Here is a 121,896-nt window from a genome sequence, read left to right as displayed (position 1 = left end):
CTCGTTATACCCACCTTCCGTTTCCGGGACAATAAAGATGTACATGTATATATATAAAAAAGTATTATACTAACATTCTGATTGCCCCACAATGTTAAGTGACGTCACCGTTGCATTGGACACATCCGGAACAATAAAATGTATATATGGAGTAGTATTATACTAACCTTCCGGTTGCCCCATCCTGTTAAGAGGTATGAGTGACGTCACCGTTGCATTGGACACATCCGGAACAATAAGATGTATATATTGAGTAGTAATATACTAACCTTCCGGTTGCCCCATCCTGTTAAGAGGTATGAGTGACGTCACAGTGGCCTTGACTTTTTCCGGGACGACGTCAGTCATCGACGTCTCAGTGAAGCCCGGAAGAACCGCGTTCACTCGGATACCCATCCTAAAAATTAAAAACACGGATCACTTTAAAACGAGACTGTTGTTTACGCAAATTAAACAATTCTAAAATGCCTAAGTTTATTCGATTTATCAAAACAATATCATTAAGATAATTTATTACAAACCATTAAATCAAACGAAGCAGTTCATAAGAATCTAACATTATACGTACATTCTTGGACGCCATTTCATAATATTTCCCAACACATTTCCTCATTGTAAAACGAATGGAATGAATGGAATGATATCCAACCAAATGTCAATGTCCATGCACATATTTGTACGGACATTATAAATTTGAACCTACTGGCGGCCATCTTGGACGCCATCTTGAATGTCTCGAGTTGCACAATGGTGGTGCGAGGCCAGCAATTGGATTCTTGTTTTAAAGTGTCTGAGGGGGCGTTTCAATAAAGTTCTAAGTCGTAAATTGAAATTATCTTAGTATCATAGTTTCATTATTCTGCTTCAAATTGGAGTGAAATGAGCTTTAACCATCATTAAAAATGAACACCAAGATAAGGAAATAAGATCAATATGATGTATTACCATTGGTGCTCTTTATACAGGTTTAAGATATTTGATGTAACGACTAAAATCCTTTATTGAAACGGGCCCTAGGCTAACAAAAGATGTAATTATATTTTCCAGACACAGCGATGTAAGGTGTGTCACTTCCGCTTTCGGGGTAATACTTAAGTGTGTTTGTTGAAGTGGCGAACCAATTAATCCCCCCCCCCGAAAAAAACCTAAAAAAATGCCCGGACTTTTTTTATTTAAACTAAGTTTTGTTCTTTTCTTAAAGGTAGAAAGTTTAGATAAATGCACACTCAAAACACATGAATGTTAATGCATTAACTCCTTAATGACCAAAACCAAAAAAGCATATGAATGTGTACAGATAAAAAAATATATTTGCATTTATAAATGGGATTTTCAATAACAAGCTACGTGGTCACAAATTCTCCAGTTAAAAAAGCGCCAAAATGTCGCCATTTTTTTTTCTGTACACATATCATGTGCTTTATTTCGTTTTGAACCTACTGGCGGCCATCTTTGACGCCATCTTGAATGTCTCGAATTGCACAATGGTGGTGCGAGGCCAACAAGTGGATTCTTGTTTTAAAGGGTCTAGGCTAACAAAAGATGCGGGGTATTCCTTAAGTGTTAAGTGGCGAACCGAAAACCCCCCTCCCCTGCCCCTAACCCCCCCCCCCCTAAAAAAACCAAAAAAAACAACAACAACAAACAACACATCAACAACAACAACAACAACAACAACAAAAAAAAACAAAAAACATTAACTAAAAACATGCCCGGACTTTTTTTTTATTTAAACTAAGTCTTGTTCTTTTCTAAAAGGTAGAAAGTTTAGATAGATGTACAATCAAAACGCATTGATGTTAATGCAGTATTATGTTAAACTCTTTAATAAACGAAACCAAATTAGCATATGATTTATGTACAGATAAAATATATTTCCCTTTATGAATGGGGTTTTCAATAAATAGCTACGTGGCCACAAATTCCCCAGTAAAAAAGCGCCAAAATATCGCCGTTACTTTCTGTACACAAATCATGTGCTTAAATTTGTTTTGATTATTTGATCATTGCGCTGCTTGTTCGCATCTATCTAGAGTTTCTACCTTTAAGTTTTAAGTCATTACTCAGTATAAGGAAATAGTGTATAAAATAATTTACATTTAAACACCACTTATCCGAAAACCGTGTATCCGAATTTATCGTTATTTCGACCATTTTTTTGGTCCCGCTTTTTTTTTCTTCTTTGTTTACTAAAAAAAAAATCCCAACCAACTTAGTCACTTAAAAAATCAGGATAGGATCACTGCAAACACTTTCTAGATGGAGTACTGCCCCGTCTACAAGTAACATTTTCAATATTGAAATAAACACATAGTGTAATTTGTAACAATAATTTGCGGCAATTGCCTGATTTGAAAAACTCAGCTCTGCCAATTCGAAGCATTTAACCAAAGACTACATATCTAATCATATACTTATACCTTCCCAGTTCTATCGCGGTTCAATCTTTGACGCCCGCCTTGGACGCGGCGTAGTTTGCTTATCCAATGTCACCGGTCTGGAAAAAATATACACGCATTTTTGAAACAGTAATAAATATGAGACCCCTGGGCCCAAATCGTAACTATTTGGCCACCTCGCAAGCTCGGAGAGAGTATATAAGAGCCCTTGGACTCAACCGTAACTACTCGGCCATCTCCGGAAAGCGCGAAGATAGTTTATCAGATCCCTTGGCCTCAACCGTAGCTACTCGGCCAACTCCGGTAAGGTCGAAGATAGTCTATTAGACCCCTTGGCCTCAACTTGGTATCTGTCCTAACAGTGGAAGGTGTGTCCCTCTATTCAAAGAGGTCGTACGTTCCAGTTCTAACAGTGGAAGGTGTTTCCCTCTAATCAAAGCGGCCGTAGGTTCCAGTCATAACAGTGGAATGTGTGTCTCTATTCAAAGAGGTCGTAGGTTCCAGTCCTAACAGGGGAAGGTGTGCCTTCATTCAAAGAGGTCGTAGGTTCCAGTCCTAACAGGGGAAGGCGTGCCTCTATTCAAAGAGGTCGTAGGTTCCAGTCATAACAGGGGAAGGCGTGCCTTCATTCAAAGAGGTCGTAGGTTCCAGTCCTAACAGGGGAAGGCGTGCCTCTATTCAAAGAGGTCGTAGGTTCCAGTCATAACAGGGAAAGGCGTGCCTCTATTGAAAGAGGTCGTAGGTTCCAGTCCTAACAGGGGAAGGTGTGCCTCTATTCAAAGAGGTCGTAGGTTCCAGTCATAACAGTGGAATGTGTGCCTCTATTCAAAGAGGTCGTAGGTTCCAGTCCTAACAGGGGAAGGCGTGCCTCTATTCAAAGAGGTCGTAGGTTCCAGTCATAACAGGGGAAGGCGTGCCTCTATTCAAAGAGGTCGTAGGTTCCAGTCCTTACAGTGGAAGGCGTGCCTCTATTGAAAGAGGTCGTAGGTTCCAGTTCCAACAGTCGGATGTGTCCCTCTATTCAAAGGGGTCGTAGCTTCCAGTCATACAGTGGGATATGTGCCTCTATTCAAAGCGGTCGTAGGTTCCAGTCATACAGTGGGATGTGTCCCTTTATTGAAACGGGTCGTAGGTTCCTGTCCTTACAGTGGAAGGTGTGTCCCTCTATTGAAAGGAGTCGTATGTTCCAGTCCTAACAGTGGGATGTGTCCCTCTATTGAAATGGGTCGTATGTTCCAGTCCTAACATTGGGATGTGTCCCTCTATTCAAAGCGGTCGTAGGTTCCAGTCCTAACAGTGGGAAGTGTGTCCCTCTATTCAAAGAGGTCGTAGGTTCCAGTCCTAACAGAGGGAGGTGTACCTCTATTCAAAGAGGTCGTAGGTTCCAGTCCTAACAGTGGGAGGTGTGTCTCTCTATTCAAAGAGGTCGTAGATTCCAGTCCTAATAGGGGGAGGTGTGTCCCTCTATTCAAAGGGGTCGTAGGTTCCAGTCCTAACAGTGGGAGGTGTGTCCCTCTATACAAAGAGGTCGTAGTTTTCAGTTCTTACAGTGGGAGGTGTGACCCTCTATTCAAAGAGGTCGTAGTTTTCAGTCCTAACAGTAGAAGGTGTGTCCATCTATTCAGTCCTAACAGTGAAATGTGTGTCCATATATTTAAAGAGGTCGTAGGTTTCAGTCCTAACAGTGGGAGGTGTGTCTCTCTATTCAAAGAGGTCGTAGGTTCCAGTCCTAGCAGGGGACGGTGGTCATTCTATTCAAAGAGGTCGTAAGTTTTAGTCCTGACAGTGGAAGATGTTTCCCTCTATTCAAAGAGGTCGTAGGTATCAGTCCTAACAGTGGAAGGTGTGTCCCTCTATTCAAAGAGGTCGTAGGTTCCAGTTCTAACAGTGGAAGGTTTTCCCTCTAATCAAAGAGGTCGTAGGTTCCAGTCATAACAGTGGAAGGTGTGTCCCTCTATTCAAAGAGGTCGTAGGTTCCAGTTCTAACAGTGGGAGGTGTGTCCCTCTATTCAAAGATATCGTAGGTTCCAGTCCTAACATGATAAGGTGTCTCCCTGTATTCAAAGAGGTCGTAGGTTCCAGTCCAAACAGTGGAAGGTGTGTCCCTCTATTCAAAGAAGTCGTAAGTTCCAGTCCTAACAGCGGGAGGTATGTCCCTCTATTAAAAAAGGTCGTAAGTTCCAGTCCTAACAGTGGTATATGTGCCTTTAATCAAAGAGGTCGTAGGTTCCAGTCCTAACGGCGGGATGTATGTCCCTCTATTCAAAGACGTCGTAAGTTCCAGTCCTAACAGTGGGGCTTGTCCCTCTATTCAAAGAGGTCGTAGGTTCCAGTCCTAACAGCGGGAGTTATGTCCCTCTATTCAAAGAGGTCGTAAGTCCCAGTCATACAGTGGGATATGTGCCTCTATTCAAAGAGGTCGTAGGTTCCAGTTCCAACAGTCGGATGTGTCCCTCTATTCAAAGGGATCGTAGCTTCCAGTCATACAGTGGGATATGTGCCTCTATTCAAAGCGGTCGTAGGTTCCAGTCATACAGTGGGATGTGTCCCTCTATTGAAACGGGTCGTAGGTTCCTGTCCTTACAGTGGAAGGTGTGTCCCTCTATTGAAAGGAGTCGTATGTTCCAGTCCTAACAGTGGGATGTGTCCCTCTATTGAAATGGGTCGTATGTTCCAGTCCTAACAGTGGGATGTGTCCCTCTATTCAAAGAGGTCGTAGGTTCCAGTCCTAACAGTGGGAGGTGTGTCCCTCTATTCAAAGAGGTCGTAGGTTCCAGTCCTAACAGTGGGAGGTGTGTCCCTCTATTCAAAGAGGTCGTAGGTTCCAGTCCTAACAGTGGGAGGTGTGTCCCTCTAATCAAAGAGGTCGTAGGTTCCAGTTCTAACAGTGGAAAGTGTGTCCCTCTATTCAAAGAGGTCGTAGGTTCCAGTCCTAACAGGGGAAGGTGTGTCCCTTTATTCAAAGAGGTCGTATGCTCCAGTCGTAACAGGGAAGGGTGTTTCCCACTATTCCGAGAGGTCGTATGTTCCAGTCCTAACAGTTGGAGCTGTCAAACATCAAACAAAAGTAACAGAACTAATCGCAAAGCGAGAGGTTGTGGGTTCGATTCCCACCAGGGATACTTTATCATCGCCTTCCAAAAATTATAAAGTACAGGTATCTGCCAAGGGAATGGGCTCCAGAGTGATTCATTACAGTTTACAGCCGTCTTCACAACCGAGCTAAAAAAACATTTGTGTAATGAAGGACAAACACAAGAACTAGGTATGTATGTATTTCTTTAGACTTTGCGATCAAGGATAACCCATGGAATTGCAAGCATTTATTTCCAACGGGGTCCTTTGTTTTTGCTGAAGGGACAGCACACGGAAGAGGCAGTGGTGGAATACAAAGAAATCCGGGTGCGATACCCTAGCTCTTTGGGTTTTTTTACGTGCTCGGTGTAAAGCAACAATACACGATGTACAACTTTCCTGGGTTAAACCATTAAGTACTGAGTACACAACTTTTCCAAGCACTACCCTTTAAATGCCGAGCGCCAGGCAAGGGAGCTACTTGTGCCAACTTTAAACGTCTTTTGGTATGACCAGGCAAGGGATCGAACCCGCGACCTCCCGCTCCGTAGGTGTAACGCCCCTCCCTGAGAACCGAAATGTCCATGGTTTAAATTGATGGCATAGAGAATGGTGGTACTCTATCTTTAAGACATTTTAAACAATTCACGTCCGTTGTGGTGCATATTTTGCGCATTATTTATAACTGATCTTTTTCCTCTGATTATGAAATACATACCCGGAACAATTTTTGGGGAAGAGGTTCGCCCCCTCTGAAACCGCTTGTACTCTTTGTCAGATAACTTTTTCAATATAGGAAAAAAGCGAGGAGAAAAAGGTACACCCAAATGATCGCGGCACACCATTTCAGACTATAAATGTAATTCAGAATTGAGTACCCCTACACCCTCCCCCTTCTAGTAACCATTTTAACCAAATATTTTTCGGTTGGAGTGAAGGGCAAGTCTTAAGATTACACCCCTAAGTAACGCCCCCTCAAACAACACATCCTGGATCCGCCCATGAAAATGGTGCATAACTAATGCATATATCTCTCTATATATACTTTGTTGAATTTTTATAATCAGTGTTACACGATGACATTCGCCTGTTACTGATATTAGTAAACAGTTACAAAATCTAATTTCTTTGAAAAAGCACTCTTCTTCTTTTTCTTCATAGCTAATCCGCTAAAACTAAGTTACTTCCCTTCTCGAAGAGCTCTTCTTTTGGAGATCAATAAAGGTCGCAAATATGTAAACAAGTACCTGACAACACAAGAAAATGTCTCATATTTACTTGAATAAAACGTTTATTGGCAAGGATATCCAGAACAGATTCTTGTATGCGTGTGAAAAAGGAGAAATTTCGACTGTGACAAAGCTTATCCGTCTTCATGTGTCGCCGAATACGAAAGACGAGTGGGGGAAAAGCGCCCTGGCTAGGGCATGCGAAGGTTTGTATAATTTACATTATAATTACAATTTAAAAACATGGTCATTTACTGTACTGTAGTGATTTAAGGACAGGCGCGCATTTGGTAGTCTTGGATTGAGCCTAAGATCGTATGTGTATATACAATGACACATAAATCATAACTTGAGTGCATTCTCTAAAAAAACAAAAAAACAACAACAATAAACTTGCTGAATTGAATCGAGTCAAAATCCGAATTTCAGTGGTGATAAAGCTAGTTGATGTTATCTCTTTATTTTCAATAATGCTCAAACGCATCTTACTTATTGCTGTGACCAATAATTTAATCCTACTCCCAGCTTTTGTAATTTTATTCATGAATATATTAAAAAAAGGCTTTTGTAGATACTCGGTTCTAATATTGTATCTATTTAAAGCTATATGCTTTAATTTCCAGGTCACCATACAGGTCTTTGTTACTTTTTTTATATATGTTATGTATGTTTGTTATTTATGTAGGAAAATCATTGAACTAATGTTTCTTGCTTACATATACACGACTTTAAATAACAGACTCTTTTATCTCGTATATTGTATACATGTTGTAATAGGAGTTGGGTTAGAGGGTGTGGAACCTGTGGATATGCCCCCACCCCCCTCCCCTAGCCATAATAATCACGGTTGTTTAGGGAACTTTTTAACATTTGGATATTCATCGTAGAGTCCCCAAAACAAAAATCGCTTAAGACTCTGAAGCGATTTTTTTATATGGACTACCCTTCCCCTAGACCCGATTTATATAGGTTTCGAAATGTGGGAAGGGGGTGGGAAGGTCCTGCCATTTCCTTAAGTTATTGGTCATATACTCTTTCATTTTACTTTAAATAGATGATCATACAAAAATGCCAATCTTATCAAGTATACAATAAATACAATACAACTTCATTCAGTTGTTGTGTTAAAAAAGCAATAGGCAGCACGGTCATGTTATTACATCGAAATACCCCAATCTGGACTCGATTAGGGTAAGATCATTGTTTTCGCAGACCTCTTTTTTATTTCTTATCTTTGAAGTTGTGTTTATAGACTTATTTGAATACTTCATTATCGATGTGAGAGCTACGTACATATTTGCAAGTATATTTTTGGTAGGGGGCCTTTAATATGTTGCCATATGGTGGGGGTCATTTCATTGTGCGGAAATCAGTGACAACGATATAGATAGTCCAAGCTTATGGAGGTTTAAAGATCCGTTTAAAAGCATTAGCAAACGTTTATTAGATTTACATATTGTGTATTATTTTCTTTTTGTACGTTGCGGGTTTGGGCCCGTTTTATTTAAGAATCTGAACTGTTTGTAACTTCAATAATCTTAAATCTATATAAATTAATGCCGCGGTTTTGTCCACACAGATATGGGTTTTTTTCGGAAAACTTTTCTAAAATACCTTCTTAGAAACCGTTATCAACATTTATGGCATTTAACAAATGCCAGTTTTTCATTCAACCGGTGTTTGTTTTCCTTCAATCCTAGTACTCATACTAGTTTGACTTCCCTGTTCATATGTAACTTTGACCTTGGACAATACATAAATGCTAACAAGTTGTTGTTGATTTTTTAGATTTTATTTACGACTTCAATATTTATGGTAGGGGTGAACCCGCGTGCGCCCCCGCTAAAATCGTCCAAGTTTACTTTGTATTTCAATATATTAATAAAATACGCTCAAACAGCACCATTTCGGACTAGAAATTGTTATTGTTTTCTAAATTTTTACTTTTTATCCCCCCCCCCCGCCAACGCTTTAACCAAGTAAACTGAGGACGTTTTTGAAAACGATATTATCCTAACCAAACCATTTTTTGCCTTACTTGGTACTTATTTGTATTTCAGGTGGTCACACCGAGGTTGTGCGGCTGTTGATCGAGGCGGGAGCGACCGTGAATGTAGTGCAGTCAGGTCGTGTTACCCCGCTTCACCTCGCTGCAAAAGGTAACAAGCGGACATTTCACCCCACATCCCATTCGGGACCCACGGCCAATCCGAGGAAAACATGACAATAACCATTTATAATCATCAATAAGAATAACAGGCTGTTTGTCAAACAATTTAGACTTACTGACTGAATGCCTTGAAAAGTTTAATTTTAAGGGTAACCGTTTTAAAGCAAAGTTCTAAGAACCACCAATCAAAATAATTTTGACAGTTAGAGCTCACGTCAATTAACCATAAAAATTAATAGTTTGCAGAAACAGATTTTATACGCCTTATTGTCGTTTGCTCTACCTTTGTATTGTATTTTTCAGGTAAACATACAGAAGTTGCGAAGCATCTTATTCTGAATGGAGCCACTCTTGATGCTAAAACTACATCGGGATTAGCTCCCATAGATTTTCTACAACACGAAACAGAGTTATGGAACTTACTAAACGATGCCTTACGGGGAGAAATGCCGGAGCTCGATGAAATTCCGGACGTTCCGGAAATTCCCGATTACGCTCTTCCGGACGGTGCCGCACCTAAGAAGGGCAAAAAAGGCAAGAAAGGGAAGAAAGGGAAGAAAGGCAAAAAGGGAGGCAAGAAAAAGGGCGGAAAGAAAAAAGGCGGAAAAAAGAAAAAGAAGAAATGAAAAGGCATTTATTTTTTTATTTTTTAGATATGCAAAATATGTTGATTATACGTGTAATTAATGTGTTTTTAACATAACAAAGTCTGTGAATTTCATTTATCTATATCCGTGCTTAACTGCTTGATTAATAAATTGTGCAGTATTGTTGTTATAACCCTGTGCTTTAAACAAACTATTGTCGTTATATACCATAGTGTGTATACGTTTATTTATTATTCACTCTGTGATGTATCAAAGATTATGTATGCATGATTATCAATAGGCCTGTGTTGTTATTTGATTATAAGTAAATATTGAAAAATGTATTGGACTAATAAAAAAATGTGCAAAGATGATGTTCCCTTCTCTTTATTGACAGACAGCTTTTTAGAGTTTTAAATGCGTTCAAATTTAAAGATGCATTATAACGTACTCCCTTATAAGATATAACACATTTAATACAATTGTTTTAATATATCAGAAAGGATGAACAAATTTCGAAAACAATGGTGCTTATGAAGGATGACGAGTTAAATTTAAAAGAAATGTGCAGAAAACACTGTATTGCAACCTTATGAGACCATAGTAGATCGCAGTAAATCTTTTAGCATTCACCAATCATTTAATATTTTTGCGTTTTCATCTATAAATACACGGTAATAGTATTGTTAATAGTAAATAACAGTTTCCATTAATGCATCATTTAGTAAGTAGTTGAGGGTGTACAACTCAAAATTTATGATTGTTTTAAATGTGTATGTATTGATTTTGAATAAGAGTGCCAGTTTAAGTAAAGGTACATAAAAGGCATCAGTCTCCCCCACATCCTCCAATTTCTATCCCCATTTCAAAACAGTAAAACAATATGCATATATTACAATGTGTGTTTACCACGTGATAAATTGCGTCGTAAATGCTACGTCGGAAGGCAATGTTTGCTTCAAATGAAGGCTTTAAACAAAGATAACTTCACTATTTCTTCACCATTTTAAATGAAACGAAGCGAAGTCTACGCCGCTTACGGAGCCCCGCATTCGGTACTTTGCCAGAGTTTGATTGAGAATTTAGGTAGTTAAAACACGTTGGCAAACCTTTGCTCAAAACGGCCGTCTGACGGAGCACTGTCAAAACATTGTTTTGGAAACAGGTTTGTCAAAGTGTATGATGAAACTAAACACCTTATCGAACTCCGGTAATAAAACGATCGAAGGCGAGGTTCTGGACCTTTAAACCATAGGTCCGTGCTAGTATATTACAACAGAGAAACTACCAAACTCCACGTAGTGTAACTTCTCTTACAATACAGTTTAACTATATCACTGCCACCATTCAAATTATGTGACCAAAAATCGCATCGGTAAATATTGTAACATCAATTATCTTTAATTTAATTTGTTATTGTATTTTAACCTCGATGCACCATTGAAATTTGATAAAAAAAAAGTATTTCAAAAAGGGTGAAGAAAAAACATTTAAATAAAGTTTAGATAGTTTTTACTGCTGAAATCCAGCTATACTCGCTCATGGTGGTAAAGATCTTTTCTGCTTGTCAGGGGAGATCACTGCGTAGGAGTGCAATAATGTTTTCAATAATACACTTCATTGGCAATCAATTTAAACTTAGATCAATAAATACAAGTCCAAAAAACTACATTTAATTAATGAAATAATTCAAAAATTTCCGAACTTCTTCAACCGATATACCGGCATTCATCCGAGGTCGTACTAATATTTGAAAAATCGCCGAACCAGTTTTCTGATTACAATCCTTGAGCTGTCTAAAAAACCCGGATTCCGGGGGGGGGGAGGGGGGGGCCCAAACAGGATGCCGATGTTAGGGCCAACGTTGGCTCAACTTATGAAGTGCCGTTGGTCCGGCATAAAAAAAATGACATTAATTAACCAAACGTTGGCCCAACGTCGGTGGGTTTGTATACGGATGGTATCAAGCCAGTATATGTTACTATAAGGTATGTCACGTATAATACATGAGAAAATGTAATGAAATTTACAAACGAAAGACACGTAAAGCACACATCACAACGAATTGCAAGCCTTTTATTTATTCATTGCGATTATATTATTTCAATAAACGACTGGATTTTACTGTAATAAGACACTTTTCATTGATGCATATACACATTTCATTGATGCATACACATTTCATTGATTCATACACGTTTCATGATTCATACACGTTCCATTGATTCATGAAAAATAGCTCTTCAGTTTCCGTGACTCCGACGGTCTGAATGTTAAACCACGTCAATTCTTTTATTGCCACGTACAAACGTCCAATGACGAGTTTTACAGAATAATATAAAAAAAATTATATTTATTATAACGCATTTTAGCACCCATTAATTTTAAAATAAGGGTATGCACTGAAGGTTCGAAAAAGTCCGTGAACTTGATCAAATCTAAAATGTCCGCGCACTTTATCAATTTTGTTTTTGATCATTTTTCCATTTGGAATCATGAACTATAAAAAATAGGGATGGAAACCGGATACCAAATCGGTATCCGGATATTCGTATCAAGTATTCGAATACTATCCGGATACTCGTACCAAATTGTTTTCATGATAAGTAAATTTTCTATTATATGTCACCCACCTTCTGTTATTTGACATAATTGTCCACTTAATTTATAATTCGTCATATGGCAATTTCACTTTTTTATTCATTCTTTCTCAGTCTTAATAATTAATAATAATAATAATTAATAATTTGATTGCACGACCCTTAACTTGTGATTGGACGTTCAATTCCTACGGATTAATGATCAATCCGTTTAATATCAACTTAAAGTGTCAATTAAGCACATCTGAGATCATAAAACAACACTTGTCATTGTAAACAAGGTCATAGAACTTCAGAGGGTGCTGCACAAGGACACAATATCACGCCTTGTGCAAACACCGAATTAGAAGACGATTTGTGACACATACCCGCTTCGCGACAGACACTGTTGATCACCTGAAGAGTTTTATAACAATTGCCTCTGCTAAGCTATTTCTTTGAAATTTTAATTCTTAACGAATATTCGAATACCCATTTTGGTATCCGAATACTTGCGTGATATCCGGATACTCGGATATTCGCTTCCATCCCTAATAAAAAATAAATCCGTAGCCTCTGAAATCTTAAAAATGCATTAAACTTACTAAACATATGATTATCGTATGAATGACTTACGACTTACCCCAATTGTAGTAATATTTTTGTCAGCTGACGAGTACTTGGACGAAAAAAATCAACTCCGAGAAAACAGTTGGTCAATATTTTCAGGAAAAGTTTAAGATTTTAGAGAAAGTTCTATAGAACCGTTTGTGGTGGGGTTTATGGTCTTAATATGACAACAATTCTCCCAGTATTAAGAAAGTGATTTAAAAAACACATACCTGAATCGAGACCTATTGTTTACATTTTTTACCAATAAGTCACATGGGCTCTCCACCGTGCGAAACATTCCACCGCGCATTTTTTTATAAGCTGAAAGAAGAGAACGCTTTGCTATTTTTTTTGGCAAACATTTGGGAAATACCTTTTAGTTGTTAAATGTGTTTTTACATGTTTTCTGTACAGGTCTTTAAAAATTAAAAGCTGCAAGTGAAATGGATGGGAACTAGTTAGTTCGTCCCCTAGGTAGTTCGTCCCTAGTTAGTTCGTCCCCTCCGATTTTCGGTTATTTCGTACGCTTTAAATATAATCATTTCGTACCCGACTTAAAGTCATTTCGTAACCTTTATTTTATTTTTAAATTTATTTCTCAGATGTTATACATTACTTTAGTAAATACAAACTCCTTAAGTGAATATGGAACTGACACGAATTCATTCCTGCTGTGGATTTTTTCATCCATTGCCAACTTTGGAGAAATCCGGTAAAGCGAAAGAGTTATATAGGAAAAATATGGTTTAATGTGGCAACATTCCTTATTTCATAGTATTTCAATGTGGGACTGTTAACTTAATAAAGTATGTGTGTGATTTGTGTTGATTATTCATTTTCTTATAAATGAGTATGCCTGATGATTTTAATCATTCGATGTCAATATATTTTTATTGTTCATGCATGAATGCATTATGCGTATAAAGTATATATATATACATGTATAGCCAAGTGTGCAATGACATTTAACGAGATTTTACCTCTGAGAACCTCTGAGAACATTGAACCAACGAGTTTCGGGTTGTTTAATAATCTGTAAATAAGTTAGAATCAGCCATGCAAATAAATAAAGTAAATCTAAAGTTCGTAAACCATGATTTGTTAAAAAATATTAAATTGGTGGAGTTATGTTGACTGCAATATGTCGGCCCAACAGTCAATGTTAGCATCGGGGCCAACCGCCAACCATAGATAACCTTTCTTGCACAACACCATTTTAAATGAAACAAAGGGCAGTCTATGCCGCTTAAAGAGCCCCGCATTTGTTTTATGGGTGACATTTGGTAAAGTCATTAGTTTCATCAAACACTTCGACAAACCTGTTTCCAAAATCATGTTTTGACAGTGCTACGTCAGACGGCCGTATTGAGAAAAGGTTTGTCGATGTGTTTAAAGAAACTAAACTCTCAATCAAACTGGTAAAAGACCAAAGGCAGGGCTATGTAAGCGGCGTAGACTGCGCTATGTTTCATTTAAAATGGTGAAGAAATAGTGGAGTTATCTTTGTTTAAAGTATTTTTTTCAAATCAAAATATTGCCTTCCGACGTAGCATTTATGACGCAATTTATCACGTGGTATACACACACTGTCAAACAAGGCCAACAGATCCCTTCAGGGAAAAGCCGCGATGCTCGACCCTGAAGGGGTCCACTGGTCTTTATACAGACTAAATTCTCTATCCACACGGACCCTGGGCTTTGCTAATTTGCATATTACCAACCAAGTAAATATACGTACAATGAACCTACTTCCGTCTATAACGGAATATTATACTATGAACGCACATCCGCCTACAGCGGACCGTTACACTAACTAACGCCGACACACAACCAACAGCCCAATATTGTCTGAGTGATATCACTAGCGGATCTAGGGGCGCACCTACCAAAATCGTCTTAGTTAACAAAAGAAAAAATGGAATTCGACCAAATGCAGCATTTCAGTTCAGACATTGTCAAAATTTTCGTGGAAGAGCATCGCCCCCCCCCCCCCCCCAAAAAAAAAAAAATAATAATAAAAAAAAAAATTAAATATATATAATAAAATAAATAAATAAATAACCACACTGCCAATACTTTAACCAAATAAATGTCGATTCTCGGGGAGATGCGCTAGCCAAAAAGGTACGCCCCGAATGTACGTCCCCCCTGGAAAATCTTCCCGAGAAAGGCTGCACTTGGTTCGTGTGTTTTTTTCGTCATCGGCCATTATATGCGTTCACACCTTACACATGAATAAAAAGTACACAGGAATAATGCTCATTTATTTTTGCTTTATACTCATGCATTTTATTATGTTTCAATTTTACCATTTTGTTCTATGATTAAATCCATCATTTAATAATATTCCAACTGCCAACTGGGAGTAGGATTTGTTATTGGTCCATGATTCCAAGGATGGACTCACGCGCAACCCATTGTGTCGTTTTTGAAACTAAAACGAATAAACTGAGAAAAGGTAGCATTAATTAGCACAGCCATTTGGTAACATATTTTGGACTGTGATTAAGTTACTCCTTTTGCAATTTACTACCTGTGCAGAAAATGAATTGTGTGGTACGAAACGTATTAGGTGCGAAAGTAGTAGGGTACGAAATAAATTTAGTTCGAAAAAGTAATTATTTTCAATAAAAACAAAAGTGTCTTCCATTAAAATGATATACATAAAGCTTTCTTGTTTGAATTCAGTAAAATTATATTTTCAGTATCATAAAATGGCAAAAAAAATGAAATCTCGCACTAGAAGTCAGTCACGAGATGTCATCGCCATTATGGATTTGTAATCAATGAAATTCGGAAGCGAATTAAGCCAATCGTATATTCTGAGCATGTTACTCATCAAATAAGTGTCATTGTAATTCCACATGCGAAAATGAGTTGGGGACTAGATTTGTGGGTAAGTGTCATTGATATTTTGTAGATGATCATGCCATTTTGCTTGATATTTACCTTGTAAACCGTCCAACCGGAAACAGGAAGAGAAGTCACACAAAATGTCAAAGATAGCATTCTCTCAAAACCATGTCTTAGCACTGTGGAGACAGTTATGGAGTGTCTCTTATCAGTTATCATTTCGTACAGATATCTGATTAGGTGATTGTTTGATTAAAATCTTCACCAAGAAGCCCTGGTTCATTGGAAACGCCATTCGGTGTTCACACTCACAGACTTGTCAAAAATGCAGTCGTTTTTCAATTAATAGTATATATGATTGACATGACCTCCTCTTCTACATATTGTGGCAAAGACAAAAAAATGTTATTAAGGAATCTGTTGTAGCTGGTTGATATGTCTATATAAACAGCCGCCGTAGTCTTTTGATGATGTACTGTAGTGTCAGCCGTATCGGGCACTTTTTTAACAGCCTCGCTGTTGAGCTAGCTTTTATGGCAGTGCGGTTGTGGTGTCGGTTGTAGGCCGTAAGGTACAGGGTTCATAACCCCGTTTCGGCATACACTCTTTCTTTCACAATAATGGTGTCAGAACTAATTTGTTAGCGCCAGTATGTAATGGGGCAGTAATGGGCGGTAACGGAATCTGTACAGGTCTGTACATCCAGGTTTAGGGGGTTCCGGTCCGGTCCCCAAAAAAGGTTAAAAGAGGAAGAAGTGTAGTGTCAGCCCTAAAGTGCATTTTCAACATTCCGCTGTTGAGCTAGCTTTTATTGCAATGCGGTTGTGGTGTCCGCTGCAGGTGGAAAGGTACGGGGTTCAAACCTCTGTTCAGCCATACACCCTTTCTTTCACAATACTGATTTTTTGTTTGATTGACTCTGCGCAGCTATTGAACACTTTGTCTTAACTATGCCTAATTCTGTCTATCTTGCAGAATAACTGACCTGCTAATAATTGTGTATTTAATAGGCTTGACCATTCCTAGGCTGAAATCGAAATCCGATCATTTATTGCTAATGCCATTTTGATGCATGTATAGTCTGTTGTGTTTGTACATGTGTACAGTAAACTTTATGAGGAACTACCACTTTCCGTTTTCCGTGGCGGATTAAGGTCATCGCGGACCCGACATCCAATTTATCATAATCCGCTTTCCTCGGTGTTTTCACTCATTCACCCTCCGAGGCTGTTCAGTGGACCGTATAATTACAATCGCCGCGTTACTCGGGAGTGAAAACAACGGGAAACTCTGAGGAAACCGATAAGAATCTTCTACTGTACATGTATCTGATTTTGTGTTATTTATTTGAATACTGTTCTTTCATTGTGTTGTTTCAATATTTTTTATATAGACTAAATTGCACATAATAAGACTTGTTATCCTTTGACGGTGCAATATTGCATCGATGTCCATTTTTGACCTAGTTCTAATTATATCTTAAGTACTCATTTGACTTCCAACAGTCCCAGTTACTTCAAGTAATGTAAACATTCTGTTTGGTACATATGTTCAATTAATTTCCCTTAACTGTTTTACATTTAAACCTGCAGTTTGATAAAAAAAAATGTTGTCAGAATATGAGTTACCTTCATACTTTTTTAACGTCATAATTAACAATTCAATTTAGATATTATCTGGAATGCGGAAAAACAAAGAAATAGTGACAGGGAAAAATATTCATACTTACATGGTACTCAACACCTGCATATTACTCCAAGCCAATTTAGTTCTCAACAACACAAAAGCTGTATGACGTAATTAACGTAAACAAACAACACGTGGTGTTATATTTTAAATGTGTGCGGATATCAACGGGCAGTTAACGAATATAAGTTGCAAGGTAAATTTATAACCAAACGAGATAAAGATGTATTGTTTTATTGAATAAGTATTCTTTCTTTCTTTACGAGAAAAAAATGATTTTTATAAACGAAATAACTGCAAATGTAATTATTTATTTTCAATAGTAGCAATCTTCTAGCAAAGCATACACCTCGGAGTTCTGCTTTGAGGCCAATAAAACAACACGATCACCGGCGATACTGGCAATAAAATCCTCAGCGGAAAAGAGCAACTTGGCAAAGCTCGGCGGATTTTAGCGAGAAAAGCGGTTACGTACTCGGCTGACGTCCGCGATAATTTAAAAATTGACCGAGGAAAGTGGTAGTTCCACGTGGAGTGTACTGTATGTGGTGTGTTGTGAACATTCTACAAAAAAATAAAATGTTTGTCTTAGTCTGAACATATTTTACCTACAATTGACTCTGGGAATTTAATAACCATGATGCAATTTTTAAAGGGAAGAAGACCACAAGGTATTCCAATAAAGTTTAATTGGTCATTATTTGTTTGCTTGAGGTATTCCAGAATGAAAATAAGGTCTTTATAAAACACTGGAAATTCTAAAATGTTGTTAATTGTTTTGGAAAATGTTTTGGAAACAATTTAAAGTAGTGTAAATACATGTATGTACCTTCAATTGAAATATGTAGAAAGATTATAAACCCAGAACCTTTCTCTTGAGAATGTGTTTTTGACTCTTGAAAACTTGGCATCAAGAATAATTGACTCTTGGATTAATGACTCTTGGGTTTAGGACCCTGTTGTATCAGGGACAGTGTTCTCAATAAGAACCGGCTGCCGGCCAAAATGGATGGTTCAAATGGCAATTGGGCCGGTTAAAATTTTGAAAAATAAATTAATTTTAAATAGAATAAGTAGAAGCAGGTCGGTTACTTTACTCTTTGAGACGGTTCAACTGAAACTTATTGAGAACCCTGCAGGGATGTGATTTGTTCGTGGATTTGCGGAATTCTGCGGATCTAATGGCCCAAGCCCCCCCCCCCCATTTTTTTTTTTTTTTTAGCTGATTTAAAAAGTTTATAGAGTGCTTTTGGTTGTAAGTGTTGATATTCCAGTTTGCTTCAAATTTGAAGTCAGAAGAACCTTCAAAAGAGCTTCTAAAAAGCCAGTTTTTCTTATACGGCAGTGTGCTTTTGACCCCTAAAGTACCCCCAAGAACCCATGGCCAAAATGGTTTCAGCCCTCCAGTTGCCCGGTCAATCACGTCCCTGTGTATGTATAAATTCTTTACAGGGATTATTTCTGAATAAAATGGAATTGAGTGTACAATGTCTTTCTTTTTTGTTTTGTTTTAAAACATACACCATCTTCAATATAATAAAGAAAAATATACCAGGTTTTTGTATTGGCAGAACTATTTTTTCTTGATGTTGTTATTTTCAATCTTTGGGCATTTTGAAGTTGCAGCTAGTAAAAAAACTTGTTGCTATATTTGCATACCTGAAACGAAATAGTTCGTTACTAATCGAAAAGTTTTGACACAACCAAAAACTCGTTATCAGAATAAGCATGTATTCACCAAATCTGACTTCAATTTTGGGCAATAAAAACATTTCGGTCATTGGTAAAAAAAAGTAGGTCAGTCAGGTTACAAAAGACAGACATCATTTTTTTTTAAAGGCCTTATCAGATAGCTTGTACATCACAAGGAAGAAATGATAATAAATGGACTGAATAAATGTATAATGATTGTTCAGTGATTTCTTTTGAATGGTGTAAAGATCAAGCCTCATCTGTTACCAATTTCATAGTAGCCAGCAGATCAGGTAAGCCAGTAGGACTACTAAATCTAGTAGCCTGACCAGGTATCTGGCAGCCCCATTTTGAAATGAAATTTTAACAACATATAAGGTTGGGGTAAAGGTGACAATTGTGAAAGTCGCCAGATGCTTAAACATTGCAAGCTTCTATTCTGAGATTAAACTCATACTGAACTGTACACAAACTCGAGCAGTGCTACTAACCTTAGCAATTTTAAGCAAGGGAAGCATCTGCTGTGTGGTGTTTCAGTTATAATATACGGTTGAGGTTAATCATTAATTTCACTTCCGTATTACTGTAAACAAACTTTTTGTTTTATAAAACATAAGTAAAATTTCGAGTAGCCTGGTGGACAACATAACTGGAAGAAATAAGTATTCCCACTGAAAAAAATGGTAGCCTCAGGCTATTGGGGTTCTGTTAAGGTCAAGGCCTTGTGGTATTGACATCCAAAGAAATGATACCTATGCATTTGAGCAGTAATAATGGCTAAGATAGCACATATGTGTGAAGGTAGGGTTTAAGGTGTCATCATCTGACAATGCTTTTTTGTGTACCATTAACCATTTGGCTAGGGCCTAAAAAAAATACATTTGGTTCGGGTTACCCGACCCTACCTGCGGAATAGGCGCCGACCCTACCGTTTTTATAGTCAGTTTGAAAAAAAATTGAAAAACTTAAAAACTTTTTTGTTTTGTTTTTAAATATGGTGTTTATAACCTTAAATGCTTATACAGGAGATAACTTAAACACTATTCTCCAATGTTGAAAATGACATTCTTATATAAAGCCTAATAAAAAAATTTTTTTTTTTTTTAAAAAGCCTACCTACCCTACCTATTTTTGAAAAGGATGTAACCCTAACCAAACAATTTTTTTTTTTAGGCCTAGGGATATCTTCAGTGTGTGTGTACCACGTGATAAATTGCGTCATAAATGCTACGTTGGAAGGCCATATTGTGCTTCGAATGAAGACTTAAAACAAAGATAACATTTCTTCACCATATTAGATGAAACATAGCCCAGTCTACGCCTCTTATGGAGCCCCGCCTTCGGTCTTTACCGAGTTTGATTGAGAGTTAAGTTTTTTCAAACACTTCGTAAAACCTTTTCACAATACAGCCGACGGAGCACTGTCAAAACATAATCATGGAAACAGATTTGTTGAAGTGTTTGAGGAAACTAATCACCTAATTAAACTTTGGTAATAAAACGAAGGCGGGGCTCTTTAAGCGGCATAGACTGCCCTTTGTTTTATTTAAAATGTAGTAGTTAAAGAAAAGTAATCTGTGATTTAAGTCTTCATTTTATGAAAATTGTTGCCTTCCGACGTAGCATATATGAAGTAATTTATCACGTGGTATACACACACTGATCTTGTAAACGTGAATAAGAAGCAGTTTCATTGATCTGCAAGGAAATCTCTCTGTAAATCTGACTTTCACATATATACTCGTTCTAATGTTTTCCCCGTAGAAAAAGTATTCTGGCAAAAGTTGAAATTGAACTAACTCTGCTTGATCATTGCAAATTTTAAACCGTACACTTAGACCTCTCGCCTGCGGAGACAACTGGGTTATTGGAGAGTATTTAATTGTAACATGCCATTTCATTGGAAAATTGTCTCCACTGCATTATGCATATATTCGTATAAACAATTTTTTTCCGTCAATTTTCCCACGGTATGTATAAAGTGAAACGGAAGAAAGTACTGTGTTTGCCGATGATGGTTTAAGCCAGGTTTTGAAAAGGGCAGGGTGCTGCAGAAGAGGGACAATTGGTGCTTAGAATGGAAAAAAGGGCACATTGTATCAGGGTGAAGAAATATGATATGGTGACGATAGCACATTCCTTTCGGGAATGAGCCCCTACTTTTGTCAAATTTGCAGACAGAGACCCCAATATGAGACTATTAATGGTGCTGCGTAACCACAAAATGGGATATATTTTTATATTAATATACAAAATATTTATAAAAGAGATGCAAGAATGTTTGTGGTTTGTGTATTATTGAAAGTTATTTCGTGATGTTAAGATAAGTTTGATTTGATCTCTTATTTAAATGAAAATTGTAAAGTTTGGAACGGAACTGAATGCTGTTCCGTCATTCATAAAATTTGTAGTTATTTCTTGGTAGATCATGGTTATGAGTGAGCCCTGCTTTATGTGAAGAAAAGGCATATTTTTAGGTCTCATGTCACTAAATTTAACATGTCAAAAAATTTTGACACTAAAGGAAATATCAGAATATAATTCCCTTGGCATGACTGTTCACATTTAAGTGGTAATATTATTCAAAACAACAACAACAACAAGGAGTTGGGAGCGTTCTGGTAGTATTGATGTCCGCCTCTCAGGGGTCGAAATTAGCACAAGCCTGCAAGCCCTGGGCTGGTAAAATGTCTTTCGGGCTTGCTCAAATTCTGAATTTGATATAGCAGGGCTTGTTCAAAAATTTAATGCCAAGCAATAGCGTAAGAATTCAGACTTGTTCATCCCAAAGTCTAATTTCAATGACTGGGCTCTCACCCAAGGGGTTTTGGATCCGAGCCTCATCAGTGCTACTTTCTCACAGCCTTTTAAAAAGGACACAGTACTGGTTTCTGCCCAGGAAACAGACTCGATGGTGATTCATATCATCTTTCAGCTGTCTTTACAATAGAGCAAAAAAAAAAATTTTTTTTTTTTATAAACCAACATTTCAACTGTTCCAGTAGCTGAGTGAGAGATCGCTGCCCTTTGGGCCAGGAGGTCATGGATCCAATCATTGAGTGTTTGATACCTTAAGATAACTCGTAATTAAATAGATCTCAATTGTTTGGAAAAATGCCGAATAACTCATTTTTCTTAAAACATTAGTATCGCTTTTAGTCATAAAACATCAATTTTTGAATGTGAATATGAAAAACTGTGATCTGATCTTTTTCAACATTCTTATAATCACTGGTGTCTAGATCAAAATTGAAAAAGTTGTAGAAAATTGGTCAATCTGTGAGACTGAGAGTGCAGCTTTAACATGCGGAGTGGTTGTCCGATTAGCACAGTGGTTAGCGCACTCGCTTCTCACCAAGGCGACCTGGGTTCAATTCCCGGCCTGGGCCATTGTGAGTTTGGTTTGTGGTCATCAAGCCAGACAAGTGGGTTTTCTCCGGGTACTCCGGTTTCCCCCACAACACAAGACCAAACATCGTGCCAACGAGTGTGACTTAACTAGTATAAGCTATCATAGCTTCCTTCACAATCGTTGTAAAAATATATAATGTTTAAAGTAACATACAGACTCCACAAAACTACATTGAATTTAATACAATTTAATTAAAAATTTGGCAATTGATGTAAGAATTAATGACACCAGGTTTTAATGACACCAGGTTTTGAAATCATAAACTTCCAACCTCATACCTTTGGAAATTTTATCCAAAGAGTTAGAGGCTTCAGTACTTCCAAGCGCCCACCTTTTGAAGATATAGCCCATTTTCAGGGAAAAATATAAACTCGAACTTCCTTCAACAGAAGACCTACAATTTTGCAAAAAAAATATACATACAAAGTATTATACATCCAATCAATCAATTAAGAAAACTCGTGATTCTCATCTATTTTTATCGAGGTGACACTGTGATTGCTATTTCATTGACAAGTTGCGGACCCTGTTTGAGCTACAGCGTGAGAAAATATCATTTTATATCAAATTAAATAATTATCTTGAAAAAGAAAGAGATTGATTTGATTTTGTTTATGTTTTAGTGATCAGGGATTCAAATGCCTTTTGTGTTTTTCAAATACTGTATTTATTGATTTTTTTTCACTAGCATGATTTTTAAATGGAATTGATGAACAATTTTGCTTATTTTCTATTTCTGATTTATATATATGGTTAGATCAACATTATTTAAGTTGAACTTATTTTTATGGTCAACAAAAAATGTTTTTATCATGAATGTTTTTTTTGTCAGGATTTTAGTTCAATTTTTGATATTTAAAAGTTACAAAAACACTGAAAACCTGTCAAATTGGTAATTGAATGCATTAAATTGACAGTTTAAGGGGTATTTTTGCACGTTTGATACATGTACACAGCTATGGCCCAGGGGCCAAAGATTTTATCAATATTTTCATTCACTATTTCCTTGTATCAGCCTCTAAATTTAATTTATCTTACTGTAACACATAAATTAAGTTTCGGGAGTTTAGTAGATACAATTTGAAAAATAAATATATTGTTTTGAATGTGCATTAATGGTTTTGTGTTGGATGTTTTTGGTGAAATGGATAAAAAAAATGATGTGCTGAAATTCTTGTGACTAAGGAACTGTGATAAATAAAAAAAAAAAAAATCATTTTAAAGCGGTTTTCAGTGTGTTTTTCTCATGGTTGTTAAAAAAAATAGAAATAAACAAGTGTTATTTTGGGTTTTATAATTATGAAAAAAATTGTCCATTTTATTTATGTTAAAAGTGGACTTGACTTTTGAAATTTGACATCTTCAACTTGACAAGATAGTGTTTAAATAGGGACGACCATAATGTTAGTTTTACCATTTTGTTTGTGTTAGGTTATTGTAAATTGTTGGATTATTTGCGCAAGTATTTACGCAAATGATTATACATAGTGGTCATATTATGACCTGAAAGTCCACCCCTACTCGCGATATTATTGTGGCTTATTTGGAATTTCGTATTGACTTATCATCGGTTGTAGATAGATAATACTTATCCTAACATTCCATCATGAGTAAATATAAAGTCAACGAGAAGTATACTCTCAACAACGAACCTGGTGTTGAGGGTAGATTTAATAAAAAATATCGCCGAAAATCGTCCTCGACGAAAAGTGATGGCGGGTTAAACCCATGGAATCGTAGCCTGAGTCTTGGCTCATTATCTTCGCCACAATTGACAGCTTTGGAAATAACAGAGTCGATAAAAACACCGAAATTACCACTTTCACCGACTGGAAAACTTCTTGCATCTCCAACCGGGAAAAGTAAAATTTCACCGACTGCAAAATCGTTCGATTTGTCAGATATGGAATACCTACAGCCGGTTCAAGGTGCTCATTTGCTGTCGAAAGCTAACACGCTCTCGTATGACAATATGTATGGATATAAGGTCAGTTGTTGGGATTTAAACGGTTCTATTATTAAAGAAACAAGGAATTTACAGTGTTTTCAAAGACTAAGTTTGGATGGTTGTGTTTGGAAGTATTTTACGAGTTGGGCACTTAAGTTAGAGGGTTTACGTCATTTAGACTAAATACATAAAATTAGTACAAATTGATTGATTTTCAATGATAGAATGCCAATTTACAAGTCAGTTATAATCTAATAACATAATATTTTACATTCTGGAATGTGTGGGTCAAGAAAGGGTAACAAAAATTACTTTGTAAACAAAACCCATTGGTATGATAGACAGTTCTAGTGTTTAGCAAATGTCTGGTTTGCATAACATTTTTGGTAGATATCATTCTGATATCATTAATGAATACAAGACAAGTTGTGTTTCCCTTTAAATTGGAATCTTATGTTATAAAGGCCAAAAGGAAGGATATATTTTTGATAAAACAAGCATTAAAGCTGAATCAGATCTCTCAATATTTGTAGAAAATACCGCAGATCACATTTGTGCCCATTGAACTTATTATGAGTATTAATTATTTGAGAGTTAACAACAATCGAGTTAATAATGTTGTTAACTTGAACGAAGCTCTAAACAATTGGCAGTCAACATAATTAGTCTTTTAGATGGACAGGCCCGAATTCTTACACTACTGCTTGGCATAACATTTTTGAATATGCCCTCTTGTATAAAACCCAGAATTTGAGCAAACCCGGAATGCATTTTACCAGTGCAGGGCTTGCGGGCTTGTGCTAATAATAAATTTCGACCACTGAATTTGCCCAATGATTATATCTTTAGCATGTGAAGCACACTGACTGACCTTGTACTGGTATCACCCTTCCATGGGGAGACCCGATAATTGATGTTAATTATTGTAATTAGTGACACTAATTAGCTCACTTCCAACACCAGACAGGTTCTTGAGTAAAGCCAAGGTCAGGATGCACTAGTTAAACATTGACTGAGGTCATGGTACACTGCTTGTTTTGATTTGGTGTCCAGTCATGGAAATTAGACTATTCTTAGACTTAGTGCTAATCTTTTTCCACAATGCCTGTTAAATTAAATGCAGAATTTTAACAAATGACAAGTTGTCCACTTTTTACAACTTATTTATGCAAGTAATTAGTGGTAATTAGGTGTCTAAGATTGATTTCATTCAGAATTCCTGTTTTGGCAGCTTTGACAGGCAGAAGAATTTCAGTGAAACATTTCAGGACTTGAAGTGTTTTTTTGAGCATATAATTTTTCTGCAAAACGCTTGAAATTCAATTTCAAAATACAAATTTTAGTAGGTTGGTGGTTGTAACACTTATCACTGTTGTGGTGTTCTCCTCACTGTAACTTAATTTCCAGGAAAGTTATGGCCTTAGTGAAGTTTGAAAGTGGTTGAGAAGGATTTGCACAGACTTGAAAAGTGCTTGAATTTAGGCTGCTGGATAAAAAGTCTTTAAAAATTTAAAAAAAATCCTTAAAAATACTTGAATTTTTATTATGTCTTGAAAAGTGCTTGTTTTTTCGGAAATAGTGCTTGAATTCCTTGTTTTGCTGTAAAAGGGGTATTTTGTTTATCCATGGCTGGTTGACCACGATAATCAAAATAAAACATTGCGTACACATTGCATAAAAGTTATTGACACTTGTTCAATGGGCTAATCTGCACTAAAATATGATGCAAAGTCGGAAAACACATGGTAAATCTGCCTACCAGTACCACCAATTATACCTTGAAAATCAAATAAAGGTCCTTGAAAAGTCCTTGAAAACCTTTTATATCTTTCGCCACTCTGGCTGTATGAACCCTTATTGAGTGATTTCTCTCACCAAAGAGGTTATGGGTGCAATCTGCATCAGGGGTACTTTTTCAGGGCCTCCCTGAGTTTTAGTCAATATATTTGATAGGAAAATAGAAGGAATAATGGTCATGTTCAAGTTATAGCAGTGTTACTGTATTATGGATTTGACCAAAAATGTCAGAAATTGTGTTTTAATTGAAGCAGTTTTATGTTTCAGCTGCTAAACTTATTAAAATTTTTATGCATTTATAATCATATAATAATTTTTTATGCATTTATAATCATATAATAATTTTTAATGCATTTATCATATAATATTTTTTATGCATTTATAATCATATAATAATTTTTAATGCATTTATCATATAATATTTTTTATGCATTTATAATCATATAATAATTTTTTATGCATTTATTATCATATATAATAGTTTTTAATGCATTTATAATCATATAATAATTTTTTAAGCATTTATAATCATTCAATGTTTTTGGACCCCGGGGAGGGTGGGGGGATTTTCTTTAACTCTTTTCCATCACTTGGGTGTGCTTGTCTGTCTTCTGCAACAGCAGGGAAGATATTCTTAGCAATCCGAATTATTTCGCCTTTCTAATCAGCTTTATCTTGAAACTTTCCTACTGATATAGGAATTTTATAACACAGATTTTTTTATCAAGATGCGATTGATTTGCCATATTGCATTCCAATTCTGTGTTTATCTAACCAAATGTACATATGAATAGATAATTCGTATGATAAGACGGTTTACACGGTACCTTCTGGGGATTTCTTCTGGCGTTTGTATTTTGAAATCTTCATGCCTTGGAATTCAGTTTTAGCTGTCGGCCATTCATTGCTTGCTTACAAATATTCTGAACATTTTCGAAAAATTACCATTTAAAGATTGAAAATCAATTGAGTGAGTTAAGGATAATTTTATCATGTGAGGTGGTTTTAGCTGGAATAGGATTGTGTTCTCTCGCCTAAGGTGTTCATGCTTTGAATTTGTGAATGTATAGAAAACGAATATTCAAAAACAGATGATATAAAATTAATAATACATACAATGTATCATGAAGCAAAAATGAAAAATGCTTTATTTAATTTTTATGGACAGCAGAATAGAATTATATGAAAACCGGATATTATTGGATCTGTTGAAGAATTGATGATTAACAACAAATTTTTAACATCAGAAAGAAGCTTATTGGTGAAAAATGTCGATGAATTGAGATTTAAACATAGTTGTGGTGATGTCACATTTTGTCTGATTTCCAGACCATGTCTCATGGAACAGGCTTGAAGCCATTGACAAAAGACGAGAGAGACTGTTCGATCATATATCTAGTAACACCAGACTGTCTCAGAGAATTTGGAACCAGCCTTGTCAGTCATTGAAATCAGACTTTTTGATGGACACGCCTGAATTCTGATGTGCCAGTGTTTGGCATGAATGTTTTTAACAAGCCCTCATAGCAAGATAGCAAAATCCAGAAATTGAGCAAGCCTGGATTTGTTATACCAGTGTAGAGGTTGTGGGTTTGTGCTGATTCGGACCACTGCCTTGTCCATGATTAAATTTCCACCTGAAATGAAGCATGAATGAAGAATGCTGCAGTCAACATTTGTCAAGTGCAACAAGACTGATGCGTAAAGGTTTGCCATGCCACTGCGTATCAGACATTTGCGACTTTGTCTTCAAGGTGTGAAGCCATTGGCACTGAATTGATTCAAAACATTTTGTCTGTGAGTAGTACAAGTCTAAAGTGGGAGGTCGGCAATGCCTCGTTCAGGACGATGGAGTTTCCAGAAGCGCTACAGCGGGCTTGGCTGGGGTGAAACACTTGCTCAACCGTACGAGTACAGCTGTCTTGTCTTCTGTGCAGAACTTGTACGTCAGCATCTTGGTCATACACAAGAATAACATTTAGAAATCAGCTGAGGCCTAATATAATTGTTTTTTCACGTAAACCCAACCCTTCTTAATAAAACTTGATGACTCTAGTAATTTTAAAAAAATGCAGCAACAAAAATGGTCTTTCCACCATAAACATTTTTTTTTTTTAAACATAAACTGTCATTAGTTCTTGACAGAATAATGTTCCATAACAACAGCGATATATGAGGTTACATTTGCAAGAAATAGCGCTATTTGCAAGAAAATGATTTTGACATAAAGTATAGTTGTAAAAAATGGCTACTTTAAGTAATTTTGGAGATGTTACCTTAAACAAACAAATATTTTTTAATGCCTTATCACATTTTCTACAGAATCATTAATTGATGTCTTTCTTAGAATTGAGTAACTCTCAATAAGGCCAATCAGAGCCAAGTATGCCGAGCACTCTCTTTTTTGGGTTAATATTGATTTAAAGCCTGTGTTTTCTTTGTTTTTGTCTACACTCCAAAATCAGAAAGTTAAAATGAAGGGGGAGGGTTCTATAACTACCATATGGATAAATAACAATTCTTTGCACTTATACTGTATTCTATTTATTGGACGTCATCAGTAATAAAATGGTACAACAGTCACTGTGATGATGATGATGATGATGAGGATGATGATGTTGATGAAAGTGATGATGGTGATGATGATGATGATGTTGATGATTATGATTATGATGATGATGGTGATGGTGATGGTGATGGTGATGGTGATGGTGATGATGATGATGATGATGATGATGATAGTGATGATGATGATGATGTTGATGATGATAGTGATGTTGATGATGATAGTGATGATGATGATGATGATGATGGTGATGGTGATGGTGATGATGATGATGATGATGATGATGATGATGATGATGATGATGATGATAGTGATGATGATGATGTTGATGATGATAGTGATGTTGATGATGATAGTGATGATGATGATGATGATGATGATGATGATGATGATGATGATGATGATGATGATGATGATGTTGATGTTGATAGTGCTGTTGATGTTGATAGTATTGTTGATGATGTTGTTGATGATGTTGTTGATGTTAATAGTGATGTGGATGTTGATGATGATGTTGTTGATGATATTAATGATGATGATGATGATGATGATGATGATGATGATGATGATGATGAGGGGCTGGCTTCCCCTAAACTTGTTGCCAAAAAAGCAGCCTTTGTTGATACAAGATAATATGTCACACGCATATTTGTATAAGTTCAGGGTTATGGTCAACATGGTTGTTTTTACCTTTTGGAATTTTTCTTTCTGTTTCAAAGAGTAATCAAGAATGTTATTATGTAAATGAAGTGGTAATTTACTATGTCTGGATGGAATGATTTGAACATTATGCATTTTAAACCGAACATCATGTCTGCATTTTAAACTGATTTAAAATGTTTCAGGCAAGTGTTAGGCTAATAATTGCGGCAATGTGTTTCTATCTTTGTAATGTGATTTAATAGATTTTCTGTGGGCGAAAGTATTTGCAGGTGGTTGTTTAGGCAGCTGTGATATAGCTTAAGTGGTTGCATATAATATACAAACTCTAAGCATTGAAATAATGCAATTATCTATTCCAGTAATATCTTACTCTATAACTTATTGATATCTTTAATCGTTCTGAAAGTCTGTTAAGCTTTTAAACAATGATATTCTCCTCAAGTTTAGGAGTTGCGTTGCGTTAATACATGTATATAATAAAGGCCTAATATAAAATATAAGTTTTTAATTGTAATCAACACAATTGTTGAACTTCGAACTAAAAATTTGAAAATAAGATTATTTTTTTGTCTAGGGTCGAATAAAAATTCAAGGTCAAGTAGGGTCAAGTTGCCATAAACACAGGTATTTTTTCTTTGGCCTTACATGATTTCAAACATTATTAATCCCCAAAATAGAAAGCTGAGTGGGCGAATGTTTGCCCCCAAAATTGAAGCGAAAACCCATACATCCTCGTGGAATTCTTGCTGCGCTGTAAGAAATGTAACAACAGTCGTAAAATTTGTACTTTGTAGAAAACACAACAACAGAATTTCCAGACTTCCAGACATGCTTAACAATGTAGTAACTGTCTCCAACTTGATGTATTTTATTACCAAACATTCTCTCTAGCAATGAGGCCAATAAAAAAATACATCTGGTTCAGGTTACCTGACCCTACCAACAATATAGGCACGACCCGACGAAAATCTTCTTGAAATGACCCCTGATGTAAATGTTGTGAAAAAAATATATATTGAAACGGCCCCCAGATGATGGTGGGGAACATTTATTTATTTCAGTGACTTATTGGGGACATACATGTATTATCAACAAGCAGATTTTTTTTAGTAAGATATCAATTTTTAATACTTATTCACTAATAAAATTGAAAGTTGAATTTGCAGTCACATTTTAACTACTCAAAAATATTAATTGGGAACAGCGACAATAAATTCCTATGTGATTGATGAGATGTTCCCTCATATCTTATCAACATACATATGACCAAAAAATCAGGATCAGGAAATTCAGATGGCTATTATTGGCTAGTGTCAAAAATTGAAAAGTTGTTTTTACTTGCAAATTCAATTAAACCTAGTGTAACCCTTCCAGTTAAGGCCGAAAATAAATAAAACTGGTTTGGTAAGGGTTACATTCTTTTCAAAAATCAGGTAAAGTAGGCAGGCTTTTTGTATTTTATTTTTTAATTAGGCTTTATATTAGAACGGTATTGTCATCATTGGAGAATGGCGGTTAGGAAATCTTCTGTATAAATCTTGAAAGGTTTGAAACTACAATTTAAAACCATGGCAACACTTTAAATAATAATAAAAAAAATGTTGTTTTACCAATACCTCAAAAATGATAATTATGGTCATGCAGCGAATATTTCGTAGGTAGGGTCGAGTAACATGCACCAAAAACATTTTTTTTTAGGCCTAAACTTTTTGTTTGAATATATATTGCATTACAAATAAGAATAAGATATTCTAGATATCGATCAATGATAGGCTTGTTAATCAAATGACCCAATTGTCTTTTGTGTTGTGAGCACTCCTTAGATGTATGAGGCATAGATGTCTGGGATTTGAAAACCTAAGACTGGAAAAAATCAGCTGTTTACCAGTATGGAGTCTGGCTTGGTCAAATATTTGTTCATTGATAAAGTTGTGGTGATTCTGTTCCATCAGTTTTACATAAGAAAAGATTTTATTGGATGCTAAGGCATTTCTTAGCAGTGCTCCAGCTAGGCCTAAATAGCAGGGTGCCGCTGCCCTTTTCTGGTACCCTGCTGCCTAGCAGTTAGAGGGCTGAAACCATTTCGGTCATGGTTTCAGTCATCGAAATTAGACTTTTGGATGAACAAGCCCGAATTCTTATACTATTGCTTGGAATCAAATTGTTGAACAAGCCCTGCAATATAAAATTCAGAATTTGAGCAAGCCCGAAAGACATTTTACCAGTACAGGGCTTGCGGGCTTGTGCTAATTTCGATCACTGTGGTTTCTTGGAACGCACGTGAAAAACACACTGCCGTAGAAGAAAACCTGGCTTTCTTGAAGCTCTTATGTGGACCGAAATACACCTCACTGCCATTGCCAGAGGTTCACATGTCTGACATTCAGTGCTACTAACTTGTCATTACATGCTGTTAAAAACATGAATAATAGGGTGTATACTTGAATTACAAATTGAAAAGTAAAAGACACTGTATGTTGAATTAAATATTAAAACAGGCTCAACAATGCTAAAAAAATTAAAAAGTGGAAGGGACTCCTAATTTCAGGAAGGGACACCTGATTTCAGATGTTGGTGTCCCTTCGGGATCCCTTGGAAAAATGGTTAGTGTCGACCCCTGATAGATGTGGGCTGACTCTCCTGACTTGAAGCAAACTGGAGTATCAGCTAGATGTCAACCAAAAGCAAGTTACCAAATAACTTGTTTTTATCAGCCTGACTGGAGTTATCATACTTTCTTTTTTTGAGGTGGCGGGGCCTGCATGGGGGTCATACTTAACCTAAGAAAATAAATTAAATAAGGAAATAAACATCGACCTAGATGTTTTATGAATACCGCACCAGGACTTAATGAAAAAATTCTGATGCGATGCAAATATGTATTAAGTGTAAAGTCCTTTCCGACTTGTTCATTTCGATGTCTGATTTCCATGAATGATTTAGCTGAAACGTACATGGTTTTTCCTTGTTATTTAACTCTGTAACAGAATATTTTAGCCGTATATACTTCCTCAATCTACTTGACAGGACTCACAACGAATGCTATCTCTGACCTTTATGACCTCATAATATTAACAACATATATATATATATATGTGTTAAAGATAAAATAACTGAATGTCAACAATGTATACTCAGTCCCATGATTGTAAATTGAAATCTGATGCAGTGTTTGTTTTAAGCCCGTAGCGTTTTGCATATTTTATTGACTTAAGTGCAGTTTAAGGCTAAATTCACATGAATTAAACCTATCATAAATCAATGGTATGCATACGAGAAAAGTAGGATGGTTTTTGTCAATGATCAGATTGTTGGTTTTATCATTCTATTAGGAGTTACTACCATTATAAAATCAGTAAAAATAAATACAGTAGCATATTGGTCGTTTTTGCATCAAACTTAAGTGTAAAAGTATGCTCAATTTCATCTTTGTCATAAAATATCATACTTCATAGTAATTATTATTATACATTATTGTCATCCAGCTGTTGACCATGGAATTGGTGTTCACTCGATCATTTAAGCCCATGCTTTTAAGACTAAATATTGTTTTATTAGCTAAATGGCTTCGGAAAGAATATTCTATCAATAATCAGTGGAAACATTACAATGTAGAACGTGATGAGTCACTGTTGAGTGTCTTGAAAATCGGAGAGAGAGAGAGTTCTGTGGTTGATCTTTGGCGGCATCTGGGATTGTGGTTTTGTTCGGTCTGACATCTGGTGTATGGTAGTGCACATTCAGTATGTCTCTGGTGCATGTTACTCAAGAGTGGTGGCACTGTAGGCCATTATAAAGTCATTAGTATTAGCTGGCTTGAAGTAGCAAGTAACACAATTATTAATAATACTCCTCATGTGCTCTTAAAGTAAGAGTTAAAGGTTATTGTACAGTTTAATGGAAAGAACATGGCATAATCATTTAATTTATTTAATTAATTACCTTTAACCAGCTTAACCAGTTCAAGATTATATTTTGTCTACTGGCCCAGCCGCTGTGTAAATCCACCTATTCACCTTATTAAAATCAATTAGGGCTAAGTGCTGAATTACCAAAATAATGTTAAAGAAAATTTGAAAAATGCTGCTATTGCATTGGACGAAATATAATTTTGACCACCAGTTTGAATTGGAAAGAATGGGATTGTTATTATATATAATATATAATATAATTTCAACCACTAAGTTATATTGAGAAGAATGTATTTGTTACAGTATTTCTTAGAATTCACAATGTAAAAGTTATTGTTTATTTCTGCTTTACATTTAAAAAATAAACCATAAAATCGTCAATTACCATCTTAGTGCGAGTGCAAACGTCTCAAATTACTAGCCAGCACACATGTGCGAACCTGGCTAAATATCCCACTTAGGAAAAACCAATTAATGACTTAGATGAACTTTCGTGGTCATTTTTGTTGGAAGTTTTCTAATGATAAGATCAGAATCCGTCCTGCGGTCTCTTTAGTAGAGACATAGGCGTAAACACTAAGTGTATACAATAATGAATTCATTTCGGATTGTAAATCACAAGATAATTGCAAATTGCAGCACAACTAAATTGTTCAGCATTTGTGACTTATTATTTTTAACCATATAATTAATAAAATGGAAACAAATTATGCAATTATGCAACTGATCTGATAGCCAAATTGTAGAGCTATGTTTCAACCGAGTCATACCATTTCTGTACCTGGCTCTAAATGGCACAAAAACATGAAATAAAAATTTCATTTCATATTTAGGTAATTTCTATGTTTTTTTTAAGCATTTTAATGGAGCCGAATTTTTGGGCCCAAATTAGTTAGAAAAAAGCACTGTAGATTAATGGTAAAAACTGCGGAAAGTTTTCTGCCATGTATGAGTGCCTTACAATGGTAAAATCTTTATAACTAAGAAGGGCTGGAACGATATTGTTCAAACTAAGGCATAGCGATGTTTTATCATGTTTGTAAATTGTAGTTTGTTTGTTACATATGTTTTTTATTACTATGGCGGATTTCCTGCCCATTGTATGGCATTTTAGATACTTGAAAACTCTCTGAATTCTTTGAAAATAAATTTCCCTGTTGTCTTGAATTTCAAAGACAGAAAAATAGGGTTGAAAAATTGTGTTTTATCTAAAGAGTTTCTGAAGGGTGCTTTAACATTGTTATTTTTTGGTAGAAACTTTGCCCACATGGAGACCAGCATGGACACCTGCCTTCATAGAATAGAATACTTAAGATTGTCAAATATTTCTTTTCCCTTGATTCAAACTTACAGTATGATTATAAATTTAGATAGATACTTAAATAATATTTACATGTTTGGTAGCTGAAATCTTACAGATTTCTAAAGGTTTATATCAGGTGGAAATTTTTCACATCCTCATACAGTGTGCACTTTTAACCCTGAAAACCCTGGCCGCCCTTTTCTCCCGCACTCTGCCCCTTTATTCTTCCACTGGGCTAAAACTCGGGGGTGGGGGGTGGTGGCAGTGTACGACGAAATGTTAGATCAAGAATTCCAGTTACATCTTTCATGAGTGTCAAGAATCTAATTTAAAATTTTACTTGCAAAATGAAATACGGCAGCCTGCCCCTTAACTGACTAAGATAGGTCTTTGTTTTGAGATAGATATTATAGCGTAGATATTCAGAAATATTAATTAAAAAGAGTGATCATACGATATGGGCATTCAGAAATGTTTTATACATGTATGGAAATTAATTGTGGTTATTATTTCTGTATGGCGCACAATGAACAGTTGAACGATGGTCAAGTGTCATAATTAAACAAACACTTAAAACTGATGGAAAAAGTTTCATTTCGCTCCACAGAAGATAATAATTAATTTCTTGTGTATATTTGAACAAACAGGATTTATAATTTCAAATTTGTTTTATTTTATGGATTTTGTTTCTGATGCATTAAGCTGTGTCTGCGTTGAAAAACATGATCGCGTGGCATAAATTACAAGCTAGTTTAAAAGTAATTCATGTTTATATACATCTTAAAGCTGCTTTCTCACTCTGATTGACAATTTTGACATTTTTCATTTTTTTTTGTCTCAGAATCGACTGATTTTGGCATTAATGCCTTCAATTCAGGCATATAAGATAACTTACAATAGGACAAATCTCAATTGTTCAAAACATAACCAAATTTCAGTTTTTTTAATGCGTTCAATAGTTATGCTAAAACATAATTTTTCGAGAATGAATATGAAAAACACTGCTGACAAAAGATCAGATCACAGATTCTTATATTTCTGTTTGAAAATTGATGTTTTATGGCTAAAAGTTTTACTAACGGTTTAGGAAAAATGCATAAAACATCATTTTTTTTAACTGAAATATAAAAATCTGAGATCTTATGTTTTGTCAGCAGTTCTATCTGACTGGTTTCCATGCATTTTTGCATAAATTGGCTTGTTCCAAGACAAAAAATAAAAAAGTTGTCAAACGAAACATTCAATCTGTTAAGAATGCAGCTTTAATGGTAAATATCCGAACACTTATATAATTTCAATAACTTTGGTTATGAGTGCAATAGCTATGTGTTTCAATGGTTAATCACATGATTTAAAGACCCTTACATAATGTGTTAGTTGGCTTGTCTGTTTTATGAAGAAACAGAGTTGCCATGCAAGGCGTTGTCATTGCACTGGTGTTGTTGCCAGTATCATTACATTTTTAGTTTAGAAACATGAATCGTAACAATATTCACAATTTTGAACTTTTTTTCAGATTTTCACATGAAACTTGGTACATATGTTAACTCATGAAAATATGCAAGGCTCATAACTCTTGCATTATTAATTTATAAGTTATGCCCCTTGATCAAATAAGGACCGAAAACAGGCAAGCATTGAAACCCACCTCCAATGCTCTTGTTTCATCAATTCATAGGTTGAATTTTTTGTATTTTTCAGGACAAGTATGACTGTGTCGGGAAACACACAGAAAAGGGCATTGATTTTCTCGACAAGTACTCAAATTTCCTCAAGAAACGCTGTGATATTGAAGGCAACTACGCCAACGAGCTTAAGTAAGTATTGCTGGTACTCTGTACTCTTAACTTTTTCCTCAGTATTTGATACTCCAATTACAAGAAATTATAGATATCGAAGTCAGGGGCGTAGCTAGGGCCTCAAAAACTTGTAGGCCCCATGATTCTTTGTGAGTTTACACACTCAATAATACTTGCAATGATTACAATAAAATCAAGCAATACACCCTGCATGTAGTTTAAATAAACACCAAACTGTTGTTTTTGTTAGAATAAAAAAAAAAACTTTTTGAGTTATTCAAGTGTTTGAGTAGCTTTTATTTTTGGTGCATTTTTGGGTGTTCAAAATTATCATTTTCCAAAAAAGTCATAGGCCCGGGCCTACAAGGCCTATATGTAGCTACGCCACTGGAAGTCAGCTATGTCATCAAGCTCAAGTAAGTATTACTGGTATTACTCTGTGATCTACTTTTTTCTTAGAGTTGATCAGTACTCAAACTTAATCCAGAAATGATGTGATATATATCAAAGTCAGCATGTCTCATGCTCAGGTGAGTAATACTGGTAATCTAACCTCTTAAAAATAATGAATGAAAAATAATCTATGACATAATTTGCTGGTATATTTCAGCACGTATCTATATAGGAATTATGTCCCCCCCCCCCCCCCCCCCCCCCCCCCCCCCCCCCCCCGGAAATGGGGACATATTGTTTTTGCTGAAGTTGTCTGTCCATCATTCTGCTTGCCACAAATTCTTGAACAGCTTAAAGGATTTTAAACTATAAATCGCCACAAAAATGTTCACCATATGAGATGATGCTCATGCAGAGTACATGTCACAGCCAGCTCCGTTCAAGGGCAAGGTCACACTTAGAGGTCAAAGGTCAATGACTACACAATCCGTGTCCGCTCCATATCTCTTTAACCCCTTGAAGGATTTTAAAATAAATCGCCAAAAAATGTTAACCATAATGAGACGATTTGTTAGCACATGTTACAGCCAGCTCAGGTCAGGCCAAAGGACTACAATTTGTGTCCACTCCATATCTCATGAACCACTTGACAGATTTTGAAATAACTACCACAAATGTTCACCATATTGAGACAATGTGCAGAAGGCATGTAACAGCCAGCTCGGTTCAAGGGCAAGGCCACACTTTGCGGTCAAAGGTCATATGACTATAAAATGACTAGGTTTTTTGTCTGCTCCATACGTCTCAAATTCTTTGAAGGATTGAAATAACTCGCCACAAATGACCCAATGTCCTGGAACTCAGACAACCAATTGGGGAGACATCTTTTTTTATATTAAAAAACAACAACTGTCTAGTTTATTTTTATTCAATGAAAGATTATGTTTAGCACTATATACCTTAAGAAATGCTTCTATATGAACTAAATTTTAAACCAAAGACTGCTTACAAAAATGGGATAAATCCTTCAAAGTATATTGGTAGTTACAACAGCTTTTGAGAAAGCCCTTGACGATATTGATTGCTCATAAAAGTACGAAAACAGTACTCATGGGTGTCCATTATTTCACGGCCTCTTGAAATGCCCTCCAGTTCAAGTGAATGAAACAAGATTATTTCCCTTTTAATTTCCTTCTAAACTTATATCATCTTACAATAATATTCTGAGCAAAGACTAAAGTCATGTGTAAGTTTGTCATAGATTTAGATAAACTTCACTTTATGACTAAACAGCTGCAGCTTCTGTCCTATACAAAGATGTTTACGGTAGTTATAACACCCCTAAAGCAGCTAATATTTATGAGTAGAAATATATTTTATTACTTTTTAATGAAAATACAATATTAACTAAAAAATGCAAGCTAATGAAAACAAAGAAGATTTTTTTTTTTTTAAATTGTACTTCTGGCTGAATTTGAACCACTACCTTGAAACCCTCAAAAGATTTGTAGTCCTGTGCTTAACAACATAGGCTAAAGCATGGAATATGAAAGTGGAGGTTTTCATTAGAAGTGTGCTACTTTAAATGCATTTCCTGAAAATTTACTGCCAAATATTTATATATTTATGGCATGTACTCTTACACAGACAGATAATACGCTTATTATTCGGTTACAAAATATTCTGCAAAGTTTTGGCAGTCAGACTATGCTTTGTGCTATAGACAAAAGACGTAATTGTCTCATTTTGAAACGTACAAGTATGATAGGACCAAAAAAAGAATGGTTTGGTGAGGGTTACATCCTTTTTAAAAAAAATAAATAAGGTAGGTAGGGTTTCTATTATTATTACTATTTTCTTTTTATGAACGAATATTATTGTCATCATTGAAGAATGGTGTTAAAATAATATTCTGTATAAAGCTTAAAGGTTTTAAACTACATATTAAAACACGCACTTAATTTTGTATTTTTTTTTAAACAACTAACTATAAAAACGACAGGGTCGGCGACTATTTCGTTGGTAGGGTCATGCAGGTAGCCCGAATTTTTTTTTTTAGGCCGTACAATCTTCTGTTAAAAAACATTCCACCAAATTTTGGCAGTGTCAGTACAGTTTGTGATAATTAGGCAAGTGACGTAATTGTCTCATTTTTAAAAGCGTACAAGTATGATTATTTCGAGAGACTCAAGTGCTTCCAGTCACTGACAGGTGTTTCTCAAATACAATATTTGAAGAAGTCTCAGGTGTTTAAAATTATAACAATTATAATGATTTTGATATAAGAAAGAACAAGGGACAAAAACGGAAAATATTTTCAAATGAAAATAGCTTACGGTATATGACCCTCAAATATACCATTAACCATGATGTTTAATTTTGGTCTGGTGACTCTTATATCAGACGTCGCAAAAGTTCAGAAAAAGTGTCAGTCATTCGGACTGACAGCCAGCCTCCTAATAATTTTTTCAGTCCAAAAGAAAAATTGCCGGTCGCGATGTCTCCTCTGTACAAATTTGAACCATGTTTCCAATGAAACCCAGATTATTAAAATGAGGATGTTGTTAAACAAGAGAAAGGGCAGTCGTTAATGCTGCACTCTCACAGATTTACCGTATTTACATTTTTTTATATTTTTGTCTTGGAAAGAGAAAAAAATTGCGCAAATATCTGCAAACCAATGATTAAAGATTGCTGACAAAAGATCAAATCACAGATTTTCATATTTCCGTTCGCAAATTAATGTTTTATGGCTTAAACTGTTACTAACCGTTTAAGAAAAATGCATAAAACATTAATTTTTGTACTTAAATTTAAAAATCTGTGTTCTAATGTTTTGTCAGCAGTCTTGTATAACTGGTTTCCATGGATTTTCGCAAAAAAATGGCTCGTTCCAAGACAAAAAAAAATAGTTGTCAAAACATTCAATCTGTGAGAGTGCAGCTTTAAATGTTGTTTTATACGTGAAATCTGAAAATCAATATCATGTGCATATAAATAACTGTTGATAAATCTATTTTTAAGTGGGCATTTTTCAGTTAAAAAAAAAAAAAAAATATTTATATAAAAGATACCTTTTGAATTTTACAGTCATACCAGTATTAATATATATTAAACAAACAAATACTGTCTGTAGAAATAAGGGCAAAAAGAAATTTGTGTGTGGTCAGGGTTACATTTTGTCCAGAAACAGGTCGAGTAGGTAGGCATTTTAAATATATATTTTTTTTAATTAGACTATGTGAAAGAATGTTATTGTCATCACTGCGTTCAAGAAAATGTCAATATAAAGTTTTTAAGGTTTAGAATTACTCACACTTACAGTTTTTTAGATTTTTTTACAGACAGATAATAAAAACATTGGGGTAGGCACGTTTTTGTAGGTAGGATCGGGTAACCTGAACCAGACATACATATTTTTTTTAGGCCAAATGTTATTATGGCTATAAAAGCTCTTAATATTGTTCCTTGTTCCTCATTGTGACATAAAATAAGCCTAAACTTTGTATTTCAGAAGGCTGGTAAAGAACTTTCAGCCGAAGAAGAAAGAGGAGGATGACTACCAGTAAGTATCAGGGTACAGGAAGAATTATTAAGATCGGGGCTGGAGCCTTTTTACCCTTCCTTGCCATAGCTAATACCAAGCTATTTCTTGCAGGGCCGTACCCTCCCCCCCCAAAAAAAACAAACAAAATAGCCTCTGAAATTTCCCATTTTTCAAAAAAAAGAAATGTTATAAATTTTTCTTAAACACTAACAGGGTCTAGAGACCTCAGACTTTGTAGGCAGGTTGCTGATGAAGGAAAAATAATTAGATAAATAAAATCAAAATTATGTACAATTTAATTTAACATGACCTGAATGAGTGCCATTCACAAACCCCAAAATTATGAGGTGATAGCATAGGTGGAAAATATACAACAACACCTCATTACTGATAAATAGTCGAAACCCGTTGGTTAGATAGCGCTTCGCTCGATTTTCTCTTTGGCTCGAACTTCATGTAAATGACCGATTTTTTTTCCACTCTATGTAAGCATTTCTGTTTGGCTGGATATTTGCTAGGCTCGAAGTATTTTGGCTGGTCCCTGGGATATCGAGCCAACTGGTTTCGAATGTATAGATAAAACCATGTATAATATTATTATTAAGTGACGTATTGTTCTCGTTGTAGGTTTACAGCGGCCCAGGGTTTCCTGAACATGCTGAAGGAGGTACACGATATGGCGGGACAGCATGAAGTCATCGCTGAGAACACACAACAACAGCTCATTGTTGACATACAGAAATGCGTCATAGAGTTGAAACAGGAGAGAAAAAAGGTTAATATTTGGTGTTGTTGTCGAATGGGGGCTGAATTAGATTGTCAATGGCCTTTATTGCAACTTTTTTGTAAACATTTATGACACAGTAAAATAAGTTCCTGTATACTTATAGAATTTCATACCTTTCAGCGAAAATCTTCAATTTGCAACATGATGAAATCTGTTGATATTCTCTGACATAAAACCTTTTATCCTTAAAATATTTTAAAGGATTGAATGATTTAGTATTACAGAACGATTATCTGGGTGTATTAACCAAATATTTTCATTTACAAATGAATCACAATTTCAAAAAAATATTTTTTATATTTAAAGGCGGGCAATATAGTTTTATGAATGATTTTATTTTATATTTTAATTCATTATTATTTTGATCTCATTTGAACAACTAATATTTTACTTATTATGGTTTTGAAGTATAATAAGAAAGTTTGATGAAAATGAAATATGGTTGAGTGAATCGATTGTCCTCGATGTAAGTTTGCTGATTATTCGATCATCGCGCCATTATTAACAAACTCTTCATGTGTTTCCAGGCGCTAGTCGAAGGCTCCAAAGTTCAAGATCAGCTCAAAAATGTGTTACGGCAACTAGAAAATGTGAGTTCATTAAAATTTAATTTCTTATTTATAACATGGTTTCTTAGTGATTCAAACCAATAATGTATGTTATAAAAGGGTTATTTTTAGGTTCTGCATTTTTAGCAGAATGACCATTTTCGACTCCAGTGGATTTTCTAGTGCAGTCTGAATCAGCAAAAAATCGCTCAATTTGAGTTCAGTCACCCTAATTAAAATGGAGTAATATTTGTACAAGGTATTTCCTTAAAATATATAGCTTAAAACAAAGTCACGAATTTGATTTATTTGCAGATTTCCAGGTACTAGGGCTTAAGATACCCTCCCCTCCTACTTTTTATACGCCCATCTTACGATGGCCGTATTATGGGAACACCCATGGCGGGCGGGCGGCGGGCGGGCGGGCGGCTCCACAATGTTGTCCGCTCTCTAACTTGAACATTTCTCATCCAATTTCCACCAAACTTCATGAAAGTGTTTGTTGGTGAAATATCTAGGTCAAGTTCGATAACCAGCCAAATCGCTTTAGGCACTCCAGAGTTATGGCTCCCTGAATTTGTCAAAATTGGCCATTTTAGCTTTGTCCGCTCTCTAACTTGATCATTTCTCATCCAATTTCCACCAAACGTCATGAAAGTGTTTGTTGGTGAAATATCTCGGTCAAGTTCAATAACCAGCCAAATCGCTTTAGGCACTCCAGAGTTATGGCCCCCTGAATTTGTCAAAATTGTCCATTTTAGCTTTGTCCGCTCTCTAACTTGAACATTTCTCATCCAATTTCCACCAAACTTCATGAAAGTGTTTGTTGGTGAAATATCTAGGTCAAGATCGATAACCAGCCTAATCGCTTTAGGCACTCCAGAGTTATGGCCCCCTGAATTTATCAAAATTGTCCATTTTAGCTTTGTCCGCTCTCAAACTTGAACAGTTTTTATCCGAATTTCACCAAACTTGCTACTTTAAATGTTTGTTGGTATATATTCTTGGCAAAGTTCTATAACCAGGATTATGGCCCTTGAATTGGTCAAAATTTGCCATTTTTGCTTTGTCCACTGTCTAATTTGAACAGTTATCATCTGATCTTCACCAAACTTGTTTGGTTGTTGGTATTGACAGTCCATTATGCTTTAAATTTTAAGTGAGGAGAGCCCTCAAAGGGGCCTCTAAAAAGTAGGATGCTTCACCCCAAAAGTGCAGCCAAAGTTTTCCCAAAACCCATTGCCGAAATGGTTCTATCCCTTCAACAACCAGGTCAATCAAATCCCTGAAATTCTGGCAGCTTGCGAATGATACAGATAGAAAATTTTCTTCAGAAAATAAGATTTCGATGTTTTTTTATTAAGATAAGATTTTATGTGTTACAATGACTTGTCAGGTCATAATTTATAGTCTCCTAGTCCAATAACTATACCAGGTAATGAAATATGAGACGAAATACTGAATATGAAAAACTGACAGCTTCCTGGTCCCATAACTGTAATGAAATATGAGACAATATATTAAATATTAAAGCATTTAAAAGTAAATTTTAAGTAGATTTTTTAAACAGTACTTAGTCTGGTTATGATAAGATGACATGATGTTATTTGAATTGTTAGGTGTGTAATTTAGGGGTCCAATTCAGGGGTTCTATTGTTCAGGATTAAAGGGGCTAGACACTAAAATCTGATGATCCCTAAATGGGCAAATATATTATTTCCACAAAACAAGCCTAGAGTTGTCCATACCAGCCAGTATGAGGCCGATAATACACCATTTTTCATGATTGGAAGAATATGATTCCGCTGAGTCCAGCTGTTTATAAATGTATAATTTCGACCCCTAATTTTGAAGAAAAATTTACTCTGTATTGGAAAGAGCTGTTAATAAGATTTTATTTTCTTTCCAGTCCAAGAAGAACTATGAAAAGAAGTTCCTCGATTCTGAGCGGGCGTTAGAAGCTTTTAAACGTGCAGATGCGGACATAAATCTTTCCAGAGCAGACGTAGAAAAAGTAACTTTTGCGTTGGTTTATTTTGTCAGCTTAATCTTTATTTGGGCATAAATCTCTCATAGTCAAACAGATTCTTGGCTATTTATCAAATTTACAATTATCAGCTTTGATAACCCCTGAAATTTGTTATAAAAACTGATTGTGGTTGCTATATAGAAATCTATTTTACCTGTCGGTCTGGCAGTCTATCTCAACATCCAAGAACAATGGGACTTGAAAAAAAGAGGGTAAATATTTTACCTAAAATTAAAACCCTATTACATGTAAGTTTGTTTACAAAATGAGGTTGTTTTGCTTTCAGACTCGATCAACGAGCATGCGACGGCAACAGGAATGCGAGGACAGTAAAAATGAATACGCATCACAGCTACAAACCACCAATAAGTTCCAACATGAGTACTATACCCAACATATGCCCCAAGTATTCAAGGTGAGTACTGACTACCCTTTAGTTAGAATGAGTACCCATCTACTAACCACATGAGTACTTTACCGTACATATGCCCTAAGTATTCAATGTGATTACTGACTACCCTTCAGTACAAATGAGTACCCAGCTACAAACTTCACAAGTACTATACCGTACATATGCCTCAATTATTTAACGTGAGTACTTACTACCCTTCTGTAAAAATGAGTACCCAGCTACAAACCGCTGGACTACTTTACTGTACACACGCCCCCAAGTATTCAAGATGAGTACTGACTACCTTCCAGTTAAAATGAGAACTCTGCTACAAACCAAATGAGTACTGTACCATACTAATGCCCTAATTATTCAATGCGAGTACTGACTACCTTTCAGTTAAAATGAGTACGCTTTATAAACCAAAGAGTCTATTGTTCTTCCTAATAGCAAGTTGTTATATAAAAGCTGTGCTCTTTTTGTATCTATAGCAACTTCAAGACGTCGATGAACGGCGGATAACGAAGATGAAGATGGCAATCGAAGGCAGCGCGGGCATCGAGAATAACGTTCTTCCTATCATTAAGTCGTGTATCGACGGGATGAACAAGGCTGCGGCAGGAGTTAACCATGATGAGGTAACCGTGCTGGTTTGTTAAATGATTATTTTAAAGAATTGATATCAGGGGTGTGATTTTTCCACGGATTCCCAGATTTTTTCCAAGGGGTCTAATGGTGCTGGGGACAAAGTATTTTTTCTGTATAATTTTTTTAGCTGATTATTATAAGTGAACTGGTTGCTTTTTGTTGTTACTTTATATTTTGTTAGTATTGACACAATAGTTTCAAATTTCACGACAGAAGAGCCCAAAAAAGGGTTTCTAAACAGCTAGTTTGCTTCTGTGGCTGGCTGCTTCACACCTATTGACTCCATTTTGTGACCTTAGGCACCTCTTAAACTCATCGCCAAAACCACATCCCTGAAAGTCAACTTATTGCCTTGGTGTTGTTAAAAACTTTTGGCCATAAATTATTGAACTGAGTTTTGAATAATTAATCAAGACCTTACTCAAAAGTGCTTGGTATCAAGTTTTTTGACACGCCCTGCGGTTCAATGCAGAATTTGAGCGACCCACAAAACACGGGACCAGTGTAGGGCTTGTGCTAATTTCGACCAATGGGCCATAACTCAGTGTATATCCTGAGATGTGATTCCATGTAGTCTATTGGCCAGTTATTTTTACTGTCCAATCAAAACACTCGGATTTAACTGTTTAACTCCAGTTGAATCTAAGTTGGTTACTGTATACAGCCCTAGGAATCGTCAATAAAAAAAGCAAAAAAAGCTAGAAGCAGGCAACAATTTACTCGAGAAATTTTAGACATGTCTTTAAAAATGCACTCTTACTCTCAAATAAGATTTAACACACTCAATAATATTTTTAATATTTCAAAAAAGATGATTTAATGTCTAAAACAATTGGAGACTATAGTAGACCACAGTAAATCTTTTAGCAATCACCAATCATTTAATATTTTTGCGCTTTCTGCTATGAAATACACGGTTACAATCTTGTTATCAGTAATTAATATTTTTCATAAATGCATTATTTAGTAAGTATATAAAGGTTTATCAGTCAAAATTCATGTTTGTTATACATGTGTATGTATTGATTTTGAATAAGAGTGTCACTTTAAATATTAATGTATTTTCGATTTCCCTTTTTCAGGATACAAGATTAGTGATAGAAAAGTATAGGACGGGTTTTCAAATTCCTGGACCTATTCCATTCGAGGATTTATCTAACGGACCTTCCGCTAATAGCAATAACGTGATTAACACTCCGGATAATCGGACAGTGTCTAAAAACTCTAATAAAGCTGGAACTATAGGCAAAAAGAAGAAAAATCGTTCAGGAATCCTTAAAATATTCGGAACCACAAATGTAAGTATATATTTATTTATTTCATATATTTTTTTCTAGTATGTTTATGGCATTTCAAAATCTAGCTTAAATTATTGAAGTTTTATGATTTGAAATGATAAGTTTAACAATGAGATTGTCTTTAATATTAAATTATATTTCAATACAGTCAGTTATCTTTTTAGGCTTTATAATGACATTTCAAGATGTCCACGTCATTTATGATAAAATTTTAGTATTTCTTTGTACTCTTATTCTACGTATAGTAACTGTTACTTTCTTTCTCTATTTTCGTCTTATAACTAAATGCATCTAACGCAATATTGATGTAATTACCTATATACCTGTATGTAAAGTTACCATAGTGTTGCATCAAACGTTGCGTGTGTTATGTAATTTGTAATAGTAAAGTAATATGTTATAATACGCTATGTTTACTTAATATTTCTTCGGAGATTTTCCTTAAGCTTGAAAAACCCAATGTTAATTCTTCTTTATAATAAATCAATAGGACAGTAATTATTTATGCTCGCATGATACGATTTTCCGTATGTTCATGTAGAGTCAAAGCTCGCTATGTCAAATTGTTGGGACCTCGGGAAATCCTTCGGGATAACAAACATTCGAATTAACTGAAATATGAAAAATGTAAAAATTCGAAAAAAGTTGAACATAACCAAGACATCGAGATAACACAGTTTTACATATAGCGAGATTCGACTGAGATTCGACTGTATATGTATTTTTAAAGCCTCTTAAAAACCAAAGATAATTCATCTTTATATCATATCAAGTTGATAGGATTTTTGGTATGTATCAGTGGAAACCAGCCCCTTTTTATACGCAGCCCCTGGAAATCGCATGGGCTTGAGTTTTATTTTCCACCATCATAAATTTGTTATGCTTCGTGTTAAGCTAATATTCACATTAATTTTTGTTGATATATATATATTTTAATAATTTTGTATATCAAGCAGAATAGGGAATCTGTTTCTGGGTAGATGTTTTTGCATCAAGTTAAATGTTGATTGATTAATAGTGACGATCGCAACCTCACCCCAGTTTTTAAGTTTCGGCATTCATTTTTTTTTAGTACATGCAAAGTGGGTTTTGAATTATTTTAAAAGAAAAGCAAACTATACCAAGAATTTATTAAGTTCACATCAGAAAATTATTTCGGAACTGAGAAAAAGATTTTTTATATCAGGGCTTTTTCTATAGTACCCAAGGGTCCGACTATCGGACCCATTCCCAAAGCAAAATATAAGATATTTTTCCCAATCTTCAGAAAAAAAAACCCAATAAGAAAAAACAACTTTTTTTAGAAAGTCTTTTTACCTGTACTGGTTCATTTTCAACAACCTAATAAATTATGTGATGTAAAGTCTCTTTGATAATTGAACTCAGAAATCATTGATTTTCATCACATTAAGAGATCAGTATGAAATATTATCTGTCATGATTTATTGCAATTTTATTTAGATATTTAAACCCAAAAGATTGATATTTTTTGTGTCATTTAAAGGGAAAATAAACTAATATTAAATCATTTCCTAATACGCAGGAGACTAGACAGCTTTTTCTTTTAACTGTAAAATTTCTCAATTTTGGCATTTTCACGACGCAAAATTTCCCATAATGCCTAGGGTCTTTTTCCAAAAATGGGCAGAAAAAGCCCTGTATATATATATATTAATATAAACCCTGTTGTAAGCCAAGAAGGATGCGTTAAATGTCAGCCGAAAAAATTGAAAAGGAAACAGGAAGCTTTAATTATTTTGCTTTCGTTTTATTTGCAATCGTTAAGAATTCACCATGCTCTATATTGTCTTTCGTCGCTTACAAGTACTTTACCACATATGACAATGACACGAGGAAATTAAAATTGAAGATTCTCTTTGATAAGATCAACTAAAGGTTTTCGCTGTATTTACATGCCTTTTTGAAAATAAGATGATTTTGCTTCATATATGGGATGAGGCCATTAAAAAAACAAACTAAAAAATATGTTTGGTTCTGGCTACCTACAAATTCATTATTTTTTTTTTTTTCAGTCTGTATTTCATTATGTTGTTTAAAAACCTTTAAAGCTTTATACTGATGATAATTGTAGCGCCATTCCCCAGTGATGGCCATAACATTCTTACATAATATATATATATAAAAAGCCTTGCCTGTTTTTGGACAAGATGTAACCCTAATGTATGCTGATTTGGGGTTTTTGATATCTATGCCTCATATGGGGTTATTGATATCTATGCCTCATTTGGGGTTATTGATATCTATGCCTCATATGGGGTTATTGATATCTATGCCCCACATGGGGTTATTGATATCTATGCCTCATTTGGGGTTATTGATATCTATGCCTCATATGGGGTTATTGATATCTATGCCTCATATGGGGTTATTGATATCTATGCCTCATTTGGGGTTATTGATATTCATGCCCCATTCGGGGTTATTGATGTTTATGCGTCATATGGGATTATTGATATTAATGCCTCATTTGGGATAATTGCTATTAATACCTCATATGGGGTTATTGATATCTATGTCTCATATGGGGTTATTGATATCTATGTCTCATATGGGATTATTGATATTTATGCCTCATATGGGGTTATTGATATCTATGTCTCATATGGGGTTATCGATATCTATGCCTCATATGGGGTTATTGATATTTATGCCTAATATGGGGTTATTGATATTTATGTCTAATATGGGGTTATTGATATCTATGTCTCATATGGGGTTATTGATATTTATGCCTCATATGGGGTTATTGATATTTATGTCTAATATGGGGTTATCGATATCTATGTCTCATATGGGGTTATTGATATCTATGTCTCATATGGGGTTATTGATATCTATGCCTCATATGGGGTTATTGATATTTATGCCTCATATGGGGTTATTGATATCTATGCCTCATATGGGGTTATTGATATCTATGTCTCATATGGGGTTATTGATATTTATGCCTCATATGGGATTATTGATATCTATGTCTCATATGGGGTTATTGATATCTATGCCTCATATGGGGTTATTGATATCTATGCCTCATATGGGGTTATTGATATCTATGCCTCATATGGGGTTATTGATATCTATGTCTCATATGGGGTTATTGATATCTATGTCTCATATGGGGTTATTGATATTTATGTCTCATATGGGGTTATTGATATCTATGTCTCATATGGGGTTATTGATATCTATGTCTCATATGGGGTTATTGATATCTATGTCTCATATGGGGTTATTGATATCTATGCCTCATATGGGGTTATTGATATCTATGTCTCATATGGGGTTATTGATATCTATGTCTCATATGGGGTTATTGATATCTATGTCTCATATGGGGTTATTGATATATATGTCTAATATGGGGTTATTGATATCTATGTCTCATATGGGGTTATTGATATCTATGTCTAATATGGGGTTATTGATATCTATGTCTCATATGGGGTTATTGATATCTATGTCTAATATGGGGTTATTGATATCTATGTCTCATATGGGATTATTGATATCTATGTCTCATATGGGATTATTGATATTTATGTCTCATATGGGATTATTGATATTTATGTCTCATATGGGATTATTGATATTTATGTCTCATATGGGGTTATTGATATTTATGCCTCATATTGGGTTATTGATATTTATGCCTCATATGGGGTTATTGATATTTATGCCTCATATGGGGTTATTGATATTTATGTCTAATATGGGGTTATTGATATTTATGTCTAATATGGGGTTATTGATATTTATGCCTCATATGGGGTTATTGATATTTATGTCTAATATGGGGTTATTGATATCTATGTCTCATATGGGGTTATTGATATTTATGCCTCATATGGGGTTATTGATATCTATGTCTCATATGGGGTTATTGATATTTATGTCTCATATGGGGTTATTGATATCTATGTCTCATATGGGGTTATTGATATTTATGCCTCATATGGGGTTATTGATATTTATGCCTCATATGGGGTTATTGATATCTATGTCTCATATGGGGTTATTGATATCTATGTCTCATATGGGGTTATTGATATTTATGCCTCATATGGGGTTATTGATATTTATGCCTCATATGGGGTTATTGATATTTATGCCTCATATGGGGTTATTGATATTTTTTCTTCATATGTTTTTTTTTCATATTTTTGCTTCATATATCTTATATTTTGGTGCACCCTTGTACAAATTATTATAATTTTCAAGAATTTGCAATGCTTTGGAGATTGGTCAAGTTCAATGTATATAATTATTGTGGGCTGGAATACAAATAACTATAATTTGCCTGCATTTTCAAAAGTATGGCACAGTGTTTTATTTACCTTTGTTTTCTGAGAGACAAAAAAAACCCAACAATTTGATAAACTCTCTTTTTTGCACTAGAAAAAGTCTTTAAAAATTAAGCTTAAGCGCACTTAATACTAATATAAAATAAAACATAATATTTTCATTTTTTTAAGCCTACCCATTGTAGGTTTTAGCCAGGTTTAAAAAATGACAGGTTGCTTCTGAATATGGGGAGCCGGTGGTAAGGAAAGAAAGGGCACATTTTATCAGGCTGTGAATAATTTGAAAGTTATGAATTTGAACAAAAATGTTAGGAATCTTGTTAAATTGAAGAAAGATCAGGTTTCATCTGACAAATATATGTTAAGTTTGTATGTATTTGTAATTATAGAATATGTTTTAATCAAAACAAATGATATATTTGACAGTCTTAAGGGTTTAATTCTATGAAGGCAAAAGGGTGCCGGATGCTGGACGCTTTGGTGATAGAAAGGTGCTTCCAAAGCAGGACAGGGTGCAGCAACATTCCATGATCTTAAGCTTAAACCTTTCTTACAGCCACCGTTTTGCAGCTTACTAAATGTTAGACACAATGGGCCGATTGTTCACAACTTCTTTTATGTTAACAACATTGTTAATAATGGCATCGTTGTTAACTTCCAAAGTGAGCTATTGTGTGATATGCTGTTATTTTGAAATAAAACATTTGAAACAGTTGCCTAAATATTTATACAAATTAATGCAGATAACAAGTGTTCTGTGAAACTTCCAGAGTAGATAGGATTTGAAAGTTAACAACGATGATGTTGTTAACTTTAACGAAGTTCTGAAAATTTGGCCCATTATCTTTGAAAAGGTTAATGTGTAATCATTTATATGTTGTTTTCTTGTCTTACTGTGTGTTTGTTTTTCATCATGGGGTCACTTTAGCAACACGCCAGCCATAAGGTATTGTCTCGTCCCCACCCCCTTGGGTCACGGGTTATATGTAGTGTACACTGTCGTAAACGTAACATTGCCTTCGTAACATGTGTATATACCACACTAAATATTTGAAACCTGAGTTGACACATACAGTCCTACTGAATTTTAACTTTGAAAAAAATGGATTTTCATTTGCAATTTTGGACTATTTGAAAAAAAATAATTAAGTTTTATAAAAAATAATTATATAAACGGCTTAATGGCTCTAAATATTCTTATCAGTTAAAGAACAGAAAAAAATGAAATAGTTATGCACCCTCTAAGAGATTTATTGAAATTATACACAAATGTGAAGCTTGAGTTGTGTTTACAATTTCAATCAGGAAGGTAGACGGTGCAGTAACTGTTTCATACTATATGACCAAGCTTACTGTGCAATAAGTAGCGTTCATTCGTGTATTGATATATGACTGTTGTAACTTATCGCACGCTACTTATAGCACAGTAGCTTCTGATATCTGAATCAATGAATAAATGAAAAGGAAGTAAAATGCTCTCCAATATTGTACAGACTGAAATTACAGTCGAAACCGGTTTGCTCAATACCCAAGAGAATAAAATACTTCCAGCCTCATGAATATTGAGCGAAGCAGAAATGATTACAAAGAGTACAAAAAAATCTATTCTTTACATGAATTTTGAGTCAACAAGGAAATCTAGCCAAGCAATATCAAGCCAATGGGTTTTGCCTGTAGGTCACCACAAAATATTCATGGTTTTGAAGTAGCGAGTTTACATGAAAGTGGGACTGTATGTGTGTATTGTGAAGCTAAAAATAAGGATTTAAAATGTTTTAATTCCCCATAGAACGATCTTTAACATTATATGTAAAAACTTCTTTTAACCACTTCACTAAATTTGTTTTTTCGGTATGTGTATAAAATGAATTCATTGATATTGTTATAAGTCACGTAGGGTAAAATATAAATTAAAATGGTTTCAAGTATATAGTGCATTTATGGGGGCAAAAAATGGTTTATTAATTTGGGTTTTAGAGAAATGTACTGTCATCAGTGTATTCCAGGGTTTTGATATAATCTGAAGTATATTTTATGATGGTATTCAGTTATATTATTTGTTGTTGGTGTTCCGAAGATCTAATTAATATCACATTTTAATAAGGTCCATATATTTATTATTAAAATAAAATATAAAAAAAAAATCATCACTGCCCAGTCATGTACGATTTTCTCATGAATTTAATGTACATTCAGTAAACTTATTTTCATAATATTTTAATTCATCATTTTTATTTATTTTTTCAAAGAAAATAGTAAAAAAAAATTTTAAGCCTTGGGATTGTCGGCATTAACTCAATGCAAAAATATTTTTTACATGGGCTATAACTCTAAAAGCATGCAAGACATTCAAATGAAACATGGTAGACATTATTGCTGACAAAACAAATGTACAGAAATACCCACAACTCTTTTTCTAATCTATGTTCAGTTATGCCCCTTTTTGACTGAAAAAATCCAACAGAAATGCTTAATGGCACAACTACGCAGCATTCATTTAATGTTGTCTTTGTTGTATAATTGTTACGGAATATCTTTTTTCGTGAATTTTGTTTTCATATATATATACATTCATTAGATTTGAATTTACATCAAGATCTTCTTCAATCATTTTCATACCATTTTTCATAAGAATTCTTTTTTTCTTTCACAATATACCACCGTTTTCATCTGTTGAACAGACTAGACTCGTTTGTTTGTACAATTCTTGTAATTTTTCTTTGTTTTGAAAAAAAGGATACCTCGTTCATTATACTAAAATTTCACTCACTTATTCCCGTCATTAATATAGTTTTCTTTTCTAATTTCCAACCCCCCCTTATTGGATGAAACATGAAATGTAAGTTGAAGGTTATATTTTTCGGCATTGTGATTTTCGACCCTTCAGTGTTGTCATGTTATGCATTTTAGTTTAGAGACTTATTTTTTTCTCAAAACTGTTCGCGTGTTACCCTTGCCTGTGGACGTCACGAACGATAGGCTTCACTAAGACTTATAACTAGGTGTTTTGACGTTTCTGTAAAAAACCTGTTTGTGTTTCTCCGTTAATTATAGTTTATTTTCAGGTCTATTTATACTTACACATATTAGTCATTTATAGCTCGTGATAATCTTTCTCTTGTCTGTTTTTCAAAGAATGAATGTGATCACGTACATTTCGTCACCTTAGTGCAAGAACTCAATATCTGCTTCTATTTTTATATGCAGTTATTACGTTATTGCACTAAGATGACGATTTGTAAAATGCTTCCTTTTTCTTCATCTATACTCCCATAGGACAGTTACCAGTAGGCGGAGCTTAACCGTTCAGTAACTAGCATGCTGATATATTACAACCCTATTTACTTATACCACATGCTTGTTATTGAACGTTGTCCTTGCCAACATGGTATAAAACAGTTACCTTCCCGACTGCCCTTGTAAATTTAATTATACACTTGCATTACATTGCTTGTGTATGATTTCAATTACTCAGGTTGTTGGTGCAGTAACTACTTCATATATTTTAGGTTGCATTACTCTGATTTGTCACAATACATTTGATTAAGGAAAAAAATAACTCTATCTAAAATATTTGTTGAGTTATTTCCCCTTGAACAGACTAATAACCCTGTCTAAAATGTATATTGAGTCATTTCCCTTTAATAGACAAATTACTCGGGCTAATACATTTGTTAAAGTTATGTCCCTTGAACGGACAAATAATGCTGGCTAAAGCATTTATTGAGTTGTGTCCTTTTGAACAGACAAACTACTCTGTCTAAAACATTTGTTGAGTTCAGTCCCCTTTAATAGACAAATTACACTGGCTAAAACATTTGTTGAGTTTGGACCCCTTGAACAGACAAATTACTCTTGCTTAAACATCCATGGACTTATTTCCCTTTGAAGAGACAAATTACTCTGGCAAACATATGTATTGAGTTGTGTCCCTTTGAACAGACCAATTACTCTGGCTAAATATTTTATTTAGTTCAGTCCCCTTGAACAGACAAATTACTCTGGCTAAATAATTCATTGAGTTCAGTCCCCTTGAACAGACAAATTACTCTGCCTAATAATTTATTGAGTTCAGTCCCCTTTAACAGTCAAATTACTCTGGCTAAAGCATTTGTTGACTGATTTCCCCTTTTAAAGACAAGTTACTCTGGCTAAAAGATTTGCTGAGTTATGTCCCCTTAAAAGACTGAGAACAACAGACAAGAATATTGTTTGCATCCGCATGTTGTGCTTATTTTTGTGTATCTACATGTTGTCGTTGGAATGCATGGCTATCATGGCAGTTCAAGATATTTATGATAAATAAGGCCACAATTATACTTCGTTTGGCTTTACCCCACCCACATTTTCAGGGGTTTGTCAGGAATATAGGGATTTAATTGTGTATTAAATGAAAAACAAACCAATTTTTTTATTTTTAAATGTGGCTCAAAAAGCTTTCGGGTCACGGCTAATTTCATGAGTCAGTTATATGTACGTTAGGCCAGACAAACTATTATTTATCAATAGTGGTCTGAATGTGGTTTACGTACCCCTGTGTTTGTTAACTTTTCACTGTCAAAATTAAAACCAGCAAAGTGCATTTTACTTCAAATGGAAAACATTATAATTTCAAAAAAATTATTGCATTAAAATTCGCATTGAAATTTATGAATGTTATACACATATATAATTCATGGCATGTCCCATGTATATACATGTCTGTAATGATTGTTTATCGTTTCAATTTTTTTGCACATGAGATATTGTATGTACTAGTCCCAAGCATAATTTATAATTATGTATGCTTTGCATGGATATTTTAGAGTCAAAGTGTTGTGCATATATAATCATTACAGGGATAAAGCTTTGTACTGATATAAACTTGTAGCTAAATATACCCTGAATTTAACTGATGATATATAAAAATGCATTTCATCTATATAAAAGTTTGTGATATATTCCTTGGGCTGTATTCAATATTGTTCTTATTATTGACCTTAGACACGCCTCAGTGATTCCACTCTGTCTATTGGCCAGTTATTTTTACAGTCAAATCAAAACGCTCGGATTCAAATTTTAAGAATTAGGTGAAAACTAAGTTAAGTTATGCACCAGTCAATTGTAACCACGACCCCCCCCCCCCCCCCCCCAGGTCCGGGGGTATACCGGGGATAGCCGGGGAAAAGGGCTATGTCTTTACTTTCCAGGTGGCCCCGCAGGGCCGGGTGACCGCGGTGGTTTTGTCATAGCGCCAAATTTAGTGGAGATTGGGGCTTATATACAGTCTCTGGGGTGCGGGGGCATTTGGCCGGGGTTCAACTATCAGTTCGTCCTCGCAGGGCGGGGATTCTACCCAGGGTCGGCTGGACCGAAAGTCAAAGTCCCGGCTATTCCCCGGACCTGGGGGGGGCCGTGGTTACAATTGACTGGTGCATTAGTCATTGAATACAGCCTCTGTAACTTTTTGATATGCAACTGTAAGTCACAAAGTGGAGTCATCATATAAACTGGTTTTTCAAAGCACAGTATATTTTCTATAAGCGCACTCATGCCTCTTGCAGTATTTTCCATATTTGTGCATTTTGGCAAAAATCTGTGCAAACATTGAAATTAAAGTTTGATCTGTACATTTATTAATGGACAATATAATATATAATTATAATCGAAATCTCCCATACCAATTTTTGCATAGGAAGACGAAGTCATCCCATATGATATTCAACATTTTCAAAGTTGATATAACATTTTGTTATTGTAAAAGTTTAATAGTTTTTAGCTCCACTGGCCGAAGGCCATGGAGCTTATGTCGTCACAGATTGTCCGTCGTGAGTGGGTGCGTGCGTGCGTGCGTGCGTAAACTTTTACTTTAAACGACATCTCCTCTGAAACTGATAAGGGGATTTTGACAAAACTTCACAGGAATGTTCCTTTGGTGGTCCTTTACCAAAATTGCTCAAATGGTTCCGGTCCATTGCACAATATGGCCGCCAGAGCTAAAAATAGCAAAATCTTTAAACGACATCTCCTCTGAAACGGTTCGGCAGATTTTGATGAAACTTGACGGTAATGTTCCTTGGGTGGTCCTTTATTAAAATTGCTCAAATGGTTCTGGTCCATTGCACAATATGGCCGCCACAGCTAAAAATAGCAAAATCTTTAAACGACATCTCCTCTGAAACGGATAGGCAGATTTTGATGAAACTTGACAGAATTGTTCCTTGGGTGGTCCTTAACCAAAATTGCTCAAATGGTTCCGGTCCGCTGCACAACATGGCTGCCAGGGCAAAAAAATAGAAAACCTTTAAAGAACATCTTCTCAGAAACCGATGATCAGATTTTGATGAAACTTAACAGAAATGTTCCTTGGATGGTCCTTTATCAAATTTGCTTCAATGGTTTCGGTCCACTGCACAAGATGGCCCCCAGAGGTAAAAATAGAAAAACCTTTAAACGACTCTCCTCAGAAACCGATGATCAGATTTTGATGAAACTTGACAGAAATGTTCCTTGGGTGGTCATTAACCAAAATTTGTTAAATGGTTTCAGTCCACTGCACACCATGGCTGCCAGAGCTAAAAAATAAAAAAAACTTTATACGACTTGTCGTCGAAACCGATGACCTTTTTTCGATAAAACTTTACAGAAATGTTTGTTTGGTGCTCCTTTACTCAAATTGCCCAAATCATTTCGGTCCACTGCACAACATGGCAGCCAGAGCTATTAAAGTAAAAAATTTTTTTAAATAACTTCTCCTCAAAAATTGATCATTGTATTTCTATGAAACTTGACGAAAATGTTCGTTAGGTGGTCTTTGCTTGAACCTTTTGGCCAGTGGAGCACAGGCACTGATGTGCCTCTTGTTTCATATTTAATTGTGTTCATCTTATAATGTTCAAAGATAGCATAAAAGATAGTTATAAAGCTAGAGGGAAGGGTTTATTTTTCTATCCATGCAAAAATGAGGGGAGAGATTCCGTCATTATTACCTTCACTTTTGAAAAATAAAACAAGGAAATTTAACCAGTTTTAAAAACAAGTTATATATCGTTATGCATTTTCTAATTTCATACAAATTCTTTAAAACAGATTTTTGCCAATAATTATAGCTTTAAGGCTTTATTATGTAAATGCATTTACTTCTTCTTGTATAACTTCATATACTATAATTTCATTTAAAGCGCATAGATTAATGTATCTCTTATATTACAAACAGGATGATCAGCAGAAGGATGAACCGCCAGCACAGCGAAAAGCCAAATTGTTAAAAAAGATCGACGAAATACGTGGGAAAATTGAACATGAAACAAATGAAAGGTGATGTACAATATTCTCACTTAATGCATTAATTCTTGTAGTATTGACTTCTTAAAATAACATCTTAAAGCCCCCCCCCCCCCCTCCCCCCCCCCCCCCAAATCGTGTATTGTATACAACCTCTGTGTATTGATCTTAATCTAATTGACTAATTGTCTTATCAGATCTATGATCTGAATATCCTGCTGTGCAGTTTTGGAGGTTTTCTTATAGAAATGGACCCTAAATGGCCCTGAGCCAATAGACAGGAAATTGGCCCCTACTGTGACATCAGTGCAATTAGCAGGAGATGCACAGCAGGGGATTGTCATGCCAAACATTCCTTAAACTAGGCCTTTAAGTGTTGGTAAGCTTGTCTGCACAAGAAGGAAAAGTCGAGGCATTGTTATAGCTTTGGTGTCGTTTTCAGTGTTCTTGTGCAAACATTTAAACTTTTCCAATATTTAAAAAAAACTATTCAAGATTTTCAAATGAAACTTGGTACACATGTTGCCAGAGACAATACGCTCATGTATTGCAAGGCCCATAACTCTGACTTTAGTAATTGTCAAGTTACGCTATCTTTGCGACTGAAAAAACAAACAAAACCAGACAGACATTGCTGATTGTTTGGGCGTTCTTGTTCAGCCATTAGCCGTTTGAAAAATTATAATTCTTTGTAAACTAAATTATGGTGGAATTCTTGTATCTTCTCTCCACGGTACGCATGAACTTATTACAGAAATGTAGCATAAATCATTTATAAGGATAAAGAGGTCAAGTGCCCAATTTGATTGAAACAGCTTAATCCTTACATAGAACCTTTTAAGTCTGTACAGAATTTATTGACAGGTACACATTTTTTCATTTACTGACTTTATTTTTGATAACAATATTTGCAAAATACAAACATAAAATATAACATTATTATACAGCAAAATAACAAATATTCTTCAAATACATTATTTCAACTTGGATCTCTTTTGAAAGGGCCTCATTTTCCTTTACTTTTAATGGTGTGTCAATTCTTCTTTTTCTTTTCTCCAGAGAGGGTATGATAAAAATGAAGGAGGTTTTTACAAACAACAACCAGCTCGGTGATCCAAACACCATCATCAAACAGTTGGAGAAAAACGCCGAAACACTCAACCAACTACAATCAGAGCTGAAAAAAATCCAGGTAAATGCTTACGCTTGAAGTAGAGCTTTTAAAATGTTTGTGGAGAAAAGGCTGTTGTTTGAAGAAGAGTTTTAAAGTAATTGCCAGGAAATGGCCAACTTTTAAAACATATTTCTGGAAAAGGCAAATGCTCAAAGCAAGAAATGGCCTATCAGTCATTTTCAATATTTTAGAATTGTCAATAGGAAAACCCATGCATGCTTTTCACCCTTTATTGACGCTTGCTCTACTGAAATTTATTTATTTGGGCAAATGAATTACATTTTGTTACTCTGCAGGATGCTTTAATGGAGGCAGAGAATGAAATGAGTGGAACGACAACGCTGGGTCGTCATGGCTCTGACGACTCTATGACACCAAGTGTGACATCTATAGATAGTAACAATGTGCAGGTCTCGGCACCGGGTACTCCAAGCCAGCTACACCAGAACCAGGAGGAGTATTATGAGTGAGTACTGTGTATTGTGTTCTGGGAAGGACTCTTACCTTGGGCTTGTTCTTTGGAGCATTAATGTCATATTCATAAAAAGTCTGAAGGCCATCCTTAAAAAAAGGTTTGTTTGCAAAGGCCCAACTGACTTGCCAAAAATGACTTAAAAAACGTACATTGAGAGTAATTTAAAAAAATGTTTTTGGTCATCTTTGGGCCAATGTTAATAAACACATTTTAAGGATGTGCCCTATAGTAACATTTCCATCTTAGTCCCTAACAAACGGACTAGGGTCATGCTTCAATAAAGATCGTAAGTCTTAAGATAATAATTATAAGCTCTTTTTTTTTTTGCGATTCAATTAAATTATTGCAGATCACTTACTGCATAGATTCTGTCAGTAACTTTACGAGTAAATCCAAAGTTTATGATCTTAAGCATTTCGATCTTTACTGTAACGGGACCAAGTATTTTATGAAGCCTCGTTTCCACTTATATATTGTTACATAAATGTTGTGCATTTAGCTAGTGACTTTTTCATATGTTGTGAAAATAGATGATTTTCCTCCTTTCATTGGGCCGATAGTTCAGAACTTTGTTAAAGTTAACAAATTGAATTAAAGTTTTGGATGTTAACCTTAAAGCTGCACTCTCACAGATTGGATGTTAACCTTAAAGCTGCACTCTCACAGATTTACCGTTTTGACAATTTTTTTTATTTTTTGTCTTCGAAAGAGCCAATTTTTGCCAAATTCCATGGAAACCAGTTATATAAGACTGCTGACAAAAAATTGGATCGCAGATTTTTACTCTTAAGTTCAAAAATTGATGATTTATGCATTTTTCTTTAACCGTTAGTAACGGTTTAGGCCATAAAACAATAATTTTTGAAAGGAAATATGAAAAACTACGATCTGATTTTTTGTCAGCAATCTTTTATCATTGGTCTGCAGAACTTAATGCAAAAAATGCTCATTCCAAGTCAAAAAATAAAAAAGTTGAAAAAATGGTATATCTGTGAGAGTGCAGCAGCTTTAAACGCGAAATATTTGATGAAGTGCTTATATATTTAAATAAAACAGTTATCTCAACTCTTGTTAAAAATACAGCATATCACAAATGTAACAATTTAAAACTTCCTGGGCAGATAAGATTTGAAAGTTAACAACGATGACGTTAACATCGTTGTTAACTTTGACAAGATTCTGAACAATCGACCCATTATGTTTGTTTGTATCGATTATGTAGTACTTTTGTTTCATTGGGATGTTAGTCATACTGAACGGCGACAAACAGAATTAGGTCTTTTCCAAAACGGTGACTTATAAAAAAAGTCTTGCCCTAAACAGCAACTTACAAAATGAGTCTTGTCCTAAACAGCGAAAAATCATTCACCTATTACTTTAAAGTTCCAACAACCTTTAATATAAATAACATCATTGGTTCAGTTCTATTTTTAGTAACACAAAACTGTGATGTCATAGTGTTTGCTGATGTCATAATTAACTAATGATAATTATAATTTTTTATGAGACAAGTTTTGCTTGTTGCTGTTCAAATGAAAGAGATTATTATAGATTATACAGCTAGTGTCTATATATATTTTTCTTTTGATGTTTTGTCAGTTCAATATTTGTTATTGATTTATTGATTTTGTAATAACCTTCCCCTTAACAGCAAAGAGAGGTAACTCAATTGTATGAAATAAATCTTTCTTTTCTTTTTCTCATAGCCTGAGGGAGGGGATATAATCTATAGAACATAACGATGCATTGTTCTTGCGTTAAATACGTTTTAATCAAGATTAATATTGGAAAATAAACAGTTACGTTTTCTTCTGACTTTTATGGACTACATATAAATATATTTGATGGCCTGCTTATAATTTTCCATTTATAATTTAGCGCGCATAAATTTCGTATAATTATAATAACCATTGTTTTAATGAATGTTTTAATGTTTAATGTTAATGTTGAATTTGAACTTCTGTGATATAAATTAATAAGTATTATTGAAATGGACAGAATAGCGACAGAGGGATGGGGAGTGTAGGATGTGTGTAAAATGTTTAATGAACTTTTAAAAAGAAACCCAGCTGAATTTGATTCATTGACAGGCAATAAATTGTTATTTTATTCATTATTTTTGCATGGTCTTTTATATTGAGATGAAATTCACCATCTTTACGCTGACTAATATAGCTGAATGATAAAGTATAGTTATGTTAGCATTTTAGATAGGAATTGGGAATATGCACTTATCTTGTTATGTATTGCATATGTATGTTGAAAGTTTGTAGCATGCCTAGATTTAATATTGTACGACTGAATTAAAAATAATAAACGTGTGGTTCAGGAAATATTGCTGAAAAAGATAGGGGCCATAAAAGGGGCCATAAAGAAGGGATTTAAAAAGGAATTAAAAAATTCCATAATTTACCATTCGTACATTAAAGAATGCAAGCTACGATCACTGTTGAAGCACGGAAAGCTGCCATTGTTTTTTCAAAGGCTCGTATTGGTATCGTACTCAAATAATTAGTACAGTCAAACCCCGTCTGCTCAAACTAACTTGGCTCTAATTCCTCATTGGCTTGCACTGGATGTGAAGGACCAATTTCTATATACTGAAGGTAAGGCCTAAAAAAAAAATAGTTTGGTTAGGGTTACATCCTTAAAAAAAATAGGTAGGGTAGGTAGGCTTTTTTTTTTTTTTTTATAACCCCCAAAACAAAGTTTGGGGGGGGGGGGGGTATACTGGAATCGGGTTGTCCGTCTGTCTGTCCGTCTGTCCGTCCATTTTTTTGTCCGGGATTCATCTTTGTCGTTGTTGAACAAATCTTTTTCAAACTTTCAAATATTAATGACCATGATGTAAACCTGTGCCTCCGTGGATTTGGTCAGAGTCGCATGATCCTGAGTGGGGTTGTGGCCCCTTAATGAGTTAAATTGGGCAAAATTAGCTTTGTCCAGGATTCTTCTTTGAAGCTATTGAGCAAATCTTTTTCAAACTTTCAAATATTAATGGCCATGATGTAAACCTTTGCCTCCATGAATTTGGTGGGAGTCACATGATCCTGAGTGGAGTTGTGGCCCCTTAATGAGTTAAATTGGGTAAAATTAGTTTTGTTCGTCCTACTCCTTCGTCATTTTTGAATGAATCTTTTTCAAACTTTTAGCCATGGTGAGAACAAATGTATTGCCTTGTGCTTTCTAATGATACCATAACTAAGGCCAGGGCAAACAACCTAGACAGGGAAGGGTTGGGGGGTATTCGTTAGCCTTTGGCTTACAGTTCTAGTTTTATTAGGTTTTATATAAGAATATAATTTTCATCATTGGAGAATGGTGTTAAAGCTATCTTCTGTACAAGCATTTAAGGTTTAAACTTAATATTAAAAAGCAATTAAAAAAAAAACGAAATTTTTTTTTTTAGTTTTTCATTTTTTTTTCAAACTGACTATAAAAACGGTAGGGTCGGCGCCTATTCCGTAGGTAGGGTCGGGTAACCCGAACCAAATGTATTTTTTTTTTAGGCCTAAGCATTCCGACTTGGCTCGAACTTTCCTAATTCGCTAGTTCCTGTGAGTTTGAGCCAACGAGGTTTGACTGTACCTCAAAATTTTCATGCCATGTTAGGGTCGGTAGGAAGGTAAAAATAGAGTTACCTTAACCACACATATTATTTTTCGTTCTTAAGTCGAAGAAATGACTGAAAAATGTTCTTTTTGTATGAGTTTGCAATATTCTCCATCAGCGACAAAAGTTCATCATTGTCGTTGTTGCTCAGTTGGTGCTCATGTACATGTATGCTAATGGTTGTTGTTGTTGTCTTGCACTTTTCAGCCCCCGATATAGCTATAACTATGGGTAAACTTTTCTCTAGAACTTTCCACACAACCAGTCTGTCACTCCCTTTAAAGTTGCACTCTCACAGATTGAACGTTTTGACAACTTCTTTATTTTTTGTCTCGGAAAAAATTAGATCGCAGATTTTTATATTTAAGTTCAAAAATTGATGTTTTATGCATTTTTCTTATACCGTTACTTCTTAAACCGTAAGTAATGGTTTAAGCCATAAAACAGTGATTTTCGAACGGAAATATGAAAATCTGCGATCTGATCTTTTGTCAGTAATCATTGGTTTGCAGATATTTACGCAAAAAATTGCTCTTTTTCAAGACAAAAAAAAAAGTTGTAAAAGTGTTATATCTGTGAAAGTGCAGCTTTAATTGTATACAAAAAAAAGGCTTTTCAAGACTCGCCATAAAAGAGAACTTTCGAAAGACTTAGTGGCCATATTATCAATAATGGTACTCTGAGATAGAATGTATTAATCAGTGAATATTTCTTGTAACAATACATATTTTCTACCAGAAAATTTGGCTTGAAATATAACTCTAAGCTCATTTAGATTTAACTGCAACTTAAACATCTGTGTAAGTGTGGCTACGAATACAAATGTCATCATGTTTATATCGGATGATATATAACCTTTTCCTAAACATTTTATCATGATGCAATTACAATAAAATCATCCATTTTCAGTCTGTTCAAGGGTTTTAGAAAATTTAGAATGGGCCAAATTTTTGTTGAAGGAAACTGAAATGATATAAGCCTCTTTTAATTGATTTGTAAGAAACCAGTCCAAATTTTGGGTGTATATGATCGTCTCGAAAAGCCTTTTTTCAATGCCTAAAAAATCCGAAATACACAGTCAATGTTTTGTAGTGTTGTTCTGTTAACTAGTAAGTTATTGTGTCCTAATGCTTAGCCTTATAACATGGTAATGCCATGATTCGAAAAAATCATGATCGTGAGCTTTACGCAGAACTGTTGTAACATTATAGTAGAAGCTGTGACAACAGTCATAATGCGCTGAGGCTGTTTGAAATACTACTTAGGATATGTCTAAATGCTTCGAGTTCTTATTATATTTCCATATTATAAGTCAAATGCATAGGATTATTTCAGATAATGGGTTTAAGTAAAATGAACTCTTGTAGAAGATGTAGGAAAAAAATAATGATCAATTATTGCCGCTGATAAACCACTGTTTAATATCAAAATTGATTATTGCCAAAAATCGAGCATTTACGATTGAGGTTACTGATAATAAACTGCTTAATATCGAAATAGATTATTGCCAAAAATCGAGCGTTTATGATTGAGGTCACTGATAATTTACTGCTTTATCTCATAATCGATTATTGCCGAAAATCGAGCATTTATGTTTGAGGTCACTGATAATCAACTGCTTAACCTCGGAATCGATTATTGCCTAAAATCGAGCATTTATGATTGAGGTCACCTATAATTGATTGCATAAATTGGGGATTGATTATCACCGGGTGGCTGTTATTTCTTAAAATAGAAAAACGTGGTAGAACAACAGTATTGATTATTTTATGTTCAGCTGAACACCTACAGCTTTTCACTGAAATTTTACTTCCAAATAATGAAATACAGCGTAAAAAATTTGCGTTCATGTTCAGATGTGAAATTCATTGTTAAAAACACTTTTTACAATTAAAATGCAGCTTGTTAGTCTTCATTACTTCGTAAAGTTAAAAAAAACTTTTTTACTTGGATTACATAATCAAAAATCGATAATTGGCTTGTCTGATTATTTCCAGCGATCGATTATGGTTTTAAACCGATTTTCAGTCAGTAGTCTGTCTGCTTTGATAGAAAGTAATAATGTTTCATACAGTTCATGTCGGATTAAACAACTGCATTTTTTTTTACGAAGTAGGGAAATATAAGGTGTTATAAAATGTAGCCATTCTGTGTTTAGTGTGGTGACAGATCTACTTAATAATACTGTGTGCTGTGTCTAATCAGAAATGTTTCTTCATTTATATATTGAAACTTTGTTTAATTTAATTGTTTCGATCAGTCACGTTTTAATTTATAAAATTGTATTAAAGATAATTTCATGCGTTTCATTATTTCACTGTTTACTTTTCATTAATTTCACTTCCCTACACTTTGTAAATAGCCCTCCTAATCAGTAAGAATACATTATATAAATTCTGTTTCTGTTAATATTTTTTTCTCAGTGTTTTGAAATATTTTGTATTTTACAATTATACTTCTGTTAATTTCCATTTTAATATTCTGTTTTGTAATAATTGTATTGTTTAATTTCTGTTAAAGTTGATTTAGACATGAAATTTTATTTCTTTGAATCAACATTATATCATGACTTTATTTATTTATTATTTCTTTAATGTGATATTTTTTTCTTTCTTTTAGTTTGTTACTTTAAATAGACATGCTCAATATTTTCAATATTCCATCCAGCCTTTTTTGGAATTGGACCTATTTGACCCAGATTCACCCAACCATATTTGACTGGTTCCCCCTATGACTACTGATTGGTTCCCATTGTATTTGACTGGTTCCCCTTTGACTACTTACTGGTTCCCATTGTAAATTGACTGGTTCCCAATGTTTATTTCAGGCCAGTGGAAGACCCAGCCCAGGAGCCGGAGCCATTTACACCAGACCCAGAGTTTGATGTGGAATATCCCGTCATAGGATCATGTCGAGCGCTTTATCCTTTCGAAGGTAGGCTATGTTGTATTATATATTCTGCCATTCAAATTTTCAGTTTAGAAATGTTGAAATTGCTTTATCAGGCCAGAGTCATGTTAGGTTGTTATAGAAAATAGCTGCGCAAGATTGCTAACTAGCGTTTGTATAAATAGCTCTTAGGAGTGGTGAGTAGCGCTGCTGTGTTTGACACAGTTTATAATAGGCCAAATGAAATTAATATTGTGGATATTGTAACATGTTAAAATAAAACAGCCTAGGGTACGAGGTGGGGGAAAATTTTATTTTATTATTTTTTTGTGTTTGTGTTTTTTTGAAGTGTATACAGTGTGTGTATAATCACATGATAAATTACGTCATAAATGCTATATCGGAAGACAACATTTTGCTTCGAGTGAAGATAAAAATTAAAACAAAGATAACTTTCATTTTTTTTCAACATTTTAAATGAAACGAGGCAAGGCTCCGTAAGCGGCATGGACTGCCCTATGTTTTTTAAGATAATGAAGAAATAGTAAGGTTAGCTTTGTTAAAAGTCTTCATTCGAAGCAAAATATTGCCTTCTGACGTAGCATTTATGATGTAATTTATTACATCGTATTCACACACTGGTATACCTCGTTGTATTGTTTACATGCATACACATTCTGATATTTAAGTTGCCAAAAAGTAAAACAATACAAGTAAACTGTATGACCTTGTACAAATAATAATGCCTCATGGTTTAAATTTCAATTATAATCAATTATACTAGCGTTGGGACTTAAAAATAGGTTTGGTTGGGTAACGGTAGCCACAAAATTATTTTTATTTGGCCGTAGCATGCTACATGTACCAGAGCCAGCTATATCTAGCAATACTAGGGAGCATGTATTGGTCGGAATATTATAATATTTTTTTTGTCAAATATGGTAAAAAATGGTTAACAAAGGGAGATAATGGCCTTAATTGAGTAACTGTTTAGTAGCATAAAAATAGCGTACCTGTGACCCTGGCTACAACGCCAACTTAGAACTCACACAACATTAGGTACATGTAGGTACACCAAGCACAGACTAAAGGCCAGCTTTTTCTGTAGAAGAAAATGTGCTGGTTTTAGTTTAATACCAATGGTTGTAATCAGTGTTAAAACAATGGTTATGATTTTGCCTTTCAGTAAAGGTTTTTTTCATTTTATGCATCCATATAAATATATTATAATTATTTATATATATTATATAAAGGCTTGACTTTGGAACTTGATTGTGTGCTGAAATATTTGTGATGTGTTTTAGTAATGCTATGATATGCCAAAAAGTCTAATGCTTTTGATTTTTGAGTGATGCTTTTATGTTAACAAAATTAAATTTATTTTTGGCTGTCTGCCTTATATGAAATATTATGATTTGTAATGTTGATTTTCGATTATCTGTATGCCTTTTTGCTGCGTCTCTTTGCTAACGTGCTAAATCATTCATCATCATTGACGAATAAAATATAAAAAGCATTTTTTTTTCTGACTTTGTAACCACAGCCACTGCAGAAGGAGGTTTGTATAATCAGATTTTAGGTCGAGTGCTGTGAAATCATTGATATACATAAGGGGAATTTATAAAATCAGTGCTGACATGAACTTTTGGTTTCAAATTTTTTTTTCGTCGATGAAACAAAATTTGTCATTATTACTACTACATATAAACAAAAATCATACTAATTTTGTGCGAAAGAATTTTTATTTGTTTTAAGCTCCTTGAGGCAAAGCAGACTGAGAAAAAACAACGTTTGTGTGTTACCATCAACGTTAGTAATTTTTTGTCCAATTCTGAAAGGCAATATGTTTAAAAAAATGTATCAATGACTTCACAGTAGCAAATTAGGTCTTTGAATATATTGTCTTTTGTTCTTTTTAGTGTGTCTTGATTCAGTCTTAGTTTTCGGAACTTTTCAAATCCACTGATGATATCGCTAACTCACGAATGACTTCCGATTTCCTGAGTTGCATGTGTGGAATAATTTTCACTCAAAAAAAGAACGTTTGCACATGTTTACAGTGTATATACCACATGATTTTACCTTATATGTAAACAGAATTTCGATGGGTATTTCAAACATTTATCAGCTTGACATGAGTTAGTTTCATTTACCATTATTTTGTAAAAAATTAACAATGCTAAAACCTGAAGCGTGGGATCACAGCGTAAGGTTGCAAAAGCCCATGAAGAGCTTTCTCCAGCAAGCTAGACTAATTCAGTGGACCAAGCATATTTTGTGTCATTTTTATTGTTGTATTTTAATGATGCAATCCTTGGCCAGGATTCCAACAGAATGTTGTAGAATGATACAACACTTAAATTTTGGCTCTCGGATTGCATCATTAAAATATAAGCAAATCTAAAATAGTTCACACAATGTCATGTAGAAGCAGAAAATAGACTGCATAGAATTTTATAGGCAAAGAAACATTTTCGTATCTTTCCTGTCGAAAACGTTATTTAGAAGAAAACGTTACTTACTTGATTTTTTACATCGGTTGTGACCCATGGGGACTTATTTGAGAACCCCTTTTAGTCTTGTGATTTCTCTCCCTGTCATTTCACAGCTTCTGTGAAAAGAAGTTCATGATATTTGGTCTTGTCTGGCTGAAAAATGTCCGATACATTCAGTTCAGCATCAGTTCTATGTTTACATATGACGTTTTATCTACGTAGAATTACACTGTGATGTTCGTTTGAAATCGTACACTTTTTATGGCATGTAATTTTTACAGAAAACCAATTATAAGTCTAAAAAGAAAAGTTTAACAACCTGGGACCTGTTTCAATAGAGATTTTAAGGGGCTTTTGATTGTAAATTTCCAGACTTAAACTCGTGTTTTTTTTCGTAACCTTGTTATGGGCGTAAACTGCGTTTCAATTAAAATATAAGAACACGTATTTAAGGTTTAGATTTTGTCCGTAACATAACAGGTGTCTGAAGGCACTCTTATAGCTGTACTTTCACAGATATATAGTTTTGACCTTTTTTTTTAGTTTTTGTCTCAGATTACGCAAAAATTGCATCATTCCAAGGAAGGCAAAAAATAAAAAAAAAGGTTGTCAAAGCAGTACGTGAGAGTGCAGCTTTAAGCAGATTATTGTTTAGAACTAAGATATCTTATTGAATCATGGCCCTTTTTTAAAGTTGCCTAAAGTAAAATATAACGACCTAGTTTGAATCTGCTTAAAGATGCTTTGTGCAAGGACACCAACATTATTACTAATATAATACTATGTATAATTTATTTGTATTGCTTTGTGTAATCATTTCTCTGAACTGATCATTTTTTTAAAAAACTGAATCTTGAAACATTGAATATCGTTTTTGGCTATACTGGCCTTTGGCCAGTAGTGCTTATGCGTAGGCGCGATGTCCGTCGTCCGTGTGTCTGTAAACAATTGTATGTAAAAGTGATAAATTTTGAAGTTAGATTGTATCTTAATCAAACTTATTCATTAGTTAGCTTTACATGAGAGACGTACAGGTTCCTTTCGAAAACCAGCCAGATCACCTATGTCGATTATGGCCCTTGAAATGCAAAATAATTTTCTAAGGGAGACAACTTTGACAGAGAGTTGAGTATTACTATAGTGTTTGTCTCCCTTCAAAACATTGTTCACTGATTGCTTCCCTTCGAATGTAGGTTCAGAATATTGCCCATTTCTAGTATGACAAAATTGCTTCTTGTCTATGAGTACCCATACAAACGTTCTCTGGGTTGAAAATTTCCAAAAGAGCCAAATATTAAATTTTCAAGCAATGATCTTCATCCTCATTATCATCTTCATCACATTTTGCGTATTTGCTTATGTTGGCTGAAACTCTTTGTCATGCTTTGGCAATGCTTGCGTTATTGTAAAATGTCTTGTTGTATTTTAGAAACTGCTTATAAATCATAATCAGGAAGTTTATACTTTTAAGGAGACTATAAATTAATTGCTAGATTTTCACATCTGTTTTTGCCACCCCTTAAATGTTATTGACTTAAATAAAGATCTTGAACTAGGGTCTGTTTTTGTGTCCAGGAACCTATGGTGGTGATGTAAACATTCACATGTAAAAAAAAAAGAGAAGAAATGTTAAGATTGACTTTGGTTTGTCTAGAAACACATGTATATAGTACGTTATGCAATAAGAAAGAACATGAACACATATTTAACAGTGATACAGTCATCTAAGAAAAATAAAAAATAAAATGTTAGCCCTGGCCTCCATTTAGAAAGAAATTTGGTTGAAAATCTAGCAATTAATATATATTGGCCTAAGTAATAGCTTGTACAAAAGAGATTGTATTTATTTATTTTATTCGTTTTACGGAACAAATATGTTGAATTATGATACATGGATTTTTAAGTCTTAAGGAAACCTGCATTATCAGTACAAATTATTAAAACTGTTTTAAAAATGCTCCTTCATCTATAAGTCAATGCCTCTGTCAAACAAGCCTAGACATCATTGGGCCAATTAATTGTTAAGAACTTGTTTAAGTAAAAAACATCATTGTTAACTTATAAACGTAAATTATTTGATTACGTGCTAACATATTTATGTACAGCTGAAACAGTTGTCCATATAAATATTGTTATAAATCCAGCAGATCACAATTTTTATCCATTAAACTTCCAGGGCAGTAATGATTCAATTGAAAGTTAATAGTGATGACATGATCATGTTAAGCAATTTTAACCAAGTTCTGAACAATCGGCCCATTGTTCACATGTTAAGTTCAACATTGTCAACGTTGTCTCGGCATGTATAATTGTGTAGACTTGAAATTTTATTGTGTTGTGAAAAATACACATGCTGCTTTATAATAAATTAACAAAGAAATGCCAGTCAGCCTCGATCTGGTGAAAGACAAAAGTTTGGCTGATTTGTTTTAAAACTGTCTGCTCAGGCTATGACATATTTATTCTGGTCCTGTATTCTTTAACCATGTTTAGTGGTCAACATACAGTTTTGTCTAATGAGAAGGCAGTATTTCTCAAGTATTCCAATACGTTTATATCAGTTAGTCTGCAGTCAGTTATTATTGAATTTAGTCAGGTGATGCGGTAGATATATAAAAAAAAAAATGGCTGGCCCAGTTAATATGAATTTGCAAAATATTATGTAGACCACTAAATGACTTAAAGATTGTATGTACTTTCACAAAAGGAATGGTACATACAAACACGTCGAAATTTATCTTGGTCTTGTTAGAAAAATAGTTATGATTGGAGTATAATATGAAAAATGACCAATACACTGTCGTACAGAATGACTTAGGCTTGTCTTAGGAATAATTATTAACTAACTGAATGCAGGTCTCGTTTCAATGTATTAACAGTGATTTAAGATCATTCACCGATTATTTTGCATAAATGATATTTTATTATGTTCCTTTGTTTCAGCTGTAAACGAGGGCAGCGTGTCTATGACAGAGAATGAGGAAATGTCTGTTCTGGAGCAGGACCAGGGAGATGGTTGGACTCGTGTACGAAGGTCAAACAATGAGGAGGGTTTTGTCCCGACCTCCTACATTCAGTGCCACTTTTATGACCAGGACGCGGTTTAGCGGGCACAATATAAAGACAGTGTTGATGTATTGGCCATTTCGTTTTAACCTTATTTTAATGACAAGAATGTGGTATACCCAGCGCCTTTTGGGAACCGCATAAATGCAGTGACATTTAAAAGTGGCCTCTTTTGTAATACATAATATTTAACGATCATAACACTGTCTAGCGGGGAGAGGATTGTTACTCCCTCATAAATGCAATGCCATTTTGATGACTGAATCTACAATGTTAATCAGTTGGGCGCCATTGTATCCAACAGAGTCAGGCGCCATTGACGATGTAAAGAAGTCGGGCGCAATTATATCCACCTAATGATATACATGTAGTCCGGCTTCACCTTGATTATACAGTGCAACTTTATGAATTAACCCCGTGCTGAATAGCATTTAAATGGCTTATATGCTGTGTATTGGGGGGACTTGTCATCTTCGATGACAATATAAAGATGGATATTTCATGAATTCTGAGACATTTTCTATAATGCCAGTCAATTGAGTATTCTTTTTTCAATGATTTCTGTCGTGGTGTTTACTATTTCGGGAATAATTGTTACCTTTATGTATGGCAATTTGTAGAGTGGGGGTATTACTACACTAGTGTGACAAAATCTGTAAGAGAATGGGCCAATTGCGTGTTGAAAGATGTGTATTTATTGAATAAACTGTAACAACCATGTTTTAGAACACAGCAGCTCATAAAGTATGTTACACCTTTATAAAGTAAATATCTATTGTGTATGAAAGCTTCCTATTAAACGGTTTCCAGTGCCTGTAAATTAATTAAAAAGTTGTTATATTCCATGGTTCTAAATTGTTCTCAAAAGATTTCACATTCATGTGTTATTATGTTAATCTTAAATCCTGAATTTCTGTTTATTTACAAATGTAAGCAAGGATGTTGCATTAAAATACTTTTTCTTCCAAAATGTTTGTTTTTGTAATAATATTTGTTTTTCGATTCAAATCGACTTCTTTTGTGCTAGGAACGATATAAGTGATAATTTTATGTTCAAATTTAGATTTTATATTAAAAGTATTTATTTGTATCTGTAAAATGTAGTTTACTTTGTGGCACTATTGTCTATAGTGTTTAAATGATAACTATTATTGATACACATGTAACAAAAACCTTAGACATGCAATATATTGTTTAAGTCTTAATTGAGGCAAACTTGCAGCAACATCTTTTTTTTTACACCATTTCTTTTTGTGCCAAAATTTCATTTTCTTCTTTCATTTTACACTTCAGCACTTCAAACCTAAAGAATCTAAGTAATGTTAGCATTATTTTTACCCACTTTTCTTAGGATGCAATAACCATTAGCATAATTTTCTCCACTGTTAGCATTTTTTTCTTCAGTCTTCAAAGAATCCAATGAATGTTAGCATTGCCTAGTGCCTTTGATATTCGCTGTCTGTTTTAGGCAAGTGATTATTTGAAGCAGTACTTGCTGTGAATAAATGTCAAGAAATTAACAATACCCCCTGTCAAACAAATAAAAAGAAAAACATTTCATTCACTTTCAAGTTATTTTGTTAAATATGAGATTTTTTAAAACCCTCGCCAGAACATTATTTATATAGGCAAGACCGGCAAGTGTTCATTTACTTCTTTCATAGTTTGGCAATAGAATTTGGTCAATCGACTTATGATTTATCACTAAAATTCAACATTTGACCATTAATACATGGTGCTGTAGTGTTTTAAAAGAAAATTATACTGCTGCTGTTTTATTGTATGTTCATTATGTAACACAATGTCATATTATGTTACATGATTTATAAGAAACATGATGTCATATTATGTTACATGATGTCATATTATGTAACATGATGTCATATTATGTTACATGATGTCATTATGTTACATGATGTCATATTATGTAACATGATGTCATATTGTGTTACATGATGTCATATTGTGTTACATGATGTCATATTGTGTTACATGATGTCATTTTATGTTACATGATGTCATATTTTATAACATGATGTCATATTATGTTACACTCATGATGTCATATTATGTTACACTCATGATGTCATATTATGTTACACAATGTCATATTATGTTACATGATGTCATATTGTGTTACATGATGTCATATTTTGTAACATTATGTCAAATTTTGTAACATGATGTCACATTATGTTACATGATGTCAAAGTATGTTACACAATGTCATATTATGTTACACAATGTCATATTATGTTACACGATGTCATATTATGTTACATGATGTCATATTAAGTAACATGAAGTCAATCTGTTTTTTCCTGGATTCCTTTGGCTATAGATTTTCTAAGCAAATACCAATTCTTGTTTGAAATTATAATCTTATTCAGAATGAATAATGTTGAAAAGAAAGTTTCATCACAGATGAATTGTTATACAACCATTAGTCAGGTTTATTTCCTTGTTTTGGACACTTACGCTGCCAACCCATGATCAATAAAATTGTCAATGAAATTGAACCTGAGTTGACAATATTGAGGACTTAATCAATATGCTGAGAAAATCAGAGAGCTTGAATATTTATTTACAAATTTTCAATATTACTAGTATTCTTTTTCTATAGAATGTTTATCTATATTTGAGTACAAATGAATAAAACTTTTTAGATAAATGATGACCCAGTTGGTGCCTCAAAAAAGATTACTTATTCTATTGACTCAATATTATTCAACCATTATTATTATAGATTTTATTGATTCAATATTGTCAATTTTATTGATTGTTTATTTCTGTTCTTTTTATCGATCATGGATGGGCAGCTTATGTCTTTATTTTAAGTTTGGTTCCAGTCTTGTGGTCCTTTGTTGGTGATTTATCAGAATATGGCTACTACTAAATATGAATTGGAAATTACCAAAATGAAACCAGCATTTGAAGTATGAATATTTGTGTATGTCAAATATAGGTACTATTTTAATATGTCAAAACCATTACCATTCTTTAATGTTTATAATTATATCAAAATTACCAGACATACTTAATATATATTTTAAATTACAAGTGTTTGTAATTAATTGTGACGTGAATATGACTCAATTTGCGAAAATCAGGCCAAAGGCGAACAAAAAAACATAACGTTAGAAATTGAGGTTAGTTTTTTATAAAAATGCTGAAATTTTAAGCGTGATGTTGGTTTAATTTTTAATGTCTCTATGTTGGGTGATAGTAAAAAATAATACCACATTTTTGCGTAAAAAAATCAGCATGTGGAAAAAAACCGTATGATTTCTTGCGTTTTGTCATTTTTAACTCTGGGGCCTGGTTTTTGCACATTTCGTCACATATATGGATATGTAAAACATTTACATTTAATTTAAGTCTAACTAGTTTAGATAGCAATTTAAATGTTATAACAGTATGATTCTTTTAGAAAAGCAGTTTAATGCTTGCTGTAAATAGAGATGGAAATATTCACCGTCATAACCATTTTTGTATAACAACAGTAAAAGTGTTGGGATAGGATTTATAAACATCTATGTCAAATGATACTAAAGTTAACCATGTGGTAATGCTGTGTTCACTTTTTAAAGGCACTTGCTGTAATAGAGATTGAAATTTCTGCATGACCATTTCTGATTAAACAGACTTGTATTATAAATGTTTCATTAGAATTTATATACATCTTAGAAAAAGACTTTGGAAAGACAGGATGAAATGGATTTAAATTACTGTCAACAGTATTAGCCGCTTGAAACTGCTTTCAACCTCAATCCCATAATCTCGTACTGTGAATTTGGGTCTGTGAATGGCCCCCTGAGCATATTTTATTCAGATTACAAATATGTAACGTAACAATATTTCGGCAAATCATTAAAGTAAGATGAAAAGTGATGGGAATAGCATACATCTAAAAGCTCCACACTTGACAAACATAACTCCCTATGAAAATTGGAGTTTAATAAGTACCCCTGTTGTGCTGAGCACTCAGAATGCTGCTTAAGTTTAATTTCGTTGAAAAAAATATGAAGAAATCCATGTCAATTAGTTTGTGCTTGACACAAGTATAAATCTGGTGAAATTTTACCACGACTAAGCCATTAAAGTATATGTATTAAGTTTTTTTATGAAAATGAGCTTTTATTATTAAAATACATTTTTAAACATTTTCATTTGTAAAAAAATCACATTTCTTTTTATTAGTCATTATTAAAATCAAATTATCTTCATAACTTAGGTTTAAGGTGGAGTTTCTAAAATAAACTTCTCCTTTTTTTAAACTGGTAAATATGCATATTTATTGTGTGGAATTAAGCGGAATACCAGAGAAGTATATAAACGGGGTTCAATTTTTCGAGACGTTATTCAGATTAAATTTGTACAGTCATGTTAAACATTTAGCAATGAACATGGCCCTGGTTGTCATTGTCCAATAAAAGGGTTAATATTTCGTCAATATGTAAAAGCTGTATTATAATAGTCGTATCATCCAATGGCTTGCTTCAAACCCCTCTGACAATCATTCACTGGCAATTGGCAAGGCATAGCAATGCTCCCATTTCAGCTATGTTAATTGTACTATAAAGAAGAAATAATAAATCAGTCATTGTGTATTTAAGCTTAATTCAATTTACATTTTAAACAAACATTCATAATATAAATTATGTGTGTATAAAATATGGTAACTTAGTGGGGGATAAACACATCTGGCATACTTCTTAGAATTTACGACATTATATTTTTGTGTTTTATTAATTTCGAACAAAGTGGATATTATTTTAATATTTTCAGAAGAAATACAAAATGTCCTACGTACAATTTTTTTTTATGTTTTAGTGTAAACTGTACATACATTTGTTTTTATTTAATAAGACTTCATTGCGACAGTGTAAACGGCGTATCATGTTATGTACATGTACCTTCTTTGCAGTGTTTTATATAACAGAGCAGACATGAAAAACTACTTATTTGCCTGGACTACTTGTTTGCGTGGACTATTTGTTTGTGTTAATTACTTGTTAGCGTGGACTACTTGTTTGCGTGGACTATTTGTTTGTGTGGACTACTTGTTTGCGTGGACTATTTCTTTGTGTTGACTACTTGTTTGCATTGACTTCTTTTATATGTGGACTTCTTGTATGCCTGGACTACTTGTATGTGTGGCCTACTTCTATAAGTGGGCTACCTTTTATGTGCATGCGTTGCTTCATAAAAAATACATGTTATTTTCACATAATACAGGTGCATTGCTACACATGAAAGCAATCACATCGCTACACATACAAGCATCTGCTTATCTACACATTCAAGACATGTGTAGCTACACATACAAGCAGGTGCCTAACTATACATACAAGTTGTATTTTGTAACTGTTTTTATAACTCCATTTTATTAATGTAAATGTCATACTGTACATATTAACAGGTGCAATCTCTTATGTATTTTTTCTCGTGTTTTGTATTTGTAAAGTTTTAATTTAGCATAGTTGTGTGATGACTGAAATTTTAGCTTCACATTATTATCAAACTTTTCCAATCTGTTATTACTGATTGATATTGCTTTGCTCATGAAACTTGGCGCTTTGTCTTTTATCTTGCTAATTAAGAACCATAATAAAAATGATAATTTTAAAGAAATTTGTTATCTGATTAATTGTGGGCATTTGATTATTATGTTAAAAATAAAAAAGGTATTTTTTTAATTGCTGAATATTTGCTTCATAGACTGCTTTTCAATAAAATTGCTTGATGTTAATGATATTAGGAGTTGTAGCCGTGTTAGCTTGGATAAAATTGATTTTTTTGTTCAAATATATACTCTGAAAATGTATGAAAAAAACACCTTTGCAGCATTTAACATGCAGAAAGACTGTGCAGTATTGTATTTCAAGGAATTGGTACAAAACTAGTGTAGCTCTATTTTTAAGGGATACAAGAAAATGATCCTTTTTCTTTATCTAATATCACATGAAACAGATTTGTTTTTCACCCTCAATTCGAATAAATGTTGCTCTAGTTTTGCATCAAATCCTTGAGATAGAGCTTCTAATCTTACCTCACCCATGATATTATCTTTAATACACCAATGGTCATTAAACTGTGGACAACACTATTGATTTTTTTTTTATTTAATGTTTACACATATGGTCATTAAACTGTGAACAAAACTGTTGATTTTTGTACACATATGGTCCTTAAGCTGAGTACAATAATATAAATCTTTTAACACATATGGTCATTAACTATGGACATAACTATATATGTGCCATCATTCTCTATGCAAAAGATAGTAACATTTAATCGAGTTTCCAGGATGTTATTAGGTTATTTGCGATAACATAAGTACATTTGAATATTTGTGTTTAATGGTCCATTCTTATCAGTATATTTGTATATAAATGTGTATTTAAATGTCAAGCTGGCTGAGTTAAGATTTTTTTATGAAAAACAAGTTGGATTAATAAGTTCAGATAATAAAATCTTATTCTAATTAGTGCATAATTTGGTTTGTCCTTAAGATTTATGACCACTGGTGTATTTTATAGATTATGTGGATATCTCCCAGTCAGTTCATCTGTATATATCCATGATATTAAACGAAAGTGACTCTTGATTGAATTTTTATGTTTTACTGCTTAATGTTGAGTGTTTGTTTTTCTAAAATGCTGATTCTAATGGGTTCTCAAGATAAGGAATAATCCTGAAATTGAAATAGAGAGCTTTCAACTTCAGGCCACAATTTCTCGAAACTTCTTAAGCTGAACAGGCTTAAGTCGCTTATTTCAATGGATTTTGACAAATGAAAAATGATTTATTTTGATAATCATACAGATTATTCCTAAATAATTTCTAAAAATTGTTGAATAAGTAAATATTACACATTTTATAGAACAACAAAAATAGTGAGATTAGCTTAATCCTGTTATAAGGGACTTAAGAAGTTTCGAGAAATTGAGGCCTGACTATTGTACAGATGTGACGAATATTTTTTTGGCTTGGAAATTTGGATGGAAAACGGTTGTACCTTGAATTGAATATAAATGACCTTAGAAACAATTTCAAACCCTTTACCCTGCTTTGGGCATAAATCCCTCATACTGGAAAAGTTCCCTGTCTATATTTCAAGATAGACAATTAATCAGCTGTTAGAATACCTTGTGATTTTCTTGCCCTACTACTAATCCAAAACAAGTCTCTATTAGCGTGTGGCCTCTTGTATGAATTGATTTAGAGATGGATTGGACCTTGAAAGAGTACTTATAATTCCTGTAAGTTGCCATCTCAACGAATTTTTGCCAGAATTAAAAGGATAAAATAATTGTGGTTATAAGATGTGAATAAGAAATTCATTCTGTTAGCTTTTGACAAGAGTTGCAACACACAACTGAATGGGCACATGCAGTTTGTTGAAAAACTATATATAGATGATGATTTCTTCTTTGAAGACAGATATGGTAGCTTTATGGAAATGTATTCCTTTATATAGTACATGTATTAAACTAAAGAGTCTGTGCATTAAGCATGTACATAGATATTAAGGTCAATCGAGATGTCTTAATTGATTCATCCCACAACTCTCTGTATGGATGGTTCTGTGTCTTTAAAGCTGCACTCTCACATATTGAGTTTTAATTTATTTTTATCTTTTGTCTCAGAATTGGCTGATTTTTGTATCAATGCCTTCAATTCAATCATATAAGATAACTCAAAACAGAACAGATCTCAATAGCTTGAGAAACAGAAGAAAAATTATATTTGTTAAGCGTTTGGCCTTTAGCCATAGATCATCGATTTTCGACTATAAATATGAAAAGCTTTGATCTAAATTATGGGATAATTGGCTCAAGACAAAAAGAGTCAAAACGATCAATGTATGTGAGTGCAACTTAAGTAAGGAAACAGTCTGAAAGAACATGTTTTCGTGTGTGTATATTGTATTTAGTTGTATGTGTATAAAACTATAATATTGATATGTCATAATTTCATAATGCAATCTTTATAATACATTTATGATAACAAATACATATACCCATAATGGGAACTACTATTTGTTTTTGTTTCTTTGTAAAGTGTTCCAGTCCTTGGATGTATCCAATCATTAATTCTGCCAATTTCAATGGTTATTTCTGTGCTATTGTGATATAAGTATTTTTTATTTATAACGCCATTTGCAAAATTCAGATGGTTACACCTCCCTTAGTAGTTATGACGCCATTTGCAAATTTTCACATAGTTACCTCACTTAGCAGTGAAGACGCCATTTGTAAAATTTCACATGGTTACCTCCCTTAGTATTTAAAACGCAATTTGCAAAAATATAATATGGTTACCTCCCTTAGTATTTATGATGCCATTTGAAAATTTATTTAAGTTACCTCCCTAAGTATTTATGGCGCCATTTGCTAAATTTCTCAAAGTTACCTCCCGTAGTATTTATGATGCCATTTGCAAATTTCAGTAAGTTACCTCCCTTAGTATTTAAGATGTCATTTGCAAATTTTCTTATGGTTACCTCCCTTAGTATTTAAAACGCCATTTGCAAATTTTCTTATGGTTACCTCCCTTAGTATTTAAAACGCCATTTGCAAATTTTCTAATGCTTACCTCCCTTAGTATTTAAAACGCCATTTGCAAATTTTCTTATGGTTACCTCACTTAGTATTTAAAACGCCATTTGCAAAATTACTTATGGTTTCCTCCCTTAGTATTTAAAACGCCATTTGCAAATTAACTTATGGTTACCTCACTTAGTATTTAAATCGCCATTTGCAAATTTACTTATGCTTACCTCCCTTAGTATTTAAAACGCCATTTGCAAATTTTCTTATGGTTACCTCACTTAGTATTTAAAACGCCATTTGCAAATTTACTTATGGTTACCTCCCTTAGTATTTAAAACGCCATTTGCAAAATTACTTATGGTTACCTCCCTTAGTATTCTTAGTATTTAAAACGCCATTTGCAAATTTACTTATGGTTACCTCCCTTAGTATTTAAAACGCCATTTGCAAAATTACTTATGGTTACCTCCCTTAGTATTTAAAACGCCATTTGCAAATTTTCTTATGCTTACCTCCCTTTGTATTTAAATCGCCATTTGCAAATTTACTTATGCTTACCTCCCTTAGTATTTAAAAAGCCATTTGCAAAATTACTTATGCTTACCTCCCTTAGTATTTAAATCGCCATTTGCAAATTTACTTATGGTTACCTCCCTTAGGATTTAAAACGCCATTTGCAAATTTTCTTATGGTTACCTCCCTTAGTATTTAAAACGCCATTTGCAAATTTTCTTATGGTTACCTCCCTTTGTATTTAAATCGCCATTTGCAAATTTACTTATGCTTACCTCCCTTAGTATTTAAAACGCCATTTGCAAAATTACTTATGGTAACCTCCCTTCGTATTTAAATCGCCATTTTCAAATTTACTTATGGTTACCTCCCTTAGTATTTAAAACTCCATTTGCAAATTTACTTATGCTTATCTCCCTTAGTATTTAAAACGCCATTTGCAAATTTTCTTATGCTTACCTCCCTTAGTATTTAAAACGCCATTTGCAAAATTTACTTATGGTTACCTCCCTTAGTATTTAAAACGCCATTTGCAAAATTACTTATGGTTACCTCCCTTAGTATTTAAATCGCCATTTGCAAATTTACTTATGCTTACCTCCCTTAGTATTTAAAACGCCATTTGCAAATTTACTTATGCTTACCTCCCTTAGTATTTAAAACGCCATTTGCAAAATTTACTTATGGTTACCTCCCTTAGTATTTAAAACGCCATTTGCAAAATTACTTATGGTTACCTCCCTTAGTATTTAAAACGCCATTTGCAAAATTACTTATGGTTACCTCCCTTAGTATTTAAATCGCCATTTGCAAATTTACTTATGCTTACCTTAGTATTTAAAACGCCATTTGCAAATTTACTTATGGTTACCTCCCTTAGTATTTAAAACGCCATTTGCAAAATTACTTATGGTTACCTCCCTTAGTATTTAAAACGCCATTTGCAAATTTTCTTATGCTTACCTCCCTTTGTATTTAAATCGCCATTTGCAAATTTACTTATGCTTACCTCCCTTAGTATTTAAAACGCCATTTGCAAAATTACTTATGGTTACCTCCCTTAGTATTTAAATCGCCATTTGCAAATTTACTTATGCTTACCTCCCTTAGTATTTAAAACGCCATTTGCAAATTTACTTATGGTTACCTCCCTTAGTATTTAAAACGCCATTTGCAAACTTACTTATGGTTACCTCCCTTAGTATTTAAAACGCCATTTGCAAATTTTCTTATGCTTACCTCCCTTTGTATTTAAATCGCCATTTGCAAATTTACTTATGCTTACCTCCCTTAGTATTTAAAACGCCATTTGCAAAATTACTTATGCTTACCTCCCTTAGTATTTAAAACGCCATTTGCAAATTTTCTTATGGTTACCTCCCTTTGTATTTAAATCTCCATTTGCAAATTTACTTATGCTTACCTCCCTTAGTATTTAAAACGCCATTTGCAAAATTACTTATGGTAACCTCCCTTCGTATTTAAATCGCCATTTTCAAATTTACTTATGGTTACCTCCCTTAGTATTTAAAACTCCATTTGCAAATTTACTTATGCTTATCTCCCTTAGTATTTAAAACGCCATTTGCAAATTTTCTTATGCTTACCTCCCTTAGTATTTAAAACGCCATTTGCAAATTTACTTATGGTTACCTCCCTTAGTATTTAAAATGCCATTTGCAAAATTTACTTATGGTTACCTCCCTTAGTATTTAAAACGCCATTTGCAAAATTACTTATGGTTACCTCCCTTAGTATTTAAATCGCCATTTGCAAAATTACTTATGGTTACCTCCCTTAGTATTTAAAACGCCATTTGCAAAATTACTTATGGTAACCTCCCTTAGTATTTAAATCGCCATTTGCAAAATTACTTATGGTTACCTCCCTTAGTATTTAAAACGCCATTTGCAAAATTACTTATGGTTACTTCCCTTAGTATTTAAAACGCCATTTGCAAAATATCATATGGTTACCTTCCTTAGTATGTATGATGCCATTTTTGAAAATTTCATAAAGTTACCTCCCTTAGTATTTAAGGCGCTATTTGCAAAATTTCACATGATAACCTCCCTTAGTATTAAAGACGCCATTTGCACTATTTTAACACGGTTATCTCTTGTAGTAAATATGATGCCATTTTACAATGTTTTATCTTAGTGACCTCCTGAGTAATAATGACTCCATTTGCATTTTTGCACGGTTACCTTTCTTACTAATTATTATGCTTTTCACAACGTTTTCACATAGTTAACTCCCTAAGTTACTATAACAGTCCATATCAGACGCCGTACGAGCAATTACGACTCATAACGCACGATATCCGAACTTGCCCGTTTGGTTCAATCTGGTGCCTCTTAGGAAACAGAAGGTTGCATCTACGGATTATTCTGATGCCAAAAAATGACGCCTGGTCACAACGTCGTACGTATGAGGCAAAGACACACGGTCGAATTGCGAAACAGTAAGGCATTTGGTAACATTTTTAAATAAAACCAAACGTATTCTACAGTCGAAACCCTTTGGCTCGATATCGCATGGCTCTGTTTCCTTGTTGACTCGAACATGATGTAAAAGACCGAATCATTTTTACTCTTTGTAAGCATTCCCGCTTGGCTTGATATTCGCAAGGCTCGAAGTATTTTGGCCGGTCCCTCTGATTTCGAGTCAACGGGTTTTCGACTGTATTTACAGACATTTTTTTAAATGAAGCTTCTAGACGTCAATGTAGATTTTAAATGTTTCATTTACCAATAAAACGTACGGCTTTTTGATATAATGACGTCACTATTTATGACGTCAGCGTTTGTTCAAATTGACGTTGTCCTCTGGGCGACTGGTCAATCACAAGGTTTTATCGTGACTGAAAAATGCTTCAAATATAAAATTAACGAGGTGTTTAATCATTGGACGTTGATGAACAGCCGAGCAAAAGAGCTTTTTAAGAGGTAAGTCATGGTGTTTGAAATCTCAAGTGGTTAAGACATAATTAAATAACTCATTTTAACTCATTTTTTTCGAAATAGCAACATCAGTTCAGTTTCATAGTTTATTGCATAAAACAATACAATGTTTATAGCATAAACAAAATGATACAATCAAATGGGTAAAGATCATACAATGTTAACGATGTTATACAAAAGTGGTTTCTGGGTTTAATTATTCAAAAAAATGTTTTTATGATATTCTTATTTTATTTGCAAAGAATAGGAATTTTGAAATATTATAAACATAACCAATACTTTACATATATAAATTAAAGAAAAACAAATGAAAAGAAGCGTCACAAGATATAATATAAAAAAAATGATAAATATTCTAGAAAGTGTCAAATTCATATTTGTATTTCTAACTTATCAATAAGGATTTAAGTTAAATGCTGGTTGAAGGTCCAGCGAACATTTAAAACAATATCTAATTTTATGTGTAAACAATTTCCAATTTAGATATATATCTATAGTCACTAAATACGAGAATTAACAAACACAAGGAAAATAAATGAACTGACTAAATGGTCCATGGACAGAATGAGTTAAACCGATTGATTGATTGATTGATTGAATGATTTATTATTTATTAATTAATTTATTGAATGTGTCAGTCGATAAATGAATACATTATTTAATTAATGAGTGAGTGAATGAATGGGCGATTGAATGAATACATTCTATTAGCGAATAAATGAATGAGTAAATGAATTGGCGATTGAATAAATGAGAGAATAAATAAGTAGTCGAATAAAATAATGAGTAAATAAATTGGCGATTGAATAAATGAGTGAATAAATAAGGTGTCGAGTGAATGAATGAGTAAATGAATGGTCGATTGAATAAAAGGGTGAGTAATTAAATAGGTGAGCGAATGAATGTGCGAGCGAATAAACACATGCACTAGCGAATGAATTGGTGCATGAGTAAAATGAATGAGTAAAGAATTTAGCGATTGAGTAAATGAGAGATTGAATGAATGAGACAATGAATAAGCGAACGAATCGGGAAATTAATGAGGTAATGAATTGGCGAGTAAATTGGGTGGTTGAGTGAGTGAGAAAATAAATGTACTAAACTTGTCTGTCTGTGATTCAGAGGCTACGAATTGTTCTACCCAGCCGGAAGGGAAAGCACCAGCTCGGAGCTTCCCGGTGCAGGGACTTCCAGTCAGAGCGACGGGTCAACCTCTAGCTCCGGGTTGCTTCGTCGAACCTCGTTGCTCGATGTACGCTCCGAATCTGCCGTTAATTTTGGTTTAAACGAGGATGCCGTAGACGCGCCGCCGACACCTAGACACGTCCAACTGGAGCAGCCGATTGGTGCAGACCGCCCCGGCTTCAATGACCAGCAGCTGGATGCTCAGTTTGACAAGCTGGTTGAATATTACCGCGGAGCTCCGCTTCCGCAGGTGTACAACGGCATGCGGCCATACACCGCCGGCGTCCACGGTCCAAAGGAGTCCCACGGCATGCGACCCCACACCGCCGGCCTCAACAGCCCCGGTAGCACCGGTAATACAGACAGGCTGTATGGCAGACCCACCACGTCCGAAATGCAGCAAGGGTAAATATATTTTATTAGGATAATGCGGAAGACACTACAAAGACATGTCCACTAAACCTTTAAAGGGACCGGACACCAGAAACTACAGAAACACTTATCCTTTAAAGGGACCAGACACCAAATGGTCCCAAAATCGGCAAATACAGTATTTCCTCAAAACAAGCATAGATTTATCAATATGAGCTAGTATGATCGCACATACTTTTTCATGATTAAAAGAATATTTTGTCGCTGTCTCAGCTGAGTTTACTGTTTAAAAATAGCGCATAATGATTACAATCTCGATGTTGCATATAATTTAAGGAGTTGCTCCAAAGCCTCCGCGGGCGGCGGGATCCAGCGGTCGGAACCGGCTCTCCACCCAGGTCCAAGAGAGGCCTTCGTAGACGCGCAGCACGAGACGCCAAAGGCGTCGGTGGACACTCTCAGGACGGATCAACTTTACAAGTATGTGCTGTCTAATCAGCGAGTGGTAAAACGTATTTTCCACTTTTTTTTCTTACTTACGTCCGTTATCACAGACCGTGCCCCACTCGTTAGTTCCAGGTCGCTTAATCTGGACCACGCCCACTCCCGTCAGGTCGGCGGGGCCGCGCAGCCGGATGTCAGTGCTGGGAACGGTCGCTTGCATTTATGTTCATTATAAATTCTTTGATTTAATACCTGAAGGGCCGAATTCAGGAATCATTTCAGCAAAAAAATAATACACAGGTGTAAATATTATATTTTTAAAATTATAAAAGGTATCCAAATGAAGTATTCATTATTTGTTAATTTCATATTTTTGGTGTACCAATATAGTTAATTTATCTTTATTAAGAAAGCAATATGCAATTTCCTATTTAGTTCAATGTATAAACCTTGTTTGCTTTAAGAATAAGACCCCTGCCAGGGGTCGTATTCAATAAGCGTCTTAGTAAAAATTTTCAACTTAGTGAAATATTGCCTATTTTCTAATTTGAAATCTAAGAAAGCGAACAATGTTTGTACGACAAAATTGAAAAAAAACAAACCAAAAATGGTCAAAACAATATATGCATATGAATAAATCTGATGAAAAGTAGCGAGTATTTATAACATTCGTTGTCAAAAATTACAAATTTCTTACTTAGTTGAAAATATTCACTGAGATGCTTATTCACGGCCTCTAAACGCCAGCTCCACCACTTTACGGTGGTGCAAAGAAAAAGAGCTGTCGACACTTCCGTGGTGGTTCTTTGCACCAACGAAAAGTGGTGAGCTGGCGTTTAGAGGCCGTGTTATTGAATATTGGCCTTACTTAACTCTAAGAACGGTGTAGCTAATCGGATTAATTGTTGCTAATAACTGACCAACAGAGTGAATGAAGTCAATGATGTATGACTTGCGTTATAAGATTGAATACCACCCCAGGGGCCATGAATACGAACAGTCTCAAGTCTGAGTTCAGACTCAGGAGGCAAAACTACAAATCTTCATTTCATTGTAACTATTTTTCTAGTCGGTATTTTGATAATGAAATTAGCTAAATTTTATAACTATTCGAAATTGTACAATTATTCACATTTATGTTTGTTATACGAATCAAATAGAGAATTCTTTGTTATTTAATAAAAGTGATTTTCTGTGTCTAGACTTGGACTTGATACTGTTCGTAATCATAGCCCCTGCACGTCCATGTCTTTTTTTAACGAACTAATCTACTTTTCCAGGCCCACACACACGAAGAAAGAGTACAAGTCAAAGGTTAAGGCCGTCGTAAAGACGTTCGAGAATGCCAAAGATTCCACCAACGTAATAAACAAGCCCTTAATTCCTGCCACCAGCCAAACAGAGGATAATAAAAGGGCCCTCGGCTGGATGCCGAAGCCCCTGGGCCCTGTGATCCCATTTACCTCTCAAAAAAATTACGGGTACTACCAACAGTATCTTTAATGTATTCCGCCCATAATAAAATCGTTTAATTTCGTCTATTTCCGTACAACGTCGGATTTTTCATTCGGCCTGCTTCGGATAATTTCTGAACATTTCCCATCGAAAACAACCTCAGCTGTATATGGACGGCTTAAAATGTCTGAATTTATATTTAACTAGGCAGTACGCTTCAAGTAGATCGCGTGGTAATTTCAATTTAGCAGTTAAACTTAGTGACTTAACTCTTAAGAATCTTTACTATTTATGCAATAAAACACTTCATTAACAATCAGTTTAAACTTCGATATACAAAATACACGTTAAAACACTAAACTTTAGTGAAAGTTTTGAATTTAATTATTATTCAAAACTTTCACTAATGAACCAGTATACATCCGAGGTGATTTTCGATGGAAAATGGCCGAGGAGCTCCGAATGGTCTTATATATTGTTAGAAATACTACAGATCACAAGTGTATCCATTAAACTTTCAGAATAGTAAAGAATTGAAAGAAAATAACGTTAATTGCATTGTTAACATATACAAAGTTCTGAATAATTGGCCTAATATCTATTTATATTTAGAGTAGATTCTTTTGCATTTTAAAAGTTAATTTTTTCACAAGGTAAATATTGCTTCGAAAATATGTGCACGCAATTAAATAACGTAATAATAGTATCGACGAGTCATAACTCCGACAAAAATAAACTTTTTAAATTACACTCACGTTTCAGTGTTTTGGCACAAATTGGTAGCCCCAGTACCGCCAGTATAACCGGAAGTGCGGCCGCTCACCCCAAGCCGCTACCGGAACGTCTGCAACCGAAAAGCCACCAAGCGTCGCTCCAGTTTGCACGTGCAAAACCTGTCATCAAGCCAGAGTACGTACATTATCAACATCATCATCCTCATCACAATCACCATCACCACCACTATCATCATAATCAACACAACCACCACCACCAGCGGCAGCAGCATCGCCGTCGGACCCAGTGTGGTAATTAGTCGGGTTAGGTTGTGGGCCAAAGTGGACAGATATGATTTTAACCTTGTTAGAGCAATCCTTTTTTCTTAATGCACTAGTCAATTACACCCCCCCCCCACACACACACACGCAGGTCCGGGGGTATATCGGGGATAGCCGGAGAAATGGGACGTGGTTTTACTTTCCAGATGGCACTGCAGTGCCGGGTGAATGCGGCGGTTTTGTCTTCGCGCAAAATATAGCGGGGAATGGCCCTTAACTAGGGTCCCTTAGGTGCGGGGCCATTTGGCGGGGATTTTACCAGCAGTTCGTCCCCGCAGGACGGGGATTTTACCAGGGCTTGGACCGAAAGTCAAAGTCCCCGCTATTCCCCGGACCTTGGGAGGGGGCGTGGTTACAATCAACTGGTGCATCAACGTTACCAATGTATAGCACTTTCACACGTGATTCCCGGTTAACATCCCTCCTGGAAGACATCATCAGCCACCATCATCACCAACAACATCACCAACACAACATAGTGATAGATTTACTTCATGTATTTACAGCCAAAGCCAGCAGGGTGAAACAACAAACGAAGCGGATTGGTTGAAGAAAGCACGTGACTCGCTAGGTCCTCCCAAAACGCCGAAGTTTACTGAGAGAGACAGGTAAGAGGTCACGTGATAACAATTGCATGGTTCACTGGACTTGCGCTAAATAAATGTATTTGAAAATATATAACATAAAGTACATCTTAACAGAGTTTGACGTCAATTTCAGCGTGGATTCGTTAGTGCCTGTCCTGCTGAAGGAAGGCATTGGTAATTTGTCGCCACCTGGGACGCCAAAGGCGCAGGGAAAGACGTGAGTACTAAACGTAACGTTAACAGATCAGACAAACACGAGAATCATATTATTTCTTTCATGCTTTTCGATGAAATATGGGGTTTTGTCAGTGAATAACAACAGTGAACTTTGATATTTTCACTGCAAAATAAGGAGTGAAAATATCAACTTTTAGAACTTCTTTTAAAATCCTTTGTCAAAATAGAACACTTCAGTTTGAACCAGACTATGTTGGCAAAAATGTTTAAAATTTAAGGAAATGTTTAATAAATTTAGATAAATATATATTTGGAAATTAACATCTTTAATACCGTTTATTACCGGTTATCCCGTTTTTCAAACGTTTTCTGCATCTTGAAGCTGATCGAATGTTCGAACATTTGCTTTCATACCAAACAAATTACAGACGAAAACAATTGTTCGAACATAAATATAATGTTATATCATCGTTCAAATGTATTTTGAACTGTTTGTCGTTGTAATACGTAAAACGAGCTTCCCGGAAAATTCACACAACCGTTTACAGATAATCTGATATTTTTTTACCCCACCCACGCGTCAAAATTTGTCAACAAACTAGCGTGGCATTCACTCTTTACCTGGAAAACAAACCTGTTTTCAAGCGAAACAGACTGGCCTCTGACAGTAAGATGACTGAAATCCATGTATCGTGAAAAACAGTCTAAAACTAAGAAAATGTTTAAAATCCAATGAATATCCGCATTTGTTTTGTTAACACATTTGACATTCTAAATTTTCATTCATAAAACGGCGGCGTAGTAATTTGGTTAAGTATAAATGCTCCGCTTAAAATAAAAGCGTTTTCGTTATTTTTTGAAACATATTTACACTTGTAAAACTTCATTGATTACTGTTCATAAAAGCTTTGTACTAAAAAATGAGCGAATAATAAACTTTAAGAATTAATTGAATTAAAACCGGAAATAGAAAAGTTGACAGCTATAATTTTGCGTGAGGCGAAAATAAGCATAAAAGAAACAGAAAATTTGTTTATTTCAGTGTAAGATCGTTTCTAATTTCACTCGTGGCTTCGTCACTCGTGAAAATATGTCTTTCTATGACACTCGTGAAATAAAATACGATCATACACTGAAATAAACAAATATCCTCTATATACTAAAAATATTTATTGGCCATTTTTGTAGTTTTTGTAATTGCAGAATTTAAATCACAATTGCTTGGAAATCAGAACAACATTGGGCGTTTTCCAAGTATAATCACGGGCAGTTAATACATATTTCATAAACGAAAGAACATATGTTCATGATTATAATGAACGTCATTTTTAATATTTCTAATAAAAAGAACCATATCGGACGTCGCGAAAGAAAGCTGGTCGTTTCTGTTCAATTGTTCGACTTTCGGGTACAATTAAATGTCATGATTTTATAGACATGTCAAGTTCTTTGATTAAGAAACGTTTTCCTTACCGACTTACTATTGCAAACTGGTGGAAATTCTTGGTAATGGCAAATAAATTAAATAACGATAGCTTTTTAATAATTTAAAATATCGTTATGCATAATATCTTTTCTCTTAACCTTTTGACGTGACTTTAAAGCATTTTAATGCGTCGATTGTTTAGAAAGTTGATTATCTTAAAAGCGATTTTATTAAATCCTACATTTCCAGCTCTGACTAAAAGTATATGAAAAACTCTCAATAAATATTTTGGCCTAAATTTCTAGTTTAGTAAATTACCTAATTATTAATATGTTTGTAAAAAAATACAAATTTACATCAACAGGACGTCCCCTTGTACGCGTGACGTGTCAAGGAGCGACAACTTGGACTCGGACTTTGAGTTGGCACAGAAAGACTTCTCTTCCAAGATAGCGCGACCTCCCTCACTACAAGATAATGACAAGGAGATGGCACAGACCGACTTCATCTCCGAGAAAGCTGGTCCCACCTCGCTACAAAATGTTGACAATGACCTTGAGATGTCACAGAACGACTCCATCTCCGAGATGGCCCATCTCATCTCGCTACAAGATGTTTACAAGGACTTTAAAACTAACAAGAGCGACTCCATCTGCGAGGAAGCCTATCCCACCGCGCAACAAGATGGTGACAATGACTTTGAGATAGGACACATCAAGTCCATCTCCGACACAACCCGATCCACCTCACTGCAGGATGATAACAATCACTCTGAGAAGACATGGTCGAACTTAGTCTCCGAGATAGTCCGACCCGTATCGCTACAAGATGGGGACAAGGACTTTGAGATGGCACACACCCACTCAATCACAAAGAAAGCCCGACCCTTCTCGTTACAAGAGTGTGACAAGGACATTGAGATGACACAGAACGACTCAATCACCGAGTTAATCCTACCCACCTCGTTACAAGATGGTGACAAGGACAAAGTGAAGAAGATGCGTGTTCGCAGAAATGTAACCCTTTCCCTAAAACCGATCACCGTAAATGACATAGTTGGTGAATCGGACACTGAGAGCGAGTCAGAAAATAGCACAATCAGCGATCATAGCATGTGTACTATCAATGGCAACACATCTGACGAGGGAGATGGTCAATGTAAAACAAAAGAAGAAAGAAAGAAGACAACAATTTCCGAGAAAGTCGGACCCCCCTCGCTACAACATGGTGACAAGGCCATTAAGATGGCACAGATCGACTCAGTTTCCCAGATAGCTCGGCCCACATCGCCACATAATGGAGACAATGACTTTGACATGACACAGACCAACTCTATATCCGAGATATTCCAGCCCACTTCGCTACAATATGCTGACAAGGAACAAGTTAAGAAGATGCTTGGTTGTAGGAAGGTTACCTTTGCCCCAGAACCGATCATCGTAGATTATTCAGTTGATGGTTCGGACACCGAATGCGAGTCAGAAGATGGCACAGTCAGCAATGATAGCCTGTGTTCCATCGATGACAACATATTTGACGGAGATGATGATACATGCGAAACAAAACAAGAGACAACAATATCCGAGATAAGCCGACCCACCTTGCAACAAGACGATGACAATAACGTTGAGATGGCACAGATAAATTTCATCGCCGAGAGAGTCCGACATATCTCGTTACAAGATGGTGGCAATGACTTTGAGACGACAAAGACCAACTCAATCCCCAAGAAAACCAGATCCTCTTTGCAACAAAATAATGACAATGACTTTGAGATGACACAGGCCAACACAATACCCACAATAGCCCTAAAACCCTCGCTAGATGATAGCGACAAGGACGTCGACTTGGCACACACTGATTCAGTCTACGCGATAGTACAATCCCCTACGCTTCAAGATGGTGACAAGCACTTTGAAATCGCACAGATCGACTTCTTTGCTGAGAATACTTTAATGCCCACGCAGAACGATGCTGACAATGGTTTTGATGGATCAGCAAAACTGAACTTTGATAGGTACGATATGCTTGTCAGAAGAACAATGTTTTTTTATTGCTTTTTTAACAAATTACACCATTCCTAATTATTTTACACGTTGGATATTAAAAACATTGCGCAATTGTAACTACGTCCTTAGCATGCACAGATATACCCTGTTTTAACATTTTACAAATGTTCTTCTGAAGGTGCAGAGATAAGACACAGAACCTTACTGACGTCAAGTTCAATTCGTGGTGGCGACAGGAGTATGCCATTTGTAGCGGCCGAATGGCCCCAGTTGACGCCAATCTCGGACCTCAAACCAGCTTCAAAAATAAGGAGAAAATGGACCAGGTCTGCGACTGGTTGACCTCAACGATCACCGACATCAAGCAGGACGACAGGCACACCTCCGTCGAAGAAAACAATGAATCGGACATGTATGCCGATCAAGAGAGCTGCACGAGTGAGGAAATGATTGAACGGAAGTCCGCCTTTGTCGACGTCAACATCAGTCAATATAACAAGATTAGTTTTGCTAGGAGTCAAGCGGCGCACGTTATAACTAAGGACAGCTGTCGCACTAACAAAAAAGAGCCTGTTCAAATGACTGCTAAAGCAGCTGCTGCTCAAGTAGACATTCAGCACTATCTCAACGAGGCAACTCACATTAAAACACAAGCTGTTGTCACAAACGAAGAGCGAATTACCACAAAGAAGGTAAAACATGATGTCTTGTCCGAAAAACTGCCATATGATTTCGATATTAAAGGCTTTGGCACAAAACTGGCGATGACTGCGAAAAATAAGATTAGAAGCAATGGTGAAACTAAGTCGTCAACTGAAAGCCAAAAGAAAATGAAACCTCAAGCAACATCTGATGCTAACGAGGATTTCAACATTGACTTATCGATGTCAAATACATCCCTCAGTGACCAGAACAACCCAGTTATATCAGTTACTAAGACAAATGACTCTCTACTGAATCATATGCATCATACAGATTATGTTGTAAAAATTGACGCTCCCGCACACACAGGAAGTAAGCTGACTGACGTAAAGAAGACGTTTCCTCGCAGGCAGGTATCCTCTGCCCTAGAACCCACTATCGTAAATGAAATAGCTGGTGAATCACACATCGAGTGCAAGTCAGAAGATAGCACAAACAGCGATGATAGACTGCGTTCCATTGGTGACAACATATTTGACGAGGATAGTGGTACATGTAAAACAAAAGAACAAACAAGGGAGACGACTTCTCCAATACCCAAGACACAAGCAGATGATAAACCATCATCTATCATTGGGTTGATCAGATCAGAACTCGATACACAAATTGATGAACGTCTTAGTATTCAGGAGACCGAGTCGAACGTTGAGTACCATGCAAAGGAAACCATATCTCCAACAGACGAAAATGACAAACTCCGTACACGAACAATCAAGACCGAGTCAAACCCTAAGGTCATTGAAATGAAAGACATGTGTTCTAATGAGGCAGGGTCAACATTCAATTGTTTTGCAAAGAAAGCCGTGTCACCATATCGGATGAGAACAAGAGCGATCAAGTTGAAGCTTAACTCCAAGTCTTCTCCAAAAACAGACACGTTTGAAGGTGATACGCTGAGACGGGAAAAATCCATAAAGGACAAGTCTGACAACACGCCTCTTGCAATGGGAGTTAAGTCTTTCACTGAAGAATGCAAAAACATGAGTACAAACGAAATCGTAGGAAGGGCTGATTGCATGCTTCTTGCAAGGGGAGTTAAGACTTTGAACAAAGAAAGTAAACAGTCAGGAACAACATCAATCGAGGCGAAGTCATTCACACCGCCTCTTGTAAGGGGAGCTCTGGATTTGAATAAAGAAGGCAAACAGTTGGGATCAACAGCAATTGTGGCTAAGTCTGACACAACGCCTCTTGCAAGCGGAGTTATGCCTTTTAATGAAGACAAACAATTAGGAACGATAGCAATCGAGGTCAAGTCTGACGAACATACTCTCACAAGGGGAGCTATGTCTTTTGATCAAGAAGGTAAACAGCTTAGAGCACAAGCAATCCCGGTTGACCCCAAATCCAAATATCTTGCGAAAGTGGCTTTATGGTGTAAGGACAAAGACGAACAGATTGGAACTACAGCAATGCAGGTTAAGCCGAAATCCAAGTCTGATGAAAAGGAATCCAAATATGCAAATGAGAAGTTAGGTACAACTGCAAACAAGACAAAACCAAACCCAAAGAATCTTGAAATGAAAGCCATGTTTCCAAATGAAGATGATCAAAAAGAGACAACTGATATTGCAGCGCTTGCCAAGAAGGCATTGGAAGAAATACACATCAATGCCAATATTGAGAACACAGACAAAGCTATAATGAAGGGAGAATTAGACACATCTTTCTCTTCTTCGTTGAACAAAATCCAAAGCGTTGTTTGTGACAATGAAAGCTTAAAGAAGGACAATTTGAAAGATGTATTTAAGGGCGAACATATAGCAATGCTCCAAGAACTTATTCATGAATGTGTTAAGAAAGAGTTGCAGCAACAGACTTACGCCAAAAAAGACAAACACATCATTGAAAAAGAAGGGAAAGAGAAAAATGCAAAAGTTGACTTAGAATCAAGAAAGGATTTCCAAGAAGACGTGAGAGGACTTTTAGACGAGCTAGAATATTTCAGAAAATCACAGCAACTGATTGGTGAAGAATTGAAAGCAGCATATGAGATTAAATTTGATAAGTATATGGCTCGGATAGTTAATGATGTTGAACTTGTTCTCGCAAAAGTGAACCAGAAGAAAGCAGATAATGAAAAATTAGGCGAGGTGTTTTCGCAGTCTATACAAACAGCTAACAAACTTAATGGCGTGCTTCTTAGAGTAATAGATCAAGCCAAGAAGGAAACGGACGTGATGAAGGAAATTGCTCAAAGGGCGTTGGTAGGAAACTATTTCCTTGCAAAGGAAGAAATGAAGACCAACAAAGGGCTTGAAACAAGAAGAAGTAAAAGTGATGGATTCATAACGGGTATGAAAGCAAACTTGGTCATAGATCAACCATTAATGAGCATACAGACTGAGACACAGAATGACCGGGAAACCAATACAAGTAGCAGTTGGTACTGGAGTTGGCGGAAGTGTCAGAGCAGCGCAAGGAGGAACAGAATTGTATGGACTCGAACAGTGGAGGAGAGAATGGTACCGGCAGATTGTATGAAAGAGGGAAAGATTATGACAATTGGTGGTAAAGTTTGCAGTGTGATGGGGTTAACACAGTGTAAAGGGGCTATTACGAGTGTGACTTATAACATCGATAAGGAAAAGGAAAGTGGCGACATTGCAAAATCTATACAAGGAGACCAAGTGTTTACAACGCTAAACAGAGAGTGTAGGAAGAGAAAGAGAACCAGGCGTAAACGTGGTGTCAAACGGGCAACAACACAGAAAGGGGATTGCACTCAGAAGAGAAAAGATGAGAGAGATAAACATCAAGGTGATATTGATAAGGCAAGCACATGGAAACACAGCACGAATGAAGAAATGATCAACATTGGAAAGCATATGTATGATATTGACATAAATGGAAAGGAAATGAAAGAAAAGGTTACCATCACAGATGGAAAGAAAGAAAAGAGCAGAAAACCTCTTGATGCTGATTACAAATCCAGAAGGCAAGGGGTAAGAGAGGATGCTGCTTTAAAAGTAATGCAGAAAATAGAAACAGTTACTGTCACAGACGGAATGAAAGAAAAGCCCATAGATGCCAATGAAGAGGCCAGAATTCATGGGGTGAGAGAGGAAAATGGAGAAATATGCGAGAGCAACGTGAGAGATGAGGACCGTAGACACAAGAGCAACCTTGCAATGGTTTTAACACAAGACAATGGAGCAGAACATTCTTGTGCTCAGAAGAGAAAAGATGAGAGGGATAAACACCAAGGTGGTATTGATAAGGCTAGCACATCGAAAGACAACACAAATGAAGAAATGAAGAACATTGGTAGGCATAAGGATGATATTGACATATATGGAATGGAGAAATTAGAAAAAGTTACCATCACAGATGCAAAGAAAGAGAAGAGCAGAAAACCTCTTGATGCTGATAATAAATCCAGAAGGCAAGGGGTTAGAGAGGATGCTGCTATAAATGGAATGCAGAAAATAGAAACAGTTCCTGTCACAGACGAACTGAAAGAGAAGCCCATGGATGCCGATGAAGAGGCCAGAATTCATGGGTTGAGAGAGGAAAATGGAGAAATATGCGAAAGCAATGTGAGAGATGAGGACCATAGACACAAGAGCGACATTGCAATGGTTTTAACACAAGACAATGAAGCAGGGCATTCTAGTGACAACGTGGATGGAAGGAAAGAAAAGAAACACCCAAGTAGACTCGGTGATTTGTTCAGAGGTTTCTTTAAGAAGAATTAAAGCAAAATCATAACATATTTCCTTTTTTATGATACATTCATTAAAATATATATATTTTAAAGGTCACTAAGAGGTCACCAACCAAGCTTGTTTAAATCCTGCTCTTGGCCACTTGTATCATGTTTAACTACTGAAAAATATCCCAACCTTCTGGAAGCCATAAATGACATAATTAATCATGAGGACGGAACATATCCGTCTTTGTGGCCTTGTGGTTGAGGCGTCCGCCTACGGAGCGGGAGGTTAAAGGTTCGAGTCTCACAAGGGGCTTGTTCGGACATGGCCGGTTGCCGACCCAGCAGCTAGTTAAATCGACGGGTACCGATTGCCTTCCTGCCAGGCGCCTGGCATTTGGGATAAGGAATCGGGGTTAAGATGTTCACGAATGTAGGTGTCTCATAAGCCCAACGGGCTGGCCCTTAACTAAGAGGGGTGACACTATAATAAACATACACTTTACTTTTTATTTGGTAGAGCCTTAACAAAAAGGGATATTTCATTGAAACTTTTGCAACAATGGGCAACTAGATATAACAGTAGAAAATGTTTTATGTTAAGAAGCTTGGTGTCAAAGTGTTCATGTTTACCAAGTTCCATATAAATACATTTAAAAAATGGTGTCTAGTTACGATCGACATTGATTTTTTTGCACAATGAAAACTCTGCAAACATTTGCAACCTTGAAATCACTAAGCGCAAAAGCAACGTCGTAAAACAAAAGTTAAACTTTTGTTCTTAATAAGCAGAGAAGCTTGTTTATATAGGCAATGTTCTGTAAGATTAGGTTTCCTTTTTGTCAAATGAAACAGTTTTTACACAAGTTTTATGATCAAAATTGCGGCACACTTGATAAAATATATTTGTAAATCAAGACACTGGCAATAAGCCGTGAAAATGGATGGGCCAAAAGGGCCCTATATCTTTCACCGGATTAAAATGACTAACAAAAGTCAGTGGTAATTAAAGAATGTTTGCTGGTTGCCTAGGAAGTAAGAGTTTGTAGAGCAAGTTGATGGTTGATAAGGAGGTTGGCTTCAAAGGGAAATCAATGGTATTTCTAGGGAAGTCAAGACATTGTCTGATGAGTGTTCTCAAGGACAATGGATGTGATGGCAATAGAAGCGGACAGCTGCTATGGTAGTAAATGATTGCTAGGGAAGTCATTGGTTGATGTGGATGTAGGTAGTTGCTAAAGTAGGAAGTGGTTGCTAAAGAAGAAAGTGGTTGCTAAGGAAGTCATTGGTGGCTGAAATACTTAGTGGTTGCTAAGGAAGTAATTGGCTGCTAAGGTAGTCAATGATTGCTAAGGAAGACATTAGTTGAAAATAAGTAATTGGTTGCTTTAATTAAGGTAGTTGCTAAGGTAATCATTAATTGCAAAGAAATACATTATTTGCTGAGGAAGTCATTCATCCCTGAAGAAGTCATTGGTTTCTATGTTAAAGGTAGTTGGTCTGTACACAAATCATACGCTTTGTTGTGTTTTGATCATTAAAGTCAAAAGAGTTAAACATGATACTGCATTAATGTTAAAAATATTATTTTTTGTAACAACCTATATTGTGTCCCCTTCAGAAAGTACAAAAAAGCACTGTTTAGCAGTAAAAAAGTGTTTATTTTTCTACAATATTATTATGGTGCATCATCAGTCGATGCCATGTAATATTACACTAAAAAATATTAATTCTCTAGAAAATGGGTACATAAATATTTGGACATAACTGAAAGAAATAGGAATTGTAAGAAAACAATGCTCATATTTATTTTTTACAATGGTAACCGGCCCCTATTTCCCGAAACATCTTAAGGTTAGGCTAAGCTGCCTTGTTTTCCATTTACCTATAATTTGTGTAATATTTACATTTATTTAATATTTACTTTTTTTGAATTTAAAAGGAAATTATATTTATTGTTTATATTAGGATAAACTTATTCTTATTTAGAAAAAATAAAGATAAAGTAAGCGATTCTGGGGGGGGGGGGGGGGGGGGCTAGAGGTCGCATGTTAGTTGCTAGTGTTAGGGTTAGGGTTTGAGCAAGATATAATACTGGAACCGCTACATTACTGGGGCGGCGCTAGATGTCACAGGTAAGATGCTAGTGTTATGGTTATGGTAAGGGTTGGAGCCAGCTATATTACTGGGGCGGCGCTAGAGGTCACAGGTTAGTTGCCAGTTTTAGGATAAGAGCCAGCTATATTACTGGGGCGGCGCTAGAAGTCACATGAAAGATGCTAGGGTTTTGGTTAGAGACAGCTATATTACTGGGGCAGCGCTAGAGGTCACAGGTTAGTTGCTAGGGTTAAGGTTAGAGCCATCTATATTACTTTGGCGGCGCTAGAGGTTAGGTTTAGAGCTAGGTATATTGCTCTGGTGGCGGTAGAGGTTACAGGTTAGATGCCAGGATTAGGGTAAGAGCCAGCTATATTACTGGGGCGGCGCTGGAGGTCACATGTTAGATGCTAGGGTAAAAAATAAGACATCTATATTACAGGGGCGGCGCTAGAGGTTAGGTAAGGGCCAGCTATATTAATGGGGCGGCGTTAGAGGTTAGGGAAAGAGCCAGTTATATTACTGGGGCGACGCTAGAAGTTAGATTTAGAAACAGCTATTTTACTGGGACGGTACATAACGTAAGGGATAGAGCAATCTTAATTACTCTGGCGGTGCTAGAGGTTGATTTAAACATATTTTATTCAACAAATACAAGCAAACTACACAGAATATACACACACACACAAGTTGTCTATAATATTGAAATGGATTGGCTAGAGGTTAGAGTTAGAGCCAGCTATATTTCTGGGGCGGCGCTAGAGGTAAGAGTTAGAGCCAGCTATATTGTTGGAGCGGTGCTAAAGATTAAGGTTAGAGCAAGCTTTTTTACTGGGGCGGGGCTGGAGGTTAGGGTAAGAGCCAGCTATATTACTGGGGTGGCGCTCTAGTTAGGGTTCTAGCCTGTTAGGGGCGGCGCTAAATATTGAGGTTAGTGCAAGCTTTTTTTTTTTACTGGAGCGGCGCTAGAGGTTAGGGTTAAAGCCAGCTGTATAACTGGGGTGGCGCTGTAGGTTAGGGTTAGAGCCAGCTGTATTACTGGGGCGGCGCTAGAGATTAAGGTTAAAGCAAGCTGTTTTACTGGGGCAAAGCTAGAGGTTTGGGTAAGAGCCAGCTGTATTACTGGGGCGGCGCTGGAGCTAAGGGTTAGGTCCAGCTGTATTACTGGGGCGGCGCTAGAGGTAATGGGAAGAGCCAGCTTTTTTACTGGGGCGGCGCTTGAGGTTAGGGTTAGAGCAAGCTTTATTACTGGGGCGTCGCTAGAGGTTATGGTTAGAGCCAGGTATATTTCTGGGGCGGCGCTAGAGGTAAGGGTTAGAGCTAGCAATATTACTGGGGCGGCGCTAGAGATTTAGGTAAGAGCAAGCTTTTTAATGGGGTGAGCTGGAGGTTAGGATTAGAGCCAGCTATATTAATGGGGTGGCGCTGGAGGTTAGGGTTAGAGCCAGCTATATTAATGGGGTGGCATTGGAGGGGAGGGCTAGAGCCAGCTATATTACTGGGGCGGCGTTAGAGGTGAGGTTAAGAGCTAGCTATATTAATGGGGCGGCGCTAGAGGTTAGGGTTAGAGCTAGCTTTACTACTGGGGTGGCGCTAGAGGTTAGGGTTATAGCCAGCTATATTACTGTGGCGGCGCTAGAGGTTAGGGTTAGGGCTAGTTATATTACTGCGGCGGCGCTGGAGGTTAAGATAAGAGCAAGCTTTTTACTGGGGCGGCGCTGGAGGTTAGGATTAAAGCCAGCTATATTACTGGGGTGGCGCTAGAGGTTAGGGTTAGAGCCAGCTATATTACTGGGGTGGCGCTAGAGGTTAAGATAAGAGCAAGCTTTTTACTGGGGCGGCGCTAGAGGTTAGGATTAAAGGCAGCTATAATACTGGGGTGGCGCTAGAGGTTAAGATAAGAGTAAGGTTTTTACTGGGGTGTCGCTAGAGGTTAGGATTAAAGCCAGCTATATTACTGGGGTGGCGCTAGAGGTTAGGGTTAGATCTTGCTACATTACTGCGGCAGCGCTAGAGGTTAAGGATAAGAGCAAGCTTTTTACTGGGGCGGCGCTAGAGGTTAGGATTAAAGCCAGCTATATTACTGGGGTGGCGCTAGAGGTTAAGATAAGAGCAAGCTTTTTACTGGGGCGGCGCTAGAGGTTAGGATTAAAGCCAGCTATATTACTGGGGTGGCGCTAGAGGTTAGGGTTAGAGCCAGCTATATTACTGAGGTGGCGCTAGAGGTTAAGATAAGAGCAAGCTTTTTACTGGGGCGGCGCTAGAGGTTAGGATTAAAGCCAGCTATATTACTGGGGTGGCGCTAGAGGTTAAGATAAGAGCAAGGTTTTTACTGGGGCGGCGCTAGAGGTTAGGATTAAAGCCAGCTATATTACTGGGGTGGCGCTAGAGGTTAGGGTTAGATCTTGCTACATTACTGCGGCAGCGCTAGAGGTTAAGGATAAGAGCAAGCTTTTTACTGAGGCGGCGCTAGACGTTAGGGTTAGAGCCAGCTATATTACTGGGGCGGCTTTAGAGGTTAGAGTAAGAGCCAGCTATATTACTGGGGCGGCGCTAGAGGTTAGGGTTAGAGCTAGCTATATTACTGGGGTGGCGCTAGATTTTATGATAAGAGAAAGCTATATTACTGAGGCAGCGCAAGAGGTCACAGGATGGTTGCTCAGAAGAAAATACTTTTTTTATCAAAGCCGGCCCAGACGTTGTTTTCTTTTCAAAGTCGGGTGAGGTATTTGCTATTCTGTTTTGAATATTTATTACGGTGTTGTGGGTGTATATTATGTATGTGCCTTTTGAAGTTATATGTTTTGTTATATGTAATTCTATAATTGATCAATTGAATGAAACGAAACAATATAACTAACTCGTATAGTTTTAAACTTCTGCCTCGATTCCAAACATACGTGTTGCTGCAGGCACCAATTAGATTGAGCTGTATTTATTTACAACGATTGTGTAGAAAGTAACATTAACATATGCCTAGTGATTATCGTTGGCTCGATATTGCGCGAGATTATGGTCTTGTGATAAAGGGGAACCGGAGTTCCCTAAGAAAACTCAATTGTCCGACTTGTTGAACAACAACCAGACGCACATGCGTCAAGGTCGAGAATCGAACCTGCTCGGGTCACCTTTGTTCGACGCGAGTGCGCTAACTACTGCGCTAACCGGACAACCTGTATTACACATATACAGTCGTACCCCGATGGCTCGAACTCGTTTGGCTCGAATTACTCGTGTGCATGAATTAGATGTAAAGGACCAATTGCTTTAAACTGAAGGTAAACACTCCCGCTTGGCTCGAATTTCCCGAGGCTCGAGGTAATTTCGCCGGTCCCTGGGAGTTCGAGCCAACGGGATTCGACTGTACACATATTCATTAAAAATTTTGCTTTTAAATTTCGGTCCTCAACTTTCGTTGTCATAACGATGATCGGAATAATATTTCCAAATACCTCGAAGACTCGTGTTTGGCAATTTGAAGCCTACTACCAGTTGCTCTGTTGTTTTATATTGTGTTCAAGCTGTTGTTTAGAATTGCAATACAGTCAAAACTTCGAGATAACGAATTTCAATATAACCGGAATACCAGATGTGTATTAATAAACAGAACAAAATTGCGCAAAGTTCGACATAACCAGAATATCGAAATAACGGAGTTCGACATAACGGGTCCGATTGTATGATTAACAGGCATCGATGTCCGTACATGTACGTGTTTGTATGTCTTTTTCAATAATGAATAGCACTAAGCTTCACTCTAGTAATATTGTAATATGTGCCAGGCGGCGAAAACTTAATGAATCAACAAAGTTATTATCAGTCTGCTTTGGTTGTATTGGGACACATACGGGGAAAACATTGGCATGCGTCGACCACATCGGCGTCACTTTTCTTTATTTCTGATAGATTCTTTTTAACCGACCTAACTTGAATACTTTTATGGTAAGTATATAACCCCTATTAATTTCGGGGTCAGTAGGTCAAAGTTATGTACAATGCAATGATGGACGCTCCAGACAAATCGCGGAATTTTACTGTTCTATAAGCACACTGGAGAATTTAGCTTGGATAACAAACAGATGTGGAACTAAACTATCAATGCATATGACAATATTTAACTAATTGGTTTTCTCACAGAAACTTCATAAGATATTTAACTCGAACGTTTTAAAATCACCAATTCAATTCAATTCAATTCATACGGAATTATATAATAAGCCATTAATATTGAAAACATCAAAACAGAACATTTTCAAGTTTAATTGTTAAATATAACAAAGATAGACTAAATGGATATGTTCGGAAAAAAAAGAAAGTACATGTATACATTTCGAACTTTCAACTTTACTAAAAACGATGTACGTTTGTAATACAATGGAAATCACAGGAACAAGGTCAGTACAAAACATAATAATATTCTCGCTGTGTGCGTGCATTTGTATACATGCATATTAATCGTCCACTCTTAACTTTTTTTATTTCCGCCTCAATTAAGTTTATTTATGTGTGAATCACATCTGAGCAGCGGCCTGGTGAAGGAGTCTCATGATATGCCATCTGGCTGCGTTGTTGTATGGGAACAGTCGCAAAGATCGAGCGTAGCATGCCCAGGCTACGATGTGCATATTTTCTAATTCAAAGCAGTGGCCTAGTACATTGAGAGCCGTCTCGATGTGGCCACGGTCGCCACTTTCAAAGAAAACATAGGTGTGCAACTTCTTAAGCGATCTCACTCTTCTCTCTTGTTCTCCTAGCTGTCTGTATGTGAGATATTGCAGGTAATACAGGAATGGGATGGAGTCGATGATGGCCATGTCCATCCAATCGTCCAATTCGGAATGTCTGTGTTGCTTATCTCCTTGCCCGACCGTTCTCTGCATTTCAAACTCTAGGAACTGTGGTAGGCACCCGGCCTCCATTGAACTAAAAGCAACGCTCACCGCAACATGCGACTGAATCACTTCCAACCCAGGTAAATCATGAACCCTCTGTAGAAACCTATCAGTGTACAGTGATTCTGCTCGTCTCATACACGGACACCACTGCCACACATCGTCATGAAGTAGCCCCTCGGTGTAAGCCAACGCCAGTTTTGCCCTCTCATACTGATCAGTGCAGTACAGCCTGGAGGCATACTTCAGTCTACTGGAGGTGAGGTCTGAGTCCAGGGATAGCTCATTAATTATGTCAAGAAATGGTGCGAGGATGTTGTTAAAGAACGTGGGGAAACATAAAAGCGTGGAAACTGTCACTGTGGCGTAATACTGAAGTCCAAACTTACAATTGTGAACAAGTGCTGCTTCTTCGGAGTTTCCATTTATTTGCTCACCATTGTGTTTTAACAATATAGACATCTGATCAACGTATTTGTAACGGGGTATTGCTGTTAATAAGATTTTTTTTAACCTTGTTACGGCATCTACGTGCACGCGACTAACGTGCACGGATCTAATGAAGCTTTGCATTTTATCGCCTATCTGGTCCATTTCTATCTGGTATATATAGACCATGATGTTGTCTATCACGTCGGACAGAACTGCTGACAGAAGAGGAAGCTCCCATTTCTTCAGTTTTCCCACGAATAGGTCTACACCCGAGATCGTGTAATGTGGACAGTACCGATGTTTAAACCATCGTTGGAGGGTCTGCAGGCAATAGATTGCACACTGCAGCAGGTTATGTTCTTGCCAGATGTCGGGAGGATATGTCTCCACAGTGAACAACAGAGCGGTTTTGAAATGAAATGTGCTGAGTCTATCGCCGACAAGTGGTTTAAAGAAAGACTTACGCAATATCTTAAGAAATACGTACACACTTATTTTAACAATACATAGGTCAAACATCAGCAGCCTTTCAACCAATGATGTAGAGAATCTCCACTCCAGTTTTGACAGATCACTCTCGGCGTGACCCTGTGGGACTAGAAATATTCCATACTGGCGTGCCTCTTGAAGTATTTCTTGTCTCGGCCAGTGGCCAGGTTTTGGCCTTGTGAATAAGAACTGACATTCTTTTGGTACGCTCTGACAATATAATGCGACGATGCAATCTACACCTATAAGATGACTTCTCGATGGACCTTGTTTTATAGGTTCATTGAAATAAAAAAACGAGTTTGGCATTAGCACTCTGCCGTCTATCTCCTCATATTTTATAGACGGTGGCATCATGTCCGTAGTGACGGGCAGTGGACAGTCATCTCTCACCATCTGCAGGCAGCAGTGCTGGGGCGGAGAACGCTCGTTCTTTATCATAAGCAGACGAAGTTCCCCCGGCTCCCAGTCTGCCCAGTCAACAATAACGTGATATTGCATCATACAATTGAAGATATCCCAGTCCGACTTCATTCCGAATGTTGTTGTACCTTCTGATTGACTTCCGAAGATAAAAGGGACGAAGTCTATGTTAAAGACTTCCTTTGACGTATAGGTACACCATTCTTCTATGGTCAGAATTTCCCTTCTCCTCGTGGCGACTCCCTGTTTGTTCACACCGATGTCTTTCATAACTCTTGACAGTCTCATTGACATCACGCGCTGCCCTTCAGGGTCACGGTCCATGGTCTGAAATGAAGATAAATGTATGTTTACCTTAGATATACCATACTTCATGATTTTATTTTAGCGTAAGCCTCCCTTAGATATACCATACTTCATGATTTTATTTTAGCGTAAGCCTCCAATTTCAAAACCCACTAACCAGACAGGAGGAATTAAAGATGCACTTTTACTCCTACATAAGATTTACCACAATTAATAAATTAATATTGTTTTAATATTCCAAAGAGGATGAATAAATGTCCAAAACAATGGTTCTTATGAAGGATACCGTGTATACAGTTTAACACCGTTAATCGTGGGGACCCAAAAACGTATTTCGGAATAACGATATTTCGGAATAACGATATTTCGGATTAACAATTTTCAGAAAATGGCAACTTTCGCGAATTATAGATGACGTGAAATACTAAGTCGTGAAGATTGCCACGTTACCAATACGATTAATTCGGTTTAAGTGATCTTTCGTATACAAAAATATTTTTTGATTAATTGTTAAATAAATGACAAATAATTCGTTATTATACTTCTTTATTAAAACAACATAAAACATTTAAAACAAAATGACAGCACATGTATGCATTCGGAACATAGCACGGATTTTTCGGTAGCGGGTCGAAACAGCAATGCGGCGATCGAATCTGATGAGATAGAGATACTCAAATTAGGTTGTGTTAACCAGCAATTATGTACAAAATTTTACACACTTCATCATTTAGATAATTCGCTAATTTTCTGACATAGATGTTTGTAACATACGCGTGCTCAATGTCATTTTTTAACAAGCGCTAATTGTGCTCCATTGTTACCTTAAGCCGATGCCCGAGTGCATCCGCAGTATGGTGTAAAAAAAACTATGACATGATCGAGTTCAAAATATATTGAATTGATAAATAGGTGTGAAATAACAAATCGGAACCGTAATTTTACTTCGGAATAGCGATTATTTCGGATTAAAAATTAAGTAAAACAAAGAAGGAGTAATATTGTGACCGAAAAATAATTTCGAAATAGCGATAATTTCGGATAAACGGTCTTCGGAATAGCAGTGTTCAACTGTAATTTGAAGGAAATGAGCATAAAACATGGCATTTGTCATTATCGGGGATATGAACGCAGTTGGGCTGGTTAAAGTACGCGTCGAGTCCTTTGCTACTGCGTTCATACCCCGATTATGACATCAACCCCGCCATTCATTTCTTAAATATTAACATTTGCCTAGTCCTTTCCATAAATACAACTTGACGTGCAGATTGTATAACAGGCAAGAAGTTGTGACGTCAATTTTTATTTCAATATTGCTTTTCCATTGGGTTAGCATTTGACCAATGGTATACGACGTTACAAAAATCAGCTATTCCCTAATACAAACAATGTTGCCGGCTTTATTTCTTTAAGAACAAATACTCAATTGCAGAAGAAACGGCTAAATTTTAATCGTTATGAATAATTATTCAAAAAGTAAATTTAAATTTCATCACAAGTTTTCTTGCGTTTTGCTGTATGAATGCAGTTGGACAAGTGAGCAAATTGACCAAGAAACGCTAGCGTCTAAACCTATTAGGGCCACCGCGATTCCACACCTCGCTTTATCAAATGCTCAAAAACATCGAGACATTTTTTGTTACATTTGCGCATCTTTTTCACATATATAGTATTTCGTTTTGGAAAATTATTGTATTTGAAATTCGAAACAAAAGATGCGAGATTTAATATAAACTTCAGTTTTATCTTCGTTTAATAGTCTGGATGAAAACGCGATATGTATTGTTGCATCGATGCATCTTTTTTCATTGACTACATGTACCTACAGGTTTTCCTATAATAGGACTGTGTTGTTGTTGTTTTTTTTAAATAGAGGCGACATTTTAGCAAACAATTATCGCGTTTTTTTTCTTGGACATTTTCAAAACGCGAGAGGTTGGATCGCTATGGTCCTAATAAGATTCCGTAGTCAGTTGTATTTCCCCAGTTAATTAAATGCCAAGATCAATGAAGCATCAAAATCCACGCAGTGTTACTTTCCTTACAGTACAACAATCACTACCACCATGCAAACAACGTGACCATAGAGACACGAATATCATAACGGTAAAGACTGTATATTAGAGAGAGAGAGAGAGAGAGAGAGAGAGAGAGAGAGAGAAGAAAAATATTCCAAACATAAAAAATTGTAGATTACTCGCTAATGGTGGTAGTGATATATTCAACTTGTCAGGGGAGATCACTGCGTAGAAGATTGGTGAAGCGTGTCGCTATTTCATGGGTATCTAATATAGACTATGCGCGATATGATTTAACAAGAGCTTAATTTCTATCCGCGTAATAAAACGATTACAAATTATTTGTTATGAAAATTATAAACATAAAACAACATGTAAAACAACACAATCCTCTAGCATACGACTTACCAATATTTTTAGATCAACTCGCAGCTCACACAAACGCTCACACTTTGAGAAAATGAGAAAAATAATAACTTTTATACTATAATATAAGGGAAAGTACTTATAACCTCAGAGAAAACCATGACTGTAATTTAAGATCTTATTTCCGTATATCAAGAATGTTGTGATTTACACAATGCAAGTAGGTAATATTCTCCTAGAAGCGTTCTTAAAGTTATAGCTTCATAGAAACACGGCAGCGACGATTGTGAATCACCTACATTACTTTAAACACTTTCAAAAGAACTTTAACAGTTTCGGTCAAAGTTATAGCTTCATAGAAACACGGCAGCGACGATTGTGAATCACCTACATTACTTTAAACACTTTCAAAAGAACTTTAACAGTTTCGGTCAAAGTGGTACTTGAACAGTCCAAGTCATAGAAGGGATTGTAGTGTCATTATTATTTTGATATACAGCATTACAACAAGTCTAAATATGGTGATATATCACATTTTGCCGAAACAATATTAAAAAAAAATTGCTTAAATATGCAAATTGCGCAATGTGACAATTGACACTAGTTCAACGAAAGTTGGCAACATTTTAAAGTGCCCTATATTGCCAAAACCGTTTTTTCATAAAATACTTACAATGTTTTCATTTGTAGAATTCACATTTTTTAATAATATTGATTAACCAGTGGCTCAGACCGACATCCTTAAATGTATAAATCGATAAAGTCTCGCTCAAAATCGTAATCAGATGGTTAAACGCCGTAATTTCCCGATATATTAGCGTTGTAAGACTCGGAAGTCATTTTAATTATTATTGATCGTCTGCGCATGCAACGTTTATACTCTATAACCGCTTTCGACATTGATCTCCCGAAACCAAAACAAAGTCATAACAAATCGGTCCTCCTTCAACCGCAATAGTTTGTCAGAGTTGACAAAAAATATGATAACAAATCCCTAGTTGGCACAAAGGGGGTAAGTACATCGATTACTATGACTGTTTTATATACACCATATGATCGTCAGTATAACTCTAAAATGCCACACTGGATCCCAGTGTCACAGAGTGCACTCCCCATATGATTCTCAGTATAACTCCAAAATGCCACACTGGCCACCAGTGTCACAGAGTGCACTCCCCATATGATTCTCAGTATAACTCCAAAATGCCATAATTACCAAAAGTGTCACTGAGTGCACTCCACATATGATCGTCAGTATAACTCTAAAATGCCACACTGGCCAACAATGTAACAGGGTACACTCACCATATGATCCTCAGTATAACTCCAAAATGCCACACTGGCCAACAGTGTCACAGAGTGCACTCCCCATATGATCCTCAGTATAACGCCAAAAGCCACACTGGCCAACAGTGTAACGGAATGCTCTCACCATATGCTCCTCAGTATAACTCCAAAATGCCACACTGGCCAACAGTGTAACAGAGTGCACTCACCATATGGTCCTCAGTATAACTCCAAAATGCCACACTGGCCAACAGTGCCACAGAGTGCACTCCCTATATGATTTTCAGTATATATCCAAAATGCAACACTGGCCATCAGTGTCACAGAGTGCACTCACCATATGGTCCTCAGTATAACTGCAAACTGCAACACTGGACAACAATGTCACAGAGTGGACTTACCATATGATTCCCATTATAACTCCAAAATGCCACACTGGCCAACAGTGCCACAGAGTGCACTTACCATATGATCCTTAGTATAAGTTCAAAATGCCACACTGGCCATCAGTGTCACAGAGTGCACTCACCATATGGTCCTCAGTATAACTCCAAAATGCCACACTGGCCAACAGTGTCACAGAGTGGACTTACCATATGATCCTTAGTATAAGTTCAAAATGCAACACTGGCCAACAGTGTCACAGAGTGCACTTACCATATGATTCTCAGAATAAGTTCAAAATGCCACATTGACCAACAGTGTCACAGAATTCACTTACCATATGATCCTCAGAATAACTACAAAATGCCACACTGGCCAACAGTGCCACAGAGTGCACTTACCAATTGATCATTAGTATGACTCCAAAATGCCACACTGGCCAACAGTGCCACAGAGTGCACTTACCATATGATCCTCAGTATCACTCCAAAATGCCACACTGGCCAACAGTGCCACAGAGTGCACTTACCAATTGATCCTTAGTATGACTCCAAAATGCCACACTGGCCAACAGTGTCACAGAGTGGACTTACCATATGATCCTTAGTATGACTCCAAAATGCCACACTGGCCAACAGTGCCACAGAGTGCACTTACCAATTGATCCTTAGTATGATTCCAAAATGCTACACTGGCCAACAGTATCACAGAGTGCACTTACCATATGATCCTCGGTATAACTACGAAATGCCACACTGGCCAACAGTGCCACAGAGTGCACTTACCATATGATTCTCAGTATAACTACGAAATGCCACACTGGCTCTCAGTGTCACAGAGTGCACTTACCATATGATCCTCGGTATAACTACGAAATGCCACACTGGCCAACAGTGCCACAGAGTACACTTACCATATGATTCTCAGTATAACTACGAAATGCCACACTGGCCAACAGTGCCACAGAGTACACTTACCATATGATTCTCAGTATAATTACGAAATGCCACACTGGCTCTCAGTGTCACAGAGTGGACTCCCCATATGATCGTAAGTATAACTCCAAAATGCCACACTGACCAACAGTGTCACAGAGTGAAATACTCATATTTCGTACCAAACACAAACCACTTGGCGTTAGTTTAACATTAAATTTGATTAAAGGAAGTCTATCAATCTTTTATAGATAAAAACTCTGCTGGTAACGCTTCATTTATAAATGCTGCTGTTAACGCTTCATTTTCAAATGCTGCTGGTAACGCTTCATTTACAAATGCTGCTGGTAACGTTTCATTTACAAATGCTGCTTGTTACGCTTCATTTACAAATGCTGCTGGTAACTTCTTTTACAAATGCTGCTGGTATCGTTTCATTTACAAATGCTGCTGGCAATGCCGGACGAACAGGGTCGAACATAACCGAGTACAAACGAACAGGGTCGAACACAGGACGGACAACTAGGGTCAAACATAAACGAGGACGGACTAACAGGGTCGAATATATACGAGGACAGACAAGACAGGGTCGAACATCTACGAGGACGGACGGACAGGGTTGAAAATTTACGAGGACGGACAAACAGGGTAAAACATAAACGAGGACAGACGAACAGGGTCGAACATATACGAAGACGAACAAACAGGGTTGAAAATATACGAGGACGGAGGAACAGGGCCGAACATAATCGATGACGGACGAAGAGGGTCGAACATAAATGAACAAACGTAAAGGCGATGAACTACAGTACCAGATCAACAGAGACATTCGGAACTCCTCGGCAATTTTCCAGCAGATCAACTAAGATATTCGGAGCTCCGCGGCCATTTTCGGCAAGATCAACTGAGACATTCGGAGCTCCGCGGCCATTTTCGGCCTGATCAACTAAGACATTCGGAACTCCTCGGCAATTTTCCAGCAGATCAACTAAGATATTCGGAGCTCCGCGGCCATTTTCGGCCAGATCAACTGAGACATTCGGAACTCCTCGGATGTTTAAGACATTCGGAACTCCTCAGCAATTTTCCAGCAGATCAACTAAGATATTCGGAGCTCCGCGGCCATTTTCGGCCAGATCAACTGAGACATTCGGAGCTCCGCGGCCATTTTCGGCCAGATCAACTGAGACATTCGGAGCTCCGCGGCCATTTTCGGCCAGATCAACTAAGACATTCGGAACTCCTCAGCAATTTTCCAGCAGATCAACTAAGATATTCGGAGCTCCGCGGCCATTTTCGGCCAGATCAACTAAGGTATTTGTAGCTCCGCAACCATTTTCGGCCAGATTAACTAAGACATTCGGAATTCCTCGGCAATTTTCCAGCAGATCAACTGAGACATTCGGAGCTCCGCGGCCATTTTCGGCCAGATCAACTGAGACATTCGGAACTCCTCGGATGTTTATGGACGGTTTTTACGATGTCAAAAATATTAACATTTTACTTCGCTGCAAGTAGATTGCGTTGTAATTTCAATTCAACAGTCAAACTCAATGACTTTACTCTCGGGAATGTTAATTATTTATGCAATTATTCACTCCACTGGCAATCAATTTTAACTTGGTAAAAAACTTAAAACACTCCAATTATTTAAAATTTTACGAACTACTTCTTCTGATGTAGCGGCATACATACGAGGTTGTTTTCGATGAAAATGGCCGAGTAGTTCCTAATGCTACTGAGATATTATATTTACAGTAATGTGTACGCAGAAACGCCGAATTCGTAGTTCGCGAGAACAAAATACAAAATATTTAATTAAGATAAAATACTATATAAGCGGAATGATTGACACTATGACATTTTTTTTATGAAACTTTTATTTAAAAATTAGAACCTATATATCATTTATTTTAGGTTTATTAATTACCGATTGGAATTTCTTTTTAATTATCAAAGGCAAATAAATCACTGAATGAAACTTCATTATTTTATGAGACATTTATTTGAATTACACAAATTATCAAATGGAGCTTATTTTTCATTGAATTTAGGCACATAATTTTCTGCATGGAAATTGATTTTCTTTCTTTTCATTTTTAGGTACATACATTTCTACTGAATGGAACTTAATTTTAATTTTGTTAAAGGGTACATTCTAAAAAATAATAGGTTTATAAATAACCGAATGGAAACTGATTTCCCTTTATTCTTAGGTTCATAAATCAATGAATAGAACTTCAATTTTCAGCCGTAAGGCCGTTTGAAATCAGTCTGACATCCCGTAAAATTCACAGAGATTCATTGGTCATTATAAACTTTAAACAGAAATCCAATTCGTCATTGTAAAATTAGTCAAAAAAGATAAAGGAGTATCGGAAACGAACTCTTTAGATCTCTGATTGTTTAAAAGTTGAAGAAATTACCCAGAAACCCGATTCGTCATGGGAAAATTAGTCAAATAAAATAAAGGGGTATCGGAAACGAACTCTTTAGATCTTTGATTGTTTAACAGTTGAAGAAATTACCCAGAAATCCAATTCGTCATTGAAAAATTAGTCAAATAAAATAAAGGAGTATCGGAAACGAACTCTTTAGATCTCGGATTATTTAAAAGTTGGAGAAATTTATTTCCTTGCCAACGATATTTCCTGAAAAATAAGACTGGTGAAGGGTAAACCCAACACGTAAAACGCTGAAAATAGTATACATAGTTTTCGGACTTAAATCTTCTTTTGGTGTTATACGGTCCTGTTTCACTTTTACTTTCTTGCGTTGAGACCTTTGGCGGTATTCATAAAACTTCTTAAGTCATTTTCTAACTTAAGTCAATTTCTAAAAATTTCAAATTCAAATGAAAAGAAATGTATAAGTGTTATTAATATTTTAGTATGTTTTATTTAAATAATGTAATTTAGAAAACCTTTATTTTTTAATAGGTAATTAAGTTAAGAAATGACTTAAGAAGTTTAATTAATACCGCCCATGTTATGTTTGTAACATATCAATTTTATAATACTATTTATTAAATTTGATATGTTTATACTTTACAGGCCTTCAAGGTCGATCATTATAATCAAAACGAATCTTCCCAAGAACTCAGTTTTTGCTGGTCATATATATTGACGCTCTACAATAAAACTAATAATTCAGCGCATGAAATTTCGTTACCTTTTTAGGGGTGAAAACATTTTTTTTATTGAAATATACACACGTAAAACTCTGTAAGGATGTTCATGGGTATGATATTCCTTTCAAAAAGCTACACTGACCCAAGAATTTCTCAACAATAATTAAATCAAAACCTATCTCTATTGCATGTCGAACATTCAAACCATTCGGACACTAGACTAGTCATCCAGCTGGCTCACCACGGCAGAGTACATGGTGGAGAACCCAGGTGACTTCTTAATATTGGGATTATTTTTGTCATATAAAAACCATAAACCTCACAATAAAGAGCACTTACCAAGGTTATAAAGAAATAGATCTAAAATCCTTAACTTTTTCTGAAAATCTTCGGCAAAGAACAAGGCTTCTGACAAACATATTACTAAAGCTTGTGTTATCCGGAAGTTTTTCATACGATAATCATACGTTCGGGTTCTACACCATGGTGTCTTTTCAAAGACTTGGATCTTTTCAAAGAATCTTCTGTTTGTGATGCATATGCACCGTCAGTAAATTGTAACCACGCCCCCCCCCCCCAGTTCCGGGGGTATACCGGGGAAAGCCGGGGAAACGGGCCGTGTTAATACCTTTCAGGTGGCCCCGCAGTGCTAGGTGATTGTGGTTGTTTTGTCTTCTCGCAAACAGTAGCGGGGAATGGGTCTTACCTAGGGTCCCTGGGTGTGGGGACATTTCTCGGGAATTTTGCCACCTGTTCGTCCCCGAAAGGCGGGGATTTTACGCGGGGATGGCTGGACCGAAAGTCAAAGTCCCCGCTATCCGCTATTTCTCGGACCTGGGGGGCGGGGGCGGTACAAATGACTGGTGCATTACGTATATACATTACCGTATGAACCTTTTCATTGTAATTGGTTCATTAGTGCGCTTTTATTTTGGCTGAACTAAGATTTTTTTATTAAAAAACACAAGTCTTTTGACAACATGCCTATTCCGGTTCCCCGGTACATACATTACCGCATGGACATTTTCATTGTAATAGGTTCATTAGTGCGCTTTTCTTTGGCTGAACCAAGGTTTTTTTTATAAAAAAAACCCACAAGTCTTTTGACAACATGCCTACACACCGTCGGTTCCCCGAGACTCTCTTACCCTCTGCTTCATTGAGCACAAATTATACATACATGTATATTATACCTCACATAAATTTGTCCCTTCTTTATATATATAATCTCGATCGGTCCGTATATCACTGTATTTTGATGAAAATCCAGTTTTATGACATCAGCGGTCCATATCATATTTTTGGCCGGTCCGGACCTCACCAAAAAAGTAATATGGACCGCTGACGTCACACGATTGGCTAGTGCAGCTTGCTATTTTCACAACGGTGAAAACTTGTCGCAAGTAAGAATTATCAGATTTGTTAAATAAAACACATTTAAATCGCTTTAAAAATATTGTCTTGTAATGAAAATTGTTCGGTATAATATAAGAAATATAACACACCACTTCGGGCCATATGGCATTATAAGGACCTGTCAGTCAGCCCCCGAAGGTGAATGGACCTTGGCTAACGCCTTGGTCCATATACACCTTTGGTGGCTGACTGGCCGGTCCTTATAATGTCATATGACCCTCAGTGGTGTGTAATATTTCTTAAGTATACATAATATATTATAGTGATATACAGTGCAGATGAAATCAAGTACCCGGGTTGGAGAAATAAATGACGTTGCACCAAATGCATTCAGACCATCTAATAAACAGATGGTATCCTTTCTTGAAAAATAGATACTGAAAAAATACGATCCAAACTTGCTTCCCGCGTGTTACAAAACGTGTTTCTTAAAATAGAAGGTAGTTTCAATTTAGTCTTCTGAAACAAAGATTAATTTGTCTCGGATTAAGACAGACATGTGACCAGTCCATGGATGGAACCGACTCCTTGCTTGCAAAACATTCAGACCAACAACAACAACAACAACAACAACAACAATAATAATAATAATAATAATAATCATAATAATATTAAAAGCTTTATTTACCGAAGGTTACTCATTTTGACATATAAAAACATATATTCTAATTTTCCAATATGGCCTTCAAAGTAAAGGAAATAAACACATCAGTATTCTTAAATATAAGTCAACTGTCAATGTTAAAACTAGAAATATACATTTACATATACTATAACAGTATGGTAATCCGGGGATATAAATACCAAATTAAGTCAGGTTCTGAAGACTTGTAATCTGCAAGATATATTATATACATAAACAATGTACTCAAGACACATACATATATAAATAGAAGATGAGATAAAAGACTGCTAGTGGCCTATATGTATCTGATATACAATATAACACATAACACACAATGACATGTACAAACATGGCATACAATGTAATACAAAAGAACATATAACCACAATGACAAACGGTCAAAGCAAATACAAAAACATTTACACTGTACTTACCAATATGTGGTATTGAAAACTTCAGTACGCCTCCCCTCACTCACAGTGATTGAAACGGTTAGTTAGTCTCTAAAAAGTAAGTTAAAATAATAGTAAGTGTACATAGATTATATGATAAGTGAAAAGATCAATTGTTATGTTATTTTATAGAATAATATACCGCTTTTCGGATAACACCTTATCTCGGACAATCGCGAATAAAAGCGCTACACAAAATGACATAAATCATCTCAGCGAGAATACAGACAAATACATGGATAAAACTAGGAATGCATACCTTGAAACAAACCTCAAAAAGACTCGCAAGGATTTTAAAAGTTACTAAAACTAAGACTGCATGAAGCACGTCTTGACTGCAGAAAATCGTGGGAAACAGTGAGCGAAATAGCCACGAACCAATCATAAGAAAGGTTACATAAACCTTTGACCAATCCGATTCCTTCAAAGTAAACCATGCTGAACTGATGATTAAAACAGAAGTATTCCAAACGATATCAAAAAGTAAAATCGGCAATGCACAGTCCGGTCAGATAATCATCGGTCTGGTCACATACTCCCCCTCCACGTAAAATGACGTCACGTCATTGCGTCACTTTCAATTCAAGTCAAAGGTATAGTCAGACAATATGCACTAACTACTTCACCTACCGTATATAACAACGTACTTACAAAAAAGTATGTCTACACACACTATAAACATAAGTCTTAAGAAAAAAACTTCAGCGATATACAACTCTCTAGTATGTGACTAAACTATAGTTACCAGACAACACATTAGTGGCAATGATCATTACAATGATTAACAAGCAAATTTAAGACAGTCATTCTTTCCTCCCCTGGTCCCAAAACTATGACCACAGAGTTTACACAAAATGTTACAGTAAAAAAATAATATAAAAACAACGATTTCACAATTCCAATTACAGTAAATGTCAATAAAACATGTCACTTCTTGTTTATAATGGCACCAATAAGTTGGTATGCCATTTCACTCTCTACATCTCTCAGTACTCCTGACTGCATCAGCGTGTCTAGGGCCTGTAACTTGCGGTCCACCGGCTGGTTACTGTACATCTGGTATTCACCAAATCTAGTAGGTGGCTTCCTTACACGGTCTGAGCGTCTTGGTACTGGTGTGGGTCTCTCTTTAGGTTTTCTGTCTTCCTCTGGTACCACCTCGAACTCCGTTCCTCCGGTAGCTTCATCAGCTGTCCGTTCATCTCTGTGTTCTTCGACTTCTTGTACAGTAGGTAAGATATCTACGGTTTCTTCTTGTTGTTTCTCAGCAATAGAATCTTCCAGGACATCCAGATCATCTTCTGAAATAACAAGGTTGAAATTATTAGCAATATCAGTTTCACTAATGACGCTTATCTCCTCATCACCAAGATCTACAACTTCAACCCTTTCACTAGCCTCGCTATCATCATGATTGACACAAGTCTCAGGTTCATAGGCGTCCCCATGTTGGAATACAAGTCCTGTATTTCCTGCACCTTCACTTTCTTCGTCAGAATCATATGCACCATCAATCATCTTGTGTGCTTCTTCTATTATGGATGCATCCCTTCCTTCCAATTCTGTTTCATCAACTTCATCCAACTCACTATCTTCATCCTGATGTTCTACCAAGAGTAAGTGGTTTCGATGCAAAGTCCTTTCCTTTTCAGAGCCTTCCGCTCTCACTTTGAAAACTGGAATATCCATTCGTGGTTGATCTATGACTAAGTAGGCTTCTTCTTCAAACCTGTCGGCAATTTTATGTTTGCCGTCAAAAGCCAACTTTTTCACAAGCACTTTATCACCTACTTGTATTCTTACAGGTTTGGTCTTTCTGTCATAATACTTCTTTTGCTTTTCTTTCGACTTCCTAGTATGCTGTTCAACTATTTCATGAGTCTTCACAATTCTTTCTTGAAGATCTTCCAAGTACTCTTCTGCTGTCTTGTTTACTGGCTCTTCTCTTGCCTTTTCAAACATGACGTCAATGGGCAACCTCGGCTTCCTTCCAAAAATCAACTCATATGGTGATACTCGAGTGGCTTCATGAGGGGTGCAATTATATGAATACACCAGGCTACTAACATACCTCTTCCAATCAGCCTTCTGATCTTCTTCCAGGGTACCAAGCATTGCAAGCAAAGTCCGGTTAAACCGCTCTGGACCTGCATTACCCTGGGGATGGTATGGTGTGGTGTGACTCTTTTTCATTCCTGTAATGCGACACAGCTCAGATACTAACTGGCTTTCGAAATTCGCACCCTGGTCCGAGTGTAATCTTGTAGGCATTCCGAAGTGAACCAAAAACTCGTTGTAGAGTGCCTCTGCTGTTGTTTTGGCGGTTTGATTTCGTGTCGGTATGGCCTTTGCAAACTTCGTGTAGTGGTCTGTGACTACAAGAATGTTACTCACGTTACCCTTTGATGGTTCTAATGTGAGATAATCAATGCATAAAAGTTCAAGAGGGTAAGAGGTGTTGATATTAACAAGTGGTGCTTTATCTATCCTTCCTTGCCTTCTAATGCATCTATCACACTTACTGATCCAGTTTTTTACATCTGTTGTCATACCTGGCCAGTAATACCTCTCTCTCATTAAGCGCATCGTTCTCTCCTGCCCTGGATGTCCAGACAAATCATGAATACCAACTAAGATCTCTTTCTGGAACGACTCTGGTATTACTAACTGTTCAATGTCATCGTTGGTATCATGCACAATCCTAAACAAGATTCCTCTCTTGATCTTCAAGTTTTTAAATTGCTTCTTCATAGTAAGGTCATGGCCGTGCATAAAGTCTTTGGGTAATCTTTGGTCAATGACGGCCTTTCTCCATCTCTCAATGAGAGGGTCTGCGCGCTGCGCCCTTCTAATTTCTCCCATTTCCTTCTGAGCCAGAGGTTGGCCCATATCTTCAGTTGCTTCCAAGATGTTCATCTTCATAGGTAGAGTATCAACATATGGCACTGCAATCATATTACAAATGGCCTTTACAGATGGGTCATTAATTCGCACTCTATATGTTGTCCGTGTCGACTATCCTCTCATATGGATACCTGCTCATGCCATCAGCGTCCTGGTTCTTCAACCCTGCTCTGTAATGGATGTCGAACGAGTATTCATCAAGAGCTGCAGCCCATCGCTGTCCAGTAGCATCAAGCTTGGCACTGGTGAGTACGTAAGTCAGTGGGTTGTTATCAGTCAGGACAGTGAAGTGAGACAAGGTAAGGTAATCGCTGAACTTTTCGGTTACCGCCCATTTCAGAGCTAAAAACTCCAGCTTGAATGCACTGTAGTTTCGTTCAGACTTATTTAAGGCTCTGCTTGCATACGATATAACCTTCTTCTTTCCATCTTGTAACTGGTACAACACGGCACCTAATGCTTTACCCGATGCATCTGTGTGTAACTCAAACGGCAAATGAAGTTTGGGTAGGCCAATATGGGTGGAGAGGACAAAAGCTCCTTCAGATGGTCGAAGACAGCTTGCTCTTTCTCTGTCCATTTCCACTCAGGCTTTGGTGTCTTGGTCCCTTTCTTGGTGGTAGTTGGAGGCAGTAGCTCATTCAATGGTCTGACAATGTCGCTAAAACTCTGAATGAATCGGCGATAGTATCCAGCAAAAGCGAGGAAGGAGCGAAGTTCATCAGAGTTGGATGGAACTGGCCAACCTTTCACTTTCTCAATCTTTGCGGGAACAGTTTCGACTCCATTAGCACTAACCACATGTCCAAGAAAGCTGACGCTTGGTTTAAAGAAATGACATTTCTCCGGTGCTAATTTCAGGTTAGCCGCATGTAGTCTGGTCAGTATGATGTCTAGACGCTCCAGGTGTTGTTCGTAGGAGTCACTGAAGATAATTACATCATCTAGATATATGAGGCAAATACTCATGTTAAGATCACCTAGTATTTCCTGCATAATTCTTTGGTAAACCGCTGGACTATTGGTCAAACCAAATGGCATCTTACAATATTTGTAAAAGCCCATATTACCTACTGTAAACGCAGTTCGCTCTTTGTGCTTCTCTTCAACTTCGACCTGATGGTACCCAGACTTCATGTCCATAGTCGTAAAATACTTTGCGCCATGAAGACTATCGAATATCTCTTCCATTCGAGGCAGTGCGAAGGAATCCTTGATAGTGATGCTGTTGAGTTGTCTGTAATCGACACAGAGTCGCAACTTCCCATTCTTCTTTCGGACAAGTACCACGTTCGAGGTATATGGTGACTTCGATGGTCTGATGACACCAGCCGCTAACAGTTGTTCAATATGGTTGCGTACTTCTTCGATCATTGATGGTGGTATTCGGCGGTGTCTTTGCTTAAATGGAACATCAGTTATTAAATCAATTCTGTGTTTTATAAGATTGCAAATGCCAATGTCAGTTTCACCGGTTGAAAATATTTCCTGATGTTTCCTAAGTAAATTCATTAATTCTTGTTTCTGTCCATCATCTAGTACATTTGATTCATCAATGTTTAAATCATCCAATAGTTTGGTCCTATCTTTTTCAATCTTCTTAAAAACCTCTTTGGCTACTGTAGCTGGTTGTATTTCACACAACACTGCTCTTGGTTGAATGACTATAGGATTTGTAGTGATGTTTGACAATGTTAACCTTACTTCTTTCTTCTTTTCCCCTGTATAATGTATGCCAGTAGGAGTAACATCTATGGATGGTGTAGAACAATCATCACACTCTTGGATGATAGCAGTAGTGGGGCAATATTCAAGTTCATGGTCAGTGTAGCCTATCACCTCAGTGCTTTGATTCGGATTCAAAATAATCTTTTCGGTAGCAGCGCACTTAACTACAGCGAGGCGATTCTTGTTCTTCTTAAGTTCTCTTTCTCTTACACTCATTGTGCGGAAGCTTAAGTACCATGACGAATGTAAAGGAGCTTTCTGTAAAAATCTTTCGCCAAAATGTGTTGAACAATCCTTCATTAGTTCTTGTAGTATATTCGTTCCTAATATGACAGGAGTTCTAGCTGAATACTTTGTGTCCGGTGTAACTAGAAGTAAGCAAGGTAGTGGTTTGGACTCTGGTAGGCCATCAGTAGTAGTTATTGTTGTTTCAATATATCCTTTGTAAGGTAAATTTTCTCCATCGGCGCATTCGATGTTCAATATATCACCCACTGGTTGTATTTCTATAGAAGGAAAATGTTCATGGTAAAATGATTCTGAAATAAGACTAACAACACTACCCGTATCTAACAATGCAATGGTTGGGTGGTTGGCTATTGTGATGTTTACTTCATTAGTATTTCCAATCAATTTGGGATCAGACAAAAGGGTGCTCGGGTTCGATCCCCCAACTCGGGCACTTAAAAGTTTGGGCAGTGTTTTTTGAAGTGTCCCTTCTCCTTGCAGTATGAACAAACAAACTGGGCCAGTATGGTAGGACCGTCTCTCTGCATATGCCCTTTCTTATTACAAATGAAACAACTTCTTCCATCATTGAACATTACATTCTCTTCAACATTGTTGTAGTAGCTTCTCCCTCTTCCAAGTCCTTGTCCTCCACCATGTCCTTGTCCTCCACGTCCTTGTCCTCCTCGCCATCTTCCCCGGTATCCCCCTCTTGGAACATAGACTTCTTGTTGTTGCTGCTGTTGTTGTTGATGTGGCTGCTGTTTTTGTCCCTTTTCTATCCTATCAATCCTTTCCGTTAATTGTCTTAAAAGTCTGACTGTTTCGCTGTCTTCTTCTTTTGGGTTGTTTACTGCTGGTCTACATGGCTTCCTCTCTGGGCTAGAGTTCTTCTGGTCTATTTCTATTTTACGGAGTTCTTTCCTGAACCGATCATAGTCATTTATCTTGTCACACTGATATGTTGACATAAGTCTAAGGTCCTTTCGGAGTCCAGAGTGTAAAACCTCTTTCAATACTAATGTGTCGCTTGTTTTAAATCCTCCAAGCTCGACAGCCTTGTAAAACAAATCCTCTAGCCTTGTCGCGTATGTTTCCACTGATTCCCCACTCTTTTGTTCACAGGTGTAAAATCGTTTCATTATGCTCTCCTTCGTTTCAACTATCCCATAGGAATTATCTAGCTTCTCAAGAACTTTATTCAACTTAATTCCTTGACCTAACCTTCTAATCTTATCTGCTGCTGCTCCTTTCGTTGAGCGTCGAATTCTGAACATGATTTGTTCCTCGGAGTAGCTCCTAGCATTTATTATGCACTCAATTTCATATCTAAAACTATCCCAATTAGCTTCTCCCTTTCCTTCTTCACCGTAAAATATGCTCAACTTTGGGTAAGAGTGGTTCGGTGTTGGGTCAGTCTTCACCTCTTTGTCTTTTGTGGATTCATGTTTCACTCCACCTAACAGTT

The 121,896-nt window shown here is 36.0% G+C and overlaps 2 protein-coding genes across 7 annotated transcripts; both read left to right on the top strand.

Annotated features, from left to right (window-relative positions):
• The first annotated feature begins 6,674 nt into the window (after positions 1–6,674).
• On the top strand, positions 6,675–9,832 carry LOC128224644 (uncharacterized). The gene is made up of 3 exons (XM_052934567.1): positions 6,675–6,909; positions 8,764–8,862; positions 9,177–9,832. Exons 1-3 carry the CDS (start codon positions 6,738–6,740, stop codon positions 9,497–9,499), a joined length of 594 nt encoding a protein of 197 aa, XP_052790527.1. The 5' UTR covers positions 6,675–6,737; the 3' UTR covers positions 9,500–9,832.
• A 5,584-nt stretch (positions 9,833–15,416) lies between these two features.
• LOC128224748 (cdc42-interacting protein 4 homolog) lies at positions 15,417–79,262 on the top strand. 6 transcript variants are annotated; one of them, XM_052934758.1, is made up of 16 exons: positions 15,417–15,547; positions 36,184–36,299; positions 40,189–40,239; positions 40,849–40,996; positions 41,536–41,598; positions 43,466–43,570; positions 43,872–44,000; positions 44,468–44,614; positions 45,707–45,922; positions 57,440–57,540; positions 58,567–58,699; positions 58,978–59,147; positions 62,976–62,999; positions 65,596–65,702; positions 67,201–67,215; positions 71,096–79,262. In XM_052934758.1, exons 1-16 carry the CDS (start codon positions 15,524–15,526, stop codon positions 71,257–71,259), a joined length of 1,713 nt encoding a protein of 570 aa, XP_052790718.1. In that variant the 5' UTR covers positions 15,417–15,523; the 3' UTR covers positions 71,260–79,262. The 6 variants fall into 6 exon arrangements, with proteins under 6 accessions (XP_052790718.1, XP_052790717.1, XP_052790716.1 ...); XM_052934757.1 differs by lacking the exon at positions 15,417–15,547 and adding an exon at positions 35,118–35,240 and having other exon boundaries at positions 57,449–57,540; XM_052934756.1 differs by lacking the exon at positions 15,417–15,547 and adding an exon at positions 35,121–35,240.
• Positions 79,263–121,896: the final 42,634 nt, after the last annotated feature.

Source organism: Mya arenaria, chromosome 17, assembly GCF_026914265.1.
Source record: "Mya arenaria isolate MELC-2E11 chromosome 17, ASM2691426v1".
Classification (NCBI taxonomy): Eukaryota; Metazoa; Mollusca; class Bivalvia; order Myida; family Myidae; genus Mya; species Mya arenaria.
The sequence above is the reverse complement of the archived record's forward strand: the minus strand, read 5'-3'. Positions and strand labels throughout refer to the sequence as shown.

Excerpts from the sequence above, each read along its gene's own strand:
- LOC128224644 (XM_052934567.1), top strand. The coding sequence starts at position 6,738 with ATGTCTCATATTTACTTGAATAAAACGTTTATTGGCAAGGATATCCAG. Across the intron at positions 6,910-8,763 it reads CCTGGCTAGGGCATGCGAAG|GTGGTCACACCGAGGTTGTG; the intron begins GTTTGTATAATT and ends TTTGTATTTCAG. Across the intron at positions 8,863-9,176 it reads GCTTCACCTCGCTGCAAAAG|GTAAACATACAGAAGTTGCG; the intron begins GTAACAAGCGGA and ends TGTATTTTTCAG.
- LOC128224748 (XM_052934756.1), top strand. The coding sequence starts at position 35,205 with ATGATCGCGTGGCATAAATTACAAGCTAGTTTAAAA. Across the intron at positions 35,241-36,183 it reads AATTACAAGCTAGTTTAAAA|GACAAGTATGACTGTGTCGG; the intron begins GTAATTCATGTT and ends TGTATTTTTCAG. Across the intron at positions 41,599-43,465 it reads TGTTACGGCAACTAGAAAAT|TCCAAGAAGAACTATGAAAA; the intron begins GTGAGTTCATTA and ends TTTTCTTTCCAG.